At 47.6% G+C, this 133,987-nt stretch overlaps 2 protein-coding genes and 1 non-coding gene across 3 annotated transcripts; 2 read left to right on the top strand and 1 right to left on the bottom strand.

Annotated features, from left to right (window-relative positions):
• Nucleotides 1–35,747: 35,747 nt before the first annotated feature.
• SRD5A1 (steroid 5 alpha-reductase 1) lies at nucleotides 35,748–72,872 on the bottom strand. The gene is made up of 5 exons (XM_043489130.1): nucleotides 72,291–72,872; nucleotides 49,417–49,583; nucleotides 44,609–44,710; nucleotides 42,619–42,769; nucleotides 35,748–37,479 (listed from the first exon to the last, which is right to left on the bottom strand). Exons 1-5 carry the CDS (start codon nucleotides 72,575–72,577, stop codon nucleotides 37,413–37,415), a joined length of 774 nt encoding a protein of 257 aa, XP_043345065.1. The 5' UTR covers nucleotides 72,578–72,872; the 3' UTR covers nucleotides 35,748–37,412.
• A 298-nt stretch (nucleotides 72,873–73,170) lies between these two features.
• On the top strand, nucleotides 73,171–106,494 carry NSUN2 (NOP2/Sun RNA methyltransferase 2). Its single transcript, XM_043489129.1, has 19 exons — nucleotides 73,171–73,388; nucleotides 73,486–73,643; nucleotides 74,950–75,054; nucleotides 81,788–81,893; nucleotides 85,011–85,082; nucleotides 85,846–85,930; nucleotides 87,666–87,858; nucleotides 89,664–89,738; nucleotides 92,570–92,700; nucleotides 95,573–95,646; nucleotides 96,277–96,407; nucleotides 96,724–96,820; nucleotides 99,872–100,056; nucleotides 100,357–100,449; nucleotides 101,182–101,317; nucleotides 102,247–102,327; nucleotides 102,575–102,713; nucleotides 103,831–103,870; nucleotides 105,561–106,494. The coding sequence occupies exons 1-19, from the start codon at nucleotides 73,302–73,304 to the stop codon at nucleotides 105,868–105,870; spliced, it is 2,298 nt and encodes a 765-aa protein (XP_043345064.1). The 5' UTR covers nucleotides 73,171–73,301; the 3' UTR covers nucleotides 105,871–106,494.
• LOC122454654 lies at nucleotides 90,814–90,948 on the top strand. The gene has a single exon (XR_006273471.1). It is a non-coding gene; the product is annotated as a small nucleolar RNA SNORA70 (small nucleolar RNA).
• Nucleotides 106,495–133,987: the final 27,493 nt, after the last annotated feature.

Below are 133,987 nucleotides of genomic sequence, written 5' to 3'. Positions count from 1 at the left end.
CTGCACATTTTTATTTTTTAGCTACGTGGCTTGCAAGGTCTTCGTTCTCTGGTCAGGGACTGAACCCAGGCCATGGCAGTGGAAGTGCTAACCACTGGACCACCAGGAAACTTCCTGAACATTTACTTATTTGTTTGTTTGGTTGGGTTTTTTTTGCCTTTTTAATTTATTTTTTTAAATTTTTTTTTCCCAATTATTTTTATTAGTTGGAGGCTAATTACTTTACAATATCGTAGTGGTTTTTGCCATACATTGACATGAATCAGCCATGGATTTACATGTGTTCCCCATCCTGTTTCCCCCTCCCACCTCCCTCCCCATCCCATCCCTCTGGGTCTTCCCAGCGCACCAGCCCTGAGCACTTGTCTCATGCATCCACCCTGGGCTGGGGATCTGTTTCAGTCTTGATAATATATATGTTTCGATGCTGTTCTCTCAGATCATCCCACCCTCGCCTTCTCCCATAGAGTCCAAAAGTCTGTTCTGTACATCTGTGTCTCTTTTTCCATCTTGCATATAGGGTTATTGTTACCATCTTTTTAAATTCCATATATATGCGTTAGTATCCTGTATTGGTCTTTATCCTTCTGGCTTACTTCACTCTGTATAATGGGCTCCAGTTTCATCCATCTCATTAGAACTGATTCAAATGCATTCTTTTTAATGGCTGAGCAATATTCCATTGTGTATATGTAGCACAGCTTTCTTATCCATTCGTCTGCTGGTGGGCACCTAGGCCTCCCAGAATATTATTTGTTTTTAAAATTTACTTACTTGACTGCACCAGGTCTTCGTGGCAGCATTTGAAGTCTAAGCTGTGATGTGGGATCTAGTTCCCTGACCAGCACCTTGCGCTGGGAGCACAGAGTCATAGCCACTGGGCCACTAGGGAAGCCCTTGCACTTTTGTTTTATGTTTCCTGCTAGTATCTTTATTTTTCAATTGGAATTATGTGATGGTTTTTTAAGTTTACTGCTATTGCTGCAATGTCAGAAAGATGTTGATCTTTGTATTGCTAACCAGCCACTCAATTTGAGTTTGTTGTTAATTAAAATATTTTTATAAGTTGATTTCCTTGGGCTTTTTGGGCAGACAATCAAATTACCTGTAAAAAAAGAAAGTATTGTCTCCTACTTTGCAGGATGCAGCCTCATGGTTTTTTCACCTTACTTCATTGTCTAAAATTTTCAAATCAGTGATTAACCATACCAGTGATTGCAGGCACTTGTCTTATTTTTTTATTTTAATGGGAGTGCCATATTTTTCATTGCTAAATATACTTTACCTGCTTATTTCCAATAAGTTGTTAGACTTTTAAGAAAATGGCATTCTATTTCTAGTTCTAGAAGCTTTTTTTAAAAAATTAGAAATGAATGTTATCAAACACCTTTTTGATGTTTATAAAAAAATCATAAAGCCTTTCTACTTTGACCTATTTATTCATTCAAGAATTATAGAACAGTTTCATTTATGTTAAATCATCTTTACATTTCAGCAATAAAATATACATAGACATTGTGGATTATTACTAGAATAGACCACTAAACAATAGATGCTAATATTTTATTAAAGTTTCGGCATCTGTGAGACTCACATGATTTAAATATGGTGAAATTGGCTCCTTAAAGACTTCAGGATAATGATTTGTAAAATTATCTTGCAATGTTATTGACAGATTTTTGGTAACTTTTAATATTTCAAGAATTATTTACTGGTATTCTAATTCTCATCAAATCCATTTGAGTTATTTGCATCTTTCTAGCAAAACATCAACTGCTTTCATATTTATATAGCCTAAAGTTGTGTTTCTATCAACCTATTTTTGTATTTCTAAATAGTTGTGACCTTGTTTTTAAAGCTCTGTTGTTAATGAAAAGTCATTACAGTTACAGATTCATTCTGAACTGTATAATCTCACAATACAAAATAACTTCCCCGGCTCTGTTCAATCCTCTTCTTCTCATTGGTGAGTCAGCATTCTATCAGAAAATCAGAGTCACTGGGAGCATTGTGATTATGGAGGTCTAATGTTAGGAATCAGGGCTGATGGGTGTGGGAGGGACTCAGGGGGACAGCTGATCCGAGAGGCAGTCCCTCACCAGCGCATGGGAAGCTGGTGGACATACGGACTCTGCAGGTCCCAGCTTCAAGGCGAGACCACAAAGGGCACCCTTGGCGAGGGTCAGGGGGACTTCTGCCTCAAGAGACACGGTGCCCCTGGGCGCAGCCACCGTGCAGGTCCAAGTGGTGGTGGCCTGGACACACAGCTGGGCAGCAGCACCAGCGGTCCAGAGGATGAGTTGGACCCAGAGCCAAGATTTAGCAACGTTTAAGTCTGGTGATGTGGTTGTTGTTCAGTCGCTAAGTCCTGTCCCATCATTGCGACCCCGTGGACAGCAGCACGCCAGGCTTCCCTGTCCTCCGCTATCTCCCGGAGTTTGCTCAAATTCATGTCCATGGAGTCAGTGACGCTCTCTAGGTATGGTGATACATAAAGGCAAATTTGGGTTACTTATAACAGAAGGTTTAACATCTGAAATCAATCTACCTCCTTTGCTACATGAATATAAGAAGGAGAAAAGGCATATCATCCTCTAGATAGATTCAGGAAAAAAAGATGTGAGATTTAACACCCTTTCATGATGATAGCTCAGCTGGTAAAGAATCCACCTGCAATGCAGGAGACTACCCACTCCAGTATTCTGGCCTGGAGAATGTCCATGGGGTTGCAAAAAGTTGGACACAACTGAGCAAATTTCACTTTGACTTATGATTTAGAAATCCGAACACTTGAAAACCAGGGAGAGAATGGGCCATCCTTATTCTAATAAGAAGCATAAACAAAAACATTGAAGTAAACCTCTTGATGGTAAAATATTGAAACTTACCATGAGATCAGGAGTGAGACGAGGATATCCACTGTTACACAATTCACCACCATATGGAAGGTCTTCTGTTTGTAACAAACTATGAAAAAAAAAAGGCAAAAGAAGACTTTGGCATAGTCAATAAAGCAGAAATAGATGTTTTTCTGGAACTCTCTTGATTTTTTGATGATCCAATGTATGTTGGCAATTTGATCTCTGGTTCCTCTGCCTTTTCTAAAACCAGCTTGAACATCTGGAAGTTTACGGTTCACATACTGTTGAAGCCTGGCTTGGACTGTGTGGATCACAACAAATTGTGGAAAATTCTTCAAGAGATGGGAATACCAGACCACCTTACCTGCCTCCTGAGTAACCTGTATGCAGGTCAAGAAGCAACAACTGTTTCGGACATGGAAAAGTGGGCTGGTTCCAAATAGGGAAAGGAGTACATCAGTGTTGTACACTGTCACCCTGCTTATTTAACCTCTATGCAGAGTACATCTTGCTAAATGTCAGGCTGGATGAAGCACAATCTGGAATCAAGATTGCCGGGAGAAATATCAATTATATCAGATATGCAGATGACACCACCCTAATGGAAGAAAACAAAGAGGAACAAAAGAGCCTCTTGATGAAACTGAAAGAAGAGAGTGAACAAGCTGACTTAAAACTCAACATTCAGAAAACTAAGATCATGGCATCTGGTCCCATCACTTCATGGCAAATAGATGGGAAAACAATGCAAACAGTGACAGACTTTATTTTCTTAGGCTCCAAAATCACTGCAGATGGTGACTGCAGCCATGAAATAAAAAGACGCTTTCTCCTTGTAAGGAAAGCTATGACAAACCTAGACAGCATGTTAAAAAGCAGAGACATTACTTTGCCGACAAAGGTCCATCTAGTCAAAGCTATGGTTTTTCCAGTGGTCATGTATGGATGTGAGAGTTGGACCATAAAGAAAGCTGAGTCTGAAGAATTGGTGCTTTCAAACTGTGGTGTTGGAGAAGACTCTTGAGAGTCCCTTGGACTGCAAGGATATCAAACCAGTCAATCCTTAAGGAAATCAGTCCTGAATATTCATTGGAAGGACTGATGCTGAAGCTGAAGCTTCAATCCTTCGGCCAACCCTGATGCTGGGAAAGATTGAGGGCAGGAGGAGAAGGGGCAGACAGAGGATGAGAGGGTTGGATGGCATCACTGACTCAACGGACATGAGTTTGAGTAAACTCCGGGAGATGGTGAAGGACAGGGAAGCCTGGTGTGCTACAGTCCATGGGCATAGAGTCGGACATGACTGAGCTACTGAACAACAAAATACCCGGAAGCAGACATATCAAAATATGTGCAAGACTTTCACATTGAAAACAATGAAGCATTTTTTAATTGATTTATTTTTAATGGAAGGACAATTACTTTACAGTATTGTGTTGGTTCCTGCCACACATCAACATGGATCGATGCTGGGTATCCATATGTCCCCTCCCTCGCAAACCTCCCTCCCACTTCCCGCCCCTTCCTCCCCCTCCCTTTTGGCACAGAGTTCTGGTTAGAGTTTCCCGAGTCACATAGCAAATTCCCAATGGCTAACTAGTTCACATGTGGTAGTGTATATGTCCACGTTACCCTTGTTGTTGGCTCCCCCCTCTCCTTCCTCCCCTGACCCTGTGTCTACCCCCATGTCCCTGTATTCTATGTCTGCATCTCCACTGCTGCCCAGAAAATAGGCTCATCAGTACTGTCTTCATAGATTCCATATATGTGCATTAATAGACAATATTTGTGTTTCTCTTCCTGACTTACTTCACTCTGTATAACAGACACTAGGTTCATCCACCTCATTAGAACTGACTCATATATGTTGCTTTCTATGGCTGAGTAATATTCCATTGTGTATATGCACCACAGCTTCTTCATCGATTCATCTGTGGATGGACGTCTAGGTTGCTTCCATGTCCTAGCACTATTGTATAGAGTGCTGCAATGAACTGTACATGGGGTATATGTGTCTTTTTCAGCTTTGGTTTCCTCAGGGTATATGCCCAGTAGTAGGATTGTTGGGGCATATATGGTAGTTTTATTCCTGTTTTGGTGTGTGTTTTTTTTTTAAAGGAATCTTTACACTGTTTTCCATAGTGGCTGTCTCAATTTACATTCTCACCAGTAGTGCAAGAGGTTTCCCTTTTCTCCTCACCCTCTCCAGCATTTATTGTTCGTAGATGTTTTGATGGCCATTCTGACCGGTGTGAGTGGATATCTCCTTGTAGTTTTGGTTTGCACTTCTCTAATAATAAACCATGCGAAGCGTCTTTTCGTGTGTTTACCAGCTGTCTGTATGTCTTCTTTGGAGAAATGTCTGTTTAGGTCTTTTGCCCACTTTTTGATTGGGTTGAAAATGATGAAACACTTCTGAAAGAAGTTAGAGCAGAACTACATGAGTGAAAGGGTACGTCTTTTCCATAGATGAGAAAAACCTATACAGTGAGGATGCCAGTTCTCTCTAATCGATCTGCAGGTTGAACCCAATCCGAAGTAAAATTCCAGCAAGTTTACTTTTGTGAAACTTAGAACGTTTTGTCCTTCAAGACAGCAAACAGCACTGTTAGGGTACAGTGTCCCAAAAGTCTTGTGACTGGGACATTAATAAGCCAAGTCGAGATGGCCCAAAACAGGCCCACGTAAATCCGGAATATAAGAAATGAAAAGAGGCGGTATTTCAAAAGCCCGAGGAAAAGATATATTGACCTTTTCCACAGGAATAAAGATACCAACCTGGCCCTGAGGCAGAGGGTTCTGAAACCTCAGATGCTCTGATCTCAGGCTTCCAGCCTCCAGAAGTGTGAGAACATGGGTTTCCGTTGAAGCCACCCCACGTGCGGTATTTTGTGAGGGCAGCCGGAGCTAAGACAGCGAGTCCTTGCTGTTACCTCCACCGCTGGGCCCCGGGCACTTCAGTCCCGCCTGAACTAGACATGGGTGCAAACCACACGTGTGTTTGCATGTGTTCTGACTCATTTAACAGCTCCACAAGCAGGGGCCTCCACTACTGACTCAGCGGAGACGGCTCTCAACAGATGACAGTTTCCAGAGTGCTGAGTCATTCATTCTCCCTGGAATAAAAAGGCTCAGACCTTAAACATGCAAAGACATCCCTGTGAGTCCTCTGATTCCTAAACACATCTTGATTGTCTTCTTAAAGACCCTCAGCTAATTCCAGTGGTGTTGGACCTGCTGGACGTCCATAATGGTGATTTTCATCCTTTTCAGAAATGTTAAATACATGCTGCTTGATTTTTAATCACTTCCCCCAACTTGCTCAGTTTTAAGTGGCCTTGCAATACTACCATGAAATGAGTTTCCATTGTTCTGAAGAGATTTCTATGACCTTCCTAAAGATGATGTCTGCTAACCCCAAGTCAAAAGCACAGAAATGGGGGGATTCCCTGGAAGTTCAGTGGTTAGGACTCAGCCGTTTCACTGCTGTGGGACTGGGTTCGATTCCTGGTTGGGAAACTAAAATCCCACAAGTCAAGTGGCCAAAAAGAAGGACGGGAATGGGAAAAGGGTAAGCAACTGCGATTGGAAGTTTTGCCCCTCAGCTGGAGCTCTTTATGTGATCCATGTTACAGAAAAATTCTTTGCTCTTTCCTATAGTCATTTTGAACCTTAGCCAACAGAGTTAGGTTAATTGTGGTTTGATCTTTATGAAATTGCTAGAGGATTCTCAAGTCTGTCCAGAGGTCACCTCCTGAGTGTAGGAACATCCCTGTCCCCCCGACTCTGGAGCTCCCACAGCACCCCGAGGCTCCCCTGTCCCTGCCCTCAGCCCCTGGTGGTGGTTGTGGCTTCCCTGGCAGCCTCTCCATTCTGACTGTGGGTCTGGCTTCCTGGTCCCTGGGGCCCACTGCAGGGCCTGCCCCAGCAGGGACTCAGTGAATACGAAGGATGGACTAATCCACTGTGAAAGGAAGAGTAACACAGGTGGGGGTTTGCAGAGCAGGAATCTGCCATCCTAACTTGGAGCCCCTCTGCTCTGACCCCAGGTACAGGCCAGCAGGCAGGAACCCGGTAAGCCTGTGTGATTGATGGCAGCCCCCCTGAGGAGGGATGTGGGGTGAAGGAGGGAGACCACCCTATACCTCCAGGTTTCCCTTCGAAGCACCCCTTTCTCCCTGGGCCGCTTCCACTGCCCTTACGTCAGCCTTTGTGCAATTCCCAAAGCCTCAGATCTGCCCAGGAATGTTATCAACCTCCTTATGAATTCCTTCGGATTAAAATTTCATAATTTTCTTTTGCATGTATGCGATCTTTTCAAGATCTGAATTCTTTAAGAAGAGAAGGACTCTTGCTTGTGAAGGTTGCTGGGATGGTTAATTTTATGTGTTGACTTGGCTAGGCCATGGTGCCCAGTTGTTCAGTGGTCCTCGTAGGTGTTTTGTAGATGTCGCCAACATTTGCAGTCAGTTAACTTGAAATAAACATTCCCCTTGATACTGTGGGTGGGACTCATCCAATCAGCTGAAGATCTTAAGAGCAAAACCTAGTCCTCCAGAGATTAAGGAAATTTTGCCTCTAGACGCAGCCACTCCTGTCTGTGTTTCTAGCCTGACCTTCCTGCTGGCCTGCTTGATGGAAATTTCAGGCTTGTCAGCCCTACAACTTCATGAGCTCATTCATTCATTAAAATAAATCTTTTTATATCTATCTATTTGTCTATCTGGGCTTCCCTGGTGGCTTAGATGGTAAAGAATCTGCCTGCAAAACAAAAGACCTGGGTTCAATCCCTGGGCCAGGAAGATCCCCTGGAGAAGGGAATGTCACCCCACTCCAGTATTCTCGCCTGGAGAATCCCAGGGACAGAGGAGTCTGGTGGGTTACAGTCCACGGGGTCGCACAGAGTCAGACACGGCTGAAGCTGCTCAGCATGCATGCGTGCACACACGTAGAAGCTGTATGCAGCAACTTTCTCAATCCTCCAAAAAAATTCCTTCAAACAATATCCAGGACTTCCTTGGTGGTCTGGTGTTTAACAATCCATCTTTCAATGCAAGGGACATGGGTTTGATCCCTGGTAGGGGAACTAAGATCCCACATGCTGCAGAGCAACTACGCCCACACGCCACAACTACTGAGCTCACGCACCACAGTGAAAGATCCTGCATGATGCAGTGAAGATCCTGCATGCCATAAGTAAGACCAAATACATATATGGATAAACTAAGACAAATTTCCTGATGTGCTCTAGACTGCTAGATGCCTAGGAACCTTATCAAGATAATGGGCCCATGAATTTTCCTTGTCTTTATCTCTCATGCTCTGCTATTGATCTTAGTAAGACATCTTATACACTTATACATCTTATACACTGAACTATGTCCCCCATATTCAAATGCTGAGGCCCTAACCCCCAATATTACTATATTTGGATATGGGGTCTTTAATTACTGAGGTTAAATGAGGTCATATAGATGGAGTTCTAATTATATATAACTGGTGTCCTTATAAAAGGAAGAGATATTAGTGCTCACACTCTCCGTGAGCACGAAGGGAAGACTGGGTGAGGATGCAGGGCAAAGGCAGCTATATGCAAACCAGAAGAACAGATCTCGCCGGAAACTAACCCTGCTGGCCCCTTGATCTTGGACTTGCAGCTTGCAGAAGTGAGACAATAAATTTCTGGCAGTTTACTGCCCAGGTGCGGTGTTTTGTTATGGCAGACTAAGATATTATCGAAGGTATTGGTTACTTCTTGATCAGATGCAATCTGTGTAATTCCAGAAATATACAGGGTCAATGTAACATCCTGCAAGAAATCCACATAACCATTCCACAGACTAGACTATGGCAGAGAAGACAAGTGAATACAACTCTGAGGCAAGACTGTGAAGGTATCTTGTTGGCTCTGCCAAGTAAAAGCAAACAGCTGCTATTGGAGTCACTGTATAATTAAGTTTATAGTGACCCATAGTCTGGGACCTTCCATAAAGCCTGAAGCTTTTACTGAAAGTACTAGATGTATCAAATCGATGTGGCCAAGCTTGTGCATCTGTCATCCAGCTGAACAAGATCAGACCCTAAGTGTTCAGAATACTGAATCTTGTCCACTTCTCAGTCGTTTTCTTAGCTATTTACCTAGCCTGTTAGCTCATGTCTCAGCTTCAAGGGTAAATCGTGGCTGAACACAATAAGGATTAAAGAAACACTAGACCGATCTCTGAGATTCCATTTGAGTCTGGCTTCATGTGCCATGCATGTTCATGGCCATCTAGTCTAGGATCTGAGGTCTGGACTTAATAACCTGGCAACAGTTTTATGGCTAAGATTCTACTTACCTTTCACCCTTGCCAGGGACTTTTGTGACAGAACTCACTAATACTGATTTAGATATTCAACCTGATATCATGTCCTGTAATGTATTTCCTAATTCTTCTATTTTGCAATAAATTTAGATGATTATAAGATAGTTGCAAAATAGTAGAGCATTCCCGTATATCCTTTGTGCAATTATCAAACCAGGAGATAAACACTGGTTGAGCACTCTTAACTAAACCATATATAGATCTTGTTAGACTGTCACCATTTTGCCTATGGATTTTTAAAAACTGTTCCAGGATGGAAGTCAGGGTCCCACATCTTGTATAATTGTGTTGTCTCCTTGGTCCCCTCCTCTCTAGAACAGCTCCTTGGTCTTTCTAGCCCTTCATAACCTTGACATATTTGAAGAATACATTAAGCGTTTCAGAGAGGCTCTCAATTTATGTCTTGTGGTGTATTTTAAAAGGTGATATTACATCACATTATTTCTGCCTTAAAATTTCTGTTTCCACATCGCTTGCAGAATAATACCTTAAACTTCCCTTTTGCACATATAGATTCTGTCTTTTGATTTTGCTGTCTTCCCATTGTCTTTCCTATATGACCGAGTTCTGCGTCCATCTGGACCTCTTCTAATAAACATGTGCCAGCACCTATGTCCTCACTGCACTGGAAATACTTTTTTTCCTTCCTCTTTATTTACCATGTGAACTTCTAATCATTATTCAAGGCAATATTACTCAGGCAAGTAATTCTAGAAGCTACAACAACCCCAAGTCTTAGTGACTTAACAAAATAACAAGTCATTTCTCACTCTCTCAAGTTCTCATGTGGCTGACCCTGGTTAGATGGCCCTTCTGGGAAGTTCTCCTCCAGTTGGTGGGGAACGGCCATCCTTAAAAAACAATAGCCTCAAAAAACAAAACAAAACAAAACAATAGCCTCTAAGAGCACCATGAAAGGGAAGAAAAAGTACAAGCGGTGGAAGGGTTTGGTTTTGATTCTTTTAACAGCACAAGTCGCTTCATGCTCACACCATTCTGACTCATATTATATCAGTTGAAACTAATTGTATGATCATACCCATTTGCAAAAAGAATAAGGAAATGTCTCCTGGATTCCAGGAGGAAAATAAAGCAGTGTAATACAATTTTAGCATTATTTCTGCTGGGGGCCACCCTTCTGGTTACTGAAATGCTTTATTTTAAATTCCACGTAATACAACTTGCTCTCCTTCCCAAGAACTCAGACACCCACCCAGTTTCAGCATCCAACTCAGAGCCCAGCATCTCAGAATGGTCCCAGCCACTCCCTGAAGAGCAAGGGAAGCTCCTTTAGGTGTGGCCCCTGTGATTTGAGGATTATTTATCACCCGCTCCCCTGATTTGAATCGACAGTGCTGAATCAGAACAGAATTGCATGAAACCCTCCCATTTGTGAAGAAAGGAAGAAAGGAAGAAGAAAGGAAGTGTCGTGGCCATTGCTGACGGGAAGCCGTTGCCTCAGCCCAGCAGGACAGGCGTGGTGGTGATGCCTCCCTGCACTCTGGCCTCTGGGAAACTCTGGCTGGAACCAGCTTTTGCTCTCCAGGACTCCCTGGTTCAGCCCCAGACATCACCCACTCTCTGGGAGTTCCTCTTTCCTCCTACTTCTTTGGCCACATGAGTGGATTTCAGATGTGTTCTTCTTGGAGCAGTACATCTTCAGGAACTGACTTTCTGTTTAGGAAAGATTGGGGGCTCAAAGTTTTCTACGTCCCCCAATAATCAAAAGATTCTTTATTCCAGACTCAAGGTATTCCTGGGCTTCCCAGGTGGTGCTAGAGGTTAGGAACTCGCTTGCCAATATAGTAGGCTCAAGAGACACAGGTTCAAATCCCTGGGTCAGAAAGATCCCCTGGAGGAGTATATGGCAACCCACTCCAGTGTTCTTGCCTGGAGATCCCCATGGACAGAGGAGCCTAGCGGGCTGTGGTCCACAGGGTCCACAGGGACACGACTGAAGCGACTTAGCGCGCGCACACACACACACACACACACACACACATGCACATGGTATTCCTGGCACAGCCATCATCTCAGAAATTTAGTGATACTGTGTACCTGTAGCGACTTAGCACGCACACACACACACACACACACACGCACACACACACGGTATTCCTGGCAGAGCCATCATCTCAGAAATTTAGTGACACTGTGTACCTGTGTGAGTCAGTTCCCTGTCCCTGTAACTGCACCAAGAGATCTTTCCTAAACACTGTTTTGAATCTCCTCTGCTTCCTGGCCTCCTCCCTGCTGTGGCTTTCTCTCATGCAGCAGCCCCTTAGAGGACATTGGGCTTTAGGGGCAGTCTACATACTTATGCACACCCTGGCCTTGGGTCATGTTATTTCACTCAGAAAGTTTACCACAACGTGGTCAGCTCAAATTATACATTCCTCCCATATTTTACTGTCTGGGGACTAGAAACAGTTACCTTTTCAGTTCTTGAATTTCTAGACTCTCTAGTGTTGTTGTTTAGCCGCTGAGTTGTGTTTGACTCTTTGCAACCCCATGGACTTTAGCCCACCAGGCTCCTCTGTCCATGGGATTCTCCAGGCAAGAATACTAGGGCAGGTTGCCATGTCCTCCTCCAGGGGATCTTCCTGACTCGGGGATCGAACCTGGGTCTCCCACACTGGCAAGTGGATATTTTTTACCCCTGAGCCACCAGAGAAGCTCTCTATTACCTTTCATTTTCTGCTTACAAAACAGCCATCTACTCCTGAGCTCATCTCTTTCTTGGATCACCTTCACAAACAGAGCCAATTCCAGTGAAAGCACATTTCTAACTTCTCATTTTCCAGTGATGCCCTGTAGAGCCGATCATGATGGAGTCTGCCCTCCAAGTTTCTGCGGGTGACCCTTTTGTCAAATGTTTTACCAGGTGGATGGCCAGCCACCCAGCACGCTGTTTCCTCACCCTCTATTGCCCAACTGCTAGACAAGTGAAAATTTCTCACGCGCTTGATATCTGATGCAGGGATTCCCGTCAGGGCACCTCTCTCAGGCAGTGACTCAGCAATCCAGGCTCCTTGCATCTTGAGGTGCTACCAGTTCCAACATGTGGCTCCAGATTTGGCACAGGAGAAGAGGAGAATGGATTCGGTGTAGAAAATATCTTACAGACCAGCCTGGAAATGTCATCCATCAGAGCTGCCTACCTTCCTCTAGCTGGAACGAGTTTCAGGGCCCCCCTTGCATTGATGGTGCTGGTAAATGTTATCCTTCTGGGTGCCCAAGAAGAGAAGTAATTGGATGATAAGAATGAAAATGATTTCTGCTGAAGACCAATCTGAAATGTCACCTGATATCTTTTGCAGAATCAAGCACGTCCCCTTCCACTTAGACATGTCTTGAAAACAATTTGTACCACCTTGTGTTAGACATCGCTTTATTGACTCATCAGGTATTGAGTGTCTCGCGGTTAGGAACTGTGACGTATTCCTCCCTGCAGCACCTGCCTGGCACTCAGAAGAGCTGAATGAATGATTGTCAAGAAGATGTTGAGACGGGAGGAAGGCTAAGCTAAGAGGGGACGTTTAGTCATCCTTGCGGCAGGGGAAGATGGGATTTCTCTACTATGTGAACTAAATATGCCATTCCTTGGTGGCTCAGATGGTAAAGAATCTGCCTGTAATGCAGGAGACCTGGGTTTGATCCCTGGGTCAGGAAGATCCCTTGGAGGAGGGCATGGCAACCCACTCCAGTAATCTTGCCTGGAGAATTCCATGGACAGAGGAGCCTGGTGGGCTACAGTCCATGGGATCAGAAAGAACTGGACATGACTGAGTGACTTTCGCTTTCACTAACATATCAGTAAACAAAGGATGTTGTCGACATCAATCACGGCAGCCACCCTGACAGTACCCCTGAGGAGACTCAGGATGAGGAAACATGGGACACTGGCCCCAGACACTGAGGTGCCCAGACTCCTGCCTCTTCCCATACTTAGAAAACACTAAATTCCTTGAGATATCTGGTTTTCTTTAATTAGCAGGAATCATTTGATGTTCCCACCCCTTGGTCTCTGTTGTAAAAATTCCTATGTATCCTGGCTCCCCACCTTGCCGTTTCAGGACAATCTTTCACAGTGATCCGAAATGCTGTGTCCTGGTCTTAAGTCCTCAGTTTTGTCCACTGAATAAAGTATAACTCTCAGGTTGTGCATTTTTTTCCATCAACAGTTTGAAAGAGAGACATTGGGAGATATTCACCAGATGGTCAACACCAAAATCAGATTGATTATATTGTTTGCAGTCAAAGATGGAGAAGCTCTACACAGTCAGCAAAAACATGACTGGGAGCTGACTGTAACTCAGATTATGAAATCCTTATTGCCAAATTCAGACTTAAAGTGAAGAAAGTAGGGAAAACCACTAGACCATTCAGGTATGACCTAAATCAAGCCCCTTACAATTATACAGTGGAAGTGAGAAATAGATCCAAGGGATTAGATCTGATAGACAGGGTGCCTGATGAACCATGGACGGAGGTTCGTGATGATGTAAAGGAGACAGGGATCAAGACCATCCCCAAGAAAAAGAAATGCAAAAAAGCAAAATGGCTGTCTGAGGAAGCCTTACAAATAGCTGTGAAAGGAAGAGAAGCAAAAAGCAAAGGAGGAAAGGAAAGATATTCCCATTTGAATGCAGAGTTCCAAAGAATAGCCAGGAGAGATAACAAAGCCTTCCTCAGTGATCAATGCAAAGAAATAGAGAAAAACAACAGAATGGGAAAGACTAGAGATCTCTTCAAGAAAATTAGAGGTACCAAGGGAATATTTCATGCAAAGGTGGGCTCAATAAAAGACAGAAATTGTATGGAGCACAAGATATTAAGAAGAGGTGGCAAAAATACAGAGAAAAACTGTTCAAGAAGGATCTTCACGACCCAAATAATCACGATGGTGTGATCACTCACCTAGAGCCATACATCCTGGAATATGAAGTCAAGTGGGTCTTAAAAGCTAAGTTGATGTGATGGAATTCCAGTTGGTCTATTTCAAATCCTAAAAGATGATGCTGTGAAAGTGCTGCACTCAATATGCCAGCAAATTTGGAAAGCTCAGCAGTGGCCACAGGACTGGAAAAGGTCAGTTTTCATTCCAATCGCAAAGAAAGGCAATCTCAAAGAGTGTTCAAACTACCGCATAATTGCACTCATCTCACATGGTAGTAAAGTAATGCTCAAAATTCTCCAAGCCAGGCTTCAACAATATGTGAACCGTGAACTTCCAGATGTTCAAGTTGGTTTTAGAAAAGGCAGAGGAACCAGAGATCAAATTGCCAACATCCGCTAGATCATCGAAAAAGCAATAGAGTTCCAGAACTCTATTTCTGCTTTATTGACTATGCCAAAGCCTTTGACTGTGTGAATCACAACAAACTGTGGAAAATTCTTAAAGAGATGGGAATACTAGACCACCTGATCTGCCTCTTGAGAAATCTGTATGCAGGTCAGGAAACAACAGTTAGAACTAGACATGGAACAACAGACTGGTTCCAAATAGGAAAAGAAGTACATCAAGGCTGTATATTGTCACCCTGATTATTTAACTTATATGCAGAGTACATCATGAGAAACACTGGGCTGGAAGAAGCACAAGCTGGAATCAAGATTGCTGGGAGAAATATCTGGGAGAAACCTCAGATATGCAGATGACACCACTCTAATGGCAGAAAGCGAAGAGGAACTAAAGAGCCTCTTGATGAAAGTGAAAGAGGAGAGTGAAAATGGTGGCTTAAAGCTCAACATTCAGAAAACTAAGATCATGGCATCTGGTTCCATCATATCATGGCAAATAGATGGGGAAACAGTGGCTGACTTTATTTTTCTGGGCTCCAAAATCACTGCAGATGGTGATTGCAGCCATGAAATTAAAAGACACTTTCTCCTTGGAAGGAAAGTTATGACCATCCTAGATAGCATATTAAAAATCAGAGACATTACTTTGCCAACAAAGGTCCATCTAGTCAAGGCCAAGGTTTTTCCAGTAGTCATGTATGGATGTGAGAGTTGGACTATAAAGAAATCTGAGCATCGAAGATGCTTTGGAACTGTGGTGTTGGAGAAGACTCTTGAGAGTCCCTTGGACTGTAAGGAGATCCAACCAGTCCATCCTAAAGGAGATCAGTCCTGGGTGTTCATTGGAAGGACTGACGCTGAGGCTGAGACTCCAATACTTTGGCCACCTGATGCGAAGAGCTGGCTCATTGGAAAAGATCCTGGTGCTGGGAAAGATTGAAGGCAGAAAGAGAAGGGGATGACAGAGGATGAAATGGTTGGATGGCATCACCGACTCGATGGGCATGAGTTTGAGGAAACTCTGGGAGTTGGTGATGGACAGGGAGGCCTGGCGTGCTGCAGTCCATGGGGTCGCAAAGAGTTGGATACAACTGAGTGACTGAACTGTACTGATAAGGCATATTTTCTTAAAAAAATGAAAGCAATAGTATGTTCCTTTTCACTCATTCAAGAGGGAAAATTGTCCTCCACCCCCACCATCCTTGGCATTCACTTAGCAAATCTTGCATCTCCCAGTGCATTCTTTTCAACCCAATGAAAATTCCTAGTAGAGACTATTATTTATATGTCTCTTGCCCTGAATTACATTGTTACTTATAATGGGAACAAAGCCTGTAAATTATGGGCATTGGACATTCTCAGGACCCACATTGCACTCAGTACTGTGAGGGGGATGGACGGGGAGACTGATCCTGAAGTTTAGGACTGTGTCCCAAGGCTTCTCTTCTCCAGGAGCCCAGGATAGACAGAAAACCTTCCTATTCAGGCAGAACCGAGTCCCGTTCACTGGTGGAAATGCATAGAAATGTGGAACAATAGTCCATTTGTGTGCTATTAACCAGGAAACAAAGGGCTGCTGATGAAGTGGCTTAAAGGGATTCTGGGTGTCATCTGTGATGTCTCCTGTCCCCCAAGCAGGGGCGACTGAGTGTGGAGGAGGACGCTTCCCTAGGGTCAGAGGAAGTCAGCCACCAGGAGCTGTTAGGTAGTTACTGGGGCACCACGTCTGGGGGGCATCGTCAGAGGTTTGGATGGTGCAGGTTTGTATTTATATCGACAGCTTTCCAGCAGATGGAAGTGTCTTCTAAAATAATCAGGGACTTCCCTAGTAGTCCAGTGGTTTAGACGCTATGCTTTCACTGCAGAGGGTGTGAGTTCCACCCCTGGTCAGGGAACTAAGATTCTGCATGCTGCAAGCTGTGGTCAGTACACCAATAAATAGTAATAAATGTATTAGTAGATAGACTACACTTTAAAAGATAGGTGTGTGTGTGTTAGCTATCCAGTTGTGTCCAACTCTTTGTGACCCCATGGACTGTAGCCCGCCAGGCTCCTCTATCCATGGAATTCTCTAGGCAAGGATACTGGAGTGGGTACCCATTTCTTCCTCCAGGGGATCTTGCTGACCCAGGGGTTGAACCTGGGTCTCCCGCATTGCAGGTGGATGCTACCGTCCGAGCAGTCAGAGCCTCGTGACCATTTCCCGACAGGTAGACCTGAGGGTCTTGAGGAGGGGCACTTACTTCTAACTTGCCCAGCCCTGGCCATGTGGGGCAAGACCCACCCCGCCAGCCCGTACCCCTCCCTCCCCAGGGCCCGGCATGGAGAGGCTGCGTGAACGGTGGGGCGGGGGGGGTGGGCATATGTGTCCAGCTCTGGGGAAGGTGGCCCCTGGCTGGAGGTAGGCACTTGGCTTTGAGAAATCCCTCTGGCGGGAAGGCTCCGTGAAGCAGCGCCTGAGTCATCCACCTGTTTGCCCTGGCACCTTCCACAGGAGGGCAGCGGAGCCCAGCCCTGGGAGAATCAGAGCTTGGGATATTCAGGTGCAAGCGCCTCTCTTACCTTCCGCAGGCTCCGCCCCTGGCAGACTCCCATCACGCCGGATGAGCAGACTGTTGAAAGAGTTTATTGCCCTCTTTCCACAGAGCTATTGCTTCTTTAAGTGACTGAGTTGAAGTCTTAGTTTTAGGCTTATGAGAAATGGAGCAGAAAATTGAGTTCCAGTGTCCCTTTCCCTCTCCGCGTATTCTTCCATGTTATTAACATCTTACATTAGTGAGGTGCGGTTGTTACAGTTAATGATATTAATAATATACTAATAACTTACACAAAGTAAAACCTAGATAGCATTTGAAAGTTAAAGTCACTCAGTCATGTCTGACTCTTTGCGATCCCATGGACTGTAGCCCACCAGGCTCCTCTGTCCATGGGATTCTCCAGGCAAGAATACTGGGATGGGTTGCCATTCTCTTCTCCAGGGGATCTTCTTGACCCAGGGATCAAACCCAGGTCTCCTGCATCGCAGGAAGATTCTTTACTGTCTGAGCCATCAGGGAAGTCTCTGATAGCATTTACATTTAACACTTAAATTATTATTCACATAATAGAATAATAATACTTTGTTATTAACTAAAGTCCACAGTTTACATTAGGATTCACTTGATGTTGTACATTCCATGGGTTTGAACACGTATAATCACAAATATCCATTATTATAGCGTCATTCAGAACACACCCGATTCTGTATTCTGTGCTCTGCCTACTCAAGACTCCCCTGAATCCCAATCCCTGGCAACCACTGATCTTTTTATTATCTCCATAGTTTGCCTTCTTCAAAATATCATCTAGTTGGAATCACACAGTATGTAGATTTTTCAGGTTGGCCTCACTTAGCAATATGCATTTGTTTCCTCCAAGTCTTTTTATGGTTTGATAGCTTTTAATCTCTGAATAATATCCCATTGCATGGATGTACCACAATTTCCTTATTCATTCCTCTTTTGCAAAACATCTTGGATGCTTCCAAGTTTAGGCAATCATAAGCAAAGCTGTTGTAAGCATTCATGTTCAGAATTTTGTGTGGACATAAATATTCTTTTTAAAAATTCCTGTGATTGGAGCACGGTTGCTCTATAATGTTGTTAGTTTCTACTGTACAGCAGCGAATCAGCAATATGTATACACATATCCCCTCATGTTCGGATTTCCTTCCCGTTTAGGTTGCACTTCCCAGGTGACACTAGTGGTAAAGATCTCCCCTGCCAACGCAGGAGACATAAGAGATGCAGGTTCCATCCCTGGGTCGGGAAGATCCCCTGGAAGAGGGCATGGCAGCCCACTCCAGTATTCTTGCCTGAAGAATCCCATGGACAGAGGAGCCTGGCGGGCTACAGTCCATGGGGTCCCAAAGAATGAGACCGGCTGAAGTAACTGAGCAAGCATGCACCCATTTAGGTCACCACAGGGCACTGAGCAGCCTTCCCTGTGCTATTCTGTAAGCTCTCGTTAGCTCTGTGTTTTATACGTATGTATGTGTCAATCCCAATCTCTTACTTCATACCCGCCTTGGTAACCATACATTTGTTTTCTACATCTGTGTCTCTATTTCTGCTTTGCAGATAAGTTCATCTAAATCATTCTTCTAGATCCTACATATAAGTGATATTATACAATGTTTGTTTTTCTCTTTCTGACTTACTTCAGTCTTATGATAGTCACTAGGTCCATTCATGTCTGTGCAAATGGCAAAATATCACTCCTCCTTTGGTCTGAGTATTCCGTTGCAGACACACTGCATTTTCTTTATCCATCGCTCTGCTGATGGGCCTTTCGGTTGCTTCTCTGTGCTGCTATTACAAACAGTGCTGCAGTGAACACTGGAGGGCATGCATCTTTCGGAATTATGGGTTTCCCTCAGTATATGCCCGGGAATAAGATTGCTGGGTCTACGGTAGTTCTATTTTCAGTTCTTAAAGGAACCTTCTTACTGTTCTCAATAGTGGTGAAATCAATTTACATTCCTACCAATAGTGCAGTAGGATTCTCTTTTCTTCACATCCTTTCCAATACTTATTGTTTGTAGGTTTTTTATGACGGCCATTGTGACTGGTGTGAAATGATACCTCATCTTACTTTTGATTTGCATTTCTCTAATAAATAGTGACATTGAGCAGTTTTTCATGTGTTTGTTGGCCATCTGTATGTCTTCTTTGGAGAAATGTTTATTTAGGTCTTCTGCCCATTTTTTGCAGGGGGGGGTGTTGTTTGTTTTTTAATTTTGACCTGCACAAGCTGTTTCTTTCTTTTGGCTGTTAATCCTTTCTCAGTTGTTTTGTTTGCAAATATTTCTTCCCATCTGAGTGTTGTCTTTTCATATTGTTTATGATTTCCTTTGCTGTGTCGATTGAAAAAGTAGAGGAAATCAACAGCAGAATAACCAAGGCAGAAGAACTGGACAAAAATTTTCAGTTCATTTCAGCTAGGTTAGCAAACATCTAGGAGTGTAATTGCTGGCTGGTACGTAGGTTAGCAAACATCTAGGAGTAAAAATGTTGGCTGGTTTGGTAAGAGTACATTCAGTTTTGTAAGCAACCACCAAGCTGTCCTCCAAAGCAGCTGTGTCATTTTGCATTCCCATGAGCAATGAATGAGAGCTTTTTTGGGCTACATCCTCTCCACCGTTTAGCATTGTCAGTGTTTTGGATTCTGGGCATTTGAATGCATGTGCAGTGGTATGTCACTGTTGTTTTAATTTGCAATTCCCTAATGACATATGTTATCAAGCATTTTTTTCATATGCTTGTCCCTCACTTTTTCGTTATGGGCCTAAGGGAGATATTTCTTATGCAGAGCAGAAATATTCAACTTGCCATTATGGGAGAAATATTTTTTCTACACTGATTGGCCCAAATATTCCCTTAACACATCTTTCAAAAGTGATGGGGAATGAGACTCATGCCAAGTAACATTTTCTGTTTTAGGTACTTTCAAGATAGACAGCCCTACCAGTGTTAGATCAATAGGGAATAATCGAGGGCCTCCAGAGGATCCCAGGTGGGAATGGACTTTTCTCAGCCACGTAGAGCCTTTGAGACCAAATCTTGCTGCTTTGCCATTGTGGGAAGCAACCAATCCAGACTGTTGAAAACTCACCAAAGAGCTAGACACTAATTAATGTAAGATCTTTCTACAATACTGCTTCTCACATGTATATTTTTAGGTCAGGCAAGCCAGATATTTTTTTTTAGAGAAAAGCACTCATCATCTCATTGAGAGAATTGACTGGTTTTTTTTTTTTAATTATATTTATTTATCTTGCTCTGCTGGGTCTTGTGGAATCCAGTTCCTTGACCAGGGACGAAGCCAGGCCTCCTGCATTGGGAGTGCAGTCTTAGCCCCTGGACCACCAGGGAAGTCTCTGGCTTGTTTTTAATTCTGTCAAACCGAAGGATTTAATTTAGTTTCTGTGCTTGCTCCAGCAGATTCTCTACAAGCCAGTATTGATCGAGTCGTTAATATTATCTCCTAAGGACGGCACCTGTCAGCCACAGCGAGGGGTGCAAAGAGCGAAGGGCGGTGCCCCCTCCTCGCCTTGACGGGAAGGTGGGGTTACCACGCGGCAACAGCAGCGACAGCAAACAGTTGCAGCAGGAACGCAACCGCCAGGCGTTTCAGCCTCCAGCTTGACCACGGCTCCTGAGTTCCGTCTAGCTCTAGTCTGACGCTGGCGATTCGAGCGGTCTGCTCTGGGGCACGTCACCCTGAAGAAGGAACTCTCTCAGTGGGGCCGCCTGACAGCGCCCAGGGGCTGGCTGTGCAAGATCCTCGACAGGTCCTGGCAGCGGTCACCGTGTGGGCACCGTGGTTCCCAGATGACCCTCTCTCTTCACAGCTTGTTTTTTCCCTCCTGAAGCTTTGGCGAATAACGAACCATCAGTGCCCTGCAATGGCTAAGTCAATATTTCTAGGAACCCAGGTGAGACTCTTCCCAAAGGCACCCAAGTTTGGGGAGCTTGTCTGTGAGCTTCCTTCCTCCTCAGCCTCATCCCAGCCGAGCTCTGATGAGCATTACTCTGTGAAACAAGATGCCAAATGAGATGTCCTTAGTATCCTTGGACTTTGTCTTTAGCCCAAGGACCCTTCAGGTTCAATCCCTGCGTCAGGAAGATCCCTTGGAGAAGAGAATGGCTACCCACTCTGGTATTCTTGTCTGGAGAATCCCATGGACAGAGGAACCTGGCAGGCCACAGTCCATGGGGTCGAAAAGAGTCAGACATGACTGAGCAACTAATGAACATGTTCACTTTCAGTTCTGGGTATTACATAAAACTTTTCCAAATATTCCCTCCAAAAGACAGAGTTTTGACCATCTCATTCATTCTTCCTCAACCAGCTAATTCAAAGACATTTTTTAAAAAATCCATTCTTCCAATGTGATCTATAAAGCATCTGAGTTTCCAGCATCTTCCCAAAGAAAATGCAAAGTGAGGTAGGTACTCTGGCAAAGGGCGGGTCTCTTTGACCAGGAGGACTGCATATAGACAATCTTCAGGAGTTCCCGCCTCCCCTTTCCCATCTGGACCAGAAGCAGTGTCACCAAGGGACTTACCGCATGGGTGATGTGAACCCCTAATCCTCAGCCTAATGCTAAGACCCCCCACCTCCACACCCCATCAGCTCTCCATTCTCCAGTCCTGTTGAATTCATCCTGTTTCATTGCTGGTGGGATAGGGAGCTCCATCATCCTTCCTGAATGCAGGTGAATAGTGTTCAGCCTTTCATGCTCTTCCATGTAGACAGACACCTGTCCACTCGCCAACAGGTGTCTAGATAGACCACTAATGCTGAGGGACTTTTACACTGCTTCATTAGACATATCTTCATTTTAGGTAAAAACTGACTGCTTTCGGAGATCCAGGAATTGAAGAAGTAGCTGTCTAATATTTCATTTGTGTTGTATTTGACAGAGATGAGGATAGGATGTCAGTCACACAGTCGCGTCTGACTCTTTGAGATCCCATGGACTGTAGACCACCAGGCTCCTCTGTCCATGGGATTCTCCAGGCAAGAATACTGAAGTGGGTTGCCATTCCCTTCTCCAAGGGATCTTCCCGACCCAGGGATCAAACCTGGGTCTCCTGCATTGCAGGCAGATTCTTTACCGTCCGAGTCACCTAGATGAAGCTTTTATAAATGAAGGTGAACATTCTGAAATATTTCCTTTGAATTCCATTAGTCAGTGGCAATATAAACATGACCTTCTAATCTTGTTTTCTTCAGGGAAGAGTAGAGAATCTCATCTTTAAAAATCTGGGGAAAGGGCCTGCTTTCAACAGTTTTTAAACTGGCTCATAGTTGATTGATAGCATTATTAATAATTACATTCCATCATTCTGTGGGCAAGGTCCTAGAGGTTCAGAAAAAAACTATTTTACTGACTTGCCAGTTCCATGTACTTTCTTCTGACAAGTTATGTTTTGAGATGACTTAAAGCAGCAAGGACATTTTGGCCAACTTGGTGTTAGCCCTGGAATTAGAACAGCAAAAGGTAGTCTTATAAAATGTTCTGGTTTTTTGTGAGGTTAAGAAGATGTCCTGACACATGTATATTTGTCTTAGCTGTTTTGATAAGTTCTCTGTCCCCAGTCAACTACAGTTTTCAAAAAAAAAAAAAGCAAACCATCCTACTCTGTATAATTGTTATCAGTTATCTATTGCTGCATAACAATGATACCACAACTTAAGGTACAAAACAACACACACTTATGACCTCAGAATTTCTGAGGTTTGGGACTCTGGGCACAGCTTAGCAGGGTCCTCTGTGCAAGGTCTCATCAGGTGCAATGAAGGTGTCCTCTGGGCTGGAGTCCCATCAGAGACTCTGCTTTCAAGGCTTTTCTTCCAAACTGGTGTGCCAGCTGGCGGTGTTCAGTTCCTGTGGTTCTAGGACTGTGGGCTTCCGCTTCTTGCTGAGAGTCAGCTAGAGGCCATTTTCAGCTCCCATCACGTGGTCCTTTCCATAGGGCAGATTCCACCATGGCAACTGGCCTCTTCAAAGCCATCGGGGGAGCATCTCACAAGGTGAGTGTTACAGTCTTACGTGCCATAATTACTAGTAAAGAAATTGAGTCAGTAGCCAAAAGCTTCCCGAGAAACAAAATCTAGAACCAGACAGCTTGACTGAAGAATTTTACCAAACATTCAAGGAAGAATTAATACCAATCCTTCTTAAACTCTTTCAAAAAACAGAAGAGAGAGGTACTCTTTCAAACTCATTTATGGGGCCAACATTACTCTGATACCAAAACCAGGCAAGGGTGCCACAAAAAAAGAAAATTACAAGCCAATATCACTGATGAATATAGACGGAAAAAATTCTCAGAAAGTATTAGCAAACCAAATTCACCAAGCATTAAAAGGATCATACACCATGAACAAGTGAGGTTTATTCTAGGGGTGCAAAGATGATTCACTATCCTCAAGTCTGTCAATGTGAAATATACCACATTAAACAAAATGAAGGACAAAAAATCAGCTCAATAGATGCAGAGAAAGCATTTGATGAAATTAAACATCCATTTGTGATAAAGACTCTCAACAAAGCAAGTACAGAGGGAATATACCTCAACATAAAAAAAATCCATAGATGACAAGCCTATAGCTAACATCATACTCAGTGGTGAAAACCTTCTCCTCTAACATGAGGTATAAGACAAGAATGCTCACTCTCATCACTTTTATTCAACATATTATTGGAAGTCCTAGACAGACCAATTAGGCAAGGAAAAGAAATAAAATGAATCAAATTTGGAAAGGAAGAAGTAAAACTGTCATTGCAGATAACATAACATTAAATATAGGACAACCCTAAGACTCCATCAAAAAACGGCTAGAATTAATAAACAAATTCAGTAACACTGCAGGATATAAAATCAACACATGAAAGTCCGTTGTGTTTCTGTACACTAATAACAGGCTATCAGAGAGAGAAATTAATCCCATCTAACAATTGTATCAAAAAGAATAAAAAACCTAGGAATAAGTTTAACCAAGGAGATGAAAGACTTGTATATTGAAAGCTACAAGACATTAGTGAAAGAGATGGAGGAAGACATATTGGAAAGATATTTTGTGCTCATAGATTGGAAAAAAACAGTGTTAAAATGTTCATACTATTAAAAGCGATTTACAATTAAATGCAATCCCTGTAAAAACTCCAATGGCGTTTTCACAGAAATTGGACAAACAATCTTAAAATTTGCATGGCACCCCAAATAGCCAAAGAAATCTTGAGGAAGAACAAGGTTAGAGGCACCATGCTTCTTGAGTTTCAACTATATTACAAAGTTACGGTAATTATGGTATTGACACAGAAACTATGGATTTGACTCTAGATTTTGTGAAAGCTTGACTCAAAGGAGTTTTTTATTTTTTTGAGCTGAAAGTCTTTTCTCCTACTCGCCACGGTAAATGCAAACCAGAGTATGAGCTGTGAGTATGTACGGGAGGTGGGCATGACACGCAGGCACTGTCCCTGACCGCGGGCTTACCGGGGCAGGTGTGGGGGGTGACTGGACAGGACTTCCCTACCGGGTTGACCCGTTGGGCATCCATCGCCTTTGGCATTTCTCTCCTCTCAGAGGTGGAATGCCAAGAGGGTCCTACCCACAAGACACATTTCTAGGGATGGAATTAGCCGCAGAATGACTCAAACTGCTGTGCCTTGGACCCTGGGGAAGACATTCTCCCCTGAACCCAGCAGAGATGAAAGTCACAGGAGGAGTCTGAGAAGAGAGGCAGCCCGGCCCTGGAGAAGCATCCTTTGAGGTGGGCACAGCAAGCATAGTAAGCTCTCTGTCTTGCTAGATGTCAGATTTAGCCAAGATAGCCACTGGATGGTTTTTCCTCAAAAAGAATGGAGTAGATAGCTGATGACAGGCTGTGCACAGTCGCGGGACAGAGGAAACTGGAATGCAGGTGGTTTGGATGCAAAGCAGGTGAAAGGTAGAGAGAGAAGTCCCTGCCAGGGAGAGTGCCAACTGCTGCCGGGTCAAGCCAGGAGAAGCCTGGCATTGCACCCTGGAGGGGCGTGGGTGCTGGAAGGACTCCGAGTCACTAAAGGAACGGGACCCTCTGTTGGGCCTAAGGGACAGTCACTTGGGGTTAAAACAAAGAAGGCAGCTGGCAATCGTGAAAGATGAGTTTCTGGAATACCACCTGACTTCAGCCCCTTCAAGAGAAACCAGTCCCGAGTGTGGGCCGCACCTTGCACAACAGCACGACTCAGCCACAAGGCCGGAGGGCAGGATGAAAGCAGGCGAGGGCAGCGTGGGAAGCCTGGTCCCTCCCAGCCCTGGGCTCGGGGAGGGGAGGAAGGAAGGGACCTGCCACCTGCCCCCGGGGGCCGGGGAGAGCGCGGTGGGAATGAGCCTGGGCCCCCGTCCGGGGCCCGGGGCGGCTGCGGCAGAGTGATTTTGGCAGAGGGCACCCAGGTCTGGACGAGCGGGCAGCTCACGGGAGCCGGAGGGTTGGGCATCTGGGCCCCCCAGGGTCCCGAACCAGGAGGGAGGGCTGCCCTCTTCACAGAGAGAGGCTGCCAGAGGGGAGACTGCGGTCCCAGGGCCAGCCTCCTGCCGGGGCTGGGTGGACAGCACCGGGATCACACGGTGAACCTCAGCTTAGAGCTGGTCCCGGTGGGGGTGGGGAACTCACGTTCAGCTGGGTAAAACCAAGACAGTGGATTCTCCCCAGGGGCGTCGCAGAAGGCTCAAGGACCCAGGGACTCCTGAGTCACACTGGAGCTATAGACTTCTTTGGCAATCTTGGCATCATAGCCCACGGACACCCGTAACCTCATTGTTAGTGACGCTAGTTGGGGTTGAGTCAGCGCTTTGGGAATAAGGTCAAGTAACAGATCAAACAGGCAGATGTGTGAGTCCTGAGCTGGCCCAGGGAGGCGTTTCAGCTTCTGAAAGCTGCTTCTGTCGAAGAGGGACCCCCAGGGGACACCCCCACAGGTCACTGCGTGCACGCACTCACTTGCTTCCAAGGGTGCAGGTTTCCAAGACTTGTTATGGGTCTGAAAATACTCAGGCCAGCTGTGTTTGGCAATAAACTTGAACAACCTCCAGCCAGAGGCAGCGACAGGCACAGTGTCCAGATCGTCCATGTGAAAGCTACAGACCCCCTACAGGACACAAGTTTCATGTCACCCCATCCAGGCTTTCTCTTAAGCATGGTGCTTTTCCACCTTGGCTTTCTCATTGAGGGAGAAGCAACGTGGGAGTTGTTTTGTTCATCTAGCAGTGTGTTTTGAGCCCTGACTCCATCCCAGGTTCCCTACCAGGTCTCCAGGTGGATCTCGATGGATGAGCCCCTGGGGCCACACTGTTGGGAGGTGGGGTGGATATAATGGAAGCCACGAAGACCATGCTGTGCGCACATCTAATCCTTGGCACCCAGCTCCCAGGGCATTGATCAGCCTGGGGTGGATGGAACACTTGAGGTTGACGTCTCTGTTGACGAGGGCTGCTAGCGTGCTTCCAGAAAACATTTGGGAACATGCCAGAGATTTCTAGCCTAGGAAGGCATGAGATTTCTATCAGAGGAAATTGGCCTGCAGAAAGTAGGGAAGAAGAGTTAACCCTCTGGACCTTGAATGAGGTGGTTGGTGAATCAGCCTTCTGTGTAAATGACGAGCAGACAATCACCCATTTGATGTCTGAATAATTTCAGCATGTTAACAATCAGCCTCCTGGGGTTGTTGAATATGTGTCTGACAGCCTCATACACCATCATCCCCATAACACAATCTGCAAACGCTCCTCTGGTGCATCTGAGAGTGATTTCATGAGAAATTCTAAGGCACATGTTAAAAAATAAAATAGAAAATTACTCCTCTCTCCCTGTGGTTCGGAAGAGATGTGTCTTTACAGGATAAGATCATTTTTGGACTAGTTTTTTTAATAAAGAAAAAAAAAGAGGGTTAAATGCTGTTTTCTTTTTAAACACAGGACTTTAAATGCTTTTAATGAAGAGTATATTCTTAGTAAATGCTTTGCTTCTCTCTGGTCAAACCAGTTTGCATTGTACTTGGAGAAGATCCACATTGAGCAGTCCCAGTTTTAAATGATAGAAGAAAATGTAACAATGTTTAATGGAGGGAGATAAACAAGTTACGACTTCTGAATCTCACGGAGGAAAATGCTCATTCCGATTTATTACTTGACTAGCTTCAAATCTCTAGACAGAACAGAAGGACACTGTGAATAACGATGCTTGTGTGTGCATTCTATCCTCTGTGGTGGTGCCAAGCCTTTGAAAATAGAATTATTGTTATTTATCCAAATTGAAAATTTATTTTCTTTTCAAATACAGGACCTTAAATCTAAATTATGTTTTGCCTGCCAACTTGGACTGGAGTCTCTTATGGTATTATGGTCGTAGTGTGTGATAAATGATTCCCAAGTCCTTTAGTATCACGTTTTTAATTCAGCATGCCATGGGATGAAGACTTCTGAGCTTTGACAATGAAGGAAAGCTTTCACTTATTTTAAGTCTTTTAGGCAAGGTAAATATTAGGAACGTAACTCCTGAAATGCTCAAGGGTGTGTTTATTAAATTTGCGCTGTGAATGGTCTTCACAAAGAACAAGGAAAAAATTTAAGACATTCAATTACTGTTTATAGTCAACATTTCCTAAAATTTGGTAGAAATTCAGCTGAACTTTCAAACTCAGAATTGAGACTAAGGGTATGTTACAAGGTGGTTTTTTTTTTTGTATTTAGATAGATGGTATGTGGTGGGCCAACAGTGCTTGCTGTTCATGACCAAACAGTGATTAAAACATAAGACTGGGCTTCTCTGGTGGTCCCCCTGCAGTGCAGGGGACACGGGCTTGATCCCTGGTCTGGGAAGATCCCACATGCCAAGCAGCAACTAATCCCATGGGCCACAACTACCAAACCTGAGCTCTAGAGCTGGTGCTTCGCAACCAGAGAAGCGCCCCCAGTGCAAAGCCTGCACACCTTACCTAGAGAAAGCCCGCATGCAGGAGCAGAGACTCGGCACGGCCAAAACTAAAAAAGTCTTACAAAAAAGGAAGACATTTGGTCTTTAGTTAACATTAAATATTTGACAATCCAAAAAGAAGAGGGGAAAAGAAAATGGAAGGGAAATAGGAAAAGAGCATAAGAACGAAAGGAAGAAATGAAGGAAGAAATGAAAAAAGGGGTAGGGTGAGGAAAAGGGAGAGAGAGAAAAAGAAAAAAGAAAAGAAGGAAATCGCTTTTCCTCCAAAGCGGTCTCGTCAGTTTCCATTCCCGCCGGCCACGTGCGTGTGACTCTGAGTTGCTTCAAGTCCTCCCCGACACAGCATGGTCAGGTTCTAATCTGAGCCTTTCTATTACACGTGTGGGGGTCTGTTTGTGGTTTCCTTTAAAAATGCAGCCTTTCATGGCAATCCCCTCACCATCCAGTGGTTAGGACTCAGTGTGCAGGGACCCGGGTTCCATCCCTGGTCAGGCCACTAAGATTCCTCAAGCCGTGAGCTGTGGCCAAAGAAAAAAAAAGTTAAAGAAAAAAAAAATCAAAACACTAGCCTTTCATCTTCCACTTCTTGATGTTCACCATACTCATCCCCGCCCCCACATTTGTCTGGGGCAGATCCTCCTGACTCTCCTCCTGACTCGCCCCCCGGCTCCGGTTCCTGCCGTCTCCTCTGCATCTGGCTCATTGTGATGGAGCAACCACGGCAGCCTCCAGGCCTGACATGGTCCCTCTCCCATGCAGACGCCTCCGGTGGCCCTGACCGACGGGACTTTCTGTCCTGTGAAGGGTGCGTGGTGTCCTCTTCACACATCCCAGCCCCTCCCACTCCCCCTTTCTCACTTTATTTCCACCAACACTGGGCTAAATTTGGTCCCAGAAGCTTCCTTGCCCTTCACTCCTCTGGCCTCTACGGGTATGGGCTCGGCCCAGACTATTTCTCCCTGAATTGTAAAAAAAAAAAAGCTATATTCTCTGAGCAGATTGAGGGCTCTCTGTTCTTCTTCATTTCTCATAATGTAAACATCGCCTTGTATTTCCCTTCTGCACCAGACCTGCAGTATGCAGTTCACACGAGACCCCAGATCTGCTGGGGGCAAAACTGCATTGTGGGACTTCCCTGTGGCACAGTGGAGAGCAATCCACCTGCCAATTCAGGAGACACGGGTTCGATCCCTGGTCTGGGAAGATTCCACATGCTGCAGAACAACTAAGCCAGTGTGCCCCAGCTATTGAGCCCCTGCTCTACAGACTGAGAGCCCCAACTACTGAGCCCAAGTGCTGCAGCTCCTGAAGCCCTAGTGCCTGGAGCCCGTGCTCTGAAGCAAGAGAAGCTGCCACAATGAGAAGCCTGAGCACCACAGTGATGAGTAGCCCCCACTTGCTGCAACTAGAGAATGAACGAATGAATGAAGTTGCTCAGTCGTGTCCGACTCTTTGCAACCCCACGGACTGTAGCCTACCAGGCTCCTCCATCTGTGGAATTTTCCTGGCCAGAGTACTGGAGTGGGTAAGCCCATGCAAAGCAACAAAGATCAGCACACCCCAAAATAATAAATAATAAAATTATTTTTAAAACCGTGCTGTGCCTTTTATGTGTGTGTTCAGTTGCTCAGTCATGCCCGACTCTTTACAGCCCCATGGACTGCAGCCCGCCAGGCTCCTCTGTCCATGGGATTTCTCAGGCAAGGACAGAGGGGTGGGTTGCCATTTCCTCCTCTAGGGCATCTTCCCCACCCTGGGATCGAATTGCTTGTCTTGCGTTTCCTGCATTGGCTGGCAGATTCTATTACCACTGAGCCACCTGGGAAGCCTGTGCCTTTTAACCCCCTTGTCTAATTCGGTGCTTGGCCATGGTGGACCACAGGTTACTCCAGAGATGTACTGAGTCACCCCATCCTGGTTTTTCTCCCTTGGGGTCCATCGATACAGTGCCTGCCATCCATTAAACGCCTTCATTCAATGTTCAAGAACGGTCATCAAATCTCGAAGGCGCTCTCAGCAACCTGTGCTGCCTCTGATCCCCCAACAACGATGACAACGAAGGGAAGTGGGAGCCTTTCTAAGAACAGAATGGCTGTCTGCGGGGAGCTCTCCATGGTCCTGGGAGTCTCCTTGTGCATGGGGGCTCCGACGCAAGACACGCCGCGATTCCTGCCCGCCTTCTCCTCTCCTCCTCACAGCATCCTGACTTCAGTTTCCTCACCATCCAGAATCCACTGTCCATTTCTGTATTCTTTTCTTGTTTAATGAAAATATAAAAGAACACACGAAACCACAAAGTCAAACGTAGCCACCCAGCATGAGTATTACTACTTGAAAAATAGATGTGATGTATTTGCTTTAGATGTTTAAAACGAACAAGGAAAAGTACCCATTCCGGAACACTGAAGTCATCTCGATGCCCCGCTGAATTCCAGTCTCCTCTTGTCTTGGAAGATCAGAGCTCTTTCCTTCACACAGTCAAGGACTTCTGGGTATCCAATCATTTTTATACTTTCATTGCCTGGTATTCTCCACGGACACATTGTTTAGTGTTTCCCTCTCAACTTGAGACTCTGCATCACTCTCCCGTGATTGTTTTGCCCCTTGCTTCCTCCCTTCACCAGAAAGCTAACCCCTGCTTCCTGTCTAGTCTGAGCTCCCCTAGTTTCAAATGTACAATCAGATGTGGGGCCTCCTGCATGGCGCTGTGGTGCCCTGTCCTTGGTCTTCAATTTTCTAGGACAACCTTGATTTCACCTTCTACCTCTTCTATCAAATTCTCGTTTTCTGAGGTACTAGATTCATCTGATCATTTCATTTTCACATCTTATTGTCTTGTGAGTGTAATAATATATTTTTTAAGCTTGAGATGTAAGGGACATAACAATGAACTGCATATACTTAGAGTGTATAATTTGATGCATCCAGCTGTGGACTCCTCACATAACCAAGATAATGACCATCAGTCTCAAAGATTTCCTTATGCCCTTTTATAAGACCAACCCCCCCCCCCCGCCCCCGCCTGCACTCCCAGGCAAATGTTTATCTGCACACAATGAAGTTGGCACTCATTAACTGGCTTCTTTCAGCCAGCAAAATGATTCTGAGATATATTCATGCTGCTGTGGAGATCCATACTTTATTCCTTTTTAGTACTGGGTAGTATTCCATTGGATGGACACACAATAGTATGTCTAAACCATTCATCTGTTGCTGGACAATTGGGTTGTTTCTAGCTTTTGGCTATTATAAATAAAACCGCTGTGAACATTCATGTAAACGTTTTGTAAAGATAAATGCTTTTATTTCTTGAGTAAATGACTGGCAGTGAACTATCTGAATCATACAGGAAGCGTACCCTTAACTTTTTAACGAGCTGTCACAGTGCTTCCCAAGGTGGTTAGATCACCCCCCACCCCATTCCCACTAGCAGTTTGTGAGGGTTCCTGGGCCTCCACATCCTTGCCAAGGCTTGGTTGCTCATCCATTTTAATTTCAGATATTCCAAGAGGTGGGTAGTGGTGTCTCCTTGTGGCTTGATTGGTGTTTTCCTAGTGACGAAAGATGGTAAGCATCTTTGTATGTGCGTTTTGCCATTTGCACGTACTCTTTGGTGAAGTGGCCATTCAAACCTTCTGCCCATGAAAAAATATTTAAAATATTTATTTTGAGATTTGAGAGGTCTTGACATATCTGGATATAAAACGGCCATCGGGTGTGGTGTGTAAGCCTCCATCAGCCACCCAGCCCTTCACATCATTGAGTCACATTTCAGTGCGTGATAACCATCCCACACATGTCCACTCATCTGTGCACGCTGAGTTGCCCAGATGTCACAATTAAAAAAAAAGAAAACATTTCCCTTTTGTTCCTGCAATGAGGTTTTCTCCAGAACCGTTTGCTTTTCATGCCAGCGACTTTTCTAAGTGTCTGGTGATTCTTGGTCATCAGTTCACACCTTTCAAAGAGCACCAGAAGCAGAGCAGGAGCTGTCACTGAGGGGCAATACCACCCCAAGCAGGTTCCCACGCGGCCCAAGGCAGACGGTGACAACCACCACGCTACACGGGATGGCTCCTGCAGACCGAAACGTGGAGGCCTTCTTTCCTAGGATGCCACCATCTGTTCGCTCCGGCTCTCCCTGGAGAGCCCTCCAGCCCCGCGCCCACCATGTGTCTCCCCTGGGGAGGAGCGCAGAGCTGATTTCTGGGCTCTGCGCCCTCTTTATGGGGATCTGTGCAGTTAGCCCCCCACCCTCCCATCAGCTCTGGCATTTAGGGACGACCACCATCAGAGCCCCAGGTGGTGCGAGTGGTAAAGAACCCGCCTGCCAATGCAGGAGATGTGAGACGTGGGTTCGACCCCTAGGTTGGGAAGATCCCTTGGAGGTGGGCATGGCCACCCACTCCAGTATTCCTCCCTGGAGGATCCCCATGGACAGAGGAGCCTGGCGGGCTGCAGTCCACGGGGTCGCAAAGAGTCGGACACGACGGCAGTGACGGAGCACGCATGCGTGTCACAGCACCTCTGTTCGACGTGACCTGTCTCCTTCGCACACAGGCTGTGGATAGGCTGCAATGACTCAGCCTCATTCTCCTGAAGGGCCAATCCCAACCCTTAAACTCCCCCACAGGGGCTGTAACGGCGGTCAAGATGCAGCAGAGGGAAGTGAAGCGTATGTTCAGCTTATCATACTTCACTGGGAACTTCTAAGTGTACTCCTAAAAACAGAAAACCATTCCGAGGTGCTCAGTGCCTAGTCGTGTCCAGCTCTCTGTGACCCTTTGGACTGTACCCCGCCAGGCTCCTCTGTCCATGGGATTTTCTCGGCAAGAATACCAGAGTGGGTTGCCATTTCCTCCTCCAGGGCATCTTCTTGACCAGGATTGAACCTGAATCTCCTGTGTCTCCTGCATTGCAGGCGGATTCTCTAACTGCTGAGCCACCAGGGAAGCCCCAAATCACCCCTAAGGATGCTTAAAAAAAAAAAAGGAACTCTCCTTTCCAGATCACTATAGAAAGTAAACAAAAGAAGCTGCAAACAAGTAATAAAAGCATAAAATGTGATAAAAGACAGAACATTCAGTGTAAAAGAACATTTCACTTAGTAAAAGAATTTGAGCTTTCAGTGGCAAAGCCCATTTGTTAGGTTGGTAAAGATAACTAAAACAAAAGAATTTTAAAAACTTGGAATGAGGAGACAGGCAAACAAATGCCAGATGAACTTATCAACAAAAAGAGCTTTGTGGGCACCTTTTTATCAAAGTAGAGTTAAGGTAACAAGCATTCAGCAGGTAGATGATCTTATATTGATAACAGGTACAGATTATAGAGTGGAAAACTGTGAAAAACAATAGCAACAAAACAGAGCAAAAACCGTTTGAAATAAAAGGAAAATGTGATCTGGAAGAAAAGGTTGAGAGAATGTTAACAGTATAAATACTATATCTGAATTAACTGCAGAAGAAACATCACCAACTTTTAAAATGGTGTTGTATTTTACAAAAAAAGGTTTGAGGCTACAAAGGAAAACTCAAATTCCTCAAAGGAGAAATTGCACAGATGATAATCTCCAGTACACCCACACATGGGGAAAGAACAACAAAATGTTTAAATCAAATCCCCCCAAACGGTTGAAAAGTAAAAAGCACCACTGCAAACAGAAAGACTTGTTCTCCGAAAACATGTGGATCAGGGGTTCCACAATAGTCCAGTGGTTGAGAATCTGCCTTGCAATGCGGGGCACACTGGTTCGATCCTGGCCCCAGGAAGATTCCGCATGCGTGCATCACAGCTGCTGAAGCCAGAGAGCCTAGAACCCGTGCTCCCCAATGAGAGAGGCCACCGTAATGAGAAGCCTGAGCACCATGCTAGGCAAAGACTGCACGCTGCAACTAGAGACCCAGCACAACCAAGAATAAATAAGCACATAGAAATGTAAAAGTTAGAGTAAAACAGGCAAAAAAGATAAGCACTGAGAGTAACCAATGAATAACTACAAGATCAGAATGTCCAAGGGAACCTAGCCTTAGTCTGTCATCTCCTCTACACCTGCTGGGAAATCCTTGTCTTCCTTTTTCATCTGTGTGAAGTGAATTTGAAAATCTTAGTAAACAGAAAATTAACAAAAACAGCAAAGACATGATCCCAAAGGCTAAAGCAAAAAACTGAACAATAACCACACAAGAAAATAAAAGTGATCAAAATAATAATTCTGAGTTAGGCATTCCCGTTAAGATTACACAAAAATCATAGCAATCACCTCTATTATTTAATCCTGCTCTTGAATGTCTTGCTAATATAAGCAGCAGACAACAATACCAACAGCTTCAAATATTGCAAAACAAGAACTAGTTAAGGTATCTGAGAATGGTACGTCGCGAAGCTGGAGAACCTGAGAGGAACAACAACAAAAAGCTGGAATTCATAAAATAATCTTAGCAGCATGGCTGGAGGAGACTGAGCAAACTCCAGGAGACAGTGAAGGACAGGGGAGTCTGCAGTGCTGTAGTCTTATGGGGTCACCAAGAGTCCAACATGACCTAGCAACTAAACAAGAAGCATGGCTGGATGTGACAAATACAGAAGCATCAATGTGTGGGTGTGTGCTCAGTCATGTTCAACTCTCTGTGACCCCACAGACTACAGCTCGCCAGGCTCCTCAGTCCATGAGGTTCTCCAGACATGAATGCTGGAGTGGGTAGCCATTCCTTTCTCCAGGGGATCTTCCCTACCCAGGGATTGAACCCGAGTCTCCTGCATTAGCAGGTGAATTCTTTATCACTGTGAATAGCTTTCATTCATCCTGGTTATAAAATGTACTTGGGGACATAGTATCATTCACACGAAAGAATAAAATATCTAAAAATAATCCTAGCAGAAATGCATAAAATTTATACAAATAATGTTACAGAGCTCTACAGCGAGACAGAAAATATTGGGCACTATGAAATGTAAGGGCTTAACTGGTGGCTCAGACTGTCAAGAACCTGCCTGCAATGCAGGAGACTCGAGTTCGATTCCTGGGTCGGGAAGATCCCCTGGAGAAGCAAATGGCAACCCGCTCCAGTATTCTTGCCTGGAGAATCCCATGGACAGAGGAGCCTGGCGGGCTACAGTCCATAGCGTCGCAGAGTCAGACAGGACCGAGCACGCGCGCGCGCGCACACACACACACACACACACACACACACACACGAAATGCTAATATGAGTGGGAAGGAGACTGCAGGGCTGAAAGTCACATTACCGTCTGAACTTCTAGTGTGAAGAATCATCCACACAGAAGAGGAACAAAATGACTGAGCCTCTGACGGTAATTTTATTAATCTCCTTTATTTTTGTAATGAACACATTAACGAACTGTCATAGCTTGCTACATTACAGAGTCTAGTAAATGGAAGACAGGCAGACAGGCAGACCGAGATCTCTTCCTGTGTCAGTCACAGAGCCGGTGGTGCCAGTGAAGCAGGAACCGTGCGTCAAACCACCACTGAACCCCAAATTCTGGTCACTCAAAAAAGCAGCACCGACAGACGCAGAACTCCCAGTGGGCCCCTCTGACAAGCCTCTTTCTGGCCAGGTATGCCTTCCAGAACCCAGGGCCCAAATCAGTTAAGGTTGCTCAGATTTCTGAGTTTTCCAGAAGACATTCTAAATATTTACAGTTTTATGGTTTCAAGTAGTTATTCAGTCAGAAAAAGGTCCAAAGTTTATTTGATCATAAAGTTTCCCTGCAAGAGCCTTCCAGTTTTTTAGGTAAAATGAAGCACAGAGTTTATTTGATCATTAAAGTTCCCTGAAAAAGCTTTCCAGTTTTAGTTAAAATGAAGGACAACCACATCAGGAAAAGCTTTTTGAAAACCCTAAGAGACTGCAGCAAATTGCTAACACCGAGAATACAGTTTCTACGTGAAAACTCATGGGGAGGGAGCCCCTGGTTGGGAAGGTGAACCAGAAGGGGAGAGGGGGGCTGATCCGATGGGGTGCCCAGAGGTCCGGAGGGCAGGGGCCAGAGGGTGTGCTCCCTGCCTGGAGGCGCAGCTGAAGAATGCCTAAGACACAACGTGGTGAGTGTTGGAGTCCCGTCACTCAGCATGGTCAGCGACTGTAAGCGAACATGAACTCTCTCCACGCATCCGTTCCAGTTCCCAGCTCTGCAAATTCAGCAGCAATGGAGGAGAGGAGGGGATCTTCTCTGGGTGTTCACTACATCTTCACAGCAGAGACTCAGCAGCCTTCCAAAAGGGGAGGCTCCTTTGACACACCCGGCAACACCTAGCAAATGTTATTATTATTGATCTCCGTAGAGTTAGGAGCATCGAAAAAAAGAAATTCTGCTTCAAGGTGCAGGTGTGCAATCTTGAGAAGTACTTTAAAAGAAAAAAAAAAAGTGCCTGAAAAAATTCCAATTCTACCTCAAAGGAGGAAGGAAAGCCATCCCAGGCCAGCAGCTCCTGGTGAGGGACCCGATGGGAGGGCTGCCCTGGGCACCTTCATGCCCCCAGCCGAGGGCCACCAGGAAGTCCTCCTGTGGGGGATACAGCACCCTGCTCCTGAAGAATGCCCCTGGCGCGCTGCCTCCAGTGAGGTCACCTAGTGGACCAGGCCGGAGCAGGTGCCAGAAGCCTTTGGTATCAGCTTCCACTGGGCCTTTCTCCAGGCCCAACTCCTCTGCCCACCCAGCACCTAGTTGTGAAAGGTTGTGGGTACACCGTGGGTACCCAGAACTGTCTGACCTGGCGGGAGGAGGGACATGAAGACAGAAGATGCCTCTGGCTTGAGGGGGGAGGGGGATATCACCTTTGACCTTAAACTCATGCAGTCGAGGTTGTGTAAGGGATACAGGAATGTTTCAGTTCATGGAAAGTGAAAGTGAAAAAAGTGTTAGTCGCTCAGTTGTGTCCCACTCTCTGCGACCCCATGGACCGTAGCCCACCAGGCTCCTCTGTCCATGGGATTCTCCAGGCAAGAATACTGGAGTGGGCTGCCATGCCCTTGGCCAGGGGATGTTCCCAACCCAGGCACCGAACCCATGTCTCCCGCACTGCAGGCGGATTCTTTCCCATTTGAGCCACCAAGCCCCACTCCATGGAATCAGACCCCAAATCAGAGGCGTTCAGATTCCTGATCTGGTTAGTGCGCAGCGTCATACTTCAATTTGTGATTTCAGTTTGATTAGACTGTTATTAGGCAGCGTACACATTTGCTAAGGGAAAAAAATCCTAGAGCAAATCTTAAAAAAGATGAAGTACCAGAAAAATTTCAAAGACATCAATCAGTTCATTGACACGGTCCCAAGAGAAACTTCATCAAAAAGCTTCAAGTCAAAGATAATTCCACTGACAACAAACTTAAACCAAAAACGGAATCATGATTTTTCTGAATTTTGGATAATCTTCAAATTTCTCATGGTACCACCTGAAATAAGACAAAAAAAAATACATTAAAAAAGTTACTTTTCTCACTGAAACGTTTGACAGATGCTAACAAAATGGACAAGTCTCCTCATAAAGGGATCCTGACCTTTTTAAAAGTAGTAATACAACAGTAGAAATGAGGAAACATACTCCAATCAAAAAAGTATAGTAATAAAAATTCTGGCATCTCAGGTACACAGCTTGACTTGGTCGGTATCATGGATAGCTAAACACATCTGATGGTACAGCCTGATTCGAGAAGATGTGACACCTATGATTCACCTTTCCATTGGCAAGGAAAGTTACAGGCATGTGATAAACATGCTGATCAGGAGGCTGGGGGGCCGCCTTAGCAGACCCCAGAAGCAAACAGACTCGGGGAGTGGAGGGGAACTGAGCAGGTGTGTCCTGACTATGGTTTGGTGACCCTGAGAGTTTTCTCCAGTCCTTGGAGGAGAATGAGGGCTGGCTCAGACCCGGGGTCTGTGGCAAGAGCACGCAGCCACAGGCCGGGCAGCTCTCAAAACAAATCCAGGAACATGCAACAGGGCTCGTTCATAATGTGGCCCTCCGCTCAAACAAACAGGCATTTTCAGTTTTGACTATAAATGAAGTCAACCAAGGCACACTCATTCATTGTGGAAAGGGTTGCAGCCAAGTGGATGGAGTAAAAATGAAAAAACGATCGGACAAAATGGAGAAATAGATGGAAAAAGGGAATTTCCCTAAGCACAGTGAATGTTAAACAGACTGAAAACAAAGATGGAAAATGATTAGCTGTTATTTCCGAAGATGGCAGAAATATATGAGATATACCTGTTATAAAGATGGCGGAAATACATGAAATATACCAACAACCTGAAAGTGAGTCAGTAAAATCCTGTTGATTTTAGATAAATTCAACACTGTTATCCGCATGGAGCCGTGACGTGGAAGACCGCCGTGGTACTTTCATGCGCTGTTCTGCATCCCCCAAAGACATATCAACAGAAGCACCCTGAGGAGCTGGTCACCTCCCCTGACACGTGTGTGTGTGGTGTGTGTGTGTGTGTGTGCATGCTCAGCCATGTCGGACTCTTTGTGCCTCTGGGCTGTAGCCCACCAGGCTCCTCTGTCCGTGGGATTTCCCAGGCAAGAATACTGGAGTGGGTTGCCATTTCCTTCTCCAGGGGATCTTCCCGACCCAGGGATCAAATGCTCATCTCTTGCATCTCCTGCATTGGCAGGTGGACTCTTTACCACTTGAGCCACCTGGGAGACCATAGCAACCATGGACTTCCAGATCAGTGATGGTGTCTGGAGACAAGAAGGGTTAGAGGCCATGGTAACCATGGACTTTTCCAGATCAGTGATGTGCCTGTAGACAAGAGGGGTTACACACAGCAGTGGAGCCGAGTACGTGCACAATCCATGTGTTGACTCACACTGGCCTGTGCTACGGTTTGAACGTGAACCCTGCAAAGTCATGTGAAAAACCTAAGGCCCAAGAGGATGATAGTATCAGGAGGTGAGGCCTTTGGGAGGTGATAAGGATGGAGCCTCAAGAATGGAGTCCGTGCCCTGATTAAAGGGGCCCCTCCCTCTTCCCGCCTTATGAGTTTACAGTGAGTAGGCGCCATCCGCGACCCAGCCGAGGGCCTCCCCCAGAACTGGCCCTGCTGGTGGGATCCGGATCTCAGATTTGCTGCCTTCAGAACTGGGAGAAACAGATGTCTCTTGTTTATAAGGCCCTGGATTATGGCATGTTTGTTACAGCAGCCTGAATGGACTAAGACATCCTGCTCAGGATCCAGGACATGAACCAGCTGGTTCCTAAGGGCCTCCCATGGGTCAGCAGGGCAGGAGGGCAGGAGGTGAGTCCCTCTCCTGACCCTGCCCGGGGACTGGGGACAGTGGCCTCGGAAGGGCAAGCGTGAAGGCCAGCGGCAGTCCAAAGTCAACAAGGACAGCCTCACCCGTATAGCCCTCAGGTCAGCTCCGAGCACTGTGCAGCCCAGGAAGCTGTTCTACTTTGTTTAACCACTGAGACCTCAAATCCACCTCAAGAAAAGACTTCAAAGCAGAGGTTGCCAACCTCTGTGGCACTAGGGACTGGCTTCACAGAAGACGGTTTGTCCACAGACCAGGTCGGGGGAATGGTTTCAGGATGCTTCAAGCACATCATATGCATGGTGTACTTTACTTCTTTTATTATTACATCAGCGCCATCTCAGAGCATCAGGCATCAGATCCCGGAAGTTGGGGCCCTGCTTATAAGGAGTCTTCCAGCAGTCCAACGGTTAACATTCTGTGCTTCCACTGCAGGGGGCACGGGTTTGACTCCTGGTCAGAGAACTGAGATCCCCTAAGATTGCTCATGCCGCACTTTATACGTGTGTTTTCTTGTTCAGTCGCTCAGTTGTGTCTGACTCTTTGTGACTCCATGCACGGAAGCATGCCAGGCTTCCCTGGCCTTCACTATCTCCTAGAGTTTGCTCAACTCATATCCATTGAGTAGGTGATGCCATCCAACCATCTCATTCTCAGTCACCCCCTTCACCTCTTGCCCTTAATCTTTCCTAGCATCAGGGTCTTTTCCAAAGAGTTGGTTCTTTGCATCATGGGGCCAAAGTATTGGAGTTCCAGCTTCAGCATCAGTCCTTCCAATGAATATTCAGGACTGTTTTCCTTTAGGATGGGCTGGTTGGATCTCCTTGCAGTCCAAGGGACACTCAAGAGTCTTCTCCAACACCACAGTTCAAAAGCATCAATTCCTCGGCGCTCATCTTTCTTTATAGTTCAACTCTCACATTCATACATGACCACTGGAAAAACCATAGCTTTGACTAGACAGACCTCTGTCGGCAAAGTGATTTATTTCTGCTTTTAGTACATTGTCCAGGTTTGTCATGGCTTTCCTTCCAAGGAGTAAGGGTCTTTGAATTTCATAGCTGCAGTCACTGTCTGCAGTGATTTTGGAGCCCAAGAAAATCAAGTCTGTCACTGCTTCCACTTTTCCCCCTTCTATTTGCCATGAACTGATGGGACAGGCTGCTACAATCTTAGTTTTCTGAATGTTGAGTTTTAAGCCAGCTTTTTCACTCTCCTCTTTCGCCCTCATCAAGAGGCTCTTTAGTTCCTCTTCACTTTCTTCCATAAGAATGGTAACATCTGCATATCTGAGGCTGTTGATATTTCTCCCAGCAATTTTGATTCCAGCTTGTGATTCATCCAGCCATAGACACTTCTAAAAGGACAAGCAGCATATTTCTATTACTTTTCTCATTGATTTTTCTACCCTTAGAATCAAAGCTTATGCGACCTGACCAGGGCTGGATACCACTCCTTTGTCTTGAATTTATTACTGTTGAGGCTGAACTGACATCTCATTGCCTTTCTGCTGAATGCGGAATAACCCTGTAACCATTTGCGTGTCTGTGTGTTTCCAGCTCATGAAAAGCTTCATGTTCCCAATCTCTCTTCCAGAAGCCTTCCTCTGCCAGGGACAGGTCACTGATGCGTGAGTGAAGACTTTCCAAGCGTAAACAAATCACAGATCTTTATCGAAGTCTTACGAAATATACTGTTGTTCCATGAATCTAATTTTTTTTTAAATTTTCCAAGACATTAGATATTTTTAGTCTAAAGAGATGATAATATATGGTTTCAGCCAGGCCTGTGGAGAGCGTGGATCTTTCTGGTTCTGGGCAAAATGTTTTGCAGGCCTGAGACGGCAGGAATCAACCAGCAGAGGAGAAAACCGAGCGTCTCCTGTGCTCATGACTCCCCGCCTGTGCTCATGGCCCCAGGGACGCTGCACCCCAGAAGGGCTGGCGTCACCAGTTTCCCAGGGCTGCGGCAACACAGAGCCACAAAGCTGGGGCCTGAAATGACGGCGCGTCTGCTCTCGCCGCCTGGCAGCCAGAAACCCGCCACCCAGGTGTGGGCAGGAGTACGCTCCCTCCCAGGCTCCAGGGGACAGTCTGTCCCTGCCTCTTCCAGCTTCTGGAAGCCTCTGGGTGCCTTGGTCCGTGACGGCATCGCTGCATTCTCAGCTTCTGGCTTCCCTCTGTGTCTGTCTGCTGGTGGCCATCTCTTCTCTGCGTGTCCATCTGTGTCCAGATTCCCCTTCTTCACAAGGACACCAGTCCTCGGGCCCGACGTCCAGTGCCACCTCATCTGAACCAGCCCCATCCGCACAGACTCCACTCCTAGGGTCAGGTCACAATCTGACACACGCCAAACTCCCAGCACCTCTGTGGCATCAGGGAGACCGTCCCGATGCTGAGCCAGTCTGGGAGCACCCCCGTCGCAGGACACGTGACTCCCAACCAGCCTGAGGCTTTGTTCTCTGAGCCTCAGTTTCCCACCTGTTAGGCTGGGCAGATGCCCTTCAAGATAACTTCACCTTTAACACCTTTGGTTTTTCATGTTGATGGTCCAACACATTGCAGGCCTTTTCGGGGATCTGATAAAGGTCGAGGCCCCACACTCTGGAAAATGATGTGATTTCGGGGTACAGAGCCCATTGGGGACCCCCAGCCTGGGTGGTGGGGCACACCTACGGGACGGGACTTCGCCAGGGCACGATGCCGACTCTTCCAACTCCTGCTGCCTAGTCCGCGTTCCCCTTTGTCATGGGCGAGTCCACAGCAGACCCCCAATCCCCTGCCAGACATTTAACTTGACCATGGAGCCCAGCCATGGAATATCCAAGATGCTCAGAATAGGGTGAAGCAGACAAGGATGCTGACACATGCCTGATAATTACAGCTAGGCATTTCATCGGACATTTGGGTTTTTCTGTTTTCACGTAGCTAAAAGTGTCAGTCACTCAGTTGTGTCCAACTCTTTGTGACTCCATGGACTGTAGACGGCCACGCTTCTCTGTCCATGGAATTCTCCAGGCGAGAATACTGGAGCGGGTTGCCACTTCCTCCTCTAGGGGATCTTCCTGACCCAGGGATCAAAGCCGGCTCTGTCGAATTGCAGGCAAATTCTCTAATGTATGAGCCACTGGGAAAGCCCTTTTGTTTAACTAAAGCCTGGTATAAACTGGGATTTGACAAATTAATACGAACGTTTCTAAAATCTAACCTGAGGATTGCTCTACGGAGATCAGAGAAGAAATTAAAAATGTCGAACATGTTTTCAAACATACTTGTGATGTTGCTGAGCCCTGGTGAACAGGACACAGAAGGTGAACACAGCAAAAGCCCAGCCCTGAATGGACCAGCTGGCGAGGGCGTAGCCACACCACTCCACGACTTCTCCAAAGTAGTTGGCTGCAGATATGTATTCAAACAAGCCCCCTAGGAGAAAACAGAGCCGGCAGCACATTTACTAAAAAACAATGCCTAATGACACCTTGACTGGAGAGAGACCTGTGCATAGCTGTGGGGACAACATAAAAACCATCTCTGGAAAAACGCGACCTTTACAGAACTTGCATCATTGAGACACATCCATTAAGACCAGCTTTACTATTTCTATTACAACTTCTGGTCATACCTGCATGCCTAAATCAATATTCACCTGTTTATCTGACTACGTAAGAATGCTACGGCTTTAACATACTTCAATAAGTTGCTTTACTAGCTAACGAGTCAAGCTAACAAAGCTTAAACCAGGCTGGGGAGCACAGACCAACAGTGTTGGTCTTGATAAGATGGACTTCGAGGAACCCCTAGACAAAAAAGGGAAGAAAACATGAATTTTCAAGGACAGATTCACTTGTGTGTTCACTCATCAAGTTTTCCTGGACTCAGTAAGTCTACACGACAGGCCAGACCTTCTTCTAAGGATGGGGGGTGCTCCATGGACGAGATGGCTCCCTATACACCTGGGTTATTACACCCCAGGGAGGGTGCGGGGGACTCAAGGGGCAGAGCAGGGTGAGGCGGCTGGGAATGGGGCTGGGAGTGGGCTCGGTGGAAGGAGCTTGGGCCAGAGATCAGAGTGGCACACTCCAAGGATAACCCCAGGGCCACAGATTAAGTAATCTGAGGTTCACGGGGTTTTTCGGTCATTTGTTCCGCTGTTATTTCTGTATGGTTTCCAGGAAGATAAACACAAGGATTCCAAACTGAGTACTGCTATTTGAGCTGTTTACCTTCATTCTTTTAGCTTTTAGCTTTACCAACTGATTAAAAAAAATTTTTTTTCAGAAGCTCTATTGTTTTTTTTAATTTATATATCTATATAGTTCTTTTTATAGTACGCTACTCCTTTACTCAGACTTTCAATCCCTTTACAGTTTAAATACGTAAGTTTTAAATATGAAAGTTTATAACCTGTATCTGAATTCTAAGCTCTGAGATCGCACACATCAATGAAGTCCTTGCTCATGAGGCTCTGTTCCTCATGGGCTCTGCAACTTTTGACTGTGGCCCTTCTTCCATGGTGGAGGGTCTGCTGGGCTCTCCAGGACTGAGTTGAAGACAGGTTCCCTGGGGATCTGGGTTTGCCTCGACCGTGGTGTGAGGCCACCACCCCCAGGACCACAAAGATCCTAACTCATGGCTGAATGGTATTTTTCAGACCAGGCAAGTGGCACGAATTTGGGCTGTAAGCCACCCTGAGGGTCAGTGGAGGTCACCAATTCAACCAAGATGCACTCAAGACTTTAGCCCTCACTTAGAGTTTGCCCTCTGAGGATCACTTCTGCTCTTGATACCATACTGATGCATTTAAAAATTTTACTCAACATTTTAAAGTGTTTTGGAGACAGGGTCAGTCAAGGTATCAATTCTATTCTATGGCAAGAAAGGAAGTGCTGGACACCCCTTGTAGACCATTAATTCTTACTCATATGCTCTTTCCAAACACAGATATAACTAGAATTTCCTTTTTGCTTCCATTAGTCAGAACTGGTTCTTCCATCATTTTAATAAAACAATGATGAGTCACTGCTACTACTCGTAATAGTACACTGAAAACCTGCAGCTAATGAACACTATATTTCACTTACGAGCTCTGGCAAACCCCAAACAGCAAGGCATCAGGCCATACAATCTCAGAATGCACGCTAAGTCACTTCAGTCGCGCCCGACTCTTTGCAGCCTGGTGGACCGTGGCCCACCAGGCTTCTCTGTCCGTGGAATTCTCCAGGCAGTCAATTTTAGAATAAACACCCTATTTTTGGTACATACCTCTTGGTATTTTATAGCCAGTCTCCCCTGGTTTCCTGAGGTTCCTTAGGACATGATCTGAATGGATGTTAATTAGCATGCCTGTCAACCATAAGGCGGAACCTAAACAAGATAAAACATCCGAGGGTGTTACGGTAACCAAGCCACAGAATTCACAAGCCCAAGTGTGAATGAACAGTACTATTGTAGTCCTTCACAACATCATCAGAGGCGTAACATAGGAGCCATGACTGATGGTAAAAATCATGGAAATAAATACTGTGCTTTATTTAGAAAGATGACTTAGCTGACTTAGGTGTTGCGAGATAGGGCTTTGCTTTTCTAAAAATACTACTGAATTACCCAATTCATTTAAAATCACTTGATCTGATGGTCACAATCTATGTTTTTAGGGTGACTGGGATGACTAGAAATCTGAGTCACAAGGCTCTTTCCTAGGCAAAGGCATTGTCATTATCCGTGGGTCGGCCCACAAAGTTTATGTGACCTCGCAGACACTGTCTGAAGCACAGCGTCCCCCCACCCCCTCCCACGGGCAGACGTGGGGCAGGGGGTCCCCAGAGTGCGCTTTACCAGGGTGGGCTGCGCTCAGGCCCCTTGAGGGGTGGTTCCCAGGAGCTCCTCTCTGGTCCTGGTTTCCCTATAATTTTATGTAACGATTTAATGTGGATCCACACCCCTCGCCCACCCATTTTCTGCTCGCCCATCATTTGGCATTCGTGGAACTGTTCATGTCCTCAACTCTCAACAAAATTGTCAACTGCCAGCTTCCCGGCTCTGGCTAGATCTTCCACAGCATCTGAATGCTTTCTCTCCCATTCTTAAATGACTGCAGAGGGTTTTCATCAGTTAAGGGAGACTTAGTATCACACCAATGAATGTCAACAAGAAAAGAGAAAATGTCAAAACAGTGTTTGATGAAAGGAATGACTTGACTTCATTAAGACGTTAACTTGATTGTTCTGAGACATGAAAAGAAAAGTGAAAGGCACATGGTGCTCAACTGTGCCACTTGATTCAAAGTCAAACAAACGAACACTTGGAGTAACATTATTAACTATTCATCAGTTAGCCCAGGGGCATTAAACAGTTTTCCCGGGTGAGAACAGGGATGTAAATCACGCTCAGGTCTACAGTAAGGCTTTCAGGATTTCTTTCCTGTGAAAGAAATTTTGTTTGGTGTTTAGCCACTTAGTCATGTTCAACTCTTTGCAACCCCATGGGCTGCAGTCTGCCAGGCTCCTCTGTCCATGGGATTTCCCAGGCAAGAATACTGGAGTGGGTTGCTATTTCTTTCTCCAGGGAATCTTTCCAACTCAGAGATCTAACCCACGTCTCCTGCATTGGCAGGCAGGTTCTTTACCACTGGGCCACATGGGAAGCCAAAGCACTTACTAGAGCCATCAATTTATAGTTGACTTGCTACTCTTTTTATATTTCACTATATCACTTTGGAAGCTCCAGAAAGCATCACGTTCTCAAAATTCCATGAGACAAGTTTCCTTTATCACCTAGGTCAGTAATAAAACTAATATCTGTGTTCATCTGAACTAAACATTTAATTTCATGGCTAGAGATCTTAAAATCTTTGTACAAACTCTTTTAGATGAACTACTTTTACTCCTCTGGAAAACTTTTTGTTGGGATTTTATTATCATTCACTTATCTTTTCATGGTAACTATTGTAAATATAATTAATCATTTATGTGATTTCAAAACTTCATATAATTACAAACGTGTCCTTTGAACAGTATACCAAAAAAGTAACCCAGCTTGTTTCTCAATGACTATGCTCTCATTTTCAATTCTTCCTGTTCAATTGTGGAGAAGTTAAGAAGTCTATACACAATTTACTGAATGTCTTAAACTTTAGACCAGCTTCAAAGGGTTTTCAGGTCACAAGCGCGACCTGCAGAACAAATGCAAATGACATTTAAATGCACAGGCCAAAGAATTCTTTCGTTTTATTGCTGTTCATCAACAATTTTCAAACAATCCATCCCAGAAGCAATTCCCATGTGAACCTCAAGTAGTAGCAATGTCAGTTGCTCAACTGTCTCTGACTCTTTGCTGACCCGTGGACTGCAGCCCACCAGGCGCCTCTGTCCCTGGGATTCCCCAGGCACAAATACTGGAGTGGGTAGCCATGCCCTCCTCCAGGGGATCTTCTTGATGCCAGGGATGGAATCCAGGTCTCTTGCACTGCAGGCAGCGTCTTTACCATCCAAGCCACCCAAATAAACAATTAAAACTGTTATCTTTTAGTTTAACAGAAAAAAGTCGCTTTTCTCTGTCCTTGGTTGCCTCCTACAGGGGCTGGTGATGATCTGGTTGAAACCACTACTCTGCCATGACTTGGGCTAGGTCCGGGGCCAGCTGATTCCCTCTCTGACCTTTCCTTCTTCAGGTGACGAGGACCTAACTTCGGCCCTTCTCTGAACCTCAGAAGGCAGAGCGTGGGTGCAGTTCCTGGCAATGGGCTCAGCCTGTTCTGTTTCCTTCCTCCTTCTGATAACTGGGGCAGAAGAAAATCAGATAGTCAGAGAGCAGGTAAATCAAGATCGTGTTTGGGGGCAGTGCGCAAACACAACAGCTCAGTCTGGTGTTTCCTGGAGGCAGAGATTGTGGAGCCAGCGTGGGCGTGTGCTAGGTCACTCAGTCCTGTCCGACCGCGACCCCATGGACTGTAGCCCACCAGGCTGCCCTGTCCATCCGGTTTCCCAGGCAAGAATACTGGAGTGGGTTGCCAGGCCCTCCTCCAGGGGGCATCTCCCCTTCTCTGGGATTGAGCCAGCATCTCTTACATCCCCTGCATTGGCAGGCGGGGTTCTTCACCACTGGTGCCACCTGGGAGTTTAAATGTTAATTTTCTCTATTATGACCAATTCATAGACGTGGAGGGAAAAAAACTCGAAAGAAATGCAGGGCCACTTTATTTTTCACTTTGCTTCTGGCTGCGCTCGGCCTCACCCCTGCACGTGGTTTCCCCTAGTCGCGAGGAGCAGGGGCTGCTCTCTAGGAGCAGTGCTCTGGCTCTTCACTGCGATGGCTTCTCCTGGTGCAGAACACGGGCTCTCGGGCACACCGGCTTAGCTGGTCTCGGGCAAGTGAAATCCTCCCAGATCAGGGATCAAACTTGTATCCCCTGCGTTGCCAGGCAGATTCTTAACCACTGGACCACCAAGGGGAGTCCTAAGGTCACTTTATACAGTTTAAAGGGCTTTGGGGCTATTTGAAGATTTGACGGACTCTTAGTAGCTACCTGTGATCATGTGTGCATGTTCAGTGGCTCAGGCGTGTCCAACTCTTTGCAACCCCCTGAATGGGACTCTCCCCCTTCACTGACTCCCCACCCCCTACCAGGCTCCTCTGTCCATGGAATTTTCCAGGCAAGAATACTGGAGCAGGTTGCCATTTCCCACTCCAGGGGATCTTCCTGACCCAGGGATCGAACCCACGTCTCTTGCATTGGTAGGCAGATTCTTTACCACTGTACCACCTGGGAAGCCCGGTGGAGTAGCTACCATGGGAGTAAGCTATAACTGAATGTGCTAGAATTTCTAACGAGGAGGGTAAACGTATAGAAACTTCCTTATAAACAAGAGCCCCCAAATTACACATTTTTTACATCCTTGCAAATACTTTTGATGACTTTTTTTTTTTTTTTACCATTTTTGTTTAGAAATTGTAAGGTTTAATTAGAACTGGAAAATGTACTAGGAAAGTGAAATCGCTTCTCTGTGTCAGCAGAGGTAGCCAGGTGTTTGTCAGCGACCCAAAGGCTACCGTCCACGGGGTCGCAAAGGGGCGGCCCAGCGGAGCACGCACCCTCAGTGACGCGAGCCAGCTGCTGGAATCAAACGTGGAGCTCATCACACCACACTGTGCATCATGGGACCGATGTGCATCTCAGCTTTCACAAGAAATATCACCATATTGCCAGCATAAGAAATTTAATGGTCCTGAGTAAACCAGGATACACCAGCCTTATCTGATGACAGAAGACCTTGTTCTCACCACACCACCCCCTGCCTGCTCTCGTCCTAAGTAACAGCCTAAGGACTAGCGCTCCTGCTGGAGGGTCATCTGCACGGTGTCACAGACGGCAGCGCGGACGGGCCCACCCAGACACCGTGAGCACAGGCCAGCATCCTCTCAGCCCTGCAGTGACGCGCTGGTCGCTCAGTCGTGTCTGACTCTTTGCAGCCCCAAGGACTGTGGTCCACCAGGCTCCTCTGTCCATCGGATTATCCGGGCAAGAATACTGGAACAGATTGCCATTCTCCCCTCCAGGGAAGCTTCCTGACCCTGGGATGGAACCCGGGTCTCCTGCATTGTGGGCAGATTCTTTACCATCTGAGCCACCACCAGGGAAGCCTAGAAAATGTGCTACTTTATGTTAATTGATAAAAATTTTAAAAAAATTTCAACAGCCTCATAAAGCTCAGAGTTTAAAGTCTCACTGCCTTGTTGAAGATGACCGACTTCCTCTCACTTTCCAGAAGGAACTGTAGGAGGTCTGATGACAGTCTTAGATTACACGGCCAGTTAGCGCCCGAGTGGCCTCAGTCCTGGTCCACTGCTCAGCCTGCTGTGGCCCGTTGCTATTTTTAGGTCACCTTAAGAACAGGTATTTGCGCTTTCGGCGCTTGAGTGGGCAAGGGAGCTGGGCGCCTTGCGTCACAGGGACAGCCTGACCCCCCGTCCCAGGTCAGGAACCTTGGCAGACTCTGTACTCTCAAGATGCTTTCTAACTGAACGCCGAGCTGAAGGTTACAAGGACGGGGTGCGTCGCTGAGGACACTCACCTGTTAGAAACCGGGGGTCTCTGAGCCAGTCGTCCGCGTACACTGCGTACTGACTCAGATACCTGCTCTGCAGATAGCCGTTATAGGTGCAGAAGATGAACGCCAACAGGAAGGCGTACAGCGGCGTGGGCTTCCCTCCTCGGATCAGAAAGGGGAAAACCAAGGTCCTTCAGAGACAAGAAGTGTTTTTTTTTTAAAGCAACAATGATAAAGAATCTAATGTCTGCAATTCTACTTTAAGTGTCTTAGATTTTTTCTTTTTTAAGTGTGAAGATTTTCTTCATTTTCTTCTTGAAGCAATGATTAGATGTTTTCTTAACTGGCTCTGGGCTTCTCTGGTGGTTCAGATGGTAAAGCATCTGCCTGCAGTGCAGGAGACTAGGGTTCAATCCCTGGGTCGGGAAGATCCCCTGGAGGAGGGCATGGCAACCCACTCCAGTAATCTTGCTTGGAGAATCCCATGGACAGAGGAGCCCGGTGGGCTACAGTCCATGGGGTCCCAAATAGTGGGACACGACTGAGCGCCTTTCACTTCACTATGGCTATTCTATTACTACTATCTCTCATTGCCCCAGACGTCTTACAGAGCTTTCCAACTGGTGGAGCTCAGCGCTGAATTACAGGTGTGCCGGAGCGGGGCTGCTCTTAGCCCCGCAGCTGATCGGGGCAGATCTAGGGGGCCAGAGCTCCGGAACAGCTATGTCTTCCCAGTGAGTCTTCTTGTCAGATTATCCCACTATATGCTAAAGATGTGTCACATACCTTGTGTGCTATAATGAGAAACAGATTGAGAAGCTCTGCTCTAAGTGTCTTGGATTTTTAATCTTGAGTTTTATATAAAAGTCATTCTTAGGAATACTTGCACAGATGTACTATATCTGTTGAAAGCAGAATTTCTAGTTAAAGACTTAACGGTGTTTCAATAATGTACACCATGGGGCAAAAATTCAGGGTTCTAGTTATGCAGAGTGTGAAACAGACACACGGGATGAGAGAACACGGAAGGCTCCATCCTCCTAAAACCAGTGACTCGGTCTGGGCCGAGCTGTACGAGTTTGGGGACCACTGTCATGCTATCTGTCACCATGGCGATGGCTGGCATCTCCCTAGTGCCCACCATGGGCAAGGCCTCCCAGCTACCTGCACAGAGACACTGTCAGCACACTCGACAGAGGACAAGGTTAAGACTCAGAGCGCTCCAGTAACCTGCCTAAGGTCATGGGCTAGTGAGTGGCTGAATTTAAGTATACTTTGGCCACCTGATGCGAAGAGCTGACCCACCGGAAAAGACCCTGATGCTGGGAAAGATCGAGAGCGGGAGGAGAAGGGGATGACAGGGGATGAGATGGTTGGATGGCATCACTGACTCAGGGGACATGAGTTTGAGCAAAGTCAGGGAGACAGTGAAGGACAGGGAAGCCTGGCGTGCCGCAGTCCATGGAGTCACAGAGAGTCGGACACAACTTAATGACTGAACAACAACAACGTTCGTGTTAGTTGTTCAGTCGTGTCTGACTCTTTGCCACCCTGTGGGCTGCAGCCCACCAGGCTCCTCTGTCCATGGGATTCTCCAGGCAAGAACACTGGAGTGGGCTGCCATTTCCTTCTCCAGGGGGTCTTCCTGTCCCAGGGATTGAACCCGGGTCTCCCGCATTGCAGGTGGATTCAGCGTTCCTTGGCTGTACCACACTGGTTTAGGTGCACATTGCTGTTTAGTTGCTCAGTTGTGTCCGACTTTGCAACCCCATGAACTGCAGCCCACCAGACTCTTCTGTCCATAGGATTTCCCAGATAGGAATACTGGAGTGGGCTGCCAGGCCCTCCTCCAGGGGATCTTCCCTTCTGGGGATTGAACCCTTGTCTCCTGTGTCTCCTGCATTGGCAAGAGGATTCTTTACTGCTGAGCCATCTGGGAAGCCCTTAGTGCACACCAGTAGAAGTTTAAAGAGGGGAAAATAAAAGGACAAGAAGTTAGAAATGTAGGAAGAAAACAGGATGCAAAACTTTATATTGTGTTTGAATTTTCTCTTTAAAATCAATACATCCTATATTTAAAAGGGGGTCATCGATACATACCCTATAGCCCTTAAGGGGATAATAAGAAACAATTTCAACAACTTTATGCCAACAGATTTGACAACATGGATGAAACAGACAAAATTCTTAAAAGCCAGAGATGATCAAAACTGACCAAAGAAGAAAGCGACAACTTTAATCCCTCTATCAATGAAAAATAATTCAGATGTAAGGAATTCTAGAAAAGCCAAAACTACAGTCAGGGGAAGGGATTAGCTGCAAAGAAGCACAAAGGACATATATGGGGACACAACGTCCTATATCTGGATTGTGGTGATGACCACACAACCTGATCCAATCACCAAAGCTGATCAAGTGAAAATTTATTTACGTAAATGATAGCTTGAAACGGGAAAGTGTACACACTTATTGTTTCCATTTTGGCCATCTACTCCCGGGTAAAAACATAGACGGCTGTTAACAGTAACAGCACAATAGTAGTACTATAGTGTCACTCTCCCCAACAGTCTCACTCAACACCTCGGGAGGACTTTCCCATGAATCACAAGCAGGTTCTCATCTTGTGCAGCCACTTCCCCCAAAGACCCTGTGTAAGTTTAGGGCAAAGTCCGAGCTGGACAGAAAGCGTCCACTAGGCAATGACATCATTGGTGGGGCAGCGATTTGCCTGGAAACTATAGTGCTGACAGTTCACTTCAGTTCAGTCGCTCAGTCGTGTCCGACTCTCTGTGACCCCATGGACTGCAGCAGGCCAGGCCTCCCTGCTCATCACCAACTCCCGGAGTTTACTCAGACTCATGCCCGGTGAGTCGGTGATGCCATCCAACCATCTCATCCTCTGTCGCCCCCGTCACAAGCCCCTCAGAAAGAACAGGGAGGGACTTACCCGGTGGCCCAGTGGTAATGACTCCATGCTTCCAGTGCAGGGGGTGCAGGTTGGATCCCTGGGTGGGGAATTAAGAATCCACATGCTGTGTCCCCAGGTACGTGTGTGCTCAACTGCGTCCAGCTCTTTCTGACCCTCTCTGCAGGCCCCTCTGTCCATGGAATTCTCCAGGCAAGAACACTGGAGTGGGCTGCCATTTCCTCCTCAGGGAATCTTCCCATCCCAGGGCTCAAACCCGCATCTCCTGCACTTGCCGGCGGATCCTTTACCGCTGAGGCACTGGGGAAGCCCACGGGCTGTGTGGTCCACAAAAAAGAACAGGCACTTCTCTCTGCATCGGGGAACCATGGCTCCTACCTGGGCAGACAGCTGGTAAAGCTGACTGGTACTGGGACGCAGGCTGACTGCAAACACTGACACTGCAAGACCAGGGCTTGGTCTTGATTGGGGGTACCAGCACAGGCGCCCTTAGAAACAGGCAGGGGCTCTGAGGGGTTGCGATCAGGCACTGTTGCCATGGTGTCTTTCTGCTCCTCCCAGCTCCTCAGCCAGGGCAGAGGGCCCCATGCTAGAGCCAGAGGAAGCGGCTGATGACAGAAGACAGACCGGTTCTCGGCCTGTCCCCGAGTGCCCAGACCTGAGAAGCACCGGGAATTAACTGATCTCATTTCCCCAGTCAGCTCAGGGGATTCCTCTATAGCCCGCCAGGCTCCTCTGTCCATGGGATTCTCCAGGCAAGAATGCTAGAGTAGGTGGCTCTTTCCTTCTCCAGGGGATGTCCCCGACCCAGGGATCGCACCCCGGTCTCCTGCATGGCAGGCAGACGCTTTACCGTCTGAGCTCCAGGCTGGAACCCGGTAAAGGTGGAACCCAAAGCTGCCTCTTGTTCTGCCTTCCTGCCCGTTTCTCCTGGGTCACTAATGTTCTGTGACATCAATGTGAGTATGGATCAGGTGTCGGCAAACACAGCCACTGGGCCAAGTCCAGACCACCGCCTGCTTTCTACTGCCTGGGAGCTAAGAATGCTTTTTACATTTTTAAGTAGTGTGTGTGTTAGGCAGGGGAGTGGGTCAAAAGACTATTCCATGACACATGAAAATTGTACGAAATTCAGATTTCAGTGTCTGTAAATAAAGCTGTACTGGAACACAGCCACGGGCCTCTGTTTACACCCCGTCTGGAGGGAGTTCGGTGGGCATGACAGAACCTGCATGTGGCGATATTATCTCTTGGCACAGGGCTCGGTTGCTTGGTATTCTGTGACATGATGCAGGAATCCGCATGCCCACCTGTCGCGTCAGAACAAGGAAAGCTGTTGGACTCTTCGTGCTTTGAAGGTAAGTGGAGTGTGAGCTGTTTGGTTACCGTGCGCACTCTGTCCGACTCTGTGAGACCCCACGGACTGCGTGGTCCCGCCAGGATCCTCTGGCCGTGGGATTCTCCAGGCCAGAATACTGGAGTGGTTTGCCATTACTGCTCCAGGGGACCTTCCTGACCTGGGGAGTGAGCCCCGACTCCTGCATCTTCTGCGTTGGAAGGTGGATTCTTTACCACTGAGCCAGCTGGGAAGCCCCTTTGAGGACTCCAGCAGCTGGCAAAGCACCCCTGGGGCTCACTGCCAGCACAGCAGTGGCAGACTAACAGAGGCCCCCACCGCCAGGCTCGGCGGTCATTGCAACGTCCCCAACTCATGGGAAAGCGGCAGTCAGAAAAATCAGAGTTTGAAACAGCACCCCAGGGCAGAACTTCTTTTAAGAAAAGGAAGGAAATGAGGCTACGGCCTCTGGAAGCTACCAAGCAGTTCATTTTGTTAGCCTAGCAAGGAAAACCACCTAGACCGATGATGAGTCAATTACTTGTAGGGGCCAAAGAAACACACCCAGGGAATATAATCTTGTGTAACATGACTATCAGCCTTTCGGGAAGAAGAGTGGCTTGCGGAGTGAGGACACCAGGAGTGACACTTGATAGTTCAAAACGGAGGCAGAAGATGGTGCAGGCGGGCAGCCTTGGCGCCTGGTAAGTCCATGGACGTCACTGCGATGGCTCAGCTGTTTATTCCAGGGGTTGGTGCTGAGGTTGGAGTGGGCGAGGGCTCAGGCTCTCTAAACCAGGGGCCCTCAGCCCCCAGGGAATGGACCCGTGCTGGTCCACGGCCTGTTAGGAGCCGGGCTGCAGAGCAGGAGGTGAGTGAGTGACGCGTCATCTGTATTTACAGCTGCTGCCCTGTTAACTCACTTTACAGCCTGAGCTCTACCTCCGGTCAGATCAGTGGTGCCTTTAGATTCTTGTAACACCTTGATCCCTACTGTGCTTCAATCACCCCCAAACCATTCCCACGCTATCATCCCGGTCCGCCGAGAAACCGTCCTTCATGAAACTGGTCCGTGATGCTGAAAAGGCTGGGGTAGGCTGCTGTATACGGCCTGTGCGGAACAACTAAAGGTGAGGCTACTTTCAAAGAAGTTGAGCAAGCAACTAGCTCAGTACAGTGGAATCTACAGTGGAATCTGCTGAGATGTTGTAACTCATGGTGGTAAAAATGTGTGCGATAGACAAAATACAAATTTACAAAGCTTGTGAAAATTTAAGGCCTTTAAAGCTATCTCTTACACCAGCTTCCCTGGTGGCTCAGACAATAAAGAATCTGCCTGCAATGCAGGAGACCCGGATTTGATCCGTGGCTTGGTAAGATCCCCTGAAGAAGGGAATGACAACCCACTCCAGTATTCCTGCCTGGAGAATTCCATGGACAGAGGAGCCTGGTGGGCTACAGTCCATGGGGTCATAAAGAGTTAGACACAGTTGAGCAACTAAAACTTTCACTTCCTTATACCAGCAATTTGTTGTTGTTATTGTTGTTTAGTCACTAAGTCATGTCTGACTCTTCGTGGCCCCATGGACTGTAGCCTGCCAGGCTCCTCTGTTTGTGGGATTTCCCAGGCAAGAATACTGGAGTGGGGTGGTCATTTCCTTCTCCAGGGTATCTTCCCCACCCAGGGATTAATCCCTCACCTGCATTGCAGGTGGATTCTTTACCACTGAGCCTCCAGGGAAGCCTCAAGTTAAATTTTATTTCCCAACAACAACAACAAAAGAATCCCATTCTTCTCATTACACCTCTATTACCAAAACTGCATTGAGGTATTATATTTTGAATTCTCTCGACACAATTTCTGTGAACATTTGTTTCCTCTTAAGTTATAAATTCCTACACCAAGGATCTTCCTTTGCCCTTTGGGCCAGAAAGCTGGGCAGACACACCTGGCCCTTTCCAGGGAAGTTCACAGACCTTAGTCCAGATCATAACAGCAGATATAATCTGGACATGTCACCTGGGTTTTCTTAGAAAGCACTCTTGCCTGTGGCCCCAGCACTTGGGTTTTGGGCAGCCGCTGTGGTCTGGGGCTGGCTGGTGGCCGGTGGGGACCGCACACACCTGTCCTGTTCCCTGGATGGCCAGGAGGTATGCCCTGACCTCTGCGCCTGTGGAAGCTGGTCACAAATGACCTGGGGAGAGGATTTCTCTCTCTTTGGTCTCACGTGAAATGTCAGGAAAGGGGCCAGGACTGGATACAGGGCCTTGGGCTGACACAGGTCTCTTCTGTTGCTCTCTGTCCTTGGAGGGCTCAGCAGCGACCCTGATGTCCACAAAACCAGGAGGCTGGAACAAACTGTCCCGAGCAACGCCACCCAGGCCCACAGACCTCAGGAGGGAGCTGCGATTGTCCTCCCCACCCTCTCCTTCCCCAGAGGCCGAGCACGTCCCTGGGGACCGGCCACCCTGGCTCAGAGGTCCTGGGGCCGGGGTCTTCAGCGACACTCAGACGCGACACGCCTTCCAGAGGGGAGCACCGTGCCCCCTTCCTGGCATCTTCTGGGTGGTCTTTCTCCTTCTGGGTTATTTCCTTTTCCTTGGAAATCCATGCAGCAACTGTCAGCAGTGTTTTCCTTTGACTTGGGCCAAGAGGAACCAGAATGGGTGGGGAGGGGCAGCTTCTGGACGTGGCTTTTCCTGAACCTTCCTCTAGACTTTGGAGGGACAAAAGCAGCTCAAGGTTGGCGGTGACCCCAGCCATTTATCTGGGGGAAGGTCCAGGCTCAGACAGCAGGGGAGGCGGGTGCCTCTGCTGGGCGGACACAGCGCCTGCCAGGAGCCAGTTCTGGGACCCAGGTCATCTAGTTATGGAGCGTGTTTGTGTTCAAATGATTTCACACACCGCCTCGCCCTTACCATTGCCTCTGGGACATGAACAGCACCCCTTGTGGAAAACAGGCACTAAGTCAGAGACTGAAAATTCCTTAGCACAGACATCATCTCTTGAGAAACCACGAAGCGCATCTTTGGAGAAATCAGGTTATAAAGCCATTTCCTCTTCTGCATACACAATTGCCAGGTCCCCAGGAGCTGGGAAGAAGAAATCCTGTTTCCTGCATCATCAGGAGGGGTGTGGGATTAAACCTGACACTTTGCTCCTCATTGTGTTACAGCTTGCTCATTTTCTTTCTGTTCCTTGTCAAGAAAGAATATGGCCTTTCCATAAAGTTCATGTTTATAAGGCAATCAGGAACATGGGCATGCTTCATGACTGGGTGAACCTAAATCTCTGAGATGCTGGAATCCCCGGGGTGCTTTGATGGCTCGGGGCGGTTTGCGGTCCACCTCCTTTTGGGGGTGAGTTTACACGCTTAGACAGCAGAAGAGGACTTCTCATAGTTTCTGACGAATGTTCTCAATAATCCCTAATCCTACACATGCCTTTTTTTTTTTTTTTTTAAAAAAAAACATGTCAGAACCATTACTATTAACCTAATGAAAAGATCAGGACCAGAGGCTCAGAGGAACATGGGGAAACTCTCTCCTGGGTGATGGAGAGAGACACCAGGAGCTGGCCACCTCCATGGCAACATCCTGGGTGTGTCATCCGCCGCATCCCGAGGGGTCAGCCAGAAGCAGGACCAGGCAGGGCTGTCTTTGTCTACTCACGCTGCAGCACATTAGTCTTTAGAGGTACTTATGTTAAGTGACAGAAGTGGGATATAGATTTTGTGCGCTTATATATCTGTGTTGTTATCTTGACTACTTAAGAAAAAATGATCCAAAACTTACAAAAAACAATGAAGGAGGGACTTCCCTGGTGCCCCAGTGATTAAGACTTCACTTTCTAATGCAAAGGGTGCAGGTTCAATCCCTGGTTGGGGAACTAAGATCCCACATGCCTTGGGGCTAAAAAAACCAAAACATAAAACAGAAGTGATATTGTAACAAATTCAATAAAGACACAAAAAAAATGATCCACATTAAAAAAAAAAACCAACAACAAAAAAAACAGTGACAGAGACGGGAAAGAGCTATCCCAAAATACCATCTATGTTATCTCTGAGGGGTGGAATTCTAGGTGGGTTTATTTCTGTTTCCTTGAATTCCTCTGCACTTTATAAGTTTTCTACAAGGAGCACCTATCTCAATTGCAGGTTCTTTTGCAAACAATATGCAGAGGAGTATTTTAAGTCCTGATCCCTAATACATTCAGAACAGACCTGATGAGAAATCTGATTTCTGGGAACCTGAAAAACTCAGGCAAAATCAAAGGTGGGAATGGAGACACAGATATAGAGCACAGAGTTATGGACAGGGTGGGGGTGGGGGCGGGAGAGGGCGGGATGCGTGGAGGGAGGGACCCGGATACACACACAGCCACAGGTAAAATACACAGCCCACGGGAATCTGCTGACTCAGGGAACTCAAACGGGGGCTTTGTGACAACCAAGACAGTGGGATGGGGAGAGGCGGGAGGGAGGTTCCAGGAGGAGGGGACACATGTTACCTATGGCTGATTCATGTTGATGTTTGGTAGAAACCAACACAATATTGTTGAAACCAACAACTCACTATAAAGAATGCTGAGCACTGAAGAATTGATGCTTTTGAACTGTGGTGTTGGAGAAGACTCTTGAGAGTCCCTTGGACAGAAAGGAGATCCAGGTAGTCCATCCTAAAGGAAATCAGTCCTGAATGTTCATTGGAAGGACTGATGCTGAAGCTGAAACTCCAATACTTTCGCCACCTGATGCGAAAGCGCTGACTCATTTGAAAAGACCCTGAGCTGGGAAAGACTGAAGACGGGAGGAGAAGGGGATGACAGAGGATGAGATGGTTGGATGACATCAGCGACTCAATGGACATGAGTTTGGGTAAACTCCGGGAGTTGGTGATGGACATAGAAGTGTGGCATGCTGCAGTCCATGGGGTTGCAAAGAGTCGGACATGACTGAGTGACTGAACTGAACTGAACTGTGGCTCAGCTGGTAAAGAGTTTACCTGCAATGTGGGAGACCTGGGTTTCATCTCTGGGTTGGGAAGATCCCCTGGAGAAGGGAAAGGCTCCAGTATTCTGGCCTGGAGAATTCCATGGACTACATAGTTGCAAAGAGTCGGTTGCAAAGAGTCGGACAGGACTGAGTGACTTAAATAAAGAAAGATCCCATGGACAGAGGAGTCTGTGGGCTACAGTCCATAGGGTCACAAAGGCTCAGACATGACTGAGCAACTAAGCACGTATGCAAGCACAAGGCAGGCATGACATGAAGACACAGCAGAAAACTGAAGAAAGAGAAGGGCATACCAATCCCTCAGCCTTTGCCTTCTTTTGTGCCAAAGTACAGAGTGACAGAGTATTCTTTGTGTTTGCAGCCTCACCTCGAAAGGGCAAAATCCTGCCTTAAATACATATCTTTATTGCAGTTTAATCACTACAATCACTAAATTCCTTTCTTTTTACAGAAGGCAGGATAAGCAAAAGGAACTGATCCAAATCTAGAAGTGCTGTAGATTACAGTGATGTCCAATTGTTGAGAAAGAAGTGAAACAATTAATTATTAAAATTAACAACCATTCTCATTTAAACATTTGAAAATGGTTAGCTCTACCATTTCCTAGTAAGTAGATAAGTAGATGCATGCTCAGTCATGTCTGACTTTGTGGTACCATAGACCGTAGTCTAGCAGGCTCCTCTGTTCGTGGGATTCTCCAGGCAAGAGTACTCGAGTGGGTTGCCATCTACTCCTCCAGGGGATCTTCTTGACCCAGGAATTAAACCTGCATCTCCAGTACTGCAGGTGGATTCCCCACCACTGAGCCACCAAAGAAGCCCACCATTACCTAAGTTACTGCCAGATCACCCAAGTTGGCTACTTAGTGTTCCCAAACTTGGGTTGGCGACCTTATAGGCTGCCCTGGGAGATGACGTCCAATCGTTTCTATTTCGAGGGTCAAATCATTTGCTGAATGATTGTGTTATTTCCTATAGCAATAAAACTGAACAAGAGTCTTCTCCAATGCCACAGTTCAAAAGCATCAATTCTTCGGTGCTCAGCTTCCTTTATAGTCCAACTCTCACATCCATACATGACCACTGGAAAGACCATAGATTTGACTAGACAGACCTTTGTTGGCAAAGTAATGTCTCTGCTTTTTAATATGCTGTCTAGATTGATCATAACTTTTCTTTCAAGGAGCAAGTGTCTTTTAACTTCATGGCTGCAATCACCATCTGCAGTGATTTTGGAGGCCCCCCCCCAAAATAAAGTCTCTCACTGTTTCCCCATCTATTTGCCATGAAGTGATGGGACCACATGCCATAATCTTAGTTTCTGAATGTTGAGTTTTAAGCTAACTTTTTCACTCTCCTCTTTCACTTTCACCAAGAGGCTCTTTTGTTCTTCTTCGCTTTCTGCCATAAGGGTGGTGTCATCTGCATATCTGAGGTTATTGATATTTCTCCCGGCAATTTTGATTCCAGCTTGTACTTCGTCCAGTCCAGCATTTCTCATATAAGTTAAGTAAGCAGGGTAACAATATACAGCCTTGATGTACTCCTTTCCCTATTTGGAACCAGTCTGTTGTTCCATGTCCAGTTCTAACTGTTGCTTCCTGACCTGCATACAGATTTCTCAAGAGGCAGGTCAGGTGGTCTGGTATTCCCACCTCTTTCAGAATTTTCCACAGTGTGTTGTGATCCACACAGTCAAAGGCTTTGGCGCAGTCAATATGGCAGTAGATGTTCTTCTGGTATTCTCTTGCTTTTCTGATGATCCAACAGATATTGGCAATTTGATCTCTGGTTCCTCTGCTTTTTCTAAATCCAGCTTGAACATCTGGAAGTTCACAGTTCATGTACTGTTTGAAGCCTTGCTTGGACAATTTTGAGCATTACTTTGCAAGCGTGTGAGATGAGTACAGTTGTGCGGTAGTTTGAACATTCTTTGGCAATGCCTTTCTTTGGGATTGGAATGAAAACTGACCTTTTCCAGTCCTGTGGCCACTGCTGAGTTTTCCAAATTTGCTGGCATATTGAGTGCAGCAGTTTCACAGCATCATCTTTTAGGATTTGAAATAGCTCAACTGGAATTCTATCACCTCCACTAGCTTTGTTCATAGTGATGCTTCCTAAGGCCCACTTGACTTCACATTCCAGGATGTCTGGCTCTAGGTGAGTGATCATACCATCATGGTTATCTGGGTCATGAAGATCTTTTTTTGTACAGTTCTTCTGTGTATTCTTGCCACCTCTTCTTAATATCTTCTGCTTCTGTTAGGTCTATACCATTTCTGTCCTATATTGTGCCCATCTTTGCATGAAATGTTCCCTTGGTGTATCTAATTTTCTTGAAGAGATCCCTAGTCTTTCCCAATCTATTGTTTTCCTCTATTTCTTTGCATTGATCGCTGAGGACGGCTTTCTTATCTCTCCTTGCTATTCTTTGGAACTCTGTATTCAAATGGGTATATCTTTCCTTTTCTCCATTGCCTATCCCTTCTCTTCTTTTCACAGCTATTTATAAGGCCTCCTCAGACAACCATTTTGCCTTTTTGCATTTCTTTTTCTTGGAAATGGTCTTGATCACTTCCTCCTGTACAATGTCAAGAACCTGTGTCCATAGTTCCTCAGGCACTCTGTCTATCAGATCTCATCCCTAGAATCTATTTGTCACTTCCACAGCATAATCTAAGGGAAAACCTTGTGCACACCAGGACCTGAGAGAAAGGAACAGTGACCCCACAAGAGACTGAACCAGACTTGCCCATGAGTGTCCAGGAGTCTCCGGCGGAGGCGGTGGCCTGCTGCAGGGTTGGGGGCACCGAGTGTAGCAGTGTATGCATGGGACCTTTTGAAGGAGGTCACCATTATCTTCATTACCTCCACCATAGTTTGGCTTCAGGTCAAATAACAAGGAGGGAACACAGCCCCACCCATCAACAGAAACTTGGATTAAAGATTTACTGAGCATGGCCCTGCCCATCAGAACAAGACCCAGTTTTCCCCTTAGTCAGTCTCTCTCATCAGGAAGCTTCTATCGGCCTCTTATCCTTCTCCATCAGAGGGCAGAAAGATTGAAAACCACAATCACAGAAAACTAACCAGTCTGATCACATGGACCACAGCCTTGTCTAACTCAGTGGAACTATGAGCCAGGCTGTGCAGGGCCACCCAAGACAGACAGGTCACGGTGGAGAGTTCTGACAAAATGTGGTCCACTGGAGAAGGGAATGGCAAACCATGAACAATATGACAAGCCAAAAAGGTATGACACTGAAAGAGGAACTCCCCAGGTCAGTACGTGCCCAATATTCTACTGGAGATCAGTGGAGAAATAACTTCAGAAAGAATGAAGGGATGGAGCCAAAGCAAAACAACACCCAGTTGTGGATGCGACTGGTGATAGAAGCAAGGTTCGATGCTGTAAAGAGGAATATTGCATAGGAACCTGGAATGTCAGGTCCATGAATCAAGGCAAATTGGAAATGGTCAAACAGGAGATGGCCAAGAGTGAATGTCGACATTCCAAAAATAAGCGAACTAAAACAGACTGCAATGGGTGAATTTAACTCAGATGACCATTATATCTACTACTGTGGGCAAGAATCCCTTAGAAGAAAGTAGCCATCATAGTCAACAAACGAGTCAGAAATGCAATACTTGGATGCAATCTTAAAAACGACAGAATGATCTCTGTTCGTTTCCAAAGCAAACCATTCAATATGACAGTAATCCAAGGCTATGCCCTGACCAGTAATGCTGAAGAAGCTGAAGTTGAATGGTTTTGAAGACCTACAAGACCTTCTGAAACAAACACCCAAAAGAGATGTCCTTTTCATTACAGACGACTGGAATGCAAAAGTAGGAAGTCAAGAAACACCTGGAGTAACAGGCAAATTTGGCCTTGGAGTATGGAATGAAGCAGGGCAAAGGCTAATAGAGTTTTGCCAAGAGAACGCACTGGTCATAGCAAACACCCTCTTCCAACAACACAAGAGAAGACTCTACACATGGACATCACCAGATGGTCAATACTGAAATCATATTGACTATATTCTTTGCAGCCAAAGATGGAGAAGCTCTATACAGTCAGCAAAAACAAGACCAGGAGCTGACTGTGACTCAGATCATGAACTCCTTATTGCCAAGTTCAGACTTAAATTGAAGAAAGTAGAGAAAACCACTAGACCATTCAGGTATGACCTGATTCAAATCCCTTACGATTATACAGTGGAAGCCGAGCCACAAGGGAAGCCCAAGGATACTGGAGTAGGTAACCTATTCCTTCTCCAGCAGTTCTTCCCAATCCAGGAATCAAACGCAGGTCTCCCACATTGCAGGCAAATTCTTTACCAACTGAGCTATCAGAGAAGTTCATGGGATTATCCAGGCAAGAATCCTATAGCTGGTTGTCATTTCCTTCTCCAAGGGATGTTCCAGACCCAGGAGTCAAACCCTCGTCTCCTACGTTGACAGGCGAGCTCTTTACCAGTAGTGCCATCTGGGAAGCCCCTCGTGTGTTGAGTGCTAGCTGCTCAGTCGTGTCTGACGCTTTGTGACCCCGTGGACTGTAGCTCACCAGGCTCCCCTGTCCACAGGATTTCCCAGGCCAGAATACTGGAGTGGGTTACCACTGCCTTCTCCAGCGGATCTTCCCGACCCGGGGATTGAATCCAGGTCTCCTGCGTTGCAGGGGATTCTTTTTTTTAGTATATGTGCTGCTGAAGCAAGCACTGCAGGGGATTCTTAACCATCTGAGCCACCAGGGAATCCCTGAAGTCCCTTATGACACCTTTAAAAGAGAGGCTGACCGAGGCTCTCCCCAGGTCATTAACGGAGTACAGCAGGAGGGAAGCTGGACCTCAAGCAGGTGACGTGCTTTGAGGGGCTGCCATGAGGGATGACAACAGAACCAAGACCCCCCAGAGTCCCAGACCTGGCTGAGCACATGCCCTGGGGTGGGCGTTTGAGAGTCTGCACTCTGGGACTTGGGGGTGGGGTGGGGCGCGTTTGGCCCCCTTCCTCTGTGGCTTCAGGGTAAAGGTGGTAACTGGGGGCCCCAGTGGCAAATACACAGCCCTGCGCTCCAGTGGGACTTGGGTTTGTGACTACCGTTACACAGAAGAGCTGATGAAGAAATGATGCAGTGAGTCGCTCACTGACCGCCCAGTGGGAATCAGTGATACAGGCGCCCTGGTTTCGGGTCATACCGAGTCCCTGCTTGGCTCGACAGAAAGCAGAACAGGAGCTGAGATAGGGTTGAGGGTGCCACCCCAGGACCCCGGAGCGGAGAGGCTCTGAGCAGACCTGGCTCTGAGCAGACCTGATAACAGAAAGCTGCTCATTTCCAGCACGCACATGCCTGGGGTGAGCAAGAGAAAGGTCGAACTCTGCATACAAACAAAACCCAGGGCAGTGTGACAAGGTGTGGACAGTGCTCTCTGGACTCAGACGCCTGAGATCAACAGCCGACCTCCACGCTGACCCCATACAAGGGCCACTGGCACAATGACATGGTTTGCCATGGATAAAAAAAAATGCCCACAAACATCCTTGTCCATCCCCGGGGGTCAGGGCCTTGATGTGCTCTGTCTGACAGCTGTCCCCTGCCCCGCTCCTTGGCAGGCCTGCCCCACCGTCCCCGGCTCTCCTCCACAAAGGTCCTGTTGATTCTACCCTTGTACTTAGCAAAAGTACAAGAGTTTCTCTCATCCTCACCGATGTCTTAAGAGAACGTCTTGCCTCCATCTACAAGCCCACCAATGAGCAGGGAGTCAGTGGATCCTCAGACAAGGTATGCTAAAGGAAGATTATAAAAACACGCGGGCAGACACCCCTTCCCACAGACCACGGGAAGCCCCTCCACCTGGCTCTGCTTCTTCACGACGCTAATGTTTCCCTAGGGCAGGGCCCTGTCCCCCTCCAGGGTTAGCCCACAACCCAGCCCAGGGCCTCGGCAGATGGCCACCAAGTTCTGGAAGATGCTGCCCACTCGGGCTTGCATCTCCCAAGCACGTGTCCCAATTCCTGTGGTTTTCGTTTCTTCTGCCACCAGTCTGACTCAGGTTGGGATTCACACAGCCTCCCTTGTTACTGAGTCTGGGCTGGCCAGCAGAGCCCCGACAAAGGAGGGGCGAGAGACGCCTCCCGACTGGCTGGATGCTTTGGGACGAGCTCTCAGTCCCTTCTGCACTCCCGCTCTTGTCCACTTCCTCCGGTAACCAACAGCCTGGGGCTGATCAAACGGAGGCCCCTACTTCCTCAGAGGCACAATCCCTGCTGGGACCAATCGGCCCTTGTTATCAGGGCCAAGCTGAGCATATCTGGTCTAAAATTTGGCTATAAAACTATGATCACAGAAAAATACAATTTTTGACAATGCGGTCACAATATTTTTTAGACTCCAGAGAAAGCCTGATGAAAAAAGTTCTCTCTTTAAGAATTCTTGCCCTGAGGAAATAATTCCTCCCATACCCTTTAGACTAGAGCTCTCTGGATCACTTATCTAGACCATCTCTAATTCCTGAAACCAAAAGGAAAAAAAGGGGAACAGCCTTTTAAAATATTACTCCAACTATTTTTACAATTAGTGTGTTTTGTATTGTGATACCTGATTCATAACTAGGTTTGGAAAACATAACTTTGTTATCCATTTATTTGGATAAATGTATGTCTCAGGGCGTGTCTGTGTTTTTTAGATAATATTGCTGATTGCCGAGATCAGTGTGTGAATGAGGTTTAATCTAATTGGCTTTAAAAAAAAAAAGTAGGCGCTTACAATTCAAATAATTCTAAATACAAGAGAAATTAACCTAAATGAATTTCAGGTTCATGTGAACTGGGAAATATTCAGTATTAAATACCTGATATTAATGTTTGTTTGTTGATCTAAATAATGTACACATGTCTAAGAGTAACTAACAATAAGCAGAATATTTTCACTGTACCTAGGTTTAATACAAGTTAAATATTATTATATGTTACAAGTTTATCTGCAAGGAAATTCCCTCAAGTGAAAAAACTTCTTAAAAATGCAAATAAGATAAGCCTTTAGATAGACTCTATTAAGAATAATTATGCTTTAGGAATGTCTGTCTAAAATAGTCTCTGCAGACTGGGGTAACTTGAACTTCTAAGGGTTGTGCTTAACTAAGTGTTGGAAGTCTATTGAATAGCTAAGTCATTTTCCAAATAAAATAATATTTTGAAACACTTACTACTGAACACTAATCACTAAACACTAATCTCTTCTTACAGAGAAACTAAAGTGATTTGGGATTAAAAATGAATCATGTTTGGTGCCATCCTAAAATGTTCTAAGAAAGCAAAGGTTTTAGAAATTATTAGTGGTATCTATGCTCACCGATCTATAAAATGCTCATATAAAAGTCAATTCTTAGTTGCTTAAGGGAAGTAGGAAGTGTGTTTTCAGTAAAGAAGGTATGAGGAATGGAATGGCATTTTGTGACGGGAAAAGGAAGTAAGCCTGACTCACAGGTGGCTTTTTAGGATGGAAGAACACAGTGATGGGTACAGAAAGTGATAAGGTTTGTGACAAGTGAACCATGAGCAAAGAGTCTTGTACATGGTTAGGACTAAGTTTAAAATAAAGTTAATTTTATTTTTTAAATAAAGTAAGCTGGTGCAAAAACTAGAATTTAGCTTTTCTCTCTGTTTAGAGGACACCTTTTCTTCAGATGTTGAACTGCCTATGCTAATAGTTTTAAATTTTAGTTTCTTTATCTCTTAAATGATTCTGAAATCCCTTATTGTTACTTTGGCTAAGTGAATAGTATTGTTTCACAGTGAACTATAATCCCATTTGACTCAGTCTTCTAAACCTTTTTGATATTTGTTGACAAAGCTTCCTAAATCATTCTAATGAAGAAGATTTCCAGCTAATCTTGGGATGCTTCAGAGGGCCCCTGAAACATCCCAAAGAGAGATATTACACTAATTAGGTTCATTTTGTTACAGAATTACATGGGCGAGTATTGTCAAGTGAATAAGTCTCAGGTAATATTGTACGGTAACTGTTACTAATAAAGAGGTCCTAGAAACCGTGTGGCGTTCCTAAAATTCTGATATGTTTGGGTGTAATGTTATCAGGCATAATTCTAGTTACTATCTCAAAATATTGTCATAGCACTAACAAAGTTTTGGAAAAATGCTTCCTCTTCAAGAAGATTTGTAGAAAGGACTTTTGGATAAATACCAGTTTCTGAACTGGGTAAGGATTCTAGTGGAAAACCTGATGACTTCACAAAGGTTAACAAAAGGACTGAATGGTCAATATGCCTTACGGTTTCCATCTCAAAAATTACTGATTTGAATCTGTGTTTTCCAGGTGTAAGAAAAAAAAAGAAAAACCTTCTTCTCAAAGTAATTATGACAGTAATTTGGTAAAATTATATTTTATAAACACATTGAAACATTTATCTTTCTTTTCTGTCTGAATCCTCCATATACTAGAAGCTCTTAGTTTCGGTAACTTTATCAGATAAGTTAGGAAGGTTATCTCAATAACAGGTATGGAAATCTCAAAGGCATTCTGGAGACCTTGAGAAGGGAGTTTACTTAGATCTGTTAGGCAAAATCTGTGATAAGCCTTTGGCAAAGCATCTACCTACAATGTGGGAGACCCGGGTTCAATCCCTGGGTTGAGGAGATCTCCTGGATAAGAAAATGGCACCCCACTCCAGTATTCTGGCCTGGAAAATCCCATGGATGGACGAACCTCATAGGCTACAGTCCATGGGGTCACAGAGAGTAGGACACGACTGAGCAACTTCTTTTTTCTTCTTCCTAGCCCTGAAAGGTTTTATTTTAAAAGTTCAGTCTGAGACTCTATTAAAGTCTCAGCAAAGCAAAAAAGTCTATGATCAATTATGGTTATATAAGTCATCAGGCCAAGTTTATTGAGACCAGACCTATATTACAAACAGGTCTTAATTTGGTTATATTTGGTAAAAATGATGGTGATTTTAGGGAGAAGGAGATGTTACAATGAATGTTAAATCCCAGCTTGTTAATGGAGGTCTGTATCTGCTAAGACTCACTTCCCGGATGGTTCTTTGCTGTTAGGGTATATTAATGTAAAATTTAATTGAATTATTAAAGGACACTCTAGGGTAGTTTCTGAAGCTTATCTCAGTAATCTTTCTTTGGATGAAGATCAGATGCCTCACGCATGACCTGCAACCAAGACTGGAAGAAGACATAGTTTAATAAGGAACTCTCTCCAACCTGGATGAAAGGACCTTTCTATCAGGTACTCTAAACTAACTCATGCCCAGTGAAACCGAAGGGAAATTGACTCTTGGGTTAACTCCCACTTCCAAAGGCCCCTAAGCTGGACTGGTCTGCTGACCAGAGACGCCTGCTGACCTCAAACTCACCTTAAAACAATGCTCAAACAGAGGAAATTACACTCCACTAGGACGAGAAGAAGAGGACATCAGAAGTAGACAGCTTGCCCAAGATGCTCATCTGACTTGTATGATCATTTATAACGTCTTCTTGATTCCTTGGACCTATGCCTATCAATCAAACGTTTTTTACCATGGACATGAGTCAAAGATAGTTTAAAACTCAATCCAATTGTTGGGTTGTGGCCAGTTACCTGTGTCTAGTACTTCTGGGTTACCTTGATGGATTTCTGCTCTCTAGGGCTCTGATTGGATACCCACTAGGAAATTTATTTTAGATGAATGTTTAGTCCTGTTTTGTCTATTCATGATATTACTAGATGGGATCCTCTCACCTGGCCAATTAATAATATCCGCTCTGATGCTGGCCATACACTTAAGTTTTCTCTAATGGTCATTCAAATTCAGTTGGAGTGACAAGCTAAGTCTCTATAAAAAATTAACCTTTCATCTATTAAAAGGAAAACTCTCACAGTTATGGGGTCGATCTACATGGTTAATACCAGGCTATGGTCATTTTAGTTTAAAAGCTCCTCTATGTTGGGAAGGCTTAAATCATACTAAAAATGATCAACCTGGTAATTATGAGACAAGACTGGGTGTTTTACGAACTATGTCTACTATTACCCTTACAGAGAGTGATTGGTATGGAACTCAGAGGGTTTGTGGCACTAATTTATGGCTGTCACAGCTACAGGGATCAATACGAAGGTGTAGCCTGGGATTCCCATGAATTTAAGGTCATACACGTTAACAAATTAGAGGTAACCCCAACCAATCTACCATTGGTATGATCCCAGTGGGTCAAGGATCTGTATTCTACTGGTATGACCACTTAGCAGCTTGTGTGTGTGTGTGTGTGTGTGCACGCACGCACGTGTGCTCATGCACACGTGCCTTCAATGGGGTTAAAGGATGTAATTGGCCATATCTAAGCCTTAACACGGAGAAGACAATGGCAATCCACTCCAGTACTCTTTCCTGGAAAATCCCATGGACAGAGGAGCCTGGTAGGCTGCAGTCCATGGGGTCGCGAAGAGTCAGACATGACCGAGCGACTTCACTTTCACTTTTCACTTTTATGCATGGGAGAAGGAAATGGCAACCCACTCCAGTGTTCTTGCCTGGAGAACCCCAGGGACGGGGTCGCACAGAGTCGGACACGACTGAAGTGACTCAGCAGTAGCAAGCCTTAACAACTTTGATAAGCTTTAAATGATAGTAATCAGGCTATTAGCCTACTGAATTCTGAGATCTCTATGATGAAAAAGGCAGTGCTACACAAACGCATGGCCCCTGACATCCTTACAGCATTTCAGGGAGGCACCTGCGCCATAATTCAAACTGAATGCTACATTTTTATACCTGATGAATTCTCTAATATAACACATTTGGTGAACCATATGAAAAATCAGATTTCTGCTTTAAGTGACCCATTCCCTAGTCTTGACGATCTTTTAAAAAAAAACTGGTTTGCTGTGGGAGGCTCATGGCTAAACTATTTACTTTTAATTCCACTAATGTTATTAACTATACCATTTGCTTTTTGCTTGTTTCACAAGATTATTATTTCTTGTATTACCAGGTATATGACTGAGCCTCCAATGAAACTGATGGCTAGACTTGAAGCAGTTGATCAAACGTATAGCTCGTATATACGATCAAACGTATAGCTCGATATACGATCAATGATTGCAATAGTGTAACTCTAGGTATTTTCATGCAACGAGAGGGAATACTTTCCTGGACCATAACTAGAAGACAGGTGTCCCGACATCTTTGTCTATTAAGACCTGGTCCAGTAATAGCACACTGGTTTCGGCTTATCAGCAAAAACCTTCTTCAGAACTGGGACCGAGCCTTCCCACCAAGGCGGGACAAAATGGTTATGAAATGCCCCCCCAGTGGACTTCCCTGGTAGCTCAGCTGGGACAGTGAAATGCACCCCCAGTGTAGCCAGATTTATGACCACAAGGGGAACGTGTCAACTACAAATTGGCAACTTACCAAGATCACTGCCATCTGCCTTCAGGGAAATTGAACCCCAGGCTGCTATAGCTGCTGACCTTCACCACCCCCTGAGGGAGCTCAGGGCGGACTGAGGCCCTCTGTGCTCCGGGGAATCTGGTGGGACAGGTCTTTAGATGGTTGGATGTTTTTAGGAACAGATTTTATGATCTCAATCTTTGCATCTCCTCATATCTAGAGAAAGCACTAAATCCCTTCATGGTGACATCAGATCCTCATGACTAACAAAAACCTTTTGTAAAATGAATGCTTCATGGCATTGAACTCCCCCTTCACCAAAACCTTATATACTGATTTCCCCCCACTACCGCTTTGGAGCAGTCTCTCAGAGCTATCTGAGATGCTGCCTCCCGGGCTACTTTCTTCATTTTGCCCCAAATAAAACTTCACTCGCAACTCTCAAGTTGTACATCTTTTTTTAGTCGACAGTGCTCACTGACTTAGGTCAAATGACCGTTGAATAAATTAGCTGCTTGGGTAGAATGGAAGATGTTTATCTCTTCTATTTGGAAAACTTGTCGTCATTCAGTCGCTCAGTCAAGTCTGACTTTTTGCAACCCATGGACTGCCGAACACCAGGCAGCCCTGTCATTCATCATCTCCTGGAGTTTGCGCAAGTTGGAAAGTTTGGAAAACATAAATGTCCTCAAACCACCTGGCTACGTGTACAGTAACATGAACAACTGTGGGCCGCAGCCTCGCTGTAGAGGTTTCCTCTCTTCATGAACGAACTTACTGGCCAGGTTTAAGTGCTGCAAGTCATCGATCAGCTCCCTGTTTTGGTATGGACTTATGGCAAACTTGGGCTTCCCTGCTGGCTCAGATGGTAAAGAATCTGCCCGCAATGCAGGAGACCTGGGTTCAGCCCCTGGGTCGGGAAGATCCCCTGGAAACAGGAATGGCTACCCACTGCAGTATTCTTGCCTGGAGAATTTCATGGACAGAGGAGCCTGGCGGGCTACAGTCCATGGAGTTGCCAAGAGTTGGATGTGACTGAGAACACACTGATGGGTCTGTTAGCGAGCTTGCTTACTGGGATTCTCTAGGACTGTCAGGTACAGAGCACTCAGAAAGACTTTGTGGAGCACTGACTGACCATTTCCAGTGTCTGCTTAAAACTTAAAAGCAGACTGGGATGCAGCTGCCCAGTGGCTCAAGAGAGGCTCAGAGACATCCGCACTGATGTCTTCTACTGCTCTGTGAAGTGGGTGTCCTAAGGTGGGACCCACAACCAGAGAGGTCAAGTAACCTGCCCACGTTCCCAAAGCAGTTGAGCTCAGGTCCCTGATGTGCAGAGAACACCCCTTTTAACTGGGCAGCCTTTCGAAGTCTGAATACAAATTTTCAAATTTTGATTTTAAGCTTTCGAGCAGTCTTTTGGTTTAGCTATGCAAAAGTGTGAAAGTGTCAGTCGCTTAGTTGTGCCCGACTCTTTGCGACCCTATGGACTGTAGCTCACCAGGCTCCTCTGTCCATGTGGATTCTCCAGGCAAGAATACTGGAGTAGGTTGCCATTCCCTTCTCCATGGGATCTTCCCCATTCAAGAATCAAACCCAGGTCTCCTGCAATACAGGCAGATTCTTTACCAGATGAACCTCCAGGGAAGCCCTTAAGCTGTGCAAAAGCCAAAACCTAAGACCTGGAGAGAGTCCCAGCTTGTTACAGACCTGAAGAGTACAGACACAGCCATTGAGCCTTCTTCACAAAAACCAAACATCTGGAAGTCAGCTTAAAGACCTTAGGTGTGTTTACCGCTCATTTCTTGGAAGGCTGCTTCCACAGTGCTGGGGGCACCTGCCTATACTGTAGTGGAGAAAGTGCCTGAATGTGACCCATTCAGTAGTTGTAGGAAACCAGTCCCCCAAGGTGCAAGTGATCATCTGATTGGGAGAGACGATCCTCCACCCTCAACAAAGAGTCCACGACGAACTAGAAAAGTAGGAAAAGGGCGCTGGGGGAGAGAGAGCAGGGGCGCAAGGAGAGGCGCCAGGCCCTGGTGCACAGGTGCGGGGAGCCGACCCCGGGCGGCGCGGAGAAGGGGGCGCAGCGCGGGCGGCGGGGAGAAGGGGGCGCACCAACCAGGGGCGGCGGGGAGAAGGGGGCGCAGCGGGGCGGCGGGGAGAAGGGGGCGCACCAGGGGCGGCTGGGGGAAGCGCGGGGCCGCCCGCTCTTACCGTTGCGCATAGTGGACCAGGAACATGGCCAGGAGGATGCAGTTGGGCCAGCGGTTGAGGCGCTCGGCCGGCGCGCCCGCGCCCGCGCACGCGAGGAGCGGCAGGGCCAGCGAGGGCAGCTCCTGCACCGCCCAGGCGGCCCGCGCCGGCAGCCCAAAGGCGGAGCCGGGCGACGCGTAGCGCCCGTAGGGCGAGCCCCGCAGCTTCAGCAGCACATAGCACACGACGCCCAGGGCGCATTCCAGGTAGGCGAGCGCGTCCAGCAGGAACCGCTCGGCCAGCTCCATGGTGGGGGACGGCAGGCGTGCTCCATGGCCCGGCGGCTGCGTCGGGCCACATATAGGGCGGCGGCGGCTGCGGGCGGGGTGTTGTGGGGGGCGGGAGGCGCGGTTGCCTGAGGCCGGCGCCCGCTGTCAGAGCCCTGGGCCCGGATCCGCCCCGTGCGGGCGGCCCCGGAGCCACGCGCCACCCGTCTCTAGTCCTGGGTGCGCGCCGAGGATGGAATGGGGCGCCCGCTTGCCACGCCCACACGGCCAGAGCCCCGCCCACTCCAGGCCCTCCGCGACCGTCTCACCAGTCCTGAGTGCGCGCCGGGGACCCGCCCCGCCCACGTGCCTAGAGCCCCGCCCACCAGGCCCCCGCCCTCTAGGCCCCGCCCATTCCGGGCACCCCCTGACAGTCTACCTAGTCCTGGGTGCGCGCCGAGGACCGGGCGGGACGCCCGCCCGCCCCGCCCACGTGGTTAGAGCCCCGCCCACCAGGCCCCCGCCCACCCCGGGCCCTCCCAGACCGAGCGTCGTCGCTGCGGTGCGCACGCGCGACCTCGGGCTGTCCGCATCGCTGCCTGAGCCGGCGCGGAAATCCTTGCGCTCCTGCAGGTCTCTCCCTCCCTGCAGGTGCCGGGGAGGCGCATGCGTGGACTCGCGGGGTCCTCGAGCTGCAGCCCGGAAGTGCTAGCGGCCGACGGTGGCGGGTCGCGCTGTGCGGGCGGCGTGCGCGGCCGCGTGGGCCATGGGGCGGCGGTCGCGGGGCCGGCGGCTACAGCAGCAGCAGCAGCGGCCCGGGAGCGCGGAGGACGGCGGAAAGCGCAATGGGGCGGTAGGAGCCGGGGGAGGGCGGGCCGGGGCCCCGAGGCCTGCGGGGCGGCGAGGGGCGGCTTCGCGGCCCCGGGTGCCAAGTTTCTCATACTCCTCAGGGCTGGGAAGGCGGCTACCCCGAGATCGTCAAGGAGAACAAGCTATTCGAGCACTACTACCAGGAGCTCAAGATCGTGCCCGAGGGCGAGTGGGACCAGTTCATGGGAGCGCTCAGGGAGCCTCTCCCGGCCACTTTAAGAATTACCGGTTACAAGAGGTAAGGGGGTCGTGCCTTTCACGTTTCTCGGAAAGTGGGGGTTTAGAATGCCCCGGGTTTAAAACGCAGGTGTATTTCTCCCAAGAAGCACACGTCAGCGGTGTGGATGCGAGAGCCTGGAGGCCTTGAGAGGAGGGAGCACGGGTGTCCCAACGGAGTACGGGGAGAAGGACCTGGCAAGTTGGGAGGTTAGAATCAGAAAAGAGCGTGCAAGCTGAGAAGCAGTTGACTCTTTGGGGGCCCGTTGACGATGCTCCACCCTTTAGAACACATGAGAACCTGTGACATTAGTGAGTTTTAAGTGAAGCTTATGGTGTTCTCTGTCTTAATTTTTTTTTTATTTGGAGTTGTGTAACTGAGCACGTGGGCTTATTGCTAGCTGCACAATGGAAAGACCAAATACTGAGGCAGCAGTCTTGCAGAAAGCGAAAAGGCTTTACTGCACTATAGTCAAGCAAGGAGACAGGAGGCAGTACTCAGCTCTTCCCTATCAGCTGTTGAGCAGGATATTTATCCTTGGAAGTAGGGAGTAAGTGGAGGAGGGGGCACTGGAATGATGGGTGAAAATTAAAGGTAAATTTCAAGTATCCCCTGCAGGTGCAGCTGTGCTTCATACCTTTTTATGTGCAGTTTTGGGGTGGGGAGTCTATTACATGTGGATTTTCCACTTTGTGATGTTTAAAGTTTACTGTGGGTTATTTAATTTATTGAAAATGTCTATTACGAATATTTTGCCCTCGGCCCATGGCATGTGGGATTTTAGTTCCCAGATCAGGGATCAAACCTGCACTCCCTGCATTGGGAAAAATGAGTCTTAACCAGTGGACCGCCAGGGAACGTCCCTACTGTGGGTTGTATTAGTCCTTTAATGTGCCTCTGCTGGGCAAAATGGCTTTTAGGACTGAATTGTGTTTATGTCCTATTTCCCTGGTCTTCTTTGAAACAAGCTTAGAGATGTCATTTAATCACGTTGTTTCTTCCTTATGAACCTTTAGTGTGTAAGTTTAAGAATATGGTTGCAGTTGTACCTTTTGAAGATGATCTGCAAGTGAAAATGGAACTTCAGGAATGTTTAGGAGAGGAGTAGAATAGTATTATATTTAGTTTTTCACCTTTTAGAGATTAAAGGACAAGGATTGTTCAAACTTCAAAAGAATGCAGTAAAATGGTAGTAATTAAAGAATGTCTTCACTGCACACAAGGATGGCTTTTGTTACAAAACTCAATCTTAGGTTTATAAAGAGATAAAATGTATTGAATTAGCTTTCCAGATTGATTTGAAACTTCTAAAAAATTTTTTTGATAGCCATGCAAAAGAGATTCTCCATTGCTTAAAGAACAAGTATTTCAAGGAACTGGAGGACCTGGAGGTGGATGGGCAGAAAGTTGAAGTTCCACAGCCCCTGAGTTGGTAGGTATAACAAGGCTTCATCCTGTTGGATATTTCTCTGGGCTTTTAATCTTTGTCACTTGAATTTATTTCTTGGTAACCCATATGATGTTGGCATGAAAGAACCTAAATGTACTCTCAAGACATTTTCCTATTCTTATTCCCAGTGCTTTTTTCGCTGTTACTTCACACCCGTGTGCAGGTTTTCCTTTGTGATTTGCACGCTGTGTGTTGAAGTCTTGATTTCCATCAATTTTTCCCAGTCAGTCCAGCTTCTTTTCTTCCTTGATGTTACCATTTCCACCATTTCTACTTAAACCCCTTGTCTTCATGTCAGAACTGTTGCAGACGTAATGTTTTGTTGCAGGGCCCAGCATAAGACCAGATGACAGTCAGAGCCTGGGAGACCTCTGGAGTGTAGCCAACATTTCATTTTGCTGATTGCTTGGTTTACTGCATACGAACACACTACACAACAGAAGTTAGTCACGCAGAGAAGGAAAGGAAAGGGGGTGATGGAGGAGGCGTCTCGGCATGAGTGTCGGTCCCCTGCCTGCAGTTGGGCCTTGGGACAGGTGTGAGCTGGAAGTCCCCGCCTGCTCTGACAGCGCCTCCAGTGGCGTCTGTCTATCTGAAACAGTTCCTTCATCTTGCAGCATCAGGTCCTTTGACAAAGAACCTTCAAGCCCCTGTCCGTCAATGGGTGTCTTAACAGTGGTAATCTGAGACTGCCTCTTTATCAGTCACCCTTTCTGCTCCCATGGTGTCTTTCTAGATGTTACCAAACAGTGGATGTTTCCGAACAGTCCTCATGCAGGTTCACATTGGCCACTGTGACTCCATTTCGAACTCCTCGACATCACCCAAAGTCACACAAGATGAGTGGAATTCCCGTGACTATAAATCACATCATAGCTCCTCTCCTGGCAAAGGCTCAGCAGGGGCTGCGTCAGCTGTCCTGTCTGTCTCTGTCTCCAGGGCCCACGCTCTCCCTCCTTTTATCCTCACTGTCCTGTTGGTGTCTCGTGGCTCATCTGTGTGTCTTGATCCAGTTCAGGAGTGTGAAAGCGGTCCCGTCCGTCTCGTGAATGGCCCAGAGAGTCAGGCACAAACCATGGTGGTGCCATGGCCAGGGCCGTTATTTCAGCTCAGCTCAGTCGCTCAGTCGTGTCCGGCTCTTTGCGACCCCGTGGACTGCAGCACGCCAGGCCTCCCTGTGCATCACCATCTCCTGGAGTTTACTCAAACTCGTGACCATTGAGTCAGTGATGCCATCCAACCATTTCATCCTCTGTCGTCCCCTTCTCCTCCCACCTTCAATCTTTCCCAGCATCAGGGTCTTTTCAAAGGAATCAGCTCTTTGCATCAGGTGGCCAAAGTATTGGAGTTTCAGCTTCAAAATCAGTTCTTCCCAATGAACATTCAGGACTGATTTCTTTTAGGATGGACTGGTTGGATCTGCTTGCAGTCCAAGGGACTCCGAAGAGTCTCAAGGCTTGGGCTATGGAAGTCGAAGTGGTTAATAGTTACGCATTGCAGAGTATCAACTTTAAGGTACTGAGATTTCTCACAAAAGGACACCACCACATTTTAAATGATTACTATAAAAATGTGAATTGAACCAGCATTGCCTGGCAGTTTGTTGTTCAGTCACATCTGACTCTTTGTGACCCCATGAACTATGTCACACCAGGCTTCCCTGTTCTTCGAGGTCTCTTGGAATTTGCTCTGATTTTTGTCCGTTGAGTTAGTGATGCTATTTGAAAGTGTTGGTTCTTTGGACCCCAACCTTCTTTATGGTCCAATTCTCAGATCCATACTGACTACTGGAAAAACCATAGCTTTGACTAGATGGACCTTTGTTGGCAAAGTGATGTCTCTATTTTTTGTTGTTTTTTTTTTTTTTGGCACGCACGCAGGAGTATTTTATTATCCTTATTTAGGCAGGTATGCATACATATGTACGTATGACCACATATGGACACACACCATATGATAGACCACTACTGATGCTTTGATGCTTGAAGATCATTTCCTCTCCTTTTTCTTAGCCATGATTCTGCTGACCACATCAGCTGTCAGCATCCTGACCACAGCATCCTCTCTCCTCCCTCCTCCAAATTCCTTCTCATAACCCACAGGTTCTGCATGTAGATACTTCTCAGTTAACAAGTCCTGGGTCCCTTGAATTCAGATGGAGTTTCTTTCTTAACAATTTGAGATGTGAAGAATATTCATTACCTTGTTAGCCACAATCGACAAAGTCTTGAAGATATTCTTCAGTTGACTATTGAGTTCCAGTATAGATGCCAAAGTTGGGGCTAAAGGGAACTGAGGAGGTCAGTCTTAAGTACATTCAAACAAGGTCTTGTGAACTTCTAGCATGGCCGTTTGTTTCATGCTGCCATCCTTAATTCATTCTTCTATATCATTAAACAGACTAGTCAAGTTTTTGCCAAAAACATCTTGAGCTTCTGCATTATGCTGATCAACTGCCTTCTTACGATCCAGTTTAAAATGGAGACCAAATAAACCTTTTGTAGTTTCTTCAACTGTTTTAAGCCACTTATTAGCCACAGTCGACGAAGTCTTGAAGATATTCTTCAGCTGTCTATTGATTTCCAGTATAGATGCCACAGTTGGGGTTAAAGCTGTTCCCAGGGAACTGAGGAGGTCAGTCTTAAGTACATTCAGCCTCAATAGGCCCTGGGGGTCGCTCCGTCCGAATCTGCCACGTGTACCAGAGTCTCTGTATCTGGGTGCCACTTGTTGGTCCTTGAATGGACCGGAACCTAGTGGTCCTGAGAGCAAGAGAGAGAAAGAGGCTGGTATCCCCTGGTTTAGGCGGAAAGCCAAGAGAGCCCTGTTCTCAGGGCTCGCGCTGCGGCACGTGGGCACCAGGCGCCCTCTCGAGTGGGGTGAAGGCACAGTGCGCCTTCCCGAGAGGGGCTTAGAAGGGTCTGCACTTGAGCCGCACAACCCGCGACTGGACTCCGGCCGCCCAGGGCCTGCAGCTCGGAGGCCAGCCGACGCCGCCCCAGCCCCGCACACTGCCGCCCCCGGCCAGCACCCGTCTGGCCCGGCCCGGGGCCCGGAGGGCTTCCGGGACCCCGAGCGGCCTGGCGTGCCTGCGGGAGCTGGGGCGGGGTGGGGCGGGGTCTGTCTCTGTTTTTTAATACACTGTCTAGGTTTGTCATAGCTTTTCTTCCAAGAAGCAAGTGTCTTTGAATTTCATGGTTGCAGTCACTGTCTGCACTGATTTTGGAGCCCAGGAAAATAAAATCTGTCACTGTTTCCAATTTCCCCTTCTGTTTGCCGTGGAGTGATGGGACTGGATGTCACGATCTTTGTTTTGAATGTTGAGTTTTAAGCCAGCTTTTTCACTCTCCTTTCACCCTCATCAAGGTGCTCTAGTTCCTCTTCACTTTCTGCTTGAAGAAATGAATTTAACCACCGTTTCCCGACAGCTTTTGAAGTTTTGACTGTTCAAGTGTTTGATGTATCTTTTCTTTTTGGCTAACCTTTGTTCATCACAAGCCAAAATGAGGTTCTCATTGTTCCTGGTCTGTGCGTTTGCTTGCTTTTCATTCTTTTATTGGCTGTTTGGATGTTCAGTGTCCGTATCACAGATGTGCACAGCATCCACGGTGGAATGAGTACGGAGTGGCCAGATGCTTAAATCAGATCAAAACCAAATGTCACCATTGTAGAGCGCGTTTCTGGGATACAGGAATAAGTCTGCAGTATTACACCAAAAAATTCCATGATGGCTCTTTTGTTAAACAGTTTTAATCAGAGTTTAGAAGCTTGACTGGTAGAGAACAGGGAAAGGACTCGAAGCCAGGTGCTGAGGCCAGCGGGTAAGGATGGTGCCCCCCGCTGTGTCTGCAGCGTCGCCAAGCGTGGCGACTGTCCCGTGACGGGCGGGTCCCCCTCAGTCACCGGGGTGTACACTGAGCTCTTGGCCCGCGCCATGGTTTGGAGGTTTGATGGATGGCCCTGGTGCTTGAAGTTGGGGTCGTCTGATGTTTTCAAAAGCAAGTTTAAGGTTGTCTTTGCACATTTCTATGCATAATAATCTTCCCTGCGTTTGCTGCCTCACACAGTCACCTGGAAACATTTATTCCTTCCACTCTGTGTCCAGAAGTGCAGCTTCTCAGATGCGGCTGCCTCTGCCTGTTCTCTGCCTCTGGGCAGAAAGAGGAGCTGGAGAGCCGGCCCCCTGGGGAAAGGGTGTCTCTCTGGGCTGTCCTGGTGTTTTTTTCCACAGTCCCAACCCATATGGAATTAGTCTCGCTGTTTTTATTGTTCTCTGCTGACTACAGTCGGACTTTGGTTTAACTGGCCCATTAAATGTTTAATGGCTATTTTTCATTCTTGATTGTTGAACTTCGGATCTGGGGGCAGGACCAGTCAGTTCCAGACCTCTTGGAAAGGCCCTGCAGGTAAGGCCCTGTGGGTGAAGAATGCAAGGAGTCACGCCACTAACAGCTGGGCCTTCTCTTCACGATACTGTTTGATCCGGTTTTCTGAACACAGCTGAGGGGTCTGAGCAACATGTTGTAAGATACAAGTTCCTAATACTCACCCTTTTTTCATTATCAGTGACAACTGTGAGACAGTTTTATTCTATAAATGTTAAATTCACTGGTCAGGTGTGGGATACCCATAAATCAGTAAATAAAGCAGAAACTTAAAATACTTTCTGGTGGTTCTTTATATTGTGGAAATTGCAGAAATAGATCTTAATATTGTTTTAACCTTTTGAGACATAGTGGGATGTAGGAGAAATATTTTGGGGGACCAGGTTTTCTAGAAGGAATGTTAAGTATAGGACTTGGGCAGATTTCATTTTTTTTTTCTTACCTTTCATAAACTTGAAATTGTGAGGGGTTAAAACATTTTTTAGAAAGCATTGTTTTGACAATCATTTGTTGCAAATGCACCTTGTTATTCTGTTTATGTTCTTTTTAATTGTCTGAGTTGATGGTTTATCCTAGATGTTGTATACAGAGAGAGTTTTCAACTCAGTCTTTGTATTTGTTTGAAAGTTCTTAAGTAATTTTCTCATAAGATGAAGAGCTTTCATAATTATAACTTAGAGTCAAATTTTATTCTTGTAATAGTAAATTTACATTTTTAACTGCTAGAAACTTAACCAATAAAGTGCATAAAGAAATATTCCCTCAAGTTATACCTAGAGTCTGCTGTCTATTAGAAAATGAAAATTCAGCCTTGTACAATAAATAATGGCAGGCAGCATTCAAATTAGTGATGTTTGGTGGTTTGATAAGGTAGTTACTGGCATGTGTGCTATCGTTGATCACAGACAATTCCGTTGCCAGGAATCTTAAGAAAGCAGATGTTTGGCTATCCCCAAGGGCCTGTATTCTTGCCTGGGAAGTCCCGTGGACAGAGGAGCCCAGCGGGCTGCAGTCCATGAGGCCACAAAGAGTTGGACATGATTGAGCGCAAGCACATAAATACACACAAAGGCTGCTGAGGGGCTGCAGGTTCCTCTCAGCTCAGCTGGAGCCAACCCAGAGGAATCCCTGCCATTCACCTCTAGTGAGGCCACAGGGAGCAGTTAAAGCTAAACGCTTTTTAAAGTTGCCTAATGAGTATGATTGCATTTGGTTTTGTATTGAAACAGGTTACATATTCAAGAGGGAAGCAAGCATAAGAAATAGAAACAAAGTTCCAGGATACTTGGAAGGTGGCCGTGAACAGGTTCAGCCAGTTTAGTCTTCATAATTTGGTGGAAAGCACTCATCAGATATAGCTCATGATAAAATGACCATTGAGCAGTTTCTTCAAGTCTTAAGCCTCAGTTTGTCTCTGTCAGATAGTCACTTAGATTTTCAAAGCAAACGTGGTGTTTTTCAAACATGCCATTCCATTTTCACGGCTGTCACCTTAGCTGCACTTTGATGCATGGCAACTTTGTGACTGTGCGTTGTTAAATTGAGCTCATCCTTATACCTCAGACTGAACGCTGCGCGCAGTACGGCTTGTCACCGAGTGCCACGTGACGCCGAGCGTGGCCCCGCGTGTCCTGTCCGTGTGCTGACCCGTGCTGCCGGAGTTGAGCGGGTGGACAGGCGCACGGGCCAGTGACGGAGCCGCCCACCTCCTCGTCTGTGATGGCCTCGCTACACACCATTCACGTGTGTTTACAGAGACGGCAGGAGATGCTTTGTTCTTCGGTCTGTGTAAATGTCAGTCTGGGACCTCAGATTAATATGTTTTTGATTTCCAAGGTTTGGGGGTATATAGAATATTTCACAATATTATTGGACTGCTTGGTTTGAGAAATAGTGAAAAATACAGCAAAAAAAAAACCTGTAATCAAATGTTGGACTTTCTGATAGCTGCCCTCCGGCATTGTTTTCATGCTGTGTGATCCGCACTGTAGTTTGTCTCTGTACGCCTTCTCTTGGGCTCTGTGCCCTGAAGTTACGACGGTGGAGAGTTGGGGCATCGGGGTCTCCCCTCTTCCCCTGCTCTCGGCCGTTCATTGGCACAGTTCCTCAGTCACGTTCAGCGCTGTGTCCCTCAGCGCCTGGGGCTGTTTGGGTCCAGTCTCAGCGAGCTTCTGTGTCCTGCGCTCATCCTTGGAGGAAGGGGCAGGGGTGTGAGCAGCCACAATGTGGCTGGGCATCTCATTTGGCCCATGACCTGTATAATCAAGGCGCTGTGAAGAGCCCACTTTAGTCTGTGTAACCCATACATGTTTTACTTTCCTTTCGGGCAGGTATCCTGAAGAACTTGCCTGGCACACAAATTTAAGTCGAAAAATCTTGAGAAAGTCTCCACAGCTGGAAAAGTTTCACCAGTTTCTGGTCAGCGAGACGGAATCTGTGAGTAGATGACTTCAGTCTTGCTGGTCTCCTTAAAGCCTGAGTATCGCAGTTTTATCTCAGCCATGCCTGCCACTGGCAGTGATTGGGTAGATAAGGCACTCAGAAAAGCACCCTGAACTCACTGTGCGCGCCCCGTAACGTCTGGTAATGTAGGTTGAGTTAGTAGCTCCTCTGATCATGCAGAAGCCCGGGGGCGCTGGCACGGTTGTCAGCGTGGCTTCTGGTGTCGGGTGCTGCAGCCACGGCTGGGCGCAGCGCTCTGCTCCCCGCACCCCACTTTGGAGCACGTTCCGTCTGCTATTGTGTCCTTTTGGTGTGCACATGCCGGGTGCCTTTCTTGCAGAGAAGGTGATGGGTTTTTATGGCCATCTTTATTTTATTAAAAGTGCTATACTCCACCTTTGCCAGACAGAAGAACAGCCTCTGAATATGACAGGTTTGGTTCTCGTAAAACGACATGGTCTTTGCCCCCTGGTTCCTTAGCCACCCCTGATTGCTGTTCAGTCACGAAGCTTCTTACCTTTAGCACCACATCTTCCCCAGCAAAACAGCCGCCCCCACACACAGTGCATGACCGAGTGAGTGCCCGGGAACCAAGGGCGTTGTCGGCTTTGCGGTTTCCTTTCAGTTCTGGATTCTTCGGTCTCAAAATTGGAAGCTCCCCCTTCCTATTTTTCTGATCTCCTTTTGCTAGCCCAGGAAATTAGGTGTCACCAGATGGTTTTTATTTCCTTGTTGCTCTGAGCTTCTCTGTCCACCTGACAGGATCATTTGCTCCCCACGATTCTTGCCTTGAAGCCACGGCCAGTTTAGAAACCCTTCACCTCACTCCGTTCCAGTCTCTCCTCCGTCCACAGCTGTGTGCTCTCAGGCTTCCTGTCCCTCGGGTACCTGGTAGGCAGGCTCCTGTTGGCCTGGGTTCCCACTCCCGCCATGTTGAGGAGTACATGGTGCTGGGCACCGCCTGTGCCCCCTTCTTTGCTCAGACTTGTGCAAAAAGGGCTTCTCTGGCTTGGCATTTAATCTCCAGGGGTTATGTGAACTGTCGGCGAAAGTGTAGGTATAATCTCTGTGGGGTGTGTGAACTGTCGGAGAAAGTGCAGGCTTGCACTTGGGCCGACCGTCATCATGCATCTGTGTGAGTTGAAAGATGAGCGCAGGGTGGCTGTTCACACGGGAAGCCCAGGTCCTGAAGGAGCAGAGGCCTCCTGCCTGGTAGCTGACAGTTCTTAGCTTTTTGTTGGGCGTTCAGTCCCAAGCTGTTAAAATAGAGTTGTGCGTGTCACAAGTGCTGGATTTTTCAAAGAATCTTTGAACAGTCGAACATTCAAATAGATGATGTCCTGACCCACGGGTGAAGGTGGTGAGGATGGCTGGTTAGTGTGGAGGTGTAATTGTTGTCTGCCTTCTGCTGAGGCAGGGAGGCAGTGGTTGATGGGGCGGTGTCCAGGAGTACAGGGCAGGTGTGGGCTGCTCCTGGAGACAGGAGCACCAGAAATAGAAGTTGCAGTTTCAACTGTGAGGGGACACTTCTAGGGGGCTTTCTGTCCTGTGTGCATGTTGTATTTGAGTCTCTAACGATCTAATGTCATTCTCACATTGATGCCAAAGACAAGCCAAAGAATGCTCAAGCTACCTGACAACTGCACTCATTTCATGCTAGTAAAGTAATGCTCAAAATTCTCCAAGCCAGGCTTCAGCAATACGTGAACCGAGAACTTCCAGATGTTCAAGCTGGTTTTAGAAAAGGCAGAGGAACCAGAGATAGGATTGCCAACATCTGTTGGATCATCATAAAAGCAAGAGTTCCAGAAAAACATCTGTTTCTGCTTTATTGACTATGCCAAAGCCTTTGACTGTGTGGATCACAACAAACTGGAGAATTCTTCAAGAGATGGGAATACCAGACCACCTGACCTGCCTCTTGAGAAATCTGTATGCAGGTCAGGAAGCAACAGTTAGAACTAGACATGGAACAACAGACTGGTTTCAAATAGGAAAAGGAGTATGTCAAGGCTGTATACTGTCACCCTGCTTATTTAACTTAATATGCAGTGTACATCATGAGAAACGCTGGGCTGGAGCAAGCACAAGCTAGAATCAAGATTGCTGGGAGATACCAATAACCTCAGATATGCAGATGACACCGCCCTTACAGCAGAAAGGGAAGAAGAACTAAAGAGCCTCTTGATGAAAGTGAAAGAGTGAAAAAGTTGCCTTAAATCTCAACGTTCAGAAAAGTAAGATTATGGCATCATTTCGTGGCAAATAGTTGGGGAAACAGTGGAAACAGTGGCAGATTTTATTTTTGGAGGCTCAAAAGTCACTGTAGATGGTGACTGCACCCATGAAATTAAAAGACGCTTACTCCTTGGAAGAAAAGTTATAACCAACCTAGATAACATGTTAAAAAGCAGAGACATTACTTTGCCAACAAAGGTCCGTCTAGTCAAGGCTATGGTTTTTTCAGTAGTCATGTATGGATGTGAGAGTTGGACTATAAAGAAAGCTGAGTGCTGAAGATTTGATGCTTTTGAACTGTGGTGTTGGAGAAGACTCTTGAGAGTCCCTTGGACTGCAAGGAGATCCAACCAGTCCATCCTAAAGGAGATCAGTCCTGAATATTCATTGGAAGGACTGATGCTAAAGCCGAAACTCCCAATACTTTGGCTACCTGATGTGAAGAGCTGGCTCATTGGAAAAGATATGATGCTGGGAAAGATTGAAGGCAGGAGGAGAAGGGGACGACAGAGGATGAGATGGTTGGATGGCATCATGACTCAATGGACATGAGTTTGGGTAAACTCTGGGAGTTGGTGCTGGACAGGGAGGCCTGGCGTGCTGCAGTGATGGGGTTGCAAAGAGTTGGACACGACTGAGCAGCTGAACTGAACTGAATGTCATTCTGATGGACAGGGATTACTGTCTTTTGATAGTGGCCATTTATCCACTAGTAGAAAAATGGGTCTTACTTGCTGTATGCGCAATAGTACTAACTTTGGTGTTCTGTGTATGGTTATACAGTATTTTAATGCATTGGAAATAATGCCCAATATTAATTTTTTCTGCTGTTTTTAATGCCGTTGCTGATTTTTAAAAATTTTATTTTCCAAGGGAAACATCAGCCGTCAAGAAGCTGTCAGCATGATTCCACCGCTGTTGCTGAATGCCCACCCACACCATAAGGTACTCTGAGCCTTGCATAGAAAATGCTGGTGTTCATCTCTCTCTGTTTTGTTGAGACCTTTTATCTTAATACGGTTCATCGTTTATTTTTCCTTTTCACTTTGGGTGCAGTGGAAAATGATACGTATTTTATTTTAGGTTCTTTTTTGCAGTTTTTATAGCTCAGTTTTTTTACTTATTGCTGAGTTTATCTTCATTGTTTCTGATTGACTCAATCAGGTTGAAATCCCAGTGAACACATACCGAGGGCTTGTTGAATGCCAACCATGGTTCTGTGTTCTTTTTGTGAGCTAATTCTTTATTGCACACACATCCCTGTGAGGGTAGGTGTCCCTGTTTTTCCAGATGAGGAAAAGGAAGCAAAGAAGAGTGGAGGTAACTGGCTTAAAGTTAGAAGCTAATCGTCAGGGGCCAAACTGAGTTTGGAACCCAGCGAACTCTGCCCCATGGTGTTCTGTTACAAGGCTTTTTGCATCTAGAATCTTTACTCAGCGTCCCTGAATGTCTTTTTCTGCTGGTTTCTAGTGCCGGTTTGTTCCCGTTTCCTGTGGCACGAGTATCTGTCTCCTCTCGTGATTCAGGGGCGATATATATTAGGGCATCCCAGGAAATTAAATAGAACACATGCTGTAGATTTATTGCATAACTAAGTGCTTAGGTCCTGAAGTAGAAACGAAAAATAATTTTAAATTGTTCTAAGTTAGATGTAGGATGGTTGATTTATGTAAAGAAAAACATCCAGCGTTTTCTTGCTTTTCACTAGATTTTAGATATGTGTGCGGCTCCTGGGTCAAAGACCACACAGTTGATTGAAATGCTGCACGCGGACATGAACGTCCCCTTCCCAGGTATGTGTGGGGCTGGGGTTGAGGGGTGGGGGTGCTGCGCTGGTGGGTGGTGGACGAGGAAAAGAGCAAACACAGTGATAGCTTATGGTGAACCATGTGATCTCCAAAGAAGATTTAGCTTCGGCACCAGGGCCCAGGTTTGATCACTCAAGAGCTTTTGTGTAGCAGAGTTTTATTAAAGTATGAAATGGACAGGGAAAGCTTCTGACACAGGAAAAGCTTCTGACACTTCCCCCCACACAGAGGGGGGAGAGTGCCCCCCTCGCTAGTGTTAGCAAGGGAATTATATCGTTTTTCAATTGATTATTAAAATAAAAGAGTGTCTCAAGGTTGTAAAAATCTTACTAGACCCACTCCCACAATTTACATTTTAGGATTAAGGATTAGAACTTAACAACAGAAAGGTCCTACCAGACCCACTCCCATAATGTACATTCTGAGATATCAGGATCAGTCAGAAGGTTTTCAGGAAGGAGAAACTGTCCTCAAGCAGGATTGTTCTTCTGTAATCCCTAGTACAGAGTTTAAACCGAGTTTGCTGTGTAATCATCAGTTCTGGGCTTAAGAAAAAAACAACAACTTAGTTTTATATGACTAAGACTAAGGAATGCAGAGGAAAAAAAAAAGATGTTTGTCCTTTTCCTGCTCAGGTACCAGGGACTTCTCAACCTGCCTAGGAATTGACTGGACAGGGGGCGTCAGGCGCCTGGGTTTCCTGTCTCTAAAGGTAGAGCCGGGCACTGTGCAAGCCCGTCACATGTGCCCTGTGTGCCCCCTGGAGGGGCCTTCAGTTTAGCATCATGCGTGGCTTCTGTGAGAGCACATGGTGGTTCTTTCTGAAGCCAGAATAGGTAGATTTCTGTTTTGTTTTTAATCTGCCTGATGGAACTCTCTGGCTGCCTCGCGTCCTGGTTGCGTCCTGCGGGATCTCTCGTCGCGGTGCGCCTGCCCTTGCCATGGCGCTTGGGCCCAGGAGTTGACGCCCAGCGTGTGGTATCTCAGGTCTCCCACCAGGGCTCGGACCCACGTTCCCTGCATTGCGAGGCAGGGTCTTAACCACCAGACCCCAGCGGGGGCCCCAGTAGGTTGATTTCAGTTTGAATTTTCGGGAGTCCCCGTCTCACGTTGGTGTTTTGGTTCTCTTCTGACTGTTACTACCTGTGTGAGAGGCAGGAGGATGTAGTTTAGCGCCTCTGTCAGACTCCCCAGGTTCAAATCCCACCAGCGTCTGGTAGGTGAGTTATGTGACATTTCCAGACTCCACATAGGAAATGAGGCTTCAGTCTTGAACTTGGAGAATATTAGGTCGATGGCAAAGATCTGAGCTTGTGGGCCCTCAGGAACCTCAGTCCCTGCCCACCGGGAACTGACTCTCAGGGTCTACAGTGGAGCCCTAGCATGTCTGCCCTATTTTAAACACTTGTTGGGAGATTCTCTTAGTTTCCACGTCTTTCTCCCCTCACCCTCTGTTTTTTTGTTAATAGTCAGTGGTAGAAAAGATAGTTTGGGCAGAATAAGCCCTCCAAAGAGAGGAACTGTTGGAGAGATGAATTTTGAAGTTTTGACATTTTAAGAGACTTTAAATCCCTGCCAAGCCGCTCGCTTCCTTCTCCTGGGCTGTGACCCCAGTTCCCGCAAGTCTGAGGCTGGGTTGCTGGTCTCCCCTGCCAGCCTGGGGATGAGCACTGCCCCATGTCTGCTCATTTGATCCGATGCCGTGCCTTTGCATTCCCAGAGGGCTTTGTCATCGCTAACGACGTGGACAACAAGCGCTGCTACCTGCTGGTGCACCAGGCCAAGCGGCTCGGCAGCCCCTGCATCATGGTGGTCAACCACGACGCGTCCTGCATCCCACGCCTGCAGATGGACGTCAATGGCAGGAAGGAGGTCCTCTTCTACGACCGCATCCTCTGTGACGTCCCTTGCAGGTACCGTCAGGAGGCCAGGAAGCTCAGAGTCCCCTCGAAAAATCAAATCAGAGAGAGTCTAAAGTGAAGCTGCACATGGACGCGTGTGTAGTGAATCTGGTCACAGCTGGTTTGAAGAGAGGGGCAGTATGAGCCTAAATCAGAAAACAGAAACTCAGTGTTAGTGATAAACAAGGAGATCAGAGAGGGGCGATTTTAATGGTTGAAAGGGAATGTGAAGACGACAGCGGAGAGCAGTGACGTCACATCGAGCCTTGTTGCAGGCGTTGTGCCAGGAGTGCGGGGTGAGTGTAGACACTGTCACAGCGAAATAATCGCTGTTAACACCGGGTGAGTCCTGTGTGGGACACCCAGGGCTTCCATGAAGGTTGGGGAACTCAAGCATTTGTACACATACCTTTCTTTGAATTTTATTATGTTAGACTTTTATAGAGTTTACTAATAAAGTAATTTCAAGGCATAGCTGAATTACTGAGTTTTTCCAAAAAGGAAAGAGTAAAACTAAAGTGGCTAAGTTCCCGGAGGCAGTGACATCAAACGTGCTGATGTCAAACATGTCTCTCTGAGCACATGACTTAGCCAGACTAGTACAAAACCTGCCATCGTACTTTGTTAGCTCTAAACGCAGCGTTTAAGTGGGCTGCATTGTTATCAAGTCCCGTCTTGTTTAAACAAATGGTAGATTTACTGCTAGTGGGAGAGTTCAGTGGCGGTATGACTGTGTGTCAAACACCCGGAAGAATTCTTCAGAAAAGTTAAAACAGGTCATGAGCTGCATTTGTTTTTTTTATATCAGATTGCAAGTTTTTAGTTTTCTTTTGGGTTAGATGTTTTCCCACCCCTGTGGGTTTTTTATCCTCTCTTTTAAAATTGGAGGATAATTGCTTTATGATGTAGCGCTGGCCTCTGCCATGCATTTGCGTGACTCAGCCGAGGGTGTATATCCGTCCCCCGCCTCCGGCTCCCACCCCACCCCACCCCTCCAGGTGGTCACAGAGCAATGGGTTGAGCTCCCTGTGTTCTTGTGATCAGAGATACCACACTGTGACCATGATGTGACCTCGTGGGCTTAGTTCCCACAGTACAAGCAGGGGATGTCATTTGAAAGCCGTTATATCTTACAGGACATTTCCAGCCTTTGGAGCCTTCACATGAAGGACATGTGACCAGACCCACAGTGAAAATTACATTTTACAGGGAAAGCCATCGGACACAGGAATTCCTTCAAAAAGTCTGGGATTCAAAATTAGACCCGGACAGAAAGACTTAATTGATCAACTGTATTATAAAATTTACGTGGAAATGATTTCTGTTAAATAAAAGTAGAAATTTAAAAAATGTTTAACTGATAGAGAAAACTCGTGGTAAAGAAATTAAAATGGCTTACTGAATTTGCTGAGGAAGTCCTTTATAAGTTTATCATTATTCATGTAATTCTGATTAAAATGCTGCTGTTGAGCAGCAAGTTTCTAAGTAGCAGGATCAGATTGTTATCTGCTTTCCGAGTTCTGTCCTAGGTCTGGAGATGGTGTTTTGCTGGTATTTCTCTTAAATGGAAGCAAATACTGTCTCTTTGTTGAGTGAGGGTTCCTACTCAGATCTTTTATTTCCTTATTGAATTGAAATTGAAATATAATTAGAAAGTTTAATGCATTAGCGTGTCCTCCAAACAGAAATAGGATGGGGCTTATGAGAATTTAGATTGTTTTCTAAGTGGTACTCATAATACCCTTTAGCTTGGATTATTAAGCTCCAGTCATCCTACTGGTACAGAGGTTTCAGTTCTTAAACTCATTTCTTTGCAGTGGAGATGGCACGATGAGAAAAAACATTGACGTCTGGAAGAAGTGGAGCACCTTGAACAGCCTGCAGCTGCACGGGTAAGTCAGCTGTACCTGGCGGCCCTGGGTGACCAGGAGGTGAGTGAGGGTTTAAGGTCGAATCCCTGAACGCGCAGAGCTTCAGCTGGCTGACTGCAAGCCTCAGAGCGGTAATCGCCGCCTTCCTGAGTCTGCCTATTCGTCAGTTGTTTCAAGAGTGGTACACTGAAGTTGTATATGTTTTCAGGTTTCAATACCTGAAACATGTTGAAATGTATTGAAAATGCCTTTTATAAAAATTTCCTGTGATATTTCTAACATGTTGTCTGTGAAAAGAGCGTTTCTTACTAATATTTCTTGTCTCCGTTTTCAGTTCTTCGTGTTGAGTTATTTTACCTTTTAACATCTGATCTCAGAAATATTTATGGCTATCTTTAAAAACATTTTTGAAAAGTTCTTAAAACTGCGAAGAAAAAGGAAATCTTATAACTCAGATATATTTTGTAATTCCTCATGTATTGTAGTGTTTTCCTGTGCATACAGATTTTTAAAAATTGTACTGTCTACAGAGCTTTGGATTCTTTATTTGAGTTAGCATCAGAATTGCAGATGCAGAACTGTGGTGATTTAGAGTATGTGTGCGTGTGTGCTCAGTCGCTCAGTCGTGTCCAGCTCTTTGCGACCCCATGGGCTGTAAGCCACCAGGCTCCTCTGTCCATGGGATTTTTCCAGGCAAGAATACTGGAGTGGGTTGCCATTTCCTTCTTCAGGAATCTTCCCCCACCCAGGGATCAAACCTGAGTCTCCTTCATTGACAGGTAGATCTGTACCACTGAACCACCACCTGGGAAGCCCTGATCTAGAGTATCCTAATGAATATTTTTGTAATCATGACTAATCTATATTATCTAAATTTATTGCTTCACTATTTGATAATTGGGGGAAGAAAAGCAAAATTCACTGGTACAGAAAAAAAATGAAAGTTTAAAAAAAAGTATCTGTAAACAGGGTTGATACTAATCTACATTATCCAAATTTATTACTTAACTCTTCTGATAATTGAGGAAGAAACCAAAAGCCACTGGTGCAGAATAAATAATGAAAGTAAAGAAAGTATCTATGAGCAGGGTCGTTTTTGCAGCCAGTGAAGCCGACTGTGCTCTCCTCCCCGTGGGGGCCCAGTGTGCAGTGGCCGCAGACAGCAGCCTCCTCGGTGGGGTATGCAGCCTGTGGCCTGTGCAGGTTGCACTAAGGGGCCTTGGAGACAACTCTTTCTGGAGGGCATCCATGACTGGCCTGCTGTCCCCAGTCTGTCCCTGGGTTGGGAGGATCCTCTGGAGAAGGCAGTGGCAACCCACTCTAGTACCCTTGCCTGGAGAATCCCATGGACAGAGGAGCCTGGAAGGCTCCAGTCCATGGGGTCGCAAAGAGTCGGACACGACTGAGAAACTTCACTTTCACTTTCATAAGCAATGTTGTTACTGTTCTGTTAACCTTTCCCAGCATGTGAACAAGCAAAGCATAAAGCTAACAACTGAATTCAACATATTAGGAAAATTTCACTATTAAAAAGACCATACAGATACATGATTTTTCTATTAGAAGTTGGTATATTCTAAATTCCTGTTTCATGTGAAGCATTGAATTGATAAGTAGTAAATTTAGATAATATAGGTTAATATCAACACTGTTTACAGATACTTTGTTTTCAGTCATCAGAATAGTTAAGTATCAGAATTACAGAGATCATCTAAAATAATCATAGTCAACACTTAGAGTATACCATCTGCATACACATATACACACCGAGTGTAGGTTAAGTGTATTAATTGCATCACATTGGACTTCCCTGGTGGCCCAGTGATTAAGAATCTGCCTGCCCACGCAGGGGATGTGGGTTTGATCGCTGGTCTGGGAAGATTCCACGTGCCTTGGGGCAGCTGAGCCTGTGTGCCACAGCTACTGGAGGCCTCACGTGTAGAGCCTGTGCTCTGCAACAGAGACCCAGTGCAGCCAAAAATAAAATGAAAATAAATGAGCGAATGCTGAGAATTCACTTTTAAATGAGGCATGTCGTATATACTTAGAAGAGGAACATAAAATGGAGTTATGTTGAAAAAAAAATATTTTTAATGGAGTTACATTAAAAATCCTGATATTCAGAAAGGTATTTCTCCTGTGAAGAGCCCTATGAAGAAAAGGAAAGTCTTTTAAAAGATTGGAGACACTATTTTTGTGAATGGCACATTCTGGTTTTATGGGTATCGGTTGCTTCCCCCCATGGGAGATGAAGGATTTCTACAGGTACTTCCTGGTAGCTTCTGTCTCCTCAACTTCCCAGTTTTATTAATTTCATTGTCATTTTGAAAAGGGCAAGTTTTGTAATAATTCAGTTGGTTTCTCAAATTCTGTCCATAATTTGACCTCGGATATTGGGATGCCTTAAAAATAACGAAATTGTGCCATTTGCAGCAACATGGATGGACTTGGCGATGATCACTAGGTGAGGTCAGCCAGGCAGGTAACATGCCCCGTGATGCCGCTCACATGTGGGATCTAAACAATACAGCGAACTCGTGACGTCACACACAGGCACAAATCAGGCTCGCACATACAGGAGCAAACTGGCCGGTTACCAGTGGCAAGGGGAGGAGGGACAGTGCAGGGCTTGGGGATTCTTCTTTTTAATCAGCAGGGAGCACCTTAAACAGGTTTACACTAGCTTCGTTTAGAACCTTAAAAGGTGTATATACGAGCGTTGTTCACTTTACAGAGTGTTTTGTTGTGCGTCTGTCATCAGCTGCACTAAACACCCGCTCTAGTAGGTGCCTGTGATGTGTGTGCCACATGGTGGTGCTTGGTCTCACGGTGACCTAATGTCCGGCCCTTAGTTTACAGCTGCGGATTGCAACGCGGGGAGCTGAGCAGCTAGTGGAGGGGGGCAGGATGGTGTACTCTACGTGTTCGCTGAACCCCATCGAGGATGAAGCCGTCATCGCGTCTCTACTGGAAAAGAGTGAAGGTAAGTGCGTGACGAATCTTTTAATAAGAAAATGTGTTTCAGAACCTTTATTGCTGTAGTGTGTTTTCCTTAGACTTTTTCTAATTTTGTTCATGGACATTAGCTTGTATGATTAGTCCATGAACCCTACAGTGAGGTGTGTGCATGCTTGCCAAGTTCTTCAGTCGTGTCTGAGTCTTCTCAACCCCATGGACTGTAGCCTGTCAGGCTCCTCTCTCCGTGGGATTCTCCAGGCACGAGTACTGGTGTGGGTTGCCGCGCCCTCCTCCAAGGGATCTTCCCAGACGAGCCCACCTCTCTTAGGTCTCCTGCACTGACAGGCAGGTTCTTTGCCACTAGCGCCACTTGGGAATCCCCCAAATGAGGTAGCCCTGATTAAAGACATGCTTCTGTGATGAATTTGTCATTTTTCATGGGAAGTGAGTTTTGCCTGTTTTCTTTCTATAAGTTTGAAAGGTGGTATCAGATCCTTTACCACACCGTTACATTTTTTTTAAGTTTTAATTGTAAAACACACGTAATTTGAAATAATGCAGCTCATTTAAAACGTGCAGTTCACTAGTGTAACTGCATTCACTCTGTTGTGTAGCTAGTCTCCTGAGCTCTTGATCTCGCAAATGAACTTCTAGGCCCACTGGGCAGCTCCCCCGTGTCTCCCCGCCCCCGCCTTCCCCGCTGTACTTTCTGTCTCTGTGTTTGACCGCTCTAGGTGTCTCCTGAGTGGAATCATGCAGCACTTTTGTGTGTGTGACTGACTGGCTTATTTAGGATCATGTCCCCAAGGCTTATTCATGTTATATCATATACTCTCAGAATTTCCTTCGTTTTTAAGGCTAAGAATATTCATTGTCTGTTTAGACTGTGCTTTATTCATCCCTTGATCTGTCAATGGACGCCTGGGTTGCTTCTGCATTTTAGTTGCTGTGAATAATGCTGCTTTGAACATGGCTATACCAACGACTCTGGGAAAACCCTGCTCTCAGTTCTCTTGGGTGTATACACAAGTGAAATTGCTGCAGCCTGTGGTAATTCTGTTTATTTGTTGAGGGCCCACCATACTTTTTTCCGTAGTAGCCGCACCATTTTACGTTTCTACCAAGAGTGTACAGGTTTGCCAGTTCCTCTGCATCTTCACCAGCACTTGCTGTTTTCTGCTTTTTTGATTACTAACCATCCTGATGGGAGTGAGGTCTTACCACACTGTTTTACACTGAGGAACCAGACAGATTGTCAGAACGTTTCATGTTTTCATGTCAAATATTTCTCCTTTTATGTTTTTGCTGAAATGTTAGCCTTTTCCATCAAATTCTCCTTAAACCAAATAGTGGGAAATTTAAAACTAATTACATCTCCTGAATAGAACGCTACTTGCATATGAAGCAGGTTGAAATGTAGATCCTGAAACTGGTGTGCGTTTCCTGAGACGATGTCAACAACTGTCTCAGCTTCTGTTACATCTTCTGAGTAGCTGAAAGGCCTGTGCTGTGAGGTGAGCCCTCCTGTTCTCACCTTTGCGGTCCCTTCAGTTTGAATTTACTATGTCGTATTTTGTTTTGCTATACTTATCTGAAGACTTGCTTTCTGTATCATGTTTTCCGTATGGAAAAGCTCCACATTTTTGGTGGTGCTCTATTTCAGAAGGCCTGTGAAGAGAAGGGCCATGGGTGGTGTAATCTGATAGTAACCGAGAGTCCTGTTCGCTAAGTATTTTTTCACGGGGCAGGTGGGGTTTCCTGTCTGTGTTTTGCTCTCACAGCTGTCTCTCTGCACGTGGTTGCTCCAGACCACATCATGAGTGTCTCATTTCCGTGCTCCGTCAGAGGCACGTGTGTAGACGTGGCTTCATCAGACAGTGACTCTTGCCGGGTCTTGTGTCCGCATTTGCTGGGGATTTTAACTGCAGGAGTGGGGTCCCTACCTGAATGTCCTCAGACCCAGCAGGGGGAAAGGTAAGCATTCAGTCTGTGCTCGCTGGGCCCCCGCCAGCAGCTTCTGACCCAGATGCTAGCAGAGAGTCACCGCTGAGCCCAGGCAGTGTTGGATTGAGAAAACCAGTTTCCATGTTTGTGCTGTTACCCGGTGTTTGCTTTTAGAAGCCGGAGTATTCGGATGGACCGTGGAGGCCAGCGTGATGCTTTTGGCGAAGGTTTCTCACTGTTGGACCTCCACCTCGGGGATTGCATTTTGCTCAGCTTCCATGGAGCTCTGTTGGATTTTCCTTCTCGTGAGGCTGTCCATGGATCTGTCCGTGGTTTGTGTTGGGTAGTTCATCTGAGAGGTTTCCTGTAGTGGCCCCAGAGTACAGCTTCTTGTAACGGTGCTCTTGTGAACAGTGCTTCAGAAGGGGGCTGTTGTCCTGATGGCCTTTTTAGAAAACTAACTTGGGCCTGAAGCTGAATGTTTAAAAATGTCCACAGTTTTTCGTGTTGCTTTTTGGATCCGGTGTGTTTGTTAGAGACAAAGGCATGCAGACGCAGATCATGTCCTTGGTGTGACTGGAGACCAGGAGCCGGCCGAGCGCGGGGTCCAGCCCTGCGTGTGTTCTAGGCCGCCTGCCGCGCCGTGTCTCGGGCACAGCGTGGCCTCTGCGGCTGCTTCCTGCAGCTCTCCTGTGCTGTCCTTTACCCACATGGTGGCACTTGCTCTAAGTGTGCAGTTCCGTGGTCTTGAGTGACTCTTGATATTACGCTGTGGAGAAGAGCTCATTTACGGTCAATCCCTGACCTATCCCAGAAGTCTCTAATCTGCTCTGTCTGGGTGGGTCTGCCCTCCCGGGACAGTCTCTGTAAACAGGATCTCACAGTATGCGATCTTTTACAGTTGTTTCCTTTCCCTGGGGTAACGGAGTTTTTGTTTTGCTGCTGACCTGCAGGTGCGTTGGAGCTCGCCGACGTGTCCTCAGAGCTGCCGGGACTGAAGTGGGTGCCTGGGCTCTCGCAGTGGAAGGTAAGTCTCCCGCCAGGACTCTGGCTCAAAAGGGTGGGTCAACTCACTAGGCCTCTCTAGTCATGAGAATTTTAAAGCATCCATGCTAGGGTAACTTGAATAAATGGTTCATTTGATTATGCAACTTAGAATCAGTTTCAGAATTATGTTTAATGACAAATGGTATGATTATACAAATATTTCTGGCAATGGACGTTTTCCTGCCTTTATTTTGCAATTACACGTCAGCTTTGTTTATTCTCATCCCTGTAAGTATAGCTTTGCTTTTTTCCCTTTTAACTGGCTGGGGTTCCAAGCTTTGTTCCCAGTATGAAGCAATTCACTCCTCAGTTTTAGCCCAGGAACATTCTGAGGCTTGTTTTATAAAAGAAACAGAGAGAGAGAGAAAGAGGAGAAAGAAAGAAAAGAAAAAAAACCCCGCTTGGAAAGTGAAAATGCTGCCTGATAGAATGATTGTCCTGGTTCATGGAATAAAAGAGATGGTCTCATTTCTTTCCTTGCAAACCGTCCTCCTCTCTTTGGGGAGAATGAGAAGCGCGATCTCTTGAGAGCTTCCTTACCCCCTCCTCTGACTTTTCCCTGCTCTCAGATGGGCTGGTTATTCAGAGTCCCAACCCTCTGGCCCTGTAGGTGATGACGAAAGATGGGCAGTGGTTCGCATCCTGGGACGATGTCCCCCACAACAGACACACCCAGATCCGGCCGACCATGTTCCCCCCGAAGGACCCCGAGAAGCTGCAGGCCATGCACCTGGAGCGGTGGTGAGTTTCCGAGATGCGTCTCGGGCATTTCCTGTATGGGCCATGCTGTGCCCTTGGCTGAACTCTTGGACATAAACTTTTCAGCAAGCAAGGTTTTCAGTGCCTCTTAGCTGCTGGCAGCAAGCATTTGTATTGTAAACTAAAAAAGCAAACTGGTTTGAAAATGGTGATATTTTGGACATTGTGTTATTAAGTCTTTGCAGATTACATATTGACCATTCTCTCAGGGTTGTGTGAGTATTTACAGCAACAGATTATATATTTTGGATCAGTTAAAAAGGGTAAATTGTGTATGTGTGTGTGTGGTTTTTTTCAGTCTTAGAATATTACCACATCATCAGAACACTGGAGGGTTCTTTGTGGCGGTGTTGGTGAAGAAGTCTTCAATGCCGTGGAATAAACGTCCCCCAAAGGTAAACGTCTTCCAGGACAGCAGAGCGTGCTGTGTGGTCTTTCCGTGCAGCTGAGGCAGAAGCTGACCGCAGAGCGTGTTTGAAGGGTGGAGGGCAGTGGGGTGTTCTTGTGTGTGTGGTGGTGATGGTGTCGTTAAATTTTTGAGTATTCCAAAAAGTAGTAATTTCTTAAAACCTTAACTAAGGTCGCTCAGTTGTGTCTGACTCTTTGTGACCCCATGGACTGTACCATCCATGAAATACTCCAGGCCAAAATACTGGAGTGGGTGGCCTTTCCCTTCTCCGGGGGATCTTCCCAACTCAGGGATGGAACCCAGGTCTCTCCCTCATTGCAGGCGAATTCTTTACCAGCTGAGCCACCTTATAAGGGAAGTGGAAAAGGCAGAGTTTGGGAATTGCATGGGGCTATGGTCCTTAGGGTAGACACGGACTGCAGAGTCGGACGCGACTGAGCAACTTAACACACACATTCTTTCTGCATCTTCAACCCACTTCTTTAATAAGACTTGAAAAGGTGTGAAGACCACTCTGTGACTCAGTCAGAACCCCTCTGGTGGCGTCAGTGCTCTGCGTTCCGGTGGATGGTTTTCAGCTGGGACAACTCTGCCAGTTGCAGGCCAGCAGCCTTCCCCTTGGCCGTGGAGGGCAACGCCAGGCTGTCCAGGCCTGGCTCAGGTGGATGTGGACAGGGCTGACCCGTCATAACAAACATCAGCCGACCCCGGGGTTGTGTAAGGGAGGCCGTGAGGCAGAGCGGTGGGGAGACGGCGGCTGCTGCTTTTTTGTTTTTTTTAATAATTTTATTTATTTATTTATTTTTGGCTGTGCTGAGCGTCATCTTCTCTGCGAGGGCTTTTCTCTAGTCACGGTGTGGGGGCTTCTCGTTGCTGTGGGTTCTCTTGTCGAGGAGCACAGGCTCCAGGAAGTGCACGTGGGCTCGTGAGCTGTGGCTCCCGGGCTCCGGAGCGCAGGCTCAGTAATCGTGGCCCGCGGGCTTAGTTGCTCAGAGACCTGTGGGATCTCCCCGAAGCAGGGATCAGGCCCATGTCCCCGGCACTGACAGATGGATTCTTTACCCCCCGAGCCACCAGGGAAGCCCGAGGCCAGCCTCTGAGTCTTGACTCAGGATTGGGGTGTGAGGCGCGGTCCTCCCCTTTGTCAGTGTGCGGTGGGACTTGATAGCTTGTCCATCAGCCTGCCTCCCGTTGCCGTGGACCGGGGCCTGGAGTCACTGTCTGCGGGGCTCTAATTCCTTCCGGTCCATGCGGGAAAATGAGGACCGATGGTGCTTATAGCCTTTGGAGAAGCTGGAGCCAACCATTCTCTAGGGTACGGCTCATCCAGGCCGATGCCTGCAGGCACAGCCTCACAGGGAGGTGATGCGGCGCTTTGAGCGGTCATCCTGGGGCTCGTGAGGCTGAAGAGGTTCCCCTGGAGACCGGGTTCCTGCCTCTCGCAGCCCCTCACCCCCATCAGGAGAGGAGGCACGGAGCTCAGAGCTGTGCTCTCAACATCTGAACGCCGACCTCATCTGCAACTGAAATTGTCTTACAGCCATTGCCATACATTACATGTGATTTTCATGCAGTCACAATGTTATTAATGAAGTAGTTTTTAAATCTCAGAATGAAAGCATACAAACTCTGAATTTTGCACTATGAGATCCATCTTACTTTGCACTGGTCACATTTGATGGTCAGAGCACACGTGAGCCCACCTAGCGTGGCGCTGCTAGGGCCACGTGGTGAGACTCGGGGCCTCTGTCTTCAGGGCGCTGTTGTCCCGTTGAAGCGATGCAGAGTGTGAACACTGCTGGGGCTGGGGCCGGGGAGAGGCGTGCAGACAGAGTGCTGTTGCTGTCATTGTGAGGGGGCGGGACCAGACCTCAGCATCGCACGGGACAGAGGAGCTTCCTGGGCCGAGGGGCGCGGGTGCAGGGCTCTGAAACAGGCGGTTTCCCGAAGCACAGATGTGGGGGGCGGGGGTAGAAAGGAGACACAGCCTTGCTAACCTTCGCAGAGGATTTGGGGGTTTGTTCTTTGTTTACCTTTTTCTTTTACAATTAAACCACGTTTTCTGGGAGGCAGTGTTGCACAGCGTTACAGAACCTTACCAGCCTGTCCACTTAATAGCTTTGTGAACTCGACAGACGTGTTGAACTTTCCTGTGTACATGACCTAATTTGTAAACTCATTTCACAAGGGTTGGGAAATACTACTTTTACCAGTCTGGTGACTTGTTAGCAAGGACATGTGGCTGTAAAGAATTTCACCAAGTGGAAGTGTAATGGACACAGACCAGCCTGTTGGCTCAGGGGTGCGCCATGGCGATTCTGTATATAAATGCCTGGTTGTGGTGTGTCTTTTTCCCAAGTTGAGAACTTTCAAGGTCTCTCATAGCAGGTTTGAAATACACAAGCAGTGTTGTTACCTGTAGTCCCTGTGATGTGTGTCACGCCATAGTTTATTGTCTAAGATCTTATATAAGGTATACATAAAAAGTTAACGGCAGTAAGACACTGTGCTCATTTTTTTTTTTTTTTTTTTTTGTGCTCATTTTTAAAGCCAAATTTATCTATAGTTGTCCCAGATCAGAAGTCAGCTAGTTTTTCGACAAGTAGTCCCTCTGTCACAGGAGGTACGCTTCATCTTTCTTCAGTTGATCCCTGGGCCCTGGAGCATTTCCACTCTCCTCTCTTCGTGTCCTTGTCTTTCTTCGAGGCCCCATGTAGCATGTCTGGAAGTGTGTGACCCACCGCACAGAGCAGATGCCTGGCAGAATTTCTGGGTGAAGACAGGCCAGTGCTACTAGCCTCTGCTAAGAAACAGGAAGTTAAAACTAGAATCTCTACCTGTGAATTCTGCTTATAATAGCAGATAGACTTAAAATGCTTACTTTTTTAAAGAATCCTGTTGTCTGTCTTTTGCATGTGAGTTGCTGTATTCATTTGGGCAGGTTGTGTGTCCCTGGAATCATCCCTTCCTGTGTCAGGACAGAGGCGGTTGCTGTCTGGGTGTTAACAAGCGTGTTAATGAGCGTGTTCCTGTCCAGCTGCAGGGTGAGCCGGCGGTGCCGCAGGCCTCCGTCCCCCTGAACCCCGTGGAGCCTCCGGTGGGCAGCACCTCTGACCCTTTGGAGCTGGAGAGCAAGCTGGCGCCTGGGATCAGCGACACAGAAGCAGTGGAGAGAGCAGAGAACGTGGAGAACAGTGGGAGTAAGAAGGATGGCGTGTGCGGGTGAGGACCGCTGTGTCTTGGCCCTCACGCTCCAGCACCTGCCCGGCCCTCGGAGGTTCAGCAGGCCCCAGCCCGTCCAGGTGGTGGCTTCGCAGGGGCAAGCAGGTCCTGGCTGTGTGGGCCCCGGGGCTGATGACCCCGCAGGATGGATGCCTTGGACCATCCTCCACAAGGAAGAGACATGTGTCCCTGCATAGCCAGGCTGCCCCGGGCGGGGCGGGGCTGCGGGGAGGAGGAGTGGGCCGGTGGGACTACTGCGACCCCTCACTGATGGATCCCCTCATTCCCTCCTCTCCTCAGCCCTCCTCCATCTAAGAAAATGAAGCTGTTTGGATTTAAGGAAGATCCATTTGTGTTTATTCCCGAAGACGACCCGCTGTTTCCACCTATCCAGTAAGGATTCATTCGGCCTGTTAAATTCCTCATTTATGTTTACCATGGGGTTAAATGCACACGTGGTCATGTGTAACTGTAATTGTTCGTTTAGCTCCTTTTTAACTGCCTGTTAGAGCTGGGTGAAGCTTTAGAGGGTCTTTCCCAAACCCTTCAGTTTAAGGTGAGCAGTAATCAGAGCATGTCGGAGCCTGGAAGGCAGAGATAATGGAGATGGAGACTTTGGACTGCAGGTCCAGGTGGGAAGCCCTTGGTGGGGGTCCATGGCTGGGACGCCGCCCCGCCTTGCTGCTGGTTAGGGAGGGTGGGTCTGGTGGGGTTTCCAGCTCAATCACAGGGGAAATGTGCTCGGGATACCAGTCGGGTTCCCCTCTTCCTTGTCGGTTAAGTTTAGTGTCTGTGAACCAGAGTGCTCACATATGCTGTCCTGTAGATGACTGGTGTTTTGCCTGTGTTTGTGAAAACCTCTCCTAAAACGTCTGTGAAGAGGGGGATGTTCTCAGGTGTGTTGTTGGAATTCAGGGGAGATGTTGTGCCTGTGAACGCAGGTCCTGGATCCAGGAGGTGCAGGCCAAGCAGGGGACGTTAGGATTAGATGGTGGGTGTCCAGGGCGGAGCCCCTGTCCCTGAACCATGCGAGTGTGAGAACTTAGACCATGGAGGGGGGCGGGACCACACGGCAGGCGTCACATTTGAGCTGAACCCTCGTAACCAGTTGTGTCCCCTTCACAGGAAGTTTTATGCTTTGGATCCCTCGTTCCCAAAGACGAATCTGTTAACTCGCACCACGGAAGGGAAGAAGAGGCAGCTCTACATGGTGTCCAAGGAGCTGAGGAACGTGCTGCTGAACAACAGCGAGAGGATGAAGGTGGGGTCCCGGCCCCGGAGGGCTGCCCTTTCTCACTGCTCGCATTCCGTCGGAGGGGCCGGGACCCAGCCGCCCGCCCGGGGGTGTCAGAGCTGCCAGTGGGCGCAGGCCGCCCCGCCGCGTCCTCCCCGCCGTCTGGGTCGTGGGGCGCGGGGCCTGCCTGCTGCTCTGTGGGCGCTTGGTTTTGTTTGTCCTTAACGTTAGCCTTCAGGTTTTCCCACTTTAGGGCCCGCGTTTTGCTTGCTTTCCTGTGTTCCCAGCTCATTTCCCTCTCGCCTGTTTGTTTCACACGGCCTACCTCCATGTGGTCTGGAGGTCCTGGGGGTTATGTGTTCTCAGGACAGGACTCGGACACTGTCCTCTCCCGCGTGCCCACCGCGGTTTCCAGGGTGATGGCAGCCTTGCTCCTGATGGCCCATGGACCGCGCACTGGTATCTCTTGTGTTCCCAGAGTTTCCTGGTTTTATTGTCTATTGTGCTAATTATTGGGCTTCCCTGGTGGCTCAGTGGTAAAGAACCCACCTGCCAATGCAGGAGACATGGGTTCAATCCCTGGGTCAGAAAGATGCCCTGGAGAAGGAGGGAATGGCAACCCACTCCAGTATTCTTGACTGGGAAATCATGGACAGAGGAGCCTGATGGGCTACAGTCCATGGGGTCACAAAGAATCAGACACAACTTAGCAGCTGAGAGCACACACGCATGTGCTGAGTGTTAGTATAAGCCACGTAAAGCAAGACCACTTGAGGGTTTCAGTCAGGCTGAGAGAGTGTTTCAGTCCGAGTAGCGTCCCGGCCACTTCTTTTTCCTTCTTTGAGCAGCTGCTGACAGCTTTGTCTCCTTGTGGTGCTGACGGAAGGGAGTATTTTCATTGATTTTCCTGACTTTAGCTTTCGTGTGTTTGTTTCATCTGGCATTTTCCATCACAGGTCATTAACACCGGGATTAAAGTCTGGTGTCGAAATAACAGCGGTGAAGAGTTCGATTGTGCTTTCCGGTTGGCACAGGAGGTGAGGGCGCGGACGGGTGTTTCTGAGCCGGCCTGGTGGGCGGGTGAGGACCCCTTCGAGCAGGGCTGCTCGCCTCCAGCGGAGCTCTCGAGGTCTCTGAGCTCTCTCGGCCTGGGGGTATGACCGCCTATGTGACCCCGGTGTCACCGGGGTCCCCCCACCCCCGGGTAGGGGCCGTGGTGAGGGCTGGACCCCGGGCACCGCCTCACACTGGTCGTCACGGTGACCTCTCTCTGTATGCCCACAGGGAATATACACGTTGTATCCGTTTATTAACTCAAGAATTATCACCGTATCGCTAGAAGACATCCAAGTTCTGTTAACGCAGGAAAACCCGTTCTTTAGGAAGCTCAGCAGCGAGGCCTACAGCCAGGTCAAGGACATGGGTAAGCGGCCTGACGCGGAGAGGCAGCTCGTCCTCACCGGGGGCGGCTCGGTGCCGGGTTCTCGCCTTCGTGTCCGCGCGCTGAGGCTCGGTCCTCATGGTGTGCGGAGGGATCTGAGGGCCGGAAGCGGTAGTGCCGGGGCGCCGACGGACGGGCGGGGCGTGCCCGGGTCCGCTCCCCTCCCCGACCCGCCCCCCGGCGCGCCTGTGCGGGTGTGGGGCTCCGCCGGCCGCTGGGGCGGGGGTCTGTCCGCGGGGAAGCGGAGGGCAGTGCCCGCGCTCAGAGGCCCAGGAGGGTGGCCAGCGCAGACGCGCTCCGTTTGGCCTCTTGGCCAGCCCCCCGCGCTGCAGGGCGCGTCCTTGCCTGAGGCTTCCGCCGCTCCAGGACGGGCTCAGCCGGGCTTTCCTGTCTCTTAACCTCCCACCCCACATCCCTCTAGTGAGGTTTCCACCTCAGAATGAAAATATGGCCGCCGGGGGTTCTAATTGTGGTTGCTTTCCGTTTTCGGTTCCTCCTTTATCACTGTACCTGCCTTTCTGGCTCGGTTTGAGGGAAACGGTACAGATGAGGTACTAAAGTCAGGCAGGCGCGAGGCTGAGGCCTGGAGCCGCGGCCTGAGGCCCCGGCGCCGCCGGCCGGGCCCGTCCCCTCACCGTCTCCTCAGGCAGAACCGCGTTCACCCGGCGGGTTACCGTCAAGGGTAAGGAACTGCTTGGACTCGGTTTTGCTTTGTCTTTTTCTTTTAATCATGCCTTTAGATGATTGCAGTATGATTTTGACAATTTTTATATGTTGTTTGACGCTGTTTCTGGGAGTTGGACCAATTATCTCTTTAATCTTGTGTTTTGAGAATTAAGCAGTGGTTAATCCCCACCCGCCTGCGCCCGAGAGCGCCTTGCGGAGCCGCTGAATCGCTGAGCGCTCTGACTCACCTGCCTCCACGGCCCCACTTGGTGCCTGGGGTGGGGCGGCGTCGTGGGCTTAGAAGGAAAGGCCTCTGGCCTCCTCCGAGACGCCTGAGACCTGGAGTCTAGGTTCTCCTCCGGGCCCGTAAACGAGGGCAGCAGAGGCGTCCAGGCCGGGAGGGCTCAGCCAGCGGTGTCTGTTTCTTTTCCAGCCAAGGGCAGCGTCGTCCTGAAGTACGAGCCGGACCCCACGTAAGTGAGACGCTCCAGCCTCCGGGCCTCCGCGTTCTCGGGGGGCGGGGGGTCGTGCCTTAGAAGCCTTTCAGGATGCTCCCCTCAGACAGTACCGCGGAGCTTTCAGAACTGCAGTGTCCCCGGGTGTCACCGTGAAGATCCTCTTTATGAAACATGTATGTGTGTGTATTCAGAGGATAAAGCGCAGGGTCAGTGTGAATACAGGGCCGTTAAGAGAGGCTGCATTCTCGCGCACCTACTGGCCGTGTCCGGTGGCCTTGCCCTGCCCGTGGGGGCGGCCCTGACAGCTTCCGTGGTCCCCGGGACCCCCGCTTGGTGACGCCTCTCACAGGAGGGGCTGGTTCAGGGTGGGCCGCAGTTGCCGGAAACGGGACAGAGCGCTTGAGTGCCGCCGCGGGGCCCTCAGGGGAGGGCGGGGTGTGTCAGCATCTGCACCCCAGATGGTCCCCACTCAACAGCTGCCTCTGACAAACAAAATGCCGCCTCCTGAGGAGGAGAGAGAACAGGGCCTGGGCTGGAGGGCGGTTTGGGCAGCTTCTCCCGAGGTGGGCCTTGGCCTGAGTCTGGATGGTAGGAAGGAAGCTAGGAGCTCAGACCCTCAGGCGGGGTCTGCACCGCCAGGGGTTGGGGGGGATAGGTCAGTTTTAAGATACTGGTACTTAGGCGGCTCACAGAGAGTTTAAAACAGGCAGTTTTAAGATGTGAGTTCCGTGTTCCACATAGGCTGGTTTCTACCAGTTGTACACAGGTGACAAAAGCTTCAGGAATTAGTTTTTTTTCTAAGGAAGAAAATGGGAGTATGGGAATTGTCTTAGGTTTTTCTCTCATTGTTTTTTTAATCGTCTAATTGTCCTAGAAAAATGGGAAGGTCCTATAGATTTCTCTCTTTCTCAGTGGTTTTTCTTGCTGGTTCAGGCCTTTCTCATCTTTTTTTTTTTTTTTTTTTTAAATTACTTAAACCCTTGTTTGGTCCTTGCTCAGCCTGCATCACTGATGCCTGGCACCAGTGGGCCTGGGACACGTGTTTACTTAAGGAGGTCTTTAGGAGCTCAGAAACTAGACCAGAGTCTCCTGCGAAAGGAGCTAAACAACAGTGTGTGTGGCCCACAGTGACACGCACGGCGCTGGGTAAGGGGCACGCGAGTGGCACGGACCGTCAGCACCCTCCTCGTTAGGACAGGGCCGCGTGGGGCTGTGTTGTCAGGGGTGGGGACCCGGACCGGGTTGTCGGGAGCCTCGAGTGTGGGAGGGCGGGTGGCCCTGGCCCCTGACCCTCTGTTCCTGCCGCCCCAGCTCTGGGCCGCGTCACCGGGCCTCTGGGGGCCTCTGTTTGCTCAAGTGTCCGGATGGGCCGTGAGGAGGGCGCCCTGAGGGACAGGGCCGCGTGCCTGTCGGCCAGTGGGGAGGGAGGCATAGGACAGGCCTTTAGACTTGAGAGGGCGCACGTGTCTGCAGATGCTCACACTTAGAGTGCTGGACATGTGCAGACCTGGGGGCTCACCTGCGTGAGTCTGTAGGGGGGACACTGGCCGGCCTGAGCGCCTTGGCAGTATTCGAGGCGGGAGGAGGGACGCCCGTAGGACGGCAGACCGGCTTGGGGGTGGCCATGGGTGTGGTCATCTGCGCTGGCCACTGAGGCTGCCGTGAGCAGACAAGGACCGCTAACCTGGAGCCGCTCTGTGCGCAGGAAGCCAGACGCGCTGCAGTGCCCCATCGTGCTGTGCGGCTGGCGCGGCAAGGCCTCCGTGCGAACTTTCGTGCCCAGGAACGAGAGGCTGCACTACCTGCGCATGATGGGGCTGGAAGTGCCGGCGGGAAAGAAGCGAGAGAGTGCCGGTGGGGCGCCTGGGGCCGGCGCGGCCAGCCCCGCGGAGCCGGAAGACGGGGTGGATGCGGCCAGCCCCGCGGAGCCGGAAGACGGGGCCGGTGCTGAGCAAGAGGCCGGCCTGGACGCCTCCTCAGGTGGGGACCCCGCGGGCGCTGGCCTGCCCCGGTGAGCCGCGGGGGCCCCGCCAGGGTCGCCCCAAAGACCAGATCTGACGTGCCTATGAAGACGCAGCTGACAGGAGGCCTGGTCTCCGGATGATCCCAGGACTCCCTTCACGTGGAGCTGACAGTAACTTGTTAGTAACTGCTCACTTACTTTGTTTCTTCAGCAAAGTTGATCCGCTGTGCCTGTTGCCGGTAACAGACTTGGATCATTAGAAGTCTTACTCTGCCACGAAATGTGACTGCCTTGGCAGGAAGCTTCAGGTCCCCTTTGTTATGCCTGTATTGGTCTTAAGGCCCAGAACCTCTTTTTAAGTGTTATTTATAGAGAGAATCTGTCACTACTTCCAGATCATTGGAAGACTGTACTGTCAGCTTTAATAATTATATTGAGTTGCACATGAGTGTGACCTTAGTATGTGGTGGGGTTAACATCTGAGGTGTCAGATGACTTCTGTGCCTTTGTAATAAAGGGTAAAACAAACTTTATCTCACAGTAAGAGTTTATTGTGAGTTTGTGATACTAGTTATGAAGGTTTTGTGTGCTTTTATTGGAATGCTCTGCAATTAAATAATTTTTAAATGGGGTTTGGGATCCTTGGAAAGCTTAAATAAAGAATTATTAATGAAAAGGGTATGTGTGTGACTCAAGTTGTACTCCACTTCATGAGGTAGAAGGAACAGACTTATTTTGGGGTAAATGGAAGTATTGGGATTAAAAGCTTCTTAGCTGGTGAAGGGAATGTTACTGTGAAGACGTGAGGTCAAAGTCACTCACTCGGTTGTGACTACAGCCAGCCAGGCTCCCCCGTCCATGGGGTTCTCCAGGCAAGAACACTGGAGTGGGTGGCCATTCCGTTCTGCAGTGCATCTTCCCGACCCAGGGATCTAACCCATGTCTCTTGCGTTGCAGGCAGATTCTTTACCATCTGAGCCGCTGGGGAAGTCCAGCTCTTTCATGAAGTCTAAGGTTGAGCCTGAGAGCAATTGAGAGGACTTGACTTTGGGTTCACCTTTTACCCTCTAGAGGGTGGTGTTGATGCTGCAGCCACAGTGAGTCTGGCTTGGCTGAAAAGGGCCCCTTAGCAACCTGGGGACTGACTGCCCTGCTGGCCTGCTCCCTGGGGCACTGCGCTCACCCGGCAGGTGCTTCGTGGCCTTTTCAATTAATCCATTAACTGAGTCCCTGCCGGGTGCCAGGTGGGGCTCTGGGTGCTGGGGGTGCCGCTTTTCAAGGCAATCAATTTTAAAAAGATTATGATACAGTGAACTTTCATGTCCCCTCACGACTTTCACAGATAAGGACTGTTTTTCTCTTTAAAAAAATAACCTCAATAACTTGACTCCCAAAACAGTAACAATTCCTTAATGTGAGATACCTTACATGAAAATTCTATGCACTGAAAACTGTTAAGATGTGGATGAGAGAAACTGAAGACACAAATAAATGGGAAGATAATCCATGCTTATGGGTTGGAAGGATTAATGTTAAAAATGTCCATACTGCCCAAAGTGATATTACTTTCCTAGTTAAGTTTTACTGAGGTTAAAGCTGCCTGCACATTTCTTCCCTTAACTTGATAGACATTTTGCAGGGCAACACTTGAAGACCATGTACCTCTGTTACCAAACTTTAACTACTCTTGGTAGTTTTTCCTGAACCAATTTTTTACCATCAGTTCAGTTGAGTTGCTCAGTCGTGTCTGACTCTTTTCAACCCCATCACTGCAGCACACCAGGCCTCCCTGTCCATCACCAACTCCCAGAGTTTACTCAAACTCATGTCCATTGAGTTGGTGATGCCATTCAACCATCTCATCCCCTGTTGTCCCCTTGTCCTCCCGCTTTCAATCTTTCCCGGCATCAGGGTCTTTTCCAATGAGTCAGTTCTTTACATCAGGTGGCCAAAGTGTTGGCGCTTCAGCTTCAGCATCAGTCCTTCCAATGAATATTCAGGACTGATTTCCTTTAGGATGTACTGGTTGGATCTCCTTGCAGTCCAAGGGACTCTCAAGAGTCTTCTCCAACACCACAGTTCAAAAGCATCAATTCTTTGGCAGTCAGCTTTCTCTATAGTCCAACTCACATCCATACATGACTACTGAAAAAACCATAGCTTGGGCTAGAGCTGCAAAATGATAGTTTTCCAATTTTATCACTCGTCTACACTTAGTTTGCATTCTACATTAAACATTTTTTCTTGTCCCCTATTTGCTTCCTTATTCATTTATTTATATCATGAACTCAAGGATTCCTGTTTTATTCAGTAAGGGATGTTGCTGTCATTGTCCCAGTATTGGCTGATAGTACCTGCTTCTAGTTGGTTCTGATGTGCTTCATGTGTCTCTGTCATGTGGAGTTTCCCCCGGCTCCCTGGATCCTTGCAGTGGAATCTGGTTGTTAGAAACCAAGCTCTGGTATTAGGCGTGCTCACTGCTGCTGGAGTGCTGTTTCTGATAAACCCTCTCAGCAGAGAGGACTAGGAAATCAGTGTGAATGTGCATGCACACACTGTGTTATGTGTTACCTGTACATTGGTTAAAACCCTGTCACACCAATACCTCTAATTTCAGCCGACCCTGGCTTCTCCTGTAGTCCTCCTTCCATGTGTATCCTCTCTCCTCTTCCATGTAGGCCCCAGAGCCCTGAATTTTCTCACTGTTGGTGTTTGTTCAACATTTGAAGGTACTGATTCCCTCTTAGGGGCTGAAAGCCTCACACGCTGGCCCTTCCAGTTCCCACTGACTGTGCCAGGGCCACTGTCACCATCCTCTGACCCTCTTCCCTGAAGGTCCCTGCTGGCCAGTGCCAGCATGAATGTCAGCACCAACCGCAGGGAGCTCCCAGTTTCAAAAGTTTCTCCTCCAGAGCTTCTTTAAAAAATGGGTAGAGGGTGGGAGAGAGGCTTAAGACGGGGTCACAGGGAAGAAACCAACGCAACATTGTAAAGCGATTATCCTCCAAATAAAAATAAATTTTAAAAATGCAAAACTCTGGCCCTACTTATCAGAGGCTATTTCTCATGGCTGGGCTAGAATCTACACCGACTATGGTGACAGGTTGAGGACCAATGATTTATATAACCTTAGCTCGTACAAGACTTACCCTGTAAAGACAAGTTAGAACTCACTGTTTTCTTTGCAGTAAAGAATCCCAGCATTTGTTCAGTTGAGGTACTTTACATTTTGTGTAGTTATGATCTATAGAGGCCTGGGTTCTAGGTTCAAACCCAGGTGTGTCCACACTGCATAATAGTTAACCATGGGCTCATTCGGTCAACAAAGCATCCTTGAGTATTTAGATCTTTTCCCAATTTGACACATAAGCAAACCAGTTCAGTTCAGTTCAGTTGCTCAGTCGTGTTCGACTTGCGACCCCATGGATTGCAGCACGCCAGGCCTCCCTGTCCATCACCAACTCCCAGAGTTTACTCAAACTCGTGTCCATCGAGTCGGTGATGCCATCCAGCCATCTCATCCTCTGTCGTCCCCTTCTCCTGCCTTCAATCTTTCCCGGCATCAGGGTCTTTTCAAGTGAGTCAGTTCTTCACACCAGGTGGCCAAAGGATTGGCAAACCAGGCCGAGGTGATTGCAGTTACTTAACAGTGCAGTGACCAGCCTCTGCCAGTGATATTTAAGTGGCTCACTCATGCTGACCCATGTCAGTCAGATGTGACCGGGAGAATCCACATCGTACTGTGAGCAGGGGAAGCGGAAGAACTGCCGACTGTAGCGGGGTGGGAGTAATGAGGGGCTGGCTGGTCAGACGAGAGAAGGCTGCAGGATGTGGGCACCACAGAAGGAGCAGCACGCTGGAAGCCAGAGCACCTCAGGAGGAATTTGCCATTCCTCACCCTGGGGTTTGCTGGGGAGGGGGCGACCACAGTTCACTGAAGGGCAGGAATGTAGCTGTGTCTTTGCACTGGTAGAACTTGCTGGAAGTCTGCCCCCGGGCTGTTGTACATTGTAGGAGCCGGGCACTGGGTGGGGGGGGGAGGGTGGGGGGGGGGTTTCCCCGGCTCCAGAATCTTGGAAGCAAAACCCCTCCTTCCCGCAGTGCCTCTCTGGTGCCTTCTACTGGCAGAACTGTCTCAACCGCCCAGGTGAGGACGATGATTGTATGACTTTGGAGCCCTGAGATGAGGAATCGATAACTGAGTAGGCGTAGCACACGACCTCAGTTGCCTCACGGCCTGTGGGATCTTATTTCCTGGACCAGGGACTGAACCCATGTCCCCTGCATTGAAAGGCAGATCCTTAACCCCCGGACCACCAGGGGGTCAGTTCCCAGGATTCCAATTGTCAAAAACGCATGGGACCCACAGGAGCAGCATTGCAGGACACCACCCCTTTCAAGAGATGGCTGCACTGGCTGCTTTTCAGTGACCATGTTTTCATGGTTGCAGCTGCTTTTCAACACCGCCAGAGAAGAGGACTCTCCAGAGATACAAATGTGAGACCTGAGTGTGTGTTTTCCGGCTCCTCTTAAATGAAGGCTAAACCTCTGAGCTGCTTTTGTCGGATATACACGTGAGCACTTTTCTCAAAGCACAGGGTATTAGGAGAGTTTGCCTAGTTTGAGACAGGGGTTGAATCCAGGCATCTAATTTCCGTGCCACCCGCCCGCCCCCCCACCAAACCCTAGTAAAAACTACAGTAACTGTATTTTAACAAACAAAAGCAGAGAGCAACATGGTTTCAGAAGCTGGAAAGCAAGCAGACAGGTGGTAATAAGAGAACCCAGAGAGGGAAGCGCTAAGCCCGCAGCGAGGATAGCTGAGAAGCCATCCACACACGGCCCTTCACTTGGCTCCCGAATGTTCGGGGCAGCCAGTCTCCCTGTGGAAGACTCTCCTCTGGAACCTGTGCGGCTCCAAAGGAAAGATCTAGGGTTCCTGGCTTTGGGGTTCCCCAGAGCTGGCCCCCGCAGAGTCACCCTCAGAACTGGCACATCTCCCCAGCCGTGTAGCTGATACACCTTGGAGCCCTTGAGTAGCCCCGAGGAGGCAGCCTGGGAGTCCCAGGCCTCAGAAACCGCCTTCGGCATCGAACACAGGAATCAAAGCAAGCAGAAGAAAAAAAAAAAAAAACAGGAAGAAGCACAGACTTTCCAAGGAGGACAAAGCTGCTTTAAAAGAATCCCTTTTATTAAAAAAGTTGGGGTCCCCCGGGTGGTCCAGTGGGTTAAGACTTCACCTTCCAATCAGCGCAGGGCCTGCAGATTCGATCCCTGCTTGGGGAGCAAAGATCCCACAAGCCTCGCAGCCAAGAAACAAAACAGAAGCAGTGTTGTAACAAAGTCAATAAAAATTAAAAAAAAAAAAGTTCGATGATGACAGCATATGACTAAGCCTGATGAGACCCCTTAAAACCAAAAATAAAAGTTAACGAGGGTGTTTTTCACATGAATGCTTCACTGAAGGTTTCTTTCCAATTCTAATCAACATTTTGGTGAGGAGTTTCTGCTCTGAAAGAAGAGTGTTGCAAGAGAAAAGACAGCTGGCCTAAGACAGGTCTCTCTTCCAGACACAAACACGCCCATGAGAGCCTAGCTCGCCTGGCTGAATGAGACCCACACATCCAGAAATAGTGGCTGCTTGGCTGTCGCTGAGACAACAAGGTTTAAAAGCTTAAGAGCATCTGTTTCCTTTGAACTTTGGAATCCGTCTTTGAGAAGATGGATAAAATAAATTTCTTAAGAAGAAAATGACAATATACATAACTTCGACCCAGCAAGTCCACTTCCTGCACTTGCAAATGAGCAAAATGATGTGTCTACGTCATTTGATGCCACATTGTTTGTAACAGAAAACCAGAAAGACCGCGACATCTGTGGCCGGGGCACCGGTGAAATGAATGATACCTAACCACTGAGCAAATTCTGGGAGATGGTGAAGGACGGGCAAGGCTGGCATGCTGCAGTCCATGGAGTGGCAAAGAGTTGGACACGGCTGAGGGACTGAACAACAACAAAAGAGGAATAGTTGATGCCATCAAAACGGCAGGAGGAAATCAAGAGTCCTCTCCTGGTGGAGGAGCGCAGGGTGTCCCCGAGTCATCCAGCCAGTTGTGACACATGTGTCACCAGGAAGCTCATCAGATACCCGTGCCCAGGGTTTGTACCAGGGCACCTCCGCTGACTCATTCAAAATCCCAATCTTCCACAAGGAAAGCTGGTGATCAAGACAACGTCTGCATACACAGTTGAGATGCAGAGACCCTCCCGGTCAGCTCGAGCAGGGCAGGAGCAAACACTCCTGAAGTCCCAGTTCCCGTAGGCCAGCCCAGAGTCCAGGCCTTGCCGAGGTCAGCGGTCTTGGCCCCACCGGGTCAGCTCTTCCCTGCACACCTCCACCCTGGCAGCCACTCCCCTGGCACCGGATGCTGCCAGCAGCTGTGCGGGGTGGGGGTGGGGGGCTGGACTCGGGTCCTTCCAGAGTCGAGTCTTGAGATGACTGCAACCTCTTGGCACGCTTTGCAGATGGAGACCCAGCCCAGATCCAGCATCCTGACCCACAGGAGCCATGAGATGGTAAATGTAAATAAATTCTGGGGTGATTTGTTACCCAGCCGTAGATAACCGATACAGTCACTTAGAGACAGCTGACTGTGTGACCTTGGGCCAGCTTCTTAACATCTCTCAGCCTCTATTTCCTCATCTGTGAAATGGACAGAGTGACGGCACCCACCTACCTGATAAGACTGACGCTGGGACAGTGAGGGACAGTGAGGGACAGCGTCGGACAGCAAGTGCTTCGAGGTGGAGGCCGATTTTTTTATTTAGCTTTTTAGGACAAGGCATTCACTGCTAAGTCAGTGTTTCTTTTTGCTCTTGGATAAAACCTTCAATCAAGGCAGATAGGGGCTTTCCAGGTGACTCAGTGGTGCTGTCTGCAGTGCAGGAAACGGTTTGATCTCCGCATCAGGAAGCTCCCCTTGGAGAAGGAAATGGCAACCCACTCCAGTGTTCTTGCCTGGAAAATCCCACAGACAGAGGAGCCTCGCGGGCTACAGTCCCTGGGGTCGCAGAAGAGTTGGACGTGACTGAGTAACTCAGTACGAATGCACAGGGCGGGCAGATCGCCCGGGAGACCTGCAGGCATCTTAAACTGTGGCCTTGCTTACAGGCTCTGTCCTTGGCCTCAGGGGTGACTAACGCTGTCAGACGTGGAGGCAAAGACTGCTGACCACCCAGCACCCATCGCCTGGCTCCAGGGTGCCTGCTCTCACCTCTTTTTGCAGGCTCGGGGAGGGGGTGTTTCATGTCAAGGGGAGCAGCTCAGGAACTGGTTTTGGCAGGAAATAGGGATGGCATAATGGACCCCATGGTTAAAATTTTTTATTTACTTGGCTACACAGGGTTTTAGGTGCAGCATGTGGGATCCTGTTCCCTGACCAGGGGACCTGGGTCCTCCACACTGGGGGCGTGGAGGCTTAGCCACTGGACCACCAGGGAAGCCCCACTGACCCCACTCTGGTTTCAAACTGGTTTCCATTACCAGCTCCTTCCACCCTCAGAATCAAACTTCATTTACTATCGAAGACTGTTTGAAGGTTGTGAATGAAAGACTCCTAAAACCTGGAAAATATCAGCCTTGCATTAAAAGTATCCGAGCACCTGTGAAATTATGCAAATTTGTGTTCTGATTAGGTTATTGTAAGATTGTTGTTGGTGTCAGGAGGATGACTATAGTTTTTAAAATAAAATTAAATATCTGTGGTTTGTTTCTCCAGGTGGATTTTTGTTGCAATAAATAGCATTTTCTAATAACAAAGTGTCTAAATATTTCAGCCAGTTTTAAACAGTGACAAGTGCAAACAGTATAAAATGTTTGGAGCCTGCTAATGGGACACAATCAGCACCAATGTTCAGATGTGCCTTTTTAAAAAAACAAAAAGGGTTAAACTGGTTTTATGATACTATGATGGCATCTATTTTTTTAAGAAGTAAAAGTTATTTTTTTATTTGCAAAAGCATACTTAATCACATACATAGAAAACGTTAAGTAATCTTCAAAAAGCGAAAGTAACAACTGTAGAGCTAAGTTAATTCAATAAAGTAGCAATACTATGACCAATGTAGAAAACTTTATCGTATTTCTGTAAACAAGCAACAGTTTTTTGAAATCTCAAGCTGTAGTATAATTTGCAATTTTGTTTATTTATTTACAAAAACATCCAAAGAAGGAAGTGAATGGGGATAAGTTTAACAAAAGAAATTCAGGTCCAGTCTGATATGCCTTTTAATAACCAAACATCTTTCATTATTAGCATTGAACCGTTTGCATGACCCAGTCTTTGGAGAGGCAAAGCCATAAAGTACATATCAATACAGAGGCACACAGGACTCTGCTTCTGAATGATTTCAGCAAATCAAGTCCTGTGGGGGAGGCATGTCGGGATGTCCTGAGGACCTGTCCTGCTTGGGAGGGAGGTGACAGTTTCTATCAACTCTAAGGCCAATTCGGCAAATGCGTGGTTTAGTAAGGTCCCCTGGGAAACAGCGCCCCGGGGGAGATTTTCGTGCAGGGAAGTTTGGATCGGCATCCAAGGCCCAGGGAAGGATGCAGGGCTGGACTGTCTGCCTGAGCAGAGCAGGGTGCATCCCCGACACCGCTGAACTGTCTGTCAACACGCTAGAGAAGCACAAATGGGAATTGACTTCCCATCCACCAGAGGGAAAAGGCAACAAAATTTTATCAGTCCGGTGAAGAGAGGGGAAAGGGAAAAAAGAAAAGCAATAACAAGAAAACACAAGAAACAGGAAACACAAAACAGCTCCCAACCTGAAATGAGACGGACACAGGAAAGCGTTTGTGAAAGGTGGAGGTGTGGGCGTTTTATTTTATTGTTGTTTGAAAGAGCCCAACACTCACAGAATTTGATATTTGGGAGGTTCAGATCCACAAGATGCCTTCCCCCGTCCTCATCTGGCCCCGTTCTCCTCTGGCTCCGATGCAGCCATGAGCATCGGTAATTTTCTGTATATCCTTCCAGAGAGATTCCAGGAGGGTATTGGTTTGGGCAAAAGGTTCATTCGAGTTTTTCTGCACGATGTTATGGAAAAACCTGAATGTTTTGGCCAACCCAGTGTTTTTTTCCTTCCATACAAATAAGGTTTTCTTGGTGGCTCAATGGTAAAGAATCTGCCTGCCAAGCAGCAGATGTGGGGCTTTGATTCCCAGGTTGGGAAGATCCCGTGAAGGAGGTTATGGCTACCCACTTCAGTATTCTTGCCTGGAGAATCCCATGGACAGAGTAGCCTGGTGAACTATAGTCCATGGGTTTGCAAAGAGTCAGACATAGCTTAGGTTTCAGAAGAAGTTTACACAAGTATTGATATGACTTCTATACAGAATATTCTGCTTCTAATATTCATTTTTATTTAATAGCACAGCTTGGAAATTATTTCCTATTAGTACATCAGGAGCTTCGTTCTTTCTTAAAGGGCAGAGGATCCCCTATTTAGCCAAACCCTTATGAATAGACACTTGGGTTGTTTCTGGTCCTTCGTTACCACCCCAGTTCCTGCAAAAATGACCTTGTGCATTTCATTTCAAACACTACACATGGCATGTGGGTTAGAATAAATTCCTAGCTGTGACATTTATTAGCCAGGGAATGTATACATTTTAAATCGGGGCAGATATCAGGTTGTAGTTGTTTGTCACTAAGTCATGTCCGACTCTTTTGTGACCCCATGTATCTTGGTATTAATATCAAAACAATTCATTGCAAGACACATTAAATGGGAAAAACAGGAATACTTTATAAATTTTATATTTGTAAAAGGCATAATGTACCCAGGACTTATAGCAGCCTTTAACCTGAAATCACCTTACAACAAAATACTGAAAATGCAAAAAATATTACAAATAGGAGAAGAAACGGACAAATCCACAGTTACATTAAAACATTTTAGTAACAGCATCTATCAGAAATTGACAACAGCGTCTATCGGAAGTAGAACACAGGGATGTGAGTGTCAGATAACACGCCTGAGCAAACACAAAGTAATGAAACAGAACACATACTCGTTAGTGGTGACCGGCCGTTCAGAAGCCTTTGGAAAGACCAGGCACCGCTTTAGTCACTACTCACGGAAGACAGAGACAGTGAGCGAAGCCGGTTGCACGATGGGGCAGGCTCGTAAGTGAACAAGGACACACCCAGCTCCTTTTGTGCCTGAGATTTGAAGACGCGGGCGAATGGAAGCATGCAGGAATAAAAACACCAGCATTGTTCCATGAAAAGGAAAGAAACAGAAGTAGGAATAATAGCCACAGACAAAGGGGAAGCGCAGTGGAGGTGCACCTACCTACCTGCCCCAAGGAGACGCCCAGGGAGACGGCCAGGTGAGCTGTGCAAGCTTTCAGCAATCACCTCTGTTCTATGTTAAATTCACTTCACAGAAAAAGCCAGAACGCTTCCCCAGTCAGATGGTCAAGTAGAAAACAGAATAGAAAACCAGCTGCTGATATATAGCTGCAATGAATGGGAAAAGACAAGACAAGCAGGGAATTAAAATAAGGGACCTGCTGTGATATAGTCATGGGGCACAAGGAAGTATATTCTCTATATGATTACATATATATACTGCCGATGTTAGTTATTATAAATTTACATATTACATATTTATATACAAATATGCATGTGTATATATATTATATACACATACATATATAATATACATATTATATACACATATATATATTGTACATATTATATACACACATATATAATATACATATATATATACACGTGTACATATGGTGTGTATATATGTATGTTTATATATACATATTTACATTGATTATACATGAATGTATACATAGTTACATAAGGAATCAAAAGGAATATTCAGTGGTTAAAGGAGAAGAATTAAAAATTAAAATAAGTCTTAATGAAATTCAAGACTGATTTCTTCAAAAATAACAATAAGCTAAGAATAGAAGGGAACTTATTTACCTTGATAAAGGATATTTATCAGAAATCATAAATCAAACATTATACTTAATGGTAAAAATATTAGAAACCAGAATCAATGAATATATTGCTCACTATTGTCTCAGTTAATTCATATCAACTGTCCTGGTCAGTACAGTGAGACCAAGAGAAGAATTGACCTGCCTTTATTTGCAGATCAGATAACTATCCATGTATGAAAATTCAAAAGGATGAACTAGAAAGATATTAAAAACTCATTTAAGTAGCTTACTGATTTAATAAAGATGAAAGACATCATAAAGATTTTTACAAAATGACACATTGGGAGCAAATATTTGCCATATATATAATGGCCAGCACATCACATCCATGCTATGCAAATAGCATCTTCAAATCAGTAAGAAAAAGAGAACAGTTTGAGAGAAAAGTAGAGAAAGGAGAGACACAGGTCATTTGCACAAAAAGATGTACAAGTGACCCCTGGACAGCCCCATTCAGACTTAAAAAATGAGAGGTGATAGTAACAATGAGGGCTTCCTAGGTGGCTCAGATGGTAACGAATCTGCCTGAAATGCAGGAGACCCAGATGCCTGGGTCGGGAAGATCCCCTGGAGAAGGGAATGCAGTCTACCCCAGTATCCTTGCCTGGAGAAGCCTGTGGACAGAGGCGCCTGGTGGGGAGTCCTGGCGTCACAGAGTCAGACACATCTGTGCAACTGAGCGCAAACTCAAGCATGCGGTGTCCAGGAATTCCAATCTTTCGCTCGCTGGAGGGACCGCAGCTGGGGGAGTCATTACGTCTGCGGGTGACGGCGGTGGGAAACGGGTGCCTGCAGGTGGGCGCCGTCCTCGAGGGAGGCGGGCGTCCCCTGGGCTCCGCTCCGACTCCGGGGAGGCTGTGTTGCGGGCACCGCACTGTGACTCGGGCTGAGTAAGGCCTGAGGCCGGTGCACGGATCTCGGGGGATTCGACGGCTCCAGGACTTGGGCCCAGGAGTCAGATGGACAAGGGTCTTCCGCATCCTCTCACGGGGCTGGACGGTGGCCAGGTGTGTTTGTGGGGGCGGGAGGAGTTCAGCCTCTCCCTGGCTGGCTGTGATACCCCTCCCACCCCGAGAGGTGACCATCCCGGTAGAGATCTTCACTAGCATCATGTACGAGCGTGCTACAGTGCTTCAATCATGTCTGACCCTCTGTGACCTGTAGCCTGCCAGGCTCCTCTGTCCATGGGATTCTCCGGGGCACAATAACGCACGAGGAATCAAAGCAAAAACCACAGCGATGCCAGCAGGTGTCAGCCAGCGTCCGAGCCCTCTGCCGAGCTTTCCCACCTGCTGAAGCCTCAAGGCCCGCCCACACGCTTACCTGGTGTGTCAACCCCCACCCCCCAGGCACTCTGACACCTGTCCTGCCATCTGCCCTCTGGCAGCTCGCTTGCTCGGCTCCCTGTCCGCCTCCCTCTGTCTGGACATCTGGACAGAGGCTTCACCAGGACGGGGAGCCCCCTCTTTTCCCAGAGCCTGGTGGACTTACGGGGAGAGAAAGTGAGGCTGGCCCTCTGCTCATCTGTGTGCTGCAGGGGGGAGCGGGCTCTGCCCAGTTCATCACAGGACTCAGGGAACAGGCTGGGCAAGCCCCCGGCCCCCTGCCCGGGGACACCAGCCTATCGTGAGATTCAAGGACTCTGAAGCAGGTGGTGCTTGGGAAGCGTCTACCGGGTGGGCAACCCCCACGCCGTCCCCCATCCATCTGAGCTGACACCGGCTGAGGGTCTGTACCTGTTTCACATGGAGACAGGTTGTGCTAAGTCGCTCAGTCGTGTCCGACTCTTTGTGACCCCATGGACCGTGGCCCGCCAGGCTTCCCTGCCCGTAGGATTCTCCAGGCAAGAATACTGGAGAAGGTCGCCATGCCCTCCTCCAGGGGATCTTCCCGACCCAGAGATGAAACCCGTGTCTCTTACGTCTCCTGCACTGGCAGGCGGGTTCTTTAGCACTAGTGCCACCTGGGAAGTCCTAGACAGGCATCATCGCCTGGCACGGTTCAGGGTGAGGTTACAGGGGGAGACCTCAGAGGGCTCTGCCCAGAGTCAGAGCTGGGGTTTCTCTCTCGGCTCACCAGGGCGAGACATGGAGGAGGAGAGACTCCCTGTGGAACCTCGTGGGCATGTAGTTTAAAAAGCATATCTAGTCAGCCTATGAGAGCTGGACCCTAAAGAAGGCTGAGCACTGAAGAACTGATGCTTTTGATCTGTGGTGTTGGAGAAGACTCCTGAGAGTCCCTTGGACTGCAAGGAGATCCAACCAGTCCATCCTAAAGGAGATCAACCCTGAATATTCATTGGAGGGACCGATTCTGAAGTTGAAGCTCCAATACTTTGGCCACCTGATGTGAAGAGCCGGCTCATTTGAAAAGACCCTGATGCTGGGAAAGAGTGAGGGTGGGAGGAGAACGGGGCGACAGAGGATGAGATGGCTGGATGGCATCACCGACTCAACGGACATGAGTTTGAGTAAACTCCGGGAGTTGGTGATAGACAGGGAGGCCTGGCGTGCTGCAGTCCATGGGGTCCCAAAGAGTCAGACATGACTGGACGACTAAACTGAACTGAACTGAAGAAGAAGATTCATCTTCAGGACCAGGGACCAGGCTTGATCACTCCAGAGCTTTTGTGTAGCAGAGTTTTATTAATGTATGAAAGGGACAGAGAAAGCTTCTGACAGACATCAGAAGGGGGAGAGTGCCCCCCTCACTAGTGTTAGCAAGGGAGCTATATGCTTTTTAAATTAGTTATTCCAGTAGGTCAAAAGGAGGTCCCAAGGTTGTAAAGATCTTACTAGACCCACTCCCATAATATACATTTTAAGATAGCAGGATTTATCAGGAGGTTTTCAGGAAGGAGAAACATGTCCTCAAGCAGGATACATGATTGTTATATAATTCTTACTAAGAAATGCAGAAAAGAAACCTTTGTCCTTTCCTCCTCCTTGAGAATTCCAGACCCCTATCTCCTTTTGAGAGCCTCAGACCCCTCTCTCCTCCTCAGGGACCCCAGACTTCTTATCAACCTGCCTAGGATTCCTAAGAATCTGGGAGTTGGTGATGGACAGGGAGGCCTGGCATGCTGCAGTCCATGGGGTCACAAAGAGTCAGACGTGACTGAGTGACTGAACTGAGGAATTGACTCTCTCACCGTCTGGAAGGGGCAGCAGGAGGCGCCTACAGGAGGGGCATAGGCTTCTCTGAAACGTGCTGCCTGGGGGGTCCCTGCCCGTGACTGACGTGCAGAGACCCCTCCTTGTCAGCCTGTCGGTGCTTCTTCCATGCACTGAGTCTCCGGGAACAAGTGACGCTCTGGCCCGGGGGCTGCCCTGATGCCCACCCAGCAATGGCAAGCGTGCCCTGTGGCCCGTGGTGGCTTGCCGGCTCGCACAGCTCCCAGGCTCTCAGCCAGGGGACAGCAGGGGGCACCTCTGAGTCACCACAGATGGGCTGGATCAGAGGCGGGACCCCTGTGCCTGGATGCTGTTAGTGGCCCTTGGGACGTTCCAGGAGTGAATGAATGACCTTTGCAACAGGGAGGGGTGGGCGGGGGCATCCTGAGGCTCCTTCCATGATGGACGAGCATTTGCTGTCTGTGACTGCCCTAGCCCTGATCTAGAAGGGCACCAGTTCTTGTACGGCCTAACTCCTGAAGAACAGAGCCGGCCTACAGGCTACAGGGCACCCGATACCGTGACTAATAAAGATTGGGCCCGTGGTTGATGCTGGCCTCTGAACAAGCCTTCCCTCCCCTGCTTCCAGTCTCCCATCCGAGTTTCCGGTTTGCCTGGTGGAAGCAGGGCCAAGGAGGCTCACTAGAGGCCTGAGCTCCCTGTGGGGCTGGCTCTGCCCTCCCTTCATGGAGCTGGGGTGCTGGGCCCACCCTCTGAGTCCTGGGCCCCCAGGAGTCGCAGTGGAGCTGAAGGGCACAGGGATCTATTTGAGATCATGTTTCCCAGGTGGTAAAGAATCCGCCTGCCAATGCAGGAGACACAAGACATGGGTTCCATCCCTGAGTCATGGGGAAGATCCCCTGGAGGAGGAAATGGCACCCCACTCCAGTATTCTTGCCTGGAGAATCCCCCTGGACAGAGGAGCCTGGCGGCTATAGTCCATGGGGCTGCAGAGAATTGGACACGATTGAGCACACCCACATTAAATGGTTAGACAGCCCCGCTCTTTGATTTAGAGGCATTAGGATGTGATCAGCCCTGGGGATGGGTAATGAATAACTCTATTTTATAGACAAGGCTGGGGGCTTCGCTTAGCTGAGAAGAGTTACTGGGTTACTTTGCCAATGAAGGTCCGTCTATTCAAGGCTATGGTTTTTCCAGTGGTCATGTATGGATGTGAGAGTTGGACTGTGAAGAAAGCTGGGTGCTGAAGAACTGATGCTTTTGAACTGTGGTGTTGGAGAAGACTCGTGAGAGCCCCTTGGACTACAAGGAGATCCAACCAGTCCATCCTAAAGGAGATCAGTCCTGGGTGTTCATTGGAAGGACTGATGTTGAAGCTGAAACTCCAATGCTTTGGCCACCTGCTGCGAAGAGCTGACTGATTGGAAAAGACCCTGATGCTGGGAAAGACTGAAGGCAGGAGGAGAAGGGGACGACAAAGGATGAGATGGTTGTATGACATCACTGACGTGATGGACGTGAGTTTGGGTAAACTCCGGGAGTTGGTGATGGACAGGGAGGCCTGGCGTGCTGCAGTCCATGGGGTCGCAAAAAGGCGGACACGACTGAATGACTGAACTGAACTGAACTGAGCTGGGTTGGGTCCCAGCGTCCAGAAGAGCTTTCAGGGCCGCCCTCCCCCGACCCTCGGCCTCGGGTCGGGCCCCAGGCGCCTTCCGCTGGCCCCTCTTCCAGCTCTGCCTGCAGATGAGCAGACTGGTCCTCTTCCGAGCTCCTCACCCTGTCCTGGCCTGTGTGTCTTTCTTCCAGGGAAAAACGCGGCAGGATGGGCTTTTCAAGAACGCGTGTTTCTATCCTCCAGAAGAAGGGTTGGCAGGAAAAGCAGGTCTCCTCTTTGTTTCCTGGGATTTTATCTGTATCTTGAAACTCCTGCCAAAGTCCCCAGTCCAGGCACTGCATGATTTAAGTATCAATTGAATTTTACCCAGAAACTGAATGCGAAGTGTATAAATGGAAGCCACACCCCAGGTCTTCTCCTGGTTCCCCAGAGAGATGGGCCTGGTGGTCTGGGTAGGATCCTGGGGAGACTGAGGGTGGTTCCCTGTGGCCTCTGCTCACCCAGCCACGTGGCCAGCTGCCCACAGGACTACAGATGGTGACCGTCACCCCACGGGTCTCAGTTCCCTCACTGTGGAAAGACGGGGCCAGACCTGTTGACCTTTGATCTCCTTTCAGTCTAACAATCGGTGATTCCATTGTTGGATATTAAGCAATGTGACTGCAGTAGACTTATATTTAATACATAATGAATGTGTGTCTGTGAGTGTATGTGTGTATGCAAGGGGCATTTAAAGCTCAGTTCATTTTTACAGACTTGGGGGTTTTAACAAATACAACCCCATACTCATAAATATGAAGGCAAAGAATCAGAAATTCAGCTACATAAAGATCCCGTCTATAGCCATACCACCCTGAACGCACCTGACCTCGTCTGTATGGGAAAAAAACCCCCAAAAAACCTGTAAAATAGTCAAGACAAAAGATAAATTGGCACACCCAATCAAAGGGCTAGTTTCGTTAATAAATTGCCTCCAAATCAAAAGGAAAAGATCAGCAATCAGAGAAATAAACAGAACTCTATAGATACCAGTAGCCAGCAAACATGTGGAATATGCCGTTTGGGATGTGAACTTCGCAGTAGGGTAGCCTGTCTTTCCCCGTAACACTGTTGGCAAGGCACCCTGGCGTCGTGCTGCAGGGGTACACATTGAGTCCTCTGGATGGCCGCTGGACCGCCCCGGTCAAATTTAAAATTCCTGTGCCCTTTTTATTTTATGGTTTATTTATTTTCCTTCGGCTCTGCTGGGTCTCCGTGGCTGCCCAGGCTTCCTCTAGTTGCCGTGAGCCGGGGGCTCCTCTTGGTTGCGGCGTGAGGCTTCTCTTTGCTGTGGAGCCTGGACTCTAGAGTCCTGGCTCAGTGGTTGTGATGTATGAGCTGAGTTGCTCTGTGGCGTGTGGGATCTTCCCAGACCGGGGCTCAAACCTGTGTCCCCTGTACAGGCAGGCAGATTCTTAACCACTAGACCACCAGGGCAGGCCAAAATCCCTATACCCTTTGACTGGGGAATTATCCTCCCAGGAACTTATCCAATAAAATATTTTGGTAAGTGGGAAAAAGGTGTGTATTCAGATTAATTACCATGGTATTAATTACCATTAATTACTATACCATTCATTACCATGGTCAGAGCAAAGGATTGGAAACCAGCTGCTAAGTAGGGGATCAGTTAAATAGATTGTTGTGTGTCCATCATGGAATAAGACTTGTTCAAGGAGTAAGGCAGCTCTGTATTTACTGTTGTGTATCTCTAACGTGAGGCTTCCCTGATGGCTCAGGCGGTAAAGAATCTGCCTACAATGCGGGAAACTCAGGCTTCCCAGGTGGCACTAGCGGTAAAGAACCCGCCTGCCAATGCGGGAGACAGAGATGCGGGTTCGGTTCCTGGGTCGAGATCCCCTGGAGGAGGGCATGGCGACCCAGTCCAGTCTTCCTGCCTGGAGAATCCCAGGGATAGAGGAGCCTGGCGGGCCGCAGTTCCTGGGGCCACAAAGAGTCAGACGCAACTGAGCAACTGAACACACACGCGCGTGTCTCTAACATACCTCACCAAGTGCAGAAAAGCAAGGTGCACAAAGGCCCATAGGACCTGCCAGCTCCTGCCTGTTTTACAGGGATCTCTCTGGAGGATGACCATGGAACTTGCCACTGTGCTGTGTCCAGAATGGAGACTGAGTGTGTGGGGGGATGGGAATCAGAGGGGGATGCATTGAATCCTTTGAAATTTTGTCCTGTATGAGTGTATTACTTGCTAAAAATGAATAGAACCCCAAAATAATACAGTTGCTTTGGGCTGAATGTTTGTGTACTCCCGGAACTTATGTGTTGAAAGCCTCATCCCTAAAATGATGGTATTTGGAGGTGGGGCCTTGGGGAGGTGATCAGGTCAAGAGAGTAGCGCTCCCAGCATGGGATTAGGGTCCTTCCTAAGGGGCCAGAGGATGAGATGGTGGGACGGCATCACCGACGCGATGGACATGAGTTTGAGCAAGCTCCGGGAGTTGGTGATGGACAGGGAGGCCTGCTGTGCTGCAGTCCATGGGGTCGCAAAGAGTCGGACACGACTGAGTGACTGAGCTGACTGATAGACTAATTTAGCTTAGATCTTGACTGTATATGGTGTTTTTTTTTGAAACATGGCTTGATTTGCTGCATATAAAAAACCTGGTGGGCACAAGCATGCCATCACAGTGTCCATCCAAGCGTAATTTCAAAAACTTCAAAGTGTGATTCTGAGACAAGTGTGGAGTGACCGTGGATAACCACTGCTGATCACATCATCCACTGATTCTTAGATCTCGGCAGCGAGGAGAGCGACCGGGAGGTGAAGCTGGTTTAATGGGCATTTGAGGATCAGAGATAGATAGTCAGCTGGGGAGCAGGTGCTGGGGGAAGCCTGAGATGAGACGCAACACTGGGCAACAGCCCTGGCCTAAGCTCTGGGATATCCCTTCCACCCGACAGGTGTCACTTGGGGGTCCTAAGTTACTCGCCTGCATCTCTGAGTGTGGTTCTAATCAAAGCACCTGCGTTTCGGGCGCAGAGGTAACTGTTGGCAGGTGAGCTGAAGGATGTGCCTGCGTTTCGGAGCATCTCTTCTCGGAGACTCTTCTCTGTAGGGTCCTCCCTCCTCCCCTTTCCCCAGCTCACAGCTGCGATGTCAGGGGCCAGAGGGGAGCTGTGTCTACTGCCTGTCATCACCTGGATGAGCTGGGCTCGGTGCCATATGGCTGGGTGCCATATGATGAGGCCAGGGCAGGGGTCCAGCCCTGCCGTGAGATTGGTGTCCCCATCTGAAACGTGGAAACATGACCACACGGTGTCGACTAGAGGATCATTCATGACACGTGTGTGAGTGTGTGACTCCGGCAGCCGGCAGGGCCCTCTCCCCGGCTTGGGGGATGGGGGTGGGGGTGGGTGGGTGCAGAGATGGTGCGATTCCTGCGGCTTCTGGCAGGCTTCTGGGAGGCTCGCCTCCCCCGCCTCCCTCTGTGTAGTCAGAGCCCAAAGTCTCCGCTTCCTTGTTTGAAACACTGGGGTGCAGAGGCCCTGCTGCTAGAAGCCTTTTCATTCTTGACCCAAGTCATCGCCGGGGCTGGGGGAGGGATGCATAAATGGCCAGCGGGGAAGCACAAGGCAGGCTCACCAGCCTTGGAAAATAAGAATACAGGACACGTGGTCAAATCTGACCATCAGACAAACCACACGCACACAGACAGGCCTCAGAGACATCGGGGTTCAGTTCCAGACCACCGCAATACGGCAAGTGTGGCAACAATGTGAGTCACACACATTTTTTGGTTTCCCAGTGCATGTACGTTTATATTTACATTATACTGTGGTCTAAGTGTGCAGTCGCAGTTATGCCTAAAAAATGCAGATCACTTAATTTAAAATCAACGCGGTGGGGAACACGGTGCCAATAGACCTGCTCAACTCCGGGTTACAAGCCTTCAGTTTGTTAAAAACGCAGCGTCTGAGGGGCGCAGTAAAACGAGGCACGGCTGTCTACTTTTAAGCATAAGTTTGTCCCATGCAATATTTGGGATATACTTATATTAAAAAATTATTTGTTGTTTCTCTGAAATCCAAAGTCAACTCCCATCTGTGTTTTATACGGTAACTTCGGTCCAGGCAGCAGCAAGGGCAGAAAGAGGAACTGGACTGGGGAGGCAGGGAAGGGGGGGAGACAGAGGGGCTTTGAGGGTCAGACAGTGTGACCTGCAGAGCAGCAACAAAGGAGGAAGGGGGCCTGGGGCCAGCGGGGCAGGGCCGGGAGGAGGGGTCTGGGTGAGGGCTGCAGAAGTGCATGCGCAAAGCGCAGGCTGCTTGCTCAGAGCCGGAGGCGGGTGACCAGTGTGACTGGTCAGGGGAGCACGGCTGGCTTTCTCTGGCTGGGCTTAAGTAGGAAAAGGAGGAAGAAAAAGTTAGGGCGGCCGCCAGTTACTCGGCAGCTGCTGTCCACGTGGGGCTGGGGGCCACAGGGATTGTTTGCTTCCTGGAGGGTTGGTGTGGATCCTGCAGGCGGCTTCTGGGACGGCTCACTGCAGATGAGGGCTTGGTTCCGGGGCTGGTTGCGGCAGGCTGTGGGCCAGAGTTCTATTTTTATTATAAGTTCTGAGTGTTTCTTCCACCCCCTTCAAGGTTCAGTTCTCCTGGACGGGCTTGAGCCCTGCATTTTCAACACTGCAATTCAGCTGTCCAAATCCTGAATGGTGTCTGTCTTCTATAAAAGGTCTCCAGTGTGGAATATGCTGTGACTTCCTCTAAGGAGCCCTGCTCCTCTCCTCCCTTCCCTTTCCTTCCCCCTCCTCCTCCCTTGCCCCCCTCCTCCCTTCTCCCCCTCCCCCTCCTCCTTCTCTCTTCTCCCTCCTCCTCCATTCCCTCCTCCCCCTCTCTCCTCCCTCCTCCCTACCCTCCTCCCTTCCCCCTCCTCCTTCTTCTACCTTCTCCCTCCTCCTCCTCCCCTCCCCCGCTTCCTTCCATCCATCCTCCCTCCCTCCCTTCTTTCCTTCCACCACGGTACCCTTACGTGCCTGGCGCCACGCGGTATGCTCAGAATGGCTGGCAAGGGCACAGCCGTGACCTCCGTCCCGGGGGATGACTGCCCAGAGACCCTTTCAGCACCCCCAACGTGACTCACCCCTGGTCCACAAGGCGCCTCCTGGAGAGAGAGCGGCGCCCTGGCGCACACCTCGCTGACCCGAGCAGGTCTGCTGGTGGCCTCAGCTCCCCTGCAGGGGTCCTGCTGTCTCAACGTCTCCACACGTTCAGCGTTTCCATCCTCAGGAAGCGGGGGTCCCCAGGGGGGACCAGGCCTGGAAGCAGAAGAAGAAATCGGCTGGCTGGCTTTTGGTTCTGTGAAGGCCCAGCGCTTCTCCAGGCATGTCTCTGTGCCGCTCACTGTTCGGCGCCGGGGCGGAAGCACCACAGGCCTGGCCCGGCCGTCGGAGCTCTGGGCTGGCGGCCCTCCCCAGAGTGCAGTCTCCCCGGCGGGAGCCGGGAGCCGAGGTGGCAGCGCCCAGCCCGGCGCGGGCTCCCAGTGGTGACAGGTCACCAGGCACGGGTCTCCAAGGTCGGGTCTCCAAGGTCAGGGCTCCGGGGCCTCTCACTCAGCCGCAGGGCTCCGGGCCTCTAGTTAACTCAGCTGTTTCTTCCTAACATACTTTCAAAGTTTTAATTGGTATGTTATTCTTCTGTCTTTTGGTTCATCAGTTAAGCTTAATTTTGTTAACTTTTTATCCTGGAAAATTTCAAATGTACAGAGTGGGGGGAATGGGACAATGAACCTTTTGCATGCAACCATCGCTCAACTCCGAGGTCACTTTGGGGTTTATCTTGTTTTGTCTACAGATCACACACGCACACACACACACCCCTACACCTGCCCCAGACACACACACACCTACACTTGCCCCAGACACACACACACACACACACACACACCCATACCTGCCCCAGATGATTTTAAAGCAACCCCGAGACAGTCTATGATTTCATTCATAAATTTCCAGGAGAAAGAGATGTGTCTTCTCTAACGCACCATGATACAATTTTCTCACCTGAAAAGCGCACGACCACAGTGTTGAATCCTGCTCCAGTTTTTTTTAAAAAAAAAAAAAAACAACGAAAACCCAGCCTGGATCCGAGCCCTTTCCGGACCCGTCCTGTGGCCGCCGGACGTGCCTGGGAGCCCGCGGCTCTCGGGGGCTCTGCTGCTGGTCTCTGGCCCCATGAACCCTCCTCTGACCCTGGACGTCTGGAAACAGCCACCCCTTTCCCACGGCACAAAGCCAGGTTCTCTCTAAACTGCTTCCCCACACGCTGCGTGGTGCCGGTTCTGCTCTAACAGGCTGAATCCCCTTCCAACGAAAGCAGTTTGAATGCTAATTGTTGTCTTATTAGGACTTGTTCCCCAAGTGATTCCCCAGTCTAGTGGTTCTCCCCGCAGGCCACCCGTTAGCACCCCGCGAGCAGCGCTGAGATCACACAGGAGAATGTGCTATGATCCATCTGGGTGGAGGGGGCCCAGGCCCCAGTTTTTTAACTGTCCTCGGTGGCTCTCACGGACAGCCTGGGTGAAGACCACTGTCCACCCCACTCCTAGCTCTGACAGTGTCCAGAGCACAGACAGGCTGGCCCACAGAGGTAACTGTTCTGCGGGCCCGAAATCATTTCCTGTGACCCAGTTTTATACCTTCAAGTCTAGGCAGCAGCCTGTGAAGCCAGAAAGCACAGCTAATTGAAAACCACAAGGGGTTCCCTTTCGCAGAGAGATGGGGCAGCTTCCATGTTCCGGCTGCCCGTGTCTTGCAGATGACGCCCCTGAGGTCTTCAAAGCCAGCCGGGCCCTGTGGAAGGGTAAAGACCCACTTCTTCATTCCTCCTACGTCTCACGGTAAAACCTTCTTCCCCAGGAGGCTCCACACGCAGCCCCTAGGGCACAGCCTGAATATCGTAGGCTAAATCCGATTTTAGTGGGCCTTCTAATACACGTGGGCATGTGCTGCAGCAGAACTCTAAAATGACCCTAAGATTCCCATCCCTTGGTGGTCTTGCACTTTATAATCCACCCCTGGATTGCAGGCAGAAACTGTGACTGTGATGGAGTATTGTGCCTGTGAAAAGGTTACTGAGCACTTGACCTTGAGTTAGTCAAAAGGCAGGGGAGCCCGGTGGGCCTGGCCTAATCAGGTGAGCACTCCAAGGACCTGAACCCTTCCTGGAGCGAGAGGTTGGAAGTCTGATGGGCCAAGGCAGGGGGCATGTGGCAAGGACCTGATGGTGTGAGCAGAGATGGCCCTGGCCCTCCCACATCAGCCCACCCATCTGCCTTCCCGGGAGCCCATCCTTCCAGCCACCCCCTCCCCTCTGCACAGCAGCCTCCCTCCCCGGCCCTCCTGGGTGCTGAGGCTGGTCCATGCTGTTGTCCTCCAGAATGGCCTTATTGTCCTCTGCCTCCTGGGAAATGCTGAGGTTTAATCTTGCATCATCAACAAATATTGTAATAAGGTACTTAGTCACTCAGTCATGTCCAGCTGATTGTGACCCCTTGGACTGTAGCCCGCCAGGCTCCTCTGTCCATGGGATTCTCCAGGCAAGAATACTGGAGTGGGGTGCCATTTCCTACTCCAGAGGATCTTCTCAACCCAGGGATCAAACCAGCGTCTCTTGTGTCTCCTGTGTCTCCTGCAGTGGCAGGCAGATTCTTTACCACTAGCGCCACCTGGGAAGCCCCACTGCAATAACACCTGACATTTTCTAGTGAAATTCAGTTCAGTTCAGTTCAGTTCAGTTCAGTCGCTCAGTCGTGTCTGACTCTTTGGGACCCCATGGACTGCAGCACGCCAGGCCTCCCTGTCCATCACCAACTCCCGGAGTTTACTTAAACTCACATTCACTGAGTCGGTGATGCCATCCAACCGTCTCATCCTCTGTCGTCCCCTCCTCCTGCCTTCAATCTTTCTCAGCATCAGGGGCTTTTCAAATTGGCTGAATGTTTTTGATCCAACAGGGACTTTGCCGGAAACATTTGAGTTTGTCCATTGTGTGTCTGTGTGCAACTAACAAACTAAGCCTTGAGATGGTTTAGCAGTTTGCCCAAGGGGCTGGCGCTGGATTCAAAGATTGTGTGGCTGTGACAAAATCTGAACCCCTCCACGGCTACTTAGCAGGGACTTGGGCCAACAAGACATCTGGGGATTCTAAAGCAGGAGCAGGTCCTCAGAAAGGGAGACAGGAGCCCAGGGAAGGGGCTGCACCTGAACTCGGGGCTCATGGTTTTATGCCAGCTTGACATCATTCACTTCCTGAGTGAGTGTGCACCGCACACAGAAGCTGGAGCCAGTAATAACAGGAGTGGATTTGTCCCTGCAAGCAAAGTGTCTTCAATAAAATAAGCTACTATGTAACTGTCTCATCTTATTTCTGCATTTATTGTTTTTGGTTTTTTTTCCTTTTGCCTAAGAACATCTGATGCATTTCAGACTGGCTTGGGTGAAAAAAAAAAACAAACCCAGAAAAGAAAGCTGAAACAATTCCTACTGTCAATACATTAGCAATTAATAGGTTATTTGTTGCTTATCCACACAACCGTTTCTTATCTCTAAATAAGTTATGCAATGCCATGGTCAGTACCTCCTATTTTATAATCAGCATGAACTGTAGATCACTAGCATCTCTGTAGAACTTTCTTTGGATCGCCATGCTGAATAAAAGAACCATAGTTTATTCAATCACGAGTTGGTGAGTGTCTGTGTTGTTTATGCTGTGATCAGCGCCAATGTTTCCGCTCGGAAAATGCCAGCAAACACTCACTGGTTGGTAAATTAACGGACTTCTCTCTTAATAAGATGAAGGTCTAAGAGGCTGCCTCATGGAAAGGAAAATTCAGATTCTTTTGTGTCAGTATTTCCCATCCTGGCCAGGGTTAGACTCACTTGAAAGGGCTTTTAGTGAATACAATGGGCTCAACCCCAGAGTTTCTAGTATAATTGGCGGGGGTGTGCCTGTCATAGGCATTGTTTTAAAGCTCTCCAGGTGATCCTAATTTATAGCCAAGGTTGAGAAACTCTGAAATAGGCTGTCTTGATAAAATACGTGTTTGTTTATGTTTTAATAACTTGTTAAAATGCTCCTCTCACCTCTTTTTGAACTCCTTCCCATCTTGCTTACTGAGCTGGCCACGTTAGCTTGAGAATGTCAACCAGGGGAGACAGAAAATTAATTTATTTGAGAGAACTAGCCATTGTTCATTTTATAAGCCAGGTGTGACCTTGAAACCAAGGATAGTATACGAAAGCCAAATTGCTGGGCCATGGCACTTATGAAGATGGATCCCTAAAAGATTATTAGCAAATTGAATCCCTAAATGTATAGAAATGATAATAACCAATACCTGGGAATTGCCTACAAATATAAGGAAGATTTAATGTTAGAAAATCTGAAAATGTCATTGTTTTGAGAGAGAAAATTATCTCATTAGAAGTTAAAAAAAAGCATCTTAAAAAAAAAAGCATCTTATAAAATTAATCATTCATGATGAAAACTAAAAATTTCTCATTGAAGTAGGAATTAGGGTCACTGTTAGTGTTCTTCACTTGATGAAGGGTACATAAATATACATACTGAATCATTCTAGTGATGAAACATGGAAGCATACACTTTAAAAGCAACAAGGCAAGGTTGACACATATGTTTATGCTTCTTTTTGACATTACATATGAAAAGGAATTCATGGCATAGGACAGAAGGAGAGATAAATTTGTCATTGTTTACAAATGCAAATATTTATATTTATATCATTGCTTATAAATATGATTATCTACAGTAATAAAAATCTATAAATGACTAGAAAAATGAGGTGTTCAGCAAGGTGGCTAGATATAAAATTGATTATCAAAAGTGAATAGCAAAAAATTTATAATAAAAAAAAATCTAATGTTTCTTTAGAACAAATCTGAGAAATGATTTTTAAAATCCATTTGCTGAAAATCTGTACAGAAGATCCTTAAAGAAAGACCAAAGGCATGGCTGAATACTTTCTGTTCATGAACAGGAAAACAACAGCTCAAAAATATGAATTCTCTCCAAATAGATCTCTAGATTTAAGGCAACTCCATTCAGAATTACAACAGGGTTTTCATGAACTCAGCACTGGTTTCTAATATGTGCAGTGATGATCAAAGGACTAAGAAAGAGCCATGTGTATTCTAAATAGAAGTAAGGAGCGGGGTTGGTTTGCCTAGCAGGCATGTGTAATCATGAAACTACGACATTAAACTGACTCATTGGAAAAGACCTTGATGCTGGGAAAGATTGAAGGCGGGAGGAGAAGGGGACAATACAGGATGAGATGGCTGGATGGCATCAGCGACTCAATGGACATGAGTTTGAGTAAACTCTGGGAGTTGGTGATGGACAGGGAGGCCTGGCGTGCTGCAGTCCATGGGGTCACAAAAAGTCGGACATGACTGAGCGACTGAACAACTGACTGACTGACGGCATTAAAGAGAGTGAGGTGCTGAGCTGAGGACAACAATTCAGCCAGGGGAGCGCAACGGAGACCAGGCCCCCTCGATACAGGACTGGGACGAGGTGGGGCACCGCTGGTTGAAGGGAGGCTGTGCAGTAAATGGAACAGGAAAGCTGGTCTCCTTGTCCACAGGGAAGAGCCCTACCTCACATCGTACACAAAAGTCAACTTTACCATGATCAAAAGTAGCAACATCAAAGGGCTTCCCGGGTGACACGGTGGTAAAGAATCCTCCTGTCATGCAGGAGACACAGGAGACGTGGGTTCACCCCCTGGCTCTTGAAGATCCCCTGGAGGAGGGCATGGCAGCCCCCTCCAGTATTCTTGCCTGGAGAATCCCGGGGACAGAGGAGCCTGGTGGGCTACAGTCCATGTGGTCGCAAAGAGTCATACATGAATGAGCATGTACACATCACATCACAGAGACAAGAAAACTTTAAAATTCTTAATGAGAACATATAGGTGTTTATTTTTTCTTAACCTGGGATAGAAAAGGTCTTCTTAATGTACCAAAAGCCAGTCAACCAATATGAAATATTGGTGAATTTGGCAAGCCAGATTAAAGATGGTGTTGGTAGCACATGTAACTGACAAAGACTATAAAACAAGCTTCCAGAAATTAATAAGAGGAACTTCCCTGATGGTCCAGTGATTAAGACTCCCTGCTTCCACTTCAGGGGCCACAGTTTCCATCCCTGGTTGGGGAACTAAGATCTCGAATGCCTTGGCCAAAAGAAAAAAATAGAAGGAAAAAAAAATTATTTTAAAGAAATGAATAAGAAAAAGACAACCGATTTAAAAAAGTGAGTGAAAGATATGAACAGGCCTTTCAGAGAAGAGGAAATATAGGGAGCCAATAAAAACTGTAAAGAGATGACAGACTTCTTAAGAAATCACAGAAGTGCCTGTCATGTCGTGAGATACCATTGCACACCCATGTTTGGCGAAATTATGAAATCTAATAGTGCCAAGTATTAGGAAGCAGATTGAGAATATACATGTTGTTGGTGGGAGTGTGAATTGTCACCATCATTTGGGAAATCAATTGTGTAAATTTGAACATTAGTCTACCCTACAATCTGGCAATTCCAGTCCTAGGAAGCATCAAGAGATTCGCTTGCACAAAACAAGCAAACAAAAAGAAAAGAAAAGAAAGAAAAACAATATAGTAAGAAAGAAAGAAAAAAAAGAGATGCTCGCAAGAGTGTTTAACAAGTCATGAACAAGAATGCACAGTGCTGTTTCCAGCAGCAGCAAACTGGAAGCGTCCCAACTGCCTACATAAACCGGAGTCCACGCACACGAAACCACTACACAGGAGTACAAGGGAATGAACAGTAGCCACAGTGAAACCGTGATGACTTAGGGACTCGCCTAGAGGTCCAGGGAAATGGACCATTGCAGGGAACGCGGGCTCGATTCATGGTCAGGGAACTAAGATTCTCCTCATGCTAAGTGGTGCGGCCAAAGACTAACAGCTATCAAACAAACAAACAAAAAACCCTCCCCCAAAACCCCCACGAAACTCGATGCCTCGTAGTAGCATAAGGCTGCATGAAAAAGCGGGCACCAGAGACTTCATATAGTATGAGAGCCTTTTTACATAATTTTTAAAATGCACAACTACACAATATTTAGGACTCCATGTGGAAGTCAAAGTAGTGGTTTTTTTTTTGTACATGAATATTCATAGCAGTATTATTTCTAATAGTTAAAAGGTGGAAACATTCAAATGTCCATCAACAGATGAACAGATAAACAAAGATAGGATATCCACACGATAGAATATGATTCATCCATGAAAAAGAATGAAGTGCTGATACATGCAACAACATGGATGAATATTGA

The sequence above is a fragment of the Cervus canadensis genome, chromosome 16, assembly GCF_019320065.1.
Source record: "Cervus canadensis isolate Bull #8, Minnesota chromosome 16, ASM1932006v1, whole genome shotgun sequence".
In the NCBI taxonomy this organism is placed as follows: domain Eukaryota; kingdom Metazoa; phylum Chordata; class Mammalia; order Artiodactyla; family Cervidae; genus Cervus; species Cervus canadensis.
The sequence above is the reverse complement of the archived record's forward strand: the minus strand, read 5'-3'. Positions and strand labels throughout refer to the sequence as shown.

Bases quoted from the DNA above. Each gene is read 5' to 3' on its own strand.
- NSUN2 (XM_043489129.1), top strand. From the start codon at position 73,302: ATGGGGCGGCGGTCGCGGGGCCGGCGGCTACAGCAGCAGCAGCAGCGG. The intron at 81,894-85,010 runs GTGAGTAGATGA...TTATTTTCCAAG, and splicing joins TGGTCAGCGAGACGGAATCT to GGAAACATCAGCCGTCAAGA. The intron at 92,701-95,572 runs GTAAGTGCGTGA...GCTGACCTGCAG, and splicing joins TCTACTGGAAAAGAGTGAAG to GTGCGTTGGAGCTCGCCGAC.
- SRD5A1 (XM_043489130.1), bottom strand. From the start codon at position 72,577: ATGGAGCTGGCCGAGCGGTTCCTGCTGGACGCGCTCGCCTACCTGGAA. The intron at 49,584-72,290 runs GTAAGAGCGGGC...TTGTCTCTGAAG, and splicing joins CTGGTCCACTATGCGCAACG to GACCTTGGTTTTCCCCTTTC. The intron at 37,480-42,618 runs GTATGTTTGAAA...GTCTTATTTCAG, and splicing joins AGGGCTCAGCAACATCACAA to GTGGTACCATGAGAAATTTG.